Source organism: Lynx canadensis, chromosome A3 (assembly GCF_007474595.2).
Source record: "Lynx canadensis isolate LIC74 chromosome A3, mLynCan4.pri.v2, whole genome shotgun sequence".
NCBI classification, from domain to species: Eukaryota; Metazoa; Chordata; class Mammalia; order Carnivora; family Felidae; genus Lynx; species Lynx canadensis.
In genome coordinates, this window is record NC_044305.1 from 66,357,579 (window position 1) to 66,466,485 (window position 108,907).

The 108,907-nt window shown below is 40.3% G+C and overlaps 1 protein-coding gene and 1 pseudogene across 1 annotated transcript; one reads left to right on the forward strand and one right to left on the reverse strand.

Moving 5' to 3' along the window:
- Positions 1–5,080: 5,080 nt before the first annotated feature.
- On the forward strand, positions 5,081–87,776 carry MSH2 (mutS homolog 2). Its single transcript, XM_030310559.1, has 16 exons — positions 5,081–5,352; positions 16,479–16,633; positions 20,252–20,530; positions 21,507–21,653; positions 23,876–24,025; positions 25,598–25,731; positions 38,584–38,783; positions 53,502–53,611; positions 71,860–71,983; positions 73,455–73,605; positions 76,616–76,713; positions 79,379–79,624; positions 80,817–81,021; positions 82,210–82,457; positions 84,380–84,555; positions 87,329–87,776. Exons 1-16 carry the CDS (start codon positions 5,142–5,144, stop codon positions 87,497–87,499), a joined length of 2,805 nt encoding a protein of 934 aa, XP_030166419.1. The 5' UTR covers positions 5,081–5,141; the 3' UTR covers positions 87,500–87,776.
- LOC118517975 lies at positions 32,568–32,896 on the reverse strand (annotated as a pseudogene).
- Positions 87,777–108,907: the final 21,131 nt, after the last annotated feature.

A 108,907-nucleotide genomic window follows, 5' to 3' on the forward strand; every position in this document is an offset into this window, starting at 1 on the left:
ATGAAAATCTAAATCACAACCACAATAAGATACCATTTTTTTTTGAAGCAACAAAACGTTCTAAATTTAGATTGTGGTGATGGTTATACAACTCCTGATAATATAACCATATGCTTTATTATTATTTTTTAAATAGGTTCCACACACAATGTGAGGCTTGAACTCATGATCCTGATATCAAGAGTCACATGCTCCAGGGGCACCTGGGTGGCTCAGTTGGTTGAGTGGTCAACTTCGGCTCAGGTCATGATCTCCAATTCATGGGTTTGAGCCCTGCAATAGCGAATTACATGGCTATACCATATTTTATATATACATTCATCAGTTGCTCCGAAGCAGTCACTACTTTTATTACCAAATAATATCGAGTTGCATGGCTATGCCATATTTATTCATTCATCAGACTGCTCTGAAGATGTCTCCCTCTCTCTGTGTCTCCCTCTCTCTCTCAATTGTTAAATTAACAATAATAATTTACTTTTAAGGTTAAAGCACCTTAACGTACACAATACTTTTCTATACTTGGTTGTTTTAAAATAGTAATTATTATTTCTTTAATGAGCCTCTTTGTTAGTACATATGCTTTTTTACCCAACACTTATTCTGACTGTAAAAAGAAAATAGTCATTATTGTGAATTTGGAAAATATATGAGAAAATTAAAAAAACATGTTGGGGTCATCATTTTTTGCACCCTATCAGTCATGTCATGTCTTCCAGTTATATTTGTGTGAAAGTTCTCTTGCCAGTTATTTTTAGAAATGCATAGTTTCCTATGTAGGACTGGAAAACATGAAATTTCTGTAAGATGCTACTATTTGACATAACTTTAGAAATTTATCATAAATATTGTTGGGGAGAAGGAAATTACTTCCTTTATTCTCAGAAGTTCTTCTGGTCGGATTAATAATTGACACAGATTAACAGAAGAAAAAAACAAAATTACATGGGCACAGAGGTTCAATAAAAAAACTGAGACCAAAGGAAATGACAAATGTATGCAGTGTTTATACATTTTAGACAAAGAAACATAAATCTGTGAGGAATTGACAGGACAAAGAAAACATGTTTGGGAGTTTCAATTAGTAAAGGAATTCTAACCAGAATTTGGGCTGGGGTAGTAAATTAGTAAAAACGACAAGATTTGTTTATATAGGCTTCTTCAGCCCTGAATTCCCACCTCTGGTGATACGGATGCTACTCTCAGTCTCCAGGTGATGTGGGGGGCACCTTTCACATGGGAGACTTATTTCCTGCATTCAGGGAGATAAAGGGTCAAGAGGCCCTTCTTGCATTGCTGCTTTTTCAGTAACTTCAATTTAAAGCAATCAACATTCCACTGTGGCATATCTTGGGGCAGACTGCACTGAGCTCCAACAACATTGAATCCATGCACCTGACTTAAAAAAAAAAAAAGATGCTCTTGGGGCGCCTGGGTGGTTCAGTTGGTTAAGCGTCCAACTTTAACTTTGGCTCAGGTCATGATTTCAGGGTTCGTGAGTTTGAGCCCCACGTCGGGCTCCGTGCTGACAGCTCAGAGCCTGGAGCCTGCTTGAGATTCTGTGTCTCCTCTCCCTGCCCCTCCCATTTGCAGCCTCTCAAAAGTAAATAATAAACATTAAAAACAAGATTAAAAAAATAAATAAAAAGATGCTTTTAAGACAAACTCTTAGACAAATTAATTACAAGTGCATGTCAAAGTTTTATTTCAAGCTTGTGTTTAAACAGGTTAAGTTAAAGAACCCACTTCTTGGGGCACCTGGCTGGCTCAGTGGGAAGAACATGCAACTCTTGATCTCGGAGTTGTGAGTCTGAGCTCGATCCTCTTCTCAAAGACATTTTGTAGGGGAATGTCTGGGTGGCTCAGTCGGTTAAACATTTAACTTTGGCTTAGGTCATGGTCTCTCAGTCAGTGGGTTCAAGCCCCACATCTGGCTCTCTTCTGTCAGCACAGGACCTGCTTCGGATCCTCTGTCCCCCTCTATCTCTGCCCCTCCCCTGGTGTATGCTCTCTCTCTCTCTCTCAAAAATAAATAAAGTTAAAAAAAAAAAAGACATTTTGTAGGAAAAAAGCATGTTAGGATCATTGTTATTAGCCTGGATACAAAGCAAAGGATCATTAGGTATCTTCTATGTTTTGTTAAAAGTCACTGTCCTCTGCCGAGGCTGATAGTCCTCTGGAGGAATTTTCTGGACTTTATGCCCATTATAGTCTCTCAGAAATGGTTTTAATGGGTGCCTGGGTGGCTCAGTCAGTTGAATGTCCAACTTCAGCTCAGGTCATGAGTTTACAGTTCATGAGTTAAAGCCCCACATAGGACTCTGTGCTGACAGTGCAGACTCTGCTTGGGATTCTCTCTGTCTCCCTCTCTCTCTCTCTACTCTACCTGAACTTTCTTTCTCTCAAAATAAATAAATACACTTAAAAAAGAAACAAAGAAATGGTAATAATGTCTCAAAAAGAATGGCTAAAGACTTCAGACTACAAAATTCAGGTTTCAAACACATTATCTTTTTCAGAACTGCTGGTAGAACTCCCCCTGCCCAGGAGCAACCACCATGGTTATGGTGTTTAGAAGGCTCACGCTTTGGAGATCCATCTTGATTAGCATGGTGCTTCACCCCTAAACTGTACAAATATTCTGAAATGGGGCTTTAGCTCACAATCTAGAGTGGATTTTTTCCATTTTTATTTTTTTCAATTTTATTTTTTAAAATTTATATCCAAATTAGTTAGCATGTAGTGCAACAATGATTTCAGGAGTGGATTCCTTAGTGCCCCTTACCCATTTAGTCCATCCCCCCTCCCACACCCCCTTCCAGTAACCCTCTGTTCTCCATATTTATGAGTCTCTTCTGTTTTATCCCCCTCCCTGTTTTTATATTATTTTTGTTTCCCTTCCCTTATGTTCATCTGTTTTGTCTCTTAAAGTCCTCATATGAGTGAAGTCATATGACATTTGTCTTTCTCTGACTAATTTCACTTAGCATAATACCCTCCAGTTCCATCCACGTAGTTGCAAATGGCAAGATTTCATTCTTTTTGATTGCCGAGTAATACCCCTTGTATCTATATACCACATCTTCTTTATCCATTCACCCATCGATGGACATTTGGGCTCTTTCCATACTTTGGCTACTGTTGACAGTGCATACCCAATAGGTGCCAGGCCTTATGGCACACAGACGGTTAAGCATACAGAATTTGGAACAAGACAGAACTGTATTACTTACTACCAGCTCTGTAATCTTGGGCCAGATACTTCACATCTCCAAGTTTCCATTGCTTCATTGTAAAATAAGAATAACAATAGTACCTAATACCTAGCATTTCAAAGATTAAAAGAGTTAACACATATAAAAATAAGGAAAACACCTGTCAGTGAATGGTGATGAACATTAGTCATTATCATTAACTATAAAAACTCATTGGTGTCCTTTCCAGGTGTTTAGTAAAAGAAGTGAACAGGTATTATAAAACAATGCAGAAAATATTGTTATAATATGAATAAGGTGGTAGGTACTCCAGAAGATTACGCAACTGACGACACCTGCAGAAACTGGGCAGGTTGGACTGAGGAGACATTTGGAATCGAAGACAAAATGATGACTGGAAGTTTGCTACACGGACAGGAAAGGGCCATTCTGGAGCAGAGAGACAAGTTTGTGTTGAAGCCACAACCCTTGAAAGGTAAAGGACATTTAATTATTAAGTAAGCTCTGTGCCCAATGTGGGGCTTGAACTCAGGACCCTGAGGTCAAGAGTCTCGGGCTCTACGGACTGTGCCAGCCAGGCGCCCTGGAAGAGGAATTTACTGGCCCAGATAACAGACCTGGGGTGAGAGGCGAGAGCACTGCAGGCTGAGGGAGATGTTAAGTCTGTGGGAAAATTAGTCAGCAGAGGATCCAAACTTTTTGTTTTCCAAGATATTTGAATTTTAACTGTAGGCCACTGGTTTCAAAACTGATTGTCGGGAATACCCAAGGATGTTTTTAAAAGGATCCCAAAACCCCACCTTCATAAATTCCAAGCTTTTGTATGTGGGTGTGGCCCAGCTATATCTTTGAAAAGCCCCTGGAGTAATTCTGCAGTTGAATCAGGGTTGGAGCTGCTTCCTTGGGTAAAGAGTGAGCCAAACAGGAGAGCAGGATACCTACCTTTCCTAAGGCAGGTAACTGTGCAGGATGCGTTCTGACCTCCTTCAGATCTTTGCTCAACATTAAAAAAAATTTCACCCTATCTTTATTTTCCACCTATACAGTTATCTTCTAATAATTTTCTTACTATACATTTACTTAATATATCATCTGAATTCATTCATGAGAATACAAACTGAACAAAGGCAGTGGTTTTTCTCTTTCCATTTCTAGTGATCCTCAGATTCTAGAAGAGGCTGGCACATAGAAGGCCACATAAATATGTTTTTAAATGAATGAATCAGTCAAGGAGAAACGAGAAAGAATATGGCTAATATAGAACCATAAGGAGGTTGCGGAAGAAACCTGTAATCTTGATGTTGGCAGTTTGCTTGAAAAGGAAAAGGGAGACAGGGAAAGGGGGTGATTTTATTTTTTAATTTCAGTATAACTCCAGTGTTACGTTAGTTACAAGTGTACAATATAATGATTCAACGATTCTAAGCATTACTCCCTGCTCAGAGAGGGGTGCAGTTAAAAAAATATATATTAGGACGGGAAGAAAGGCTAGTTTTTCCTTGTTTTCAAGTTTCTTTCTGATCTCACTCATACTTCCGGGTTAATAATAAACTCAAGAGAGCCAAAACGTCCCACCCGGCCGCCTTCCCTAGTTATCTATCCACCTGGATTCCTTTCGGATGCAGCAGAAAAAGTCTCGAGGACCTAAAATCTTTTAACGATGGCTGTCTGCCAGGGTCGGCGCGCGACCTAGGCTCAAGCATGCGCAGTAGACAGTTACCAGCGTGCGCGGGAAGCTGGACCGCGTCCGTTTGTGATTGGCTGCCGCGGCGGACTCCCACCCACCGAAATGCAGCGCTCGGTGCTGATTGGGTGACTCCGCAGAGGCCGGACGTCGCACGGGAGGGAGGGAAGGGAGGCGGGAAACAGCTTAGCGAGTGCGGGGTCGCGCAGTTTTTTTCTGGCAGGCGGTGGAGCAGTTCTGAAATGGCGGTGCTGCCGAAGGAGACGCTGCAGCTGGAGAGCGCGGCCGAGATCGGCTTCGTGCGCTTCTTCCAGACCATGCCGGAGAAGCCGACCACCACGGTGCGCCTCTTCGACCGGGGCGACTTCTACACGGCGCACCACGAGGACGCGCTGCTGGCCGCCCGAGAAGTGTTCAAGACCCAGGGGGTGGTCAAGTACATAGGGCCGCCAGGTGAGGGCGGGGACGGCGCGGGCTTGGGGGACCCCGCGGAGGGGGCTCCTCTCAGGCAATGGGCGGCGTGCGACTCTTGGGCGAGGAGGCACGGGGGCGGAGACGTCGGTGCCTCCCCGGGATGGCGCTTTCTGCGGCCGCTGCCTGGCCAAGTGGGGCGCCACTCGCCCCTGCCCTGCCTCCGTCCTGAGTCTGTCCCTCTGCAGCGGCCCTAGACCTGAACTAACAACGGACACAGGGAGAACGGACACGGAGAGAGCGTCCCGCCTGCCAGGCGTTGGGCGAGGCGTTTTAATACATTGTTCTTTCTTGATCCCCTGCAGTCGCGTGGGTGTCTGCCCGCCGCCCCGCCTTGGCCCTGTGGATCTTCTCGCAACTCCCGACCAGGAGTGAGATTTAAAATAGAAGGTGGTCTGGGAAACCGTTTTATGTCACCAGTGTGATTTTGCCCACACGCAGTGCAGGGATCTGGAATGGGTTACTGTTGATGGGCAGTAACTGTTGCCAAGTGGTCAGAACCTCGCTTCGAGCCAGATTGCCTGGATTCAAGTCGCGATCCTCCACTTAATAGCTGTGTGACCTTGGGCTAGTTACGTAGGTCGGTGCCTCAGTTCGTCACTCCATGTCCTCTGTAATCCCAGCCCCATCTCTCCAGCATCATCTCTCCCTCTAAGGCTACATACAAACTTCTCACCCTATGTGAGCTATATGTTCTAGATGTTGTGTGTTGATCTTTGCTGCCTGGCTCCATTCTGATGATGGAAAAGAGCATTCTGGCAGGAGTGAGGAGTCGTAGCTTCTAGTGCTACTTTTGTCACATGCAGATGGGATGTTATTGACAAAAAGGATGTTTTATTCCTTAGATAAAAATTTGTTGAGTGCTGCTGTATCACGCAGGGTTATGGGCACTGGGAAAGACGGTATCCCTGCCTTCATAGAGATCTTTCTGGTGGAGAGCAAGGCAGAAATAATTCACTGAGAAAAATTGTGGAGGTGTGCTCCGTAGCAAGTTGAAGAGACAAAGAGGCAGGAATGCCAAAGATTGGAGACCTCAGAAGCACTGCATGAGAAGCTGAATTTCACTTGAGTCTTGAAGGACCGGGTGTTTGCAGCGGAGAGGATCTGAAAAGAAGCAGATTGCTGTTGCTAGAGCAGAAAACCCTGAGGAGGGTGGCTCAGGTGGATGGGATCAGATGATGAAAGGCTCTTTATGTTGTACTGAGTTGTTGGAATTTTATGCTGTAGGTCCCTGAGAAGTTGGATGACTTAAGTAAAAGGTGAAGTGATATGTTGGATCATTTGGCTGTAGGGTGGGGGTTGTTAGAAGGGGCAAGAGTAGAGGTGTTGGGATCAATGAAGACCAGCCAGAGATCATTATGGATGGCTTCATAGTTAACGATGGTCTAAGTTGCTTTCCAGTTTTAAAGTTTTTCCAGGCTAGTGCACTTAACTCTCTTATTTTTGTATTATGCAGTGTAGAATAGTTTAAGCATTTAAAATGATGTAAAAAGTTCTAAACATACTTGTATGTTTGTGTACATTGAATCACTGATTTTTCTTAAATTTTTTTTTTTCAACGTTTTTTATTTATTTTGGGACAGAGAGAGACAGAGCATGAACGGGGAGGGGCAGAGAGAAGGGGAGACACAGAATCGGAAACAGGCTCCAGGCTCCGAGCCATCAGCCCAGAGCCTGACGCGGGGCTCGAACTCACGGACCGCGAGATCGCGACCTGGCTGAAGTTGGACGCTCAACCAACTGCGCCACCCAGGCGCCCCGAATCACTGATTTTTCTATGCACCTGTTAATGATTTTAATAGTTTTTCTATTTTAGATTATGAAAGGAATAATGGATATTAAGCATTATACCCATTTATTGGGAAGGAAGTTTAGTATAAATATCCAGGAATCTTTTATACTGGAGTGTAGGCTTTTAAAAAACAAAAATTTTCCTTTTATTGCTCTTGAAGGTTGAAATGTTTTTACTGGGCACATTTCTAAGAATAGAGTAACCTAGACTGTCACCTCCTCTTAGTCATGCTGAAAATGGCATTAAGGGTGAATTTAACTTGGGGCCCCTGGGTGGCTCCGTTTGGTTAAGTGTCTGACTCTTGGTTTCTGCTCAAGTCATGATCCCATGCCATGGGTTTTTGGGATTGAGCCCCGCATCTGGTTCTGCACTGACAGCATGGAGCCTGCTTGGGATTCTCTCCCTCCTTCTCTCTGACCTCTCCTGATTGTGTGCGTGTGCATGGTCTCTCTCTAAATAAATAAACTTTAAAAACAGGTGAATTTAACTTTTCAGAGATTAGCAAGTAAATGGGTTATTCCTAAGGATCTAGTTCTTATGTTAGACATTTATGCCAAATACACATTTTAGGTAAATGATTGTCCTAATATATGTTTGTGTAGGATAATAGTTACAAAAAGATCAATCATTTGTTACTAGAAATCGGCTGAAATAACTGGAAGAGGGAGGGACTCAAAAGCAAAAATGTACTGTAGATCTTCAAAGCTGATGTCTTGCAGTTTTCACTATGCAGGATGCAGTGTAACTGAAGATCTTTTTAAATAATGTTTTATTTATTATTAAAAAATTTTTTTTGAAGTTTATTTATTTTGAGACCCAGAGAGCCAGTGGGGGAGAGGCAGAGAGAATCCCAAGCACACTCCATACTGTCAGCCCAGAGCCCAAAATGGGGCTCGGACTCATGAACTGTGAGATCATGACCTGAGCCTAAACCAAGAGTCAGATGATTAACTGACTGAGCCACCCAGATGCCCCTTGATTTTTTTTTTTTTAAGTTTATTTATTTATTTTGAGAGAGAGAGAGAGCATGCATGTAAGCAAGGGAGGGGCAGAGAGAGGAGAGAGAATACCAAGCAGGCTCTGCACTGCCAGCACAGAGCCTGATGTGGGGCTCGAACTCATGAACTGTGAGATCATGACCTGAGCCAAAATCAAGAGTCAGATGCTTAATTGACTGAGCCACGTAGGCCTCCCAATAATGTGTCATCGTTGGTGTAAGGCTGCCAATACTTGTTTCTTGGGAGGAATTTTCCTTCAGTTTAATACTATGCATAATGTTAAAGGGTTAAAAAAACCTTTTTCTTTGTTTCTCTGTTCCACCTGGAAACCTGATCAAGTTAAGGTTAGTTATGTTTCTAGGCATCATTGCTTATTGCAGAACTATAAGGCATGATGAGGACCACGTGTACTTGCACTCTACAAATCTTGGACGCTGTGACCTTTTCCCATATTATTGAGCAGTTGAACTTGTTTCTGACTAGAGAAAATAGAAATCCTTAGACGAGAAGTCCCTCAATTTCCTGCCCTTAAACCTATACTTTAGGTAAAACAGATTTGTTGAGATATTATTAATATACAATATGATTTACACACTTAAAGTAAACGGTTCAGATTGTTTTTATTTTTACAAATCCGTGGTTTTTGTAATAAACCATTACACATGGCACATTTTATTTATTTATATTTACTTTCTAGAGTAATGTATGTACCCAACATGGGACTCGAACTCAAGACCCTGAAATCAAGAGTCGTCTGCTCTACTGACTGAGCCAGCCAGGTGCTTCCATAGTAAATTTTAAAACATTTTTTGGGGGCGCCTGGGTGGCTCGGTCGGTTAAGCGTCCGATTTCGGCTAAGGTCATGATCTCACGGTCCATGAGTTCGAGCCCCGTGTCGGGCTCTGTGCTGACAGCTCAGAGCCTGGAGCCTGTTTCAGATTCTGTGTCTCCCTCTCTCTCTGCCCCTCCCCTGTTCATGCTCTGTCTCTCTCTGTCTCAAAAATAAAAACGTTAAAAAAAAATAAATAAAAATAAATTAAAAAAAAATAAAACATTTTTTGTCAGCCCCCAAAATAAACCTGTACCTATTAGCAGTCACTCCCCACCCCTTCCACCCTCTCCTGTTCTCCCAAACCTAGGCAACCACTAACCTGCATTCTCTCTAGATTCGCTTATTCTGCACATTTCATAAAAATGGAACCATAAAATATGTAGTCTTTCATGACTGGCTTCTTTCCCTTAGAAATATTTTCAAGATTCATCACTGCTATTAGTACTTCATTTCTTTTTATTGCCAAATAATAATCCATTGTATGGATATACTGTATCTTGTTTTTATCCATTTGCTAGTTCACAGACATTTGGGTTATTTCCTGAACCTATACTTTTTAAAAAATTTTATTCATTTTTGAGAGAGTGAGCACACATGAGTGGGTTAGGTGCAGAGAGAGGGAGACAGAGAATCCTACTGACAGTGCAGAGCCCAATGTCGGGCTCGGACCCACAAACCACAAGATCATGACCTGAACCTAAATCAAGAGTTGGATGCTTAAGCTACTGAGCCACCCAGGCATCCCTTGAACCTATACTTTTTAATGTCATCTGTACCTTCTTTCCTTCCCTGTTGTGTCAGTGAGGAGGTGGCCTTTTGCTATGGTCTGGATCCCATCCCCACTTCTCAGATGTGGCTTTCTGTTGATCCTTTCTTCTGTCTGGTTCATTCTATTAGCATTTAGACTTAGTTGCATCTTCTTAGCTACTTTTAATTTTCAACATCTAGTGATAACATTATTGTAATAAAGCCCTGTGAGATGGGTTAGTACCTAGCTCCCAATTTGTAGATTAGGAATCTGAATCACTGAAAAAGAAAATTACTTAGCCTTTTGCCTCTTTTGTTGTCAGATCTCAGCTTAGAAAGCGTCTCCTTTTGGAAGTCTTTTTTGATTCCCACGTTAAGATGGTCTGGTTAGCTGTGCCTCTTAGGTGTTCCCTGACCTGAGGCTTTCTTCCTACCGTAGACACGACATGTATTCTACCATATTGCCCATCTATCCCAGTAGACTGAAAGCTCCTAGAGGGCAGGAACTGTGTTTTAACCAGTGTCTTCCTCTGAACCCCAGCACCTGGCACAGTGCCCACGTGTAGCAGACACAATGGTAATTGTCAGCTGAATGAGGTTGGGGGCTCCAAATTATTCCTGAAGAGAAGAATCTTGTATGAACATGAGGCTGTTCCTTCTGTATCCCAGGTGGAGGCTGGGTAGCTTTCTGTCCCTTATTTCATGCAAGGAGGTCAGTTTTACCTCCCATCTGATTAGTTGTGTTTATTTTATTTTTTTACAATGTTTATTTGTTTATTTTGAGAGAGAGAAAGCAAAAGCGTGAGCAGGGGAGGAGCAGAGAGAGAGAGGGAGACACAGAATCCGAAGCAGGCATCAGGCTCTGAGCTGTCAGCACAGAGCCTGACGCGGGATTCAAACTCACGAACTAGGAGATCATGACCTGAGCTGAAGTCAGATGTTTAACCGAGTGAGCCACCCATGCACCCCAAGTAGCTGTATTTTAGATGCCTGTCAGTAAATAAGACTTAAAATGCACTGCCACCCAGTATGTCACAAAAACTCCTTTGAGAGAAATAGTATCTTTGTAGGATAACCTTGGCAGTTGGGCAGCCCTTCTGTACCTTAGCAATGGAGGTAGAGGAGGCCGTGGGGGGAGGGGAATTACCTCATTTGTCTCTTCACCCCACCCACTCTTAAGAAATTACCACTGTTGTGAACCTGTGTTCTGTTGAATTTGTCGGTTGAAAGACTTGACCGGATTCCTTCTACCCAGAGCCAAGTAGATAACATTGATGTGCAAAGTAGTTGAATGTAATAGGGAGTGGTGGGGCTTGTGGATCTGAGAGTGCTTGTTCATCTGGTGATAGCATTCAATTTCAGATGCTTTAAAAACCCTGTACTGGCCAGACAGTTCTGCTGACACATCGTACTGGGTTGATGATTTAAGAGCTGTTTCAGAATTTTGCCAGACTGATGATTTTTTTTCCCCTCTCTTAGAATTGTTTTTGCTGAGTTACACTTCACATTTTGCCTTCTAAAATGTAAAGGAAGATTTGAAAAGCAGTATTTTTTGAATTCATTGTATTTATTGGAAGTTGCTGATAATCTTCACAGTGGTGTTTATAAGTGTCTTTGGGAGAAATTCCTCTGTGATTTTTGTGTCAGTGCTTTCCTTGAGCAAAATTTTTTTCCTTATTTTAATGATGTTTCATCATGAATAATATTACTCATGTGGAATTCAACTGGATGGGTTGGTAGGGTGACCAATCATTCTAGTTTTCTTGGGATTGAGAGGGCTCCTGGAACATGGGACTTTTAGTATTAAAAATGAGAGGGGGGGCACCTGGGTGGCTCAGTCAGTTGAGGGTCTGGCTCTTGATTTTGGCTAGGCTCATTGTCTTCTGGTTGGTGGGATTGAGCCCCATGGTTGGGCTCTGTTGATAGCATGGAGCCTGCTTGGGATTCTCTCTCTCTCTCTCTCTCTCTCTCTCTCTCTCTCTGCCCTCCCCCCACTCATTCTCTCTCTCTCAAAATAAACAAACTTAAAAAAAAAAGAGAGGGGCGCCTGGGTGGCTCAGTCAGTTAAGTGTCCTTCAGCTTGTGTCATGATCTCACGGGTCTGTGAGTTCGAGCCCCACCTCGGGCTCTGTGCTGACAGCCTGGAGCCTGCTTCTGATTCTGTGTCTCCCTCTCTCTCTGCCCCTCCGCCACCTGCATTCTGTCTCTCTCTGTCTCTCAAAAACGAATAAATGTTAAAAAGAAAATTAAAAAAACAAAACACCAGAGAGTTTTGGGCAAAGTGGAATGAGTGCTAGGCAAAACCAGGAAATAATTTAAATGGGACCTACTATTCCACTCAGGTTCTCATCGTGAGTGAGTGTTAGTTGGGAGATGTGAGTCTGTTGCAGGCTGGAGGACTTCGTTTTGGAGGATGCCTCTGAGAAGTGTGAGTACAGGCATTGTTGAATGGGAGTATAGAGTAAACATAATTTTCATGCAACTTGCTTTCTAAATGCAAGCTAGAGAAACAGCAATCTATTCAAGTCTAAGAAAAATGTGACTGAGTTGAAGACTGGTGGCCTAAATAGTGTTTTGCTGTATGTTTGAACTGATTGCCTGTATTTTAAACATTGGGACATTTCATGAAAAAAAATCATATTTTGAGCTGCTTTTGAAAAGTCTGCCCAGTTGAAAACTCTGGGTGTGAATATCCCCGCAGCAAAGCAGTGGGTTTGGAGCTGAGTGGCTGCTCTCTGATGTGTTCCAGATTCCTCCTTTACTCTCATGTGCTTTCCTTGTTTTGTCACTGTTCCCACCACTCTATATGATCTCTTTTGAAGCCACTTGTCATGTCAGCTCTGTTGTTCTCTTCCTTTGGCTTCCTTTGCTCATTTGATACCTGGCCTGGTCCCTGTAAATACTTGTTTGTCAGTCCTGGATGAGATCACGAGGAATGTTCTAGGGAAGAACCTTAGGCAAGATTTGAGCCCTTTTTGAGGGTGGCAGACAGTGGGGATTCTTATACTAATAACTTATAACTAATACTAGTACTTACAACTAATGAAGAAATGTTGGGAATATTAGCTGTGTTTAGGTGTACAAAACAGTTGAATTATGTCATTTAATCTTCATGCTTATTTGTATTTGATATTTATACTTGACATGATCTATTATTTAAAAGAAATTTTAAAAAATGTTTATTTATTTTTGATAGAGACAGAGTGTGAGCTGGGGAGGGACAGAGAGAGAGAGAGGGAGACACAGAAACCTGAAGCAGGCTTCAGGCTCTGAGCTGTCAGCACAGAGCCCAACATGGGGCTTGAACCCAGGAACTGTGAGATCATGACCTGAGCAGAAGTCGGATGCTTAACTGACTGAGCCACCCATGCATCCCTATTATTTTTTAAAAATACTTCTTTTTAAGAGAGAGAGGGAGGGAGAGACAGCACAAGTTGGGGGGGGCAGGGGGGGGTACAGAAGATCTGAAGTGGGCTCTGCTAAGAACTGAGTGCTAGATGCAGGGGTCGAACTCATGAACCGTGAGATCATGACCTGAACCTAAATTAAGAGTTGGATGCTCAACTGACTGAGCCACCCAGGCATCCCTATTCTGAATTACTTTTTAGTTTTTATTTGAGAGAGAGAGAGAGAGAGAGAGAGAGAGCAGGGGAGGGAGCAAAGGGAGAGGGAGAGAATTTTAAGCAGGCTCCATTTTAAGCAGTGTGGAGCTTAATGCAGGGTTTGATCCCAGGCCTCTGGGATATTGACCTGAGCTGGAATCAAGAATCGGATGCTCAACTGACTAAGCCACCCAGGGGGCCCCTTAAATACTTTTAAGTGGTATTATCACTGGTATTACCTGTTATTATAAGAAAATTGAATTTTTATTCAATTTGATGGTGTGAGTGATTTTATTAATTTTGTAAGAAATTGACAATTGCAAATCAAAACTAAGGTGGGACACTTTTCTAGTAAGAGTTCTTAACCTTGGCACTATTGGTATTTTGGACTGAGTAATTATTGTTGTGAGGGGCTATCCTGTGCATGTTAAAATTTTTTAAAAAATATTTTTATTTTTGAGAGAGAGACCGAGTGTGAACAGGGGAGGGGCAGAGAGAGAGAGAGGGAGACACAGAACCCGAAGCAGGCTCCAGGCTCTTATCTGTCGGTGCAGATCATGGGAGATCATGACCTGAGCTGAGGTTGGATGCCTAACCAACTGAGCCACCCAGGTGCCCCTGTATCCTGTGCAAGTTTAACAGCACCCCTGCCTTACCCATGCGATTCCATTAGTACTCTGCTGTCCTCCCTCCCTCAGTTGACAACCCAAATGTCCCCAAGCTTTGGCAAATGTCTGCTAGAGAAGCAAGATTATTCCTAGCTCAGAACCAGTAATCTGAGCTGAAGACCAGAAAGTTTGAAAACTCTGTGTTGCTTGGATAGGGGAAATAAAGGCACTCATACTTTATGGATGATAGTGTTAATTTACACAGCCAACCAGAGGGAATAGTCTGGCAATATTTATCAAAATCACTGTATTCTTTGATAAAATCCAGTTTTGGGGCTTTACCTTACAGATGTACTCATATTGGAGAGTGAAGCATGTACAAGATTATTCATACAGCATTGTAATAGAGACTGGAAACAACCTATATGTTCATCAGTAAGAGACTAAATTATAGTACATCCTCAGAGTCAATGGAATGTTTGTAGCTATAAACAGAAAGAAGCGGATTATGTAGTGATGGAACAATCTCCAAAATATATTAGGTTAAAAAAAAAGGCCAAGATACAGAGCACTGTTTGTAGTTTGCAACCATTGATGTAAGAGAGGAACAAAGTAATGTTTGTGTGTGCATGGCCTGTGTTTGGAAATATATTAAAAAAAATTTAATGTTTATTTTTGAGAGAGACAGTGTGAACGGGGAGGCACAGAGAGAGGGAGACACAGAATCTGAAGCAGGCTCTAGGCTCTGAGCTGTCAGCACAGAGCCTGACACGGGGCTCAAACCCACAAACCATGAGATCATGACCTGAGCTGAAACTGGATTTTTTTTTTTTTTTTTTTTTAATTTTGAGACTCTCTTCATATTTTTTTTTTTTTTTACGTTTTTTTATTTTTGAGAGAGGGAGAGAGACAGAGCATGAGTGGGGGAGGGACAGAGAAAGAGGGAGACACAGAATCGGAAGCAGGCTCCAGGCTCTGAGCGCTCAGCTCAGAGCCCGACGCGGGGCTTGAACTCACAGACTGTGAGATCATGACCTGAGCCGAAGTCGGATGCTTAACCGACGGAGCCACCCAGGTGCCCCTGAAACTGGACTCTTAACCCACTGAGTCACCCAGGCACACTGGAAATATATTTTATAAACTGATGGTACTTGGCTGAACTCTATGTGTAGGGGATCAGTGTGAAAGGGAAGTCTCCTTTTTGCTGTACTTTTTTTTCCTTTTTTAAAAATTTAAACCAAGTTAGTTAAAATAGTGTAATAATGATTTCAGGAATAGAATTTAGTAATTCATCACTTAGTCTAACACTCAGTGCTCATCCCAGGTGCCCTCCTTAATGCCCATTTAGCCCATCCCCTCACCCAACACCCCTCAAGCAACCCTCAGTTCTCTGTATTTAAGAGTCTGTTATGGTTTGTCTCCCTCTCTGTTTTTTATATTATTTTTGCCTCCCTTTGCTTATGTTCATCCGTTTTGTATCTTAAATTCCACACATTAGTGAAATCATGATTTTTGTCTTTCTCTGACTGGCTTATTTCACTTAGCAAAACTCTACTTCCATCCACATTGTTGCCAATGTCAAGATTTCCTACTTTTTGATTGCCGAGTAATACTCCATTGTGTACGTATACCACGTTATCTTTGTCCATTCATCAGTTGATGGACATTTGGGCCCTTTTCCATACTTAGGCTGTTGTCGATAGTGCTGCTATAAACATTGGGGGTGTGTGTGCCCCTTTGAATTAGCATTCCTGTATCCTTTGGGTAAATACCTAGTAGTGCAGTTGTTGGGTCAAAGAGTAGTTCTATTCTTAATTTTTTGAGGAACCACCATACTGTTTTCCAGAATGACTGCACCAGTTTGCATTCCCACCTTGCTGTACTTTTTCGAACCTTTGAGTTTTGATCTGTGTTACCTAGAACATTATGCAATGAATAATGACTAATTTGTTTTTATGGACCTTTTCGGAAAAGTTTAATTTCATACAAATACGATATAGTTATAAGACTCTTTGTTTTTAATGTTTATTTATTTTGAGAGAAAGAGAGCTAGTGGGGGAGGGACACAGAAGGAGAATCCCAAGCATGCTCTGTACTATCAGCACACAGAGCACAACTCGGGGCTCAAACCCACAAACCACGAGACCACGATCTGAGCCCAAACCAAGAATTGGCTGCTCAACCAGCTGAGCCACCCAGGTGCCCCATGTAATTATAGAACTCTATTCAGACCTCTGAGAAACTAATTATAAGAAAGGATAAGTAAGTTTATCTATATATGTATTTACTTATTCTTTTATCTTTCTTAATTTTTTATTTTGATGTGTAGGTTCCATGAAAGCAGAAGAGCCATATCTGTTCATTTTGTACCCTTCAACTACCAAAGTCCTTCAGATATGTAATAAGGGCTTGATAAACAGTTTATTGAAGAAATGAATTACTGAGAGAAGAATGTGGCTTGGGGGAACCATTGTGTTACTACTTTAAATCCTTAAATCTGTAACATGTATTTTTAATATTTTTCTTTAGGAACAAAGACTCTGGAGAGTGTTGTGCTTAGTAAAATGAATTTTGAGTCTTTTGTAAAAGATCTTCTTCTAGTTCGTCAATATAGAGTTGAAGTTTATAAGAATAGAGCTGGAAATAAGGCCTCGAAAGAGAATGATTGGTATTTGGCATTTAAGGTAATTATCTTCCTTTTTAATTTGGTTATTTTTAAGAGTAGAAAAAATAAAGATGTGAGGGAATTCTGTGTGCTTTAATATTTTAACCAGGTTGTGGTAATAAAATATTTGAGAAACTAATATTCTTTAGCATATGGTTTTTAAAATCACAGTTTAATAGCAACTTTGAAATTCACTAAATCGTTATTATGAGTATGAATACTCTGAGCTTTGTCAGTATTCCTGAAACCTAAATAATAAAATAGATTTTACATAAAGTTGAGTGCCAGCATTGGACAGATTTGATTTTACTGTTTTTAAAGTAATAACGTCCAGATTTACTGTATCCCATAGATCTCCTACACATCTGTAACATGTTTGTATCTTTGTATGTGCCTTTCTCTTCCATTAAGTTTATAATTTTTGTAAGTCAGGGACTTTGTTTAATGATGATCATTTCTTGGTGTCCCTGGAAAGGCTTATTTCTTTTTTTTTTTTTTTTTCCTGGAAAGGACTATTGACATGCATGCTTCTGTGCCTTCATGGAGACAGCACTATTTTATTTTATATAATGACTGTCTTCATTGCCATTCTGTAAGGTCCTGTTTTTGGTTGTTCAACTGCAGGTTCTGTAACCTGCAGAGTAGGTTCTCAATAAATACTGCAACAAATGAATGGTTAAAATGTTGGGGAGTTACAATTTATTCTTGAAAGGGAATAAATGTGTGGTAAGGGAGACAGTGCTTTGGGCTTATAGTCAGCATATTTCATTTCTTTTCTCCTCTGCCCTTCTGGGTGTCCTTGGTGTATTTCCCAACCATCTCCTGTATCTGTTTCTCCATAAACAGTAAAATTAGAAGGTTTTTAATGATGTTTTCCAACTTGAAAGTCCTGTGAGTTTTTTCTTGTGAGGTTTAATAGAATATCTAAACATCTGATCTTGGTACTACCTCAAATATAACATTCAGTCTATGCTCCATACTGTGTCCTCCTTCCCCCATCTGCCTTTGTAAGTATGTCTGTATTTACTGAAGATTATATCTGGGAGAATTTAGCATTCTACATTATGGAGTTTTCTGGGAATTTTCATTGGTGTTTTACTGAGAAAAGTAGGGCTTTTACTAAGAGTTTTAGTCTGTGTCTTGAAAGATTTTAGTAGAAAATTGAGGTACTACAAAGTGATGTTTTTTCATTTTTCACAGAACTCAATTAGTAATAACACCAAAATGTAGAATACTAAATTTAAGAGGTTACCATGATTATCATCCCATCATACCTCACTCCTCTGTGTCCTGTCAGAATCCTTCAAGATGAATTCACTTTAACTCCTACCTTTTAAGTCGGGGAGATTTTTTCAAATATATGTCTATCAGGTTAAAAAGGTGGTATCTTAATCCTGACATTTTAAGAAGTTCAGATCTAAAGCTGCAAAAACTGATTTATCATGACATTTTTTAGCTTTAAAAAAATTTTTTTTAAATGTTTTTATTTATTTTTGAGACAGAGAGTGACAGAGCATGAGCAGGGGAGGGGCAGAGAGAGGGAGACACAGAATCTGAAGCAGGCTCCAGGCTCTGAGCTGTCAGCACAGAGCTCGACGCAGGGCTCGAACCTACGGATTGTGAGATCATGACCTGAGCTGAGGTCGGACCCCTAACCGACTGAACCACTCAGTTGCCCCAGACATTTTTTAGCTTTTTGATTCTATTGTAAATATTAGTGATATTTAAAGTAGTTGGTCTCTTATGATTGATTTCTTTCCCATGTTCTCAATGGTATGTACAGAGTGGGAAAGGATCTTGGATACAATCTAGTTCACAGATTAACAGTCTTATGTTGAAGGACCCTTAAGAACCCAATTTTATTAGCTACTATTCCCTTTTGAAAGTTTAAAGGTGTGCTTTGTAACCTGTATGTGCAAATCTGAAAAATGTATGTAAAAACATATTTTTTTTTTGCAAATGTTTTGCAAATTTTTTTTTTGCAAATGTTTACATTTGCAATTGAATCAGTGCTTTTAAAATTTGAATGCAAGATAACACTGTTTTTCCATTTCATTTTTAAAAAAATTAAACATTTTATTTTAAAGTAATCTCTACACCCAATATGGGGCTCAAACCACAACCCCAAGATCAAGAATCACATGCTCTACCCACTGAGCTAGCCAGGCACCCAGCCCTCCATTTCATTTTTTTTAATTGATTTTTTTTTATTTTAGAGAGTGAGGGAGAGAGAGTACTAGCAGGGGAGGGGGCAGAGATAGAGAGAGAAAGAATCCCAAGCAGTCTCCACACTCAGCATGGCTCCCGATATGGGGCTTGATCTTGACCTTGTGATCATGACCTAAGCCAAAATCAAGAGTCAAATGTTCAACCGACTGAGCCACCCAGGCATCCCCTTCCTTTTCATTTTTGATCCAGATTTTAATCAACAATCCATAGTTACAGGATATTTAGAGTCATTTTATGGAAAAATCAATGATTATCATGATTATGATGCTAAAGTCCTTCAAGAACTGTTGGGGAATCTGAGTGGCTCAGTTGGTTAAGTGTCCGGCTTCAGCTCAGGTCCTGATCTCATGGTTCGTGACTTTGAGCCCCACATCAGTCTCTGTGCTGACAGCTCAGAGCGTGGAGCCTGCTTCAGATCCTGTGTCTCCCTTTCTCTCTGCCCCTCTTCTGCTCGTGCTCTCTCTCAAAAATGAATAAATGTTAAAAAAAAAAAAAAAAAAAGAACTATTGAACTATTGACGGCTATTGGTTGCTTAAGTTTGGTTGTCACCGTGGTCATTGGACTCTTGGTGACTCTCCTGTTTAATACTGTGGGTGGTCAGTTGTCTCAGAAAATGCCTCATGTTAACGGCTTCCTATCAGCTTCTGATCAGGTTGAAATATGTAGTGTCACCCACTGACTTGACACAAAAGTGAAGAAACTTGACCCTTTAGTTGACTTGTGCAGTCTTACAGAGAGATTTCTAATCTTTTTGAAATATTGAAAATAGGCCAAGGATCCTTTATTTTGAAATGACTGATGTAGAACAGTCTCTACAATTTACAGATAAATATATTGATAGAGAATTAACTTTCCAAGGTCAGTATTTGTAGCTAATAATACTGCTCTCCTATGTGGTATAGCTAGTCAGAGAAAATACAATGTGCAACCAATAGGTAGGCATTTTGGCAGGATGTAGAAATTTAAGCTTACAATTGACAGGATTATCAATTTGGATATCTTAATTATTGTGTGTGTATAAATCCAGCTGCCAAATTTCAAGTAGGCTTCATACCTGGTGCAGAGCCCAATGTGGGGCTTGAACTCAAAACCCTGAGCTTAAGACCTGAGCAGAGATTAAGAGTTGGATGCCTAACTGACTGAATGACTTAGGCGTCCCTCCAGCTGTCAAATTTCAAACTGAAAATCTTTTTTGCCCAAGTGTCCTGAAAATAATTGGAAAACTAGGGAGGATACTTTATAGAAAATAAGGTAATAGTAATTGGAATATATTGTTATAAGCAATTTTTTTTCCAACAGTAATTGGAATATATTGTTAGGAACAATTTTTTTGGGTAACTCTTGTTTGCTATGAAATTTTTTAAGTGCATTCAACAATTCTTCAAATTTTTGTTTATTTTTGTTAAGGCTTCTCCAGGTAATCTTTCTCAGTTTGAAGACATTCTCTTTGGTAACAACGATATGTCAGCTTCCATTGGTGTTGTGGGTGTTAAAATATCTACAGTTGATGGCCAAAGACAGGTCGGTGTTGGGTATGTTGACTCCATACAGAGGAAGCTAGGACTTTGTGAGTTCCCTGATAACGATCAGTTCTCCAATCTGGAGGCTCTCCTAATTCAGATTGGACCAAAGGAATGTGTTTTACCAGGAGGAGAGACTGCTGGAGACATGGGAAAGCTGAGGCAGGTAAGGGAATCAAGTCTAGTGATGGAGAACCTAAGCCTAGGAAAGGTTCTAATTAACATGCTATTTTATTTAAGAAAAAAAATAATTTAAAAGTCAAATATTTTTGTATTTAATTACAGTAATGTTTTATATTGAGGATTATCTTGATGTTTATCTTTCACAGAAACTTTGTATATTTAAGAGGATTGTAGAACAAGTTGTTTCTTGTTTTACTTCAGATCCTTCCTTCCTCCCTCCCTCCCTCCCTCCCTCCCTCCCTCCCTCCCTCCCTCCCTCCTTTCCTCCCTCCCTGAAAGAGTAACAGAATGCCATCTTGAAGGGATCACAGCTGATGAAAGGAATGCTTTCACAGTTGTGAGGGGAGGTGATTGAGGTCCACTTAAAAAAAACCAATTTATTACTGTATTTAGCATGGATTTATCAAATAAATAAGATGCAGATCTTCAGTTTAAGATAGTTTAAGTGGGACCTTTAGCCTCTTATTTCATTGAGTCTTTTTAGAAAATTCTGATTATACTGTTTGATTATACTGTTTGTGTAAGTATATGATTTATTTAGGTATTTAAGGGATATTGTATCCTTGAAGGATTCTTTTCTTTTTGTGGGCTTCAGATACCATAAGAACTGCTTGGGAAATAGGAAATATATAATGGGCATTGTTAGCATGGATAGTATCTAAACAACTTTCCACAAGTATTATTCTGTTAAGAGGTTTTTACTATTGGGACTATTTTTGGGGTGGGGGTGCTATTTTTAAAAACCTTTATATGAACATACTTTTAAATTACATGACAACTTAGTTTATAGATTTTAAAAATATGTGTTAGTATGTATGTCTTCCCAGTGTCTTGCACATTGTATAGAAACTTAATGTGGGTCAATAATTTAAGTTGTTCTTACTGTACTTGTCAGTGATAGATTTTTTCTCATTTCTTTATTTTCCTCAAAGTAATTTAAATTATTTTTTGTAAAATAGGTTATTCAGAGAGGAGGAATTCTGATCACAGAAAGAAAAAGAGGTGACTTTTTTACAAAAGATATTTATCAGGACCTCAACCGGTTGTTGAAAGGCAAAAAGGGAGAGCAGATGAATAGTGCTGTCTTGCCAGAAATGGAGAATCAGGTATGTGGATTATAATGTGAATTTACTCTTAAATTGTAATCATGGCTTTTGGAAAGCTACTTCTTTCATATCTCTCCAAAGTGTAAACTGTGAATCACTGATACAAATTAAGCTTATTTTTACTGTGATTAAACTTTTGAAAAACTTGAGGAAATGACTAGAAAAACTGAAACATAACCTTAAATAGAATTGCATTATATTTACATAACATATATCCTTGGAGCAAGAAAGAGTTTTATTGATTTCACAGGAAAGAGCCTGATTAATGTCACTTAAGTGGATGAGATAGCATAGTGGTTGTAGGGGGGAAAAAGACCTTTCAGAGCTTTATAATGTACAAGTTGTAGAGTCTTTAATAAATTACTTCATCTTTCTTTTTTTTAAAATTTTTTAAATGTTTATTCATTTTTGAGAGACAGAGACAGAACATAAGCAGGAGTGGGGCAGAGAGAGAGGGAGACACAGAATCAGAAGCAGGCTCCAGGCTCTGAGCTGTCAGCACAGAGCCTGACACATGGCTCAAACCCATGAACCATGAGATCATGACCTGAGCTGAAGCCTAATCAACTGAGCCACCCAGGGTCCTCAATTACTTTATCTTTCTGAGAGGCAGTTTCGTTATTTGTTAAATACATAATAGGTCTTAAAGGATTGTTGGGGAGATCAGGAATAAGAGTGAAAGTATATATATATATAGCACATAATGCATAATAAATACTACATTTAAACAGTTTGGCTAAAAAATCGGCAGATTATGTATGTGTAGTGGTAGAAATGAATATGGAAACAATGTAACTTTTATGGGATTTTCAGTGGTTGATGTGTTTCTTTGTTCAAATTTTCGAGGTGGGTGTGGCTTGAGATGTATTTTTATGGTAAAATATTGGAAGCTCTTGACAGGATATTTGTGGGTCATTGATAAGTAACATGGAAAAATTCTGTTGTATACTTAAAAAGACAGGACAAGCTGTTAAACTTAGAATTCCCAAAGTAGATTTCAAACTAGAATGAACTGGGACTGTTATGACTGTCATGATTTTGTGGTTATTGCTTATCATGTAATAGTTTAATTCCTATAAACTCCATAATTCTTTTACTTTTTGTGTGTGTAACATAATCAAAAGCCAGTATGTATGAGCAGTAATACTGGTATTAGAAACTTGCCTCTTGAAAATGTGAAGAAGCTTTTAGGGCTACAAAAAGTTTTTATTTGTGCTTCCTGATGACACTGCAGGAAGTGCAGTGCTGGAGTTTGTCAAGGACAGGTAGATGACTGTTTTCAGTTAGGGAAAGCAGGTACATTTCACAAGTCTAGTATCAAATATATTTTAATATGTAGGATTTGTCGTTGGGCTGTTGGTTTGATGTCCTGAACTACTTATGTTACAATAATAACAGATTATTTAAATTTTTTATTATTTAAATATACATGAAGGAAAGTGCATATATCCTAAGTGTATAACTGAATTTTCATGAATTGCAGATCCCCAGATAACCAGCACCCGTGAAGCAGAATAGAGTATCAGGACCTCAGACCTTTTTTAGGCTTCCTTTCAGTCATTACCCCGAGGGTAACCATCGTTCTTACCTCTGCTAGCATAGACTAGTTTGGCCTGTTTTTGTAGTTCACATTAGTGGAATCATATGGTTTATATTCTTTTGTGCCTGGTTTCTTTTGTTCAGTATTGTTTGTAAGTTTTACCCATATTGTCATGTGTTACGGTTGATTGTGCTTGTATCTTTGGTTGTGTAGTATTCCATAGGGGTGAACATGCCAAACTTCATTCATTTTACTCTTGATAGTCATTTGAGTCATTTCTACTTTTGGCTATTATAAGTAATACGATTCTAACAGTAAATTTTCACTTTCTAAAACTAATTTTTTAACCTTAAGAGATTTATTTAAACTTTGATTTTCTTCGTTTGGATTGAGAAGGAACACAAAGGGAAATGATAGTGTTCAGAATTTATTTTCATTTTGCCATTTGTTTTTTAAATACCTCTAGGATTTGTTTATATATGTTTTTATATATACTCTAGAGAGTGAGGGAGACAGAATCCAAAGCAGGCTCCAGGCTCTAAGCTGTCAGCACAGAGCCCGGTGCAGGGCTCAAATCCACAAACTGTGGGATCATAACCTGAGCCGAAGTTGGGACACTCAACCAGCTGCACCCCTAGAATCTTTAATTAAATTTTTTTTTTTTTTTAATTCTTAATCTTAGGTTGCAGCTTCATCATTGTCTGCAGTAATCAAGTTTTTAGAACTCTTATCAGATGATTCAAACTTTGGACAGTTTGAACTGACTACTTTTGACTTCAGTCAGTACATGAGGTTGGATATTGCAGCAGTCAGAGCCCTTAACCTTTTCCAGGTAAAAAAATAACATGTCTTAAAAAACTTAATGCTTAAAAAATGTTTCCTTTATTCTATGCTGAGGAATATTATTAAGGAGCTTAAATATTTTGAAATATTATACGTAGACATGCAGCTTTAAATTACTGTATTTTTCTAGGTGCAAGCTATATAAATAGTATTTGTCCTGGCTTTATGAATAATTTTATTATATTAATAGCAGTTCTTAAAAAATTAATTTTAGGAAGTTTTATGTCTAAAACTACAGTAATTACAAAGTAATTTTGGTTTGGGGGAAAATACACAGCAGAAAATCTAGATTAATAGGTTGAAAGTTTGATTTTAGGAAGAGGAGTTTTTTTTTTTAATTAAAAAAAATTTTTTTTTATTTTTTACGTTTATTTATTTTTGAGACAGAGAGAGACAGAGCATGAACGGGGGAGGGTCAGAGAGAGAGGGAGACACGGAATCTGAAACAGGCTCCAGGCTCTGAGCTGTCAGCACAGAGCCCGACGCAGGGCTCGAACTCACGGACTGTGAGATCATGACCTGAGCTGAAGTCGGTCGCCCAACCGACTGAGCCACCCAGGCGCCCCGAGGAGCTTTTTGTTTTAAGAAAAAATTATTTTATACACATTTTACTTAAATAAATTAAAAAATATATTTTTTTAAGTTTATTTTGAAAGAGAGAGGCAAGAGAGCATGAGTTGGATAGGGGCGGGGGTTGGGGGGTGAGAATCCCAAGCAGGCTCCACACTGTGCAGAGCCTGATGTGGGGTTCTAACTGTGAGATCATGACTTGAGCCTAAACCAAGAGTTGCACGCTTAACTGACTGAGCCCCCCCAGGTGCTCCCCAGAAACCTTTTTATTAAGTTTATTTATTTTGAGAGAGAGGGAGAACGTACACAAATGGGGAGGAGGGGAGAGGGAATCCCACCATGAGCTCGTGACCTGAGCTGAAACCCAGAGTCAGATGTCCAACTGACTGAGCCACCCAGGCGCTCCTGCACATCTTACTTTAATAGCCACCAAGACAACTGTTTCATTTCCTCTAATGGACTCTGTCTACCAATTATGTTGGCCTTCAACATATGGCCATAGCAATACATATGAGTATGTATCATGCATTTATACACACATGCACACATTCTAAAGCACCATGAGACACAGGCTACACTTTCACACAACTGGGGGCCTCTCATGTGTAATTGATCAGTGGTTTGCTTTACTCAAGACTTTAATGGGCTTGGTCTGGCCGTTAGTCCCAGTTCTCCAGAGAGGAGTTAGGATGACATAATGAGTCACCACACTTTGGACATCATAAAAGAATGGAAATAGGCTAAATGTGAGATGGCATCTTGAAGCCTCCACTTTGACCATGTGGATTCAAAATACTCAGGTGCTGTAGTATAGACTGACCCGCAGCCTGACAGTAAGCCGGCTGAGGAAGAGGAACTTCTGTGCAAATTTCTCATTTAATATCTGAAGAATATAAGTGTTCTTGTTCCCAAAATTATTTAATTATTTTTCGTAGCACAGTAAAGTTTTCACTAATGAGCATGCTATTCTTTTTTGTTTTTTGTTTACTAGGGTTCTGTTGAAGATACCACTGGCTCTCAGTCTCTGGCTGCATTGCTAAATAAATGTAAAACCCCTCAAGGACAAAGACTGGTTAACCAGTGGATTAAGCAGCCTCTCATGGATAAGAACAGAATAGAAGAGAGGTATATTACTAATGTACACTTCTGTAAGCTTTGGGTAACTTCTAATTACTCCACAGGATTATGCCGTTTACTCTAATATGCAAATTTGCTCCTGTATTTTTGCATGTGACTGCACAGAGAGCTAGCTACATAGTGATAAGAGTAGTAATGATTTAGATTGATTTGATAACTTATTTTACTATTTTTTTTTCACTATAAAAAAGTAAAGTTTTATCAGAGAGATGGATGGATAGTGTTTCAGAACATAAACTTAGGAGCGTGAGTACCTTGATGCAAGTTACGTCTCTAGCGCTTATTAGCTGTGTTATCTTGGGACAGTTACTCAACCTCTGTGTTGCAGTTTCTTCCCTTTTAAAATGACAGTAATGACACACCTATTTTGTAGGGTTGTTATGAAGATTGGATAATTTAGTATATATAAAGTGCTTTGATGAGGGTGTAGCACATAGGAAGCACTTCCTCTTAATTATTTTGGAAAGGGTTTTAAGGCAACCTAAACATTTATTTCAGAAAGTCACTTTAATTGAAAAAATGAAAGGTTCTATAATTCTGCTACTTGAATATGATTAACATTTGGGTATATTTTATTTTTATCTTTTGTTTTATATATGGGTTATAAGACTTTAAAAGAAGTATACATAAGAGTATAAACGCTAAGTGTTGCAGCTTGGTGGATTTTCACAAAGTGAACACATCAGTGTAACAACAGTCAAATCAAGAAACAACATAAGTAGCATCCTAGTGACTCTCCTGGAATCTCCTGCTATTTACTACCCCTCCTCACTTCAAAGTAATCACTGTCCTTCTAACATCATAGATTAATTCGTTTTGCCTGTTTTTTGAACTTTATATAAATGGAGACATTTTAAATGACTTTTTTTTTTAAATGTTTATTTTTTGAGAGAGAGACAGAGCACAAGGGGGGTGGGGGCAGAGAGAGAGGGAAACACTGAATCTGAAGCAGGCTCCAGGCTTGGAGCTATCAGCCTAGAGTCTGACGTGAGGCTCGAACTCACAAACCGCGAGATCATGATCTGAGCTGAAGTGAAATACTTAACCAACTGAGCCACCCAGGCACCCCTAAATGGAGTCATTTTAGATGATGCACTCTTGTATTAATCTTTTTTTTTTAAACATAGTTGTAAATCTTAATATAGTTATATGCCCCAATTTTTCCCACTTATACGTCAATTTTCATAAGCATTTTTTACTGTTGCTGTTTTATCTTCTCATTCAACATTTTTTTTTTTTTAAGTTTATTTATTTACTTTGAGAAAGGAGAGAGTGTGAGCAGGGAGGGGCAGAGAGAGGAGGAGAGAGAATCCGAAGCAGGCTCATACTGTCAGTGCATAGCACAGTACTGGGCTATATCTTGTGAACTGTGAGATCAACCTGAGTCAAAACCAAGAGTCGGTTGCTTAACTGACTGAGCCACCCAGACACCCCTCATTCAATCAACATTTTTCGTTTTTACTAAGTACACAATATTTTATTGACAAGATGTACTTTATTTTACCTTTATCCATAATTAAGTTCTTTTTTTTAATGCATTTATTTTTATTTTTTTTAGAGAGAGTCAGCAGGGGAAATTGGCAGAGGGAGGGAGAGAGAGAATCTCAAGCAGGCTCCACACTCAGCACAGAGCCTGATGGCAGGGCTGATCCCATGATCCTGGGATCATGACCTGAGATGAAATCAAGAGCTGGATGCTCAACTGACTGGGCCTCTCAGATGTCCCAATAATTAGGTTATTTCTAATGGCCTTGTTTTGTACCTAATGTTTTCCATTTGGCAAATTAAGTGACACTGCCAGAATGGGTAAAAGATTCAATTTTTTTATGGCTACGATGTCAAATCATTCAAGAATTTGTTGAATACCTACTGAATGCTGATAATATACAAAAGCATAATGATCTTTTGACTATTTGGGACATTGCCAGACATACATAAAATAGTTGATCGGTATCATAAGACACCCTGTAAATAATTACCAAACTGAGTGTTAATCCTGTGGATTCAAAGAGCATTATAATAAAAATAACTTAGGAGGTTAGTGGTTTGTGGATGTGCTGGTATTTTATTGAAAATGCCAAAGTTGAGGGGTATCTGGCTGGTTCAGTTGGTAGAACATGTGACTCTTGATTTCAGGGTTGTGAGTTCAGGCCCCACACTGGGCATGGAGACTGCTTAAAAAACAGACAAACAAAAAACAAGGAAATGCAGAAGTTGAGATGCTATGCTGACTTTCTGAAGTCAGGTTTACTGGGAAGAAGAGTGGGATTTAGTAACTTAAAATAAGAAATAGGAAGGATTAGATAATTGCAAGTAATTAAAGCGGTTTACAGTTTTTAATTTTAATTATTTGTGAATAAGTAATAACATGTATACGTTTCAAGATTCGAACAGAAGGTTACACAGTGCTAATTCTTCTCCTCTTGTCCCCCAGTTCCCTGGGATCTCTTTCTCAGGGCCTCTATGTTTGACAGCTCAAGGGACACATTTCTTACTGTACTGTATGTGAGTTGCCATCGTTGCCCTGGGAGCAATCAGTCTTTTTTTTTTTTTTTTTTTTTCAACGTTTATTTTTTATTTTTGGGACAGAGAGAGACAGAGCATGAACGGGCGAGGGGCAGAGAGAGAGGGAAACACAGAATCGGAAACAGGCTCCAGGCTCTGAGCCATCAGCCCAGAGCCCGACGCGGGGCTCGAACTCACAGACCGCGAGATCGTGACCTGGCTGAAGTCGGACGCTTAACCGACTGCGCCACCCAGGCGCCCCGGGAGCAATCAGTCTTAATCAGCTTTTGAGTATCATTTAATGGAGAGTCTTTCTATAAACAAGCAAAATTTTATGCTATTGTCTCTCATCTTTTAGTGTTTTGTTTTGTTTTTTTTTAGAAAAATTAGGTAATTTAACTCTCAAGCGCTAGGTCATTGGTTATATTTTTAACCTTGGTCTCCTGTGAACAGAGCAAGTGACACTTGTCCCCTTCGGGCTTAACAACTAGAGCACGTATGTATTAAGACTCTTCTGAAACCTGAGATGTCATTTTTATATTATTTACCACAGTAACAAATTACTTTAGAAGATATGAAAATTAGATTTTTTTAGAGGATAAAGGTTTCTTCACAGCACATAGCAATAATTTCCAAAATCTGGTAGTCTATAAGGCTTATTAATTAGAAATAGGATTTGCAAGGATGCCTTTATGAGTCAGAATATGATCTATTTTTCTGCACCTGTAAGGTGAGAAGAAATATTTTCTCCTTTTCATCTTGGTGAGAAATTTTTTGTTTGCCAGAAAGTATAAAAGCCCTTGGTTTTCAAGACCAAATGCTGAAATTCACAGATTAGGAGGAGAAAGTTATACTCCTTATACAGGTTCTTATTTGGACAGTCCCCTTGTTTTATCTCCCTTTCTCAGTTCTATCTGCTGCGATACCTCTGGCTTCCTAGTTTACACCTTCAGGGTTCTCAGGGCGAATTCATTACCCCCTTCTCTGAGCATGTAGGATTGATCTCTTCAGGGTAACAGTAAAATCAAGTTTTCTGTTTCTTACTGTCAACATTGTTATGGGATGATTCACAAAAGAGTAAGTAGTGGAAGTCTGTAAGTGAAGAGTTTATTTAATTTTCTTTTTTAAATACATTTTATTTTATTTTTTAATAAACTCTACCCCCAGCATGGAGCTTGAACTCATGACCCTGAGATCAAGAGTTGCATGCTCTACTGATTGAGCCAACCAGGCGCCCCAAGAGTTCATTTTAGGGGCACCTGGGTGGCTCAGTTGGTTGAGCGTCTGACTGTGGCTCGGATTATGATCTCGGGGTTGTTGGGTTTGAGCTCTGCATTGGGCTCTGCTGATAGGTCAGAGCCTGGAGCCTGCTTTGGATTCTGTGTCTCCTTCTCTCCCTGCCCCTCCCCTGCTCATGTTCTGTCTCTCAAAAATAAATAAACGTTAAAATTTTTTTTTAATTTTGTTGCTGTTGGGTGAATTCTGTTAAGGAAGGAAAAGTTTTCATTTTTCTTTTTTCATTAGAGGAGAGGTAGGGACAGATGTGATGAGATCTGAGTTTGGTGTATACATCTTATCAAGGACAGTAGCGCAGTTGATAGGTTCAGGAATAATGATGAAAATGGGATTACTTTTAGGTTATTACCAAGCTCTTAGGAGAAGGAGGATGATAAGACTGGTATCTACTTTGTGTCTGGCACTTTGCTAAGCATCTGCTCTTCATCAGCTCTGATGTGGTGGGATTGGTTTTAAAGCCAGGCTGGCCTGACTCCAGAGCCCTTGCACTTAATTGCTATACTGTATTTATTGCTTCTATCAATGGTATTTAATTTGATCCAAATTGGATTTTAACACCAGAAAGGAAGCATATTATTTTGGTTTTTATTTAAATTAAATCCATGGAATTGCTTTATATGTTGTCATGCTCATGTTTCCATTCACTAAAACCTACTTGCACAGAGACTACAAATGCTGCTTATTTTTAGCTAATGGCTTAAATACTTTTTATCTCCAGTGACAATGATAAGTTATTACCTTTTAGGAGTATCTAGGTGTTTCTTCTTTTTTGTACTTTATCTAACAAATTAGGAATTATAATAACTGCCATCTTTTGCCTTGTTGCTTCTGAGAGAGCAAGAAGGGTCATCCTACTGGAGTCATCTAAAAAAAATTGGCCAGGGATGCCTAGCTGGCTCAGTTGGTAGAGTGTTCAACTCTTGATCTCAGAGTAGTGAGTACTAGCCCCACATTGTGGACAGAATTTACTTAAAAAAAAACATAGAAGTGTATATATAGAAAAAATTCAGCCAGGATTCTCCTTGCCACATTTGCATAAACCTGCCTGATACAGTCCAGAAATACGGCCTCAATATGTGCCAGTAGTGTTTCCATCAGTATGTAAAGGATACTGGCTTCATTAAGTTGGGTTAAGTGAACTTCCTTGAGTGCGTCATCCAAGGTACCCATCTTACTGCAGATGTTCAGGATACCTACCCTAGTGCTAGCTAGCTCTTTGTATATAAATTAAAAATACTTGAATTAAAAAAAGAACTATTCATATTACTATTTTCTCCACTTGTTTTTTTTTTTTTTTTTTTTTTAAGTTTATTTTGACAGAGAGAGGGCGTGCATGTGTACAGGGGAAAGGCAGAGAGGAGAGAGAATCCTAAGCAGGCTCTGCACTGATAGTGCAGAGCCTGACCCGTGGCTTGATCTCAAGAACTGTGAGATCATGACCTGAGCCAAGATCAAAAGTTCGGATGCTTAACTGAGCCACCCAGGTGTCCCATCACTTGTTTTCTGATATGTCCCAGAGTCCTCACGTTTGCTCATATACTAGGACTGTTGTTCTTAATCTTCTAGGTTTTTGGTTTTTGTCTTTCCATAGATTCATATGAAGTCTTGGTAGTTTTCAAGTTAGAATTCTCTAAAGAACATTGAATACATGATAGTGAGCATATGAAATAGTTCACTCCTAAGAAATTGTTGATGGGGGAACCTGGGTGGCTCAGTCCGTTAAGCGTCTGACTCTTGGTTTCGGTTCACATCATGATCTCAAGGTTGGTGAATTCCAGGCCTGCATTGGGCTCCATACTGATGGTGCAGAGCCTGCTTGGGGTTCTCTCTCTCCCCCTCTTTACTCCTCCCCTGCTTGTGCTCTCTCAAATAAACTTAAAAAAAAATTAAATTGCTGATGAAAAATTTTGTTTATATTAAATACGGTATTCTTACAGCCTTCTAATTTAAAATTGAATTACTTCTTTTTATATAAAATTTAGTATGATTAATGTAACAGTCTTATTAGAAACCTAAGTCTCGGGGCGCCTGGGTGGCGCAGTCGGTTAAGCGTCCGACTTCAGCCAGGTCACGATCTCGCGGTCCGTGAGTTCGAGCCCCGCGTCAGGCTCTGGGCTGATGGCTCAGAGCCTGGAGCCTGTTTCCGATTCTGTGTCTCCCTCTCTCTCTGCCCCTCCCCCGTTCATGCTCTGTCTCTCTCTGTCCCAAAAATAAATAAACGTTGAAAAAAAAAAAAAAAAAAAAAAGAAACCTAAGTCTCTGAATAAAAGTATTGGTCCTGTAAATTTAGATAAGCCGTGGGGATGCTTAGGTGATAGTATATCATGCTTTTTGAGGCAGTGTACTCCTAAGGTCCCTAGACTTCTTTTCAGGTTATATTTTTGTGCCAGGGCAAACTAGTTAATAGTCCATATTTTGTGGAAACAGTGGTTTGGAGGTCATACAGTGAGTGTAGTTTCGTTATAACGGTGAAGCACTGCTCTAACCTCTAAGGAAGAGCCGGAGGGCTTACATTCCATTGCTTTCCCACCATTTTCTTTGCTTCTAAATCAGGTTTAGTGGCAAGGCTTTATTCTGCTCTGAGCTGATCTGCTCAGCCCTTTGAAGTTCATTTGCCTCCAATTCAGCCTGCACCACAAAGGCACTGCCTTTCCAGTGCTTTCAAAGGCACCATAGAATTTCTTGTGCTCCATTGGCCCTTTGTCATGCTGGCCTCTCTCCTTAGCTGTCTTTCTCAATTAAGAGTTGTTGGCTTTCATTGCTACTCAATTCTTACTTTTTTTCTTCCTCTGACCAGATTTATTAAACATATCAAAATTCTGTGTACAAAGTGACTTGGACCTTCTGCTTCAAAACATGATCCTTTCTTACTAATATCTTGATAAGTCAGTCCATTGAGTGTCAAAAAGCAGCTTAAAATTCTAAAATTAATAGAAAAGTGCCTAATGCACACCAAATAAATGGTCTAACTACTGGAACTTGAATAGTTCTACAAGATCATTAACGTAGGTAGAATCGAGCCTCTATGACAGTCTGCTGGAAAACTGACGTGAGATGTCAAGAGGCCATTTTGTGACTGCCACTGTGATCCTGTCCTGTTTTTGGATCATAATGTTCCCATTATCTGATTCTAGACGCACCACAGGAGTATCAGTGGGGTCTGAGGTTAGCTCGCTACTTGTTGGGCTAAAATAGATAGCACCCCAGCATGCTCATCTGATAGGGTCCCATGGCAGCCCAGATTAAGTCCTTGTGAACCTGTGCACAGGACTCCCAACAGTGGATGGATTCTTCACTGTTTCCTTGAAGTGCTGCTCCAAGGTCACTTCTATCCCATCCATGGTCCACCTGGCCCAGGGTCCTGTAGCATTTTGCATTGTCCTCTGGCCCAGGCCTGGAGCATGTCTCCTCTTATTTTACTACATGACAAGTTACAGTGACCAACCCCCAATTTTTTACTTTCCTTGAAAGCCTTCAGCTGCCTTCTGCCTCTGAACAGATGATCTCCTCCTTAATCCTTGTAATCTCAAAATATATCTGTATTTTCAGTCTTTACTCCATGGCTCTTAAAAGAAGAGATAGTGCTTTTTCCTTTCCAAAGCCAACCTTTTCATTTTACCTCTGGACATAGTTTTTTCCTATTTCTTCTCTGCTTCAGTTTTCCAGTGCATCCTGTACTTTTCTTCCTTCAAGTCTCTGCTGTGGCCTCCCATCCCAAGTCGTCTCCCCCAAGTCTTAGCTCTGTAAATCCCAACTTTTCAAAATATAGGCAAATGAAATACCCCAAAGTGAAGTTTCCTAGCTCCCATAGGAATCCTTACTTACTTATCTGCATCACATTGCATTGCATTTTGTATCTCAGTTGTTGTTACTCAGCACTAACTGTAAGATGGAGCATGTCCTTCTCCACTAGATTGAATATTCCTTAAAAGCATTTCCTCTCTTTATATCTTGCCATACTCTTTCTTTTTTAATCTTCTCAGGCCTACCAGAATATGCATCAGATGAGTGGCTCTCGCTGCATTTAACCATACCAAATTTGTTCTCAGCCATATAAATATGCTGTCGTGAAATTCTAGTCAACTATTTTTACAACGAAAGATCAGAAATGCTAGTTTTAAAGAAAGGACAGAATGTCGATTTTAACATACGAAAACATTTCATGATTAATTTCATGATTTATTGTGTCCAAATTTTACCCTAAAAAATTGTCTTTATTCCAGTCAGTTTGCAAATTAATGTGTCAAATTATGTATAGCTGAGTAATTTTATTGAGGATTGACAGGTATACTATGTTATGCCAACAGTAACTTTGGAGCTTCTAAAATTGTGATTCTCTAAGAGTGGCATTGTCATAGAAACAGTTAGCAGAGCAGTCCTTTTTAAAAACTTTATTAGCCAGAACATAAACTGACACTGTAATTATTTCTGAAATGGTGTACTGAACAGACTTGTGAAACTAGTAATTTATTGGGCTTTTAATGATACCTGGGCCAGAAACCGAGGGGGTGGTGTATATTGCCTTGTACTATATGTTTCAGAAGTGGTTTCATTCCTGTACTGTTCAACTTCTTAATATTCTTACTGAAATTTAATGTTCTTTTTTTTTTTTTTTTTAAATTTTTTTTTTTCCCACGTTTATTTATTTTTGGGACAGAGAGAGACAGAGCATGAACGGGGGAGGGGCAGAGAGAGAGGGAGACACAGAATCTGAAACAGGCTCCAGGCTCTGAGCCATCAGCCCAGAGCCCGACGCGGGGCTCGAACTCACGGACCGCGAGATCGTGACCTGGCTGAAGTCGGACGCTTAACCGACTGCGCCACCCAGGCGCCCCTGAAATTTAATGTTCTTAAACTGTTATTTATTTTTTAAGGACACAAAGGTTGCTTTAAATATTTCTTTGGAGGAGGGGATACCACACTTATACTCAATGAAGAGAAACATTTTTACAGTCTAGAGGTTGGTCTGTCTTTCTTTCCCTTTCTTTCTTTCTTTTCTTTTTCTTTCCTTTCTTTCCTTTCTTTCCTTCTTTTTCTTTCTTTCTTTCTTTCTTTCTTTCTGTCTGTCTGTCTGTCTGTCTGTCTTTCTTTCTTCTGTCATACCATGAATTCATAGGGAATGGGTTCCAGCAGTTCAGGCTCTTTTCCATTAGTTCTTACAAACTTTTCTGTATGCAGCAGGTTGGTGCTTCATTTGGACCCATGTATCTTTCTCTTGGCTTCCTTTTTTCCTCTGATCATTTTATTTCACAGGCTTCAGGAAGCTGAATGCTTAATATGCTCAATATGTACACTAGTTGTCTTGGCAAGAATCTTGCCCCTGTTTGTTTACAACATTGTTAACAGCATGCTGGATGACACTGGAGACTCTTCCAGTTTTGCCATGGTAACATTTGTGGGGCGTTCCTTTTTGAACAGTGCCATTCCCTTGATGTCTGCAGTGTCATTATCATCTCTTGTACATGTGCATGTATGTGGCTAAAGGACCATCTCTGTTTTCTAAAAGGCCTACAGAACATAGCAGGTGCCCCTCTTGCCCTTTGTGTTGGTCATTTTGGCAGATTACTGGAAGATGGTGGTATGGGCCAAAAGGTGGTGTTGATGACGTTAAGACCCATTCCCTGGTGAGTTTGAGAGGAAACAGTGATAAAATAGTTGGAATAAGGAAGAAGCATGGGAAAACTCTTTTTTTTTTTTTTTTATGTTGATTTTTGAGAGAGAGAGTGAGCAGGAGAGGGGCAGAGAGAGAGGGGGAGACACAGAATCTGAAGCAGGCTCCAGGCTCTAAATTGCCAGCACAGAGTCCTGATGCAGGGCTCGAACTCATGAACCGTGAGATCATGACCTGAGCCGAAGTCTGTCGCTTAACCGACTGAACCACCTAGGTGCCCCAGCATGGGAAGATTCTTAATCAGAAATATCTTCTCTGTGGATTCTTAACATTTACCTGAGAGTAGCCTAAGGATACGAGAGTCTTGGGAAAACAAAAGAAAAAGAAAGATGAAGGGTGGGTCAGCCAAGCATCAGGTTTCTTTTATCCTTTCCTCACCCTCTTAACACTGCTTTCCCTGCTTTATCATGAGAACTCAGAGATTTCTTGTGATTGTTAAAACTGAGGCTTTATCAAACTGTTGGTGCATAAGAAGCTCGTAGAAATTTCACAGCTGAGTCCCACCCCCAGGAATATTGTACTATCCACCTCTAAGTAACTTCCATGCTGGTGATCTTAGACCAGCCTTGGAGATGCTCAGTTAGAGCCAGAGGCTTAGGTAGGAAGGCCCATGTTTGTTTCATTGGATTATGGGACTTGACTGTGTTCAAATTCTGGTTTGTCTTTTAAATTTAGAGTACAACCATAGAAATCTTTTCTGGAGTAGTAAGTACTTACAGCCCCAGTGACTAGTACACAGTATAATACCGGCTTGGTAGCAGATTTTTCCCCCCACTAATTTGACATTTGCCAATTTGCCATAGCACGTATATCTGCTGCCAGCTGCCTAGATATTATCTTGGCATTCTATAGAGTTTCAGTTATTTTTCTGTTAATTTTCATCTTTTAAAAAGTGAACTTTTATTCAAGTTTAAACCAGTGGTTCTCAACCTGGGGCACTTTCCCCACAAGGGAACATGTGGCAGTGCCTGGAGACATTTTGGGTTGTCACTGGAGAGTGTAGTGTGTAGAACTCAGAGATGCTGTTAAAGAGCTCAGAAGAACCCTCTCACAACAAGGAATTGTCTAGCTTAAATGTCAGTATTGTTGAGGTTCAGAAATCTTGCTTTAAATATATGTGGTCATCATGTGATTACTGTGGGGGCAGCATAATTTTCCCCTCATATAATATGCTGGATGAGCATTTTGGTGATAGAGGAATTATAAATGCTGATGGAGAGTTAAATAAATACTTAAGAAATTTAGAAAGCTAATTTGTTTCCTTTCTCTGTCCTTATGTAATTTGAGGGTTAATTTACTGCTCATATAGTTTACAAATATAAGGAAAATGGTTGCTCATTGATAGCCTTCTGCACCTAGGACCATCTGTTATGCCCATGGCTATTTTCCTTACCTTTTTTTGTAGGCTCCACATCGAATGTGGGGCTTGAATTCACCACCCTGATATCAAGAGTTGCATGTTCTACCGACTGAGCCAGGCAGGTGCCCCTTCTCTACCTTTGATTACTCAAATTTACCTTTTGGCTATACTGAAATATGTGTTGTTGCAATAACCTCTACAACATAGTTTTTCAAACTGCACGTTGTGACCCAGTGGTGGGTTATGAAATTAGTGCATTGGGTGAAAACTAGTATTTTTGACAAATTAAGTATAAGAGAAAAATGAGTCCATTACATATAGTAGGAGTAAGTATTATTTGTGAAACCTGTTTTATGTATTTATTTTTAATAGTTTATTTATTTTTGAGAGAGACAGAGACAGTGTGAGCGGGAGGGGGCAGAGAGAGAGAATCCCAATCAGGCTCCCTGCCATCAGTACAGAGCCTGATGTGGAGCTCTAACTTATGAAACTGTGAGATCATGACCTGAGCCAAGAGCCAACCAAGAGTTGGACACTTAACCAACTGAGCCACCCAGGCATGCCTGTTTATTTATTTGTTTATTTTAATGTTTATTTATTTTTGAGAAAGAGAGGGAAGAGACAGCGCACGAGCAGAGGAGCAGAGACAGGGAGACAAAGAATCTGAAGCAGGGTCCATGCTCTGAGCTGTCAGCACGGAGCCCAGTGTGGGTCTCCAACTCTCAAACCATGAGATCATGACCTAAGCCAAAGTCAGACACTTAACTGACAGCCACCCAGGCATCCCAGACCTATTTTAATTATATATTGTAGGTAAGGAAAATTTCTTTTTTCCTACTACCCTCTAGGTTCTCTGGCAGAGACCCTATAAATTAGACTGACAAAAGACAGATTAACAAGAGAAAAACACACTGAAATTTATGCTTATACGCAGGAGCACTCAGATGAGTGACTCGGGGTTGATTAGAACTTGGGCATATATAGCATCTTAGCAAAAAGGAACAATAAATTTTCAAAGAGACTAGACAGAGGAGAAGAATTTTGAGTAGTTCCTAAGGCGAAGTGATGGGAAACTAATGATAGATAAAGGCTAGTAAGTAAAATTTGGTGTGTGGATTCCTAGGTACCGTTTCCAGGCTGATAAGGATCTAAAGTTGTGGTTAACTTTTGTCCTTTCTGGTAAAGAGAGAAGAGAGGACATCTGTAAATTATGTCCTGCTTTTAGGCAAATGGGGAGAAGGCAGAGAGCTTTTCTTTCTGCTTCTTAATTGTCGTCAGCTCAAAATAGTCCTTAAGGACACTAAAGTAGCATGTTTTGAGGTGGCGTGTTATGCCTCCTACGATATCTATGCATGCATATGCTGGATCATGATGTAAAAACATTTCTTGCTGTGAGTTACAGGGAAGAAAATGGAAAGCCACGGATTACAATAAATTGCAAAAGTAATATGAGCTGCATGTTTTATAGTTCTTAGAACACACCAAGATTTTATTTATTGACTTGGGGAAGCAATAAACTTATTTGCTTTTTAATTAGAAATTTGGGGCTTTGTACTGTCAAAAGGTAATTTTAGAATGCATTCTGAAAATTTATAAGACCTTCTGATAGAATAAGTATTGGATTTGGCAACATTCTTGAATTGTAATTCTGTTTTATTGAAGATTATTGTTTACATGTTCACTGATGTGTCAGTAACAACGATATCCCAATAATGAAATTCTTCTGCTTAAAAAATGGCAATTCGATGAAAGGCAAATGAAATGGGTATGTGTTATATCTTCTGATACTACTACTTAACTAAACATTAATTTGGTTATTAACTAATCAGAAACTGCTTACATTTTCTATTATGGAGCTTTCCATCCTAGGAAGTTTACATTTCAGAATAGATTCAAGCTTCCTGTGTGGAATTTTTGAGTTAATTTAGTTGATTCTTATGTACGTAGTAGACAGATTTTAATTTTAAGCCAAAATATTTAACATTAATTCTAATGTAATTTATTTCAGACTAAATTTAGTGGAAGCTTTTGTAGAAGATGCAGAATTGAGGCAGAGTTTACAAGAGGATTTACTTCGTCGATTTCCAGATCTTAACCGACTTGCCAAGAAATTTCAAAGACAGGCAGCAAACTTACAAGATTGTTACCGACTCTATCAGGGTATAAATCAACTTCCTAATGTTATTCGGGCTCTGGAAAAATATGAAGGTAACAATGATTTTGTTATTATTTTCCTTCACTCTCAATATACTTAGCAAATGTACTGTCCTTACAAAGTTGGGTCTGGTAACTCACTTCAAGTTTTTCTAATAACAGGTTTGTATTGACCTGTAGCTATGTTGTAGAAGTCCGGAATCATGAGACAACTTATAATTTTTGCTTTTTTCAAGTGAATGTCAGAGTAAGTGGGTTTATTGGACTAGCAGGGCTCAGTTGCCATAGTAGAAGACTCAAGGGCCCAAAATGACATTGCTTTCAAATCTACAGTTTATTGAAGGAAAGGGGTGCAGTCTAGCAGCAGCACTAACGTAAGGATAATGTATTACAGCCAAAGTTTCACAGCAGGGGTCCAGGGAGGTCAGTTGTAGGCTCCTATTGTCCTTCCTTTTCAAAGGTCCTTGGTGAGGTGCACTTTTCTCTCACATTAGGAACCACCAATGTGTGCAGAACACCTTGGAGCTAGGGAGCTTAAAATGGAGTCTTGCTAGACTTTTTTTTTTTTTTTTTTCAACGTTTATTTATTTTTGGGACAGAGAGAGATAGAGCATGAACGGGGGAGGGGCAGAGAGAGGGAGACACAGAATCGGAAACAGGCTCCAGGCTCTGAGCCATCAGCCCAGAGCCTGACGCGGGGCTCGAACTCACGGACTTCGAGATCGTGACCTGGCTGAAGTCGGACGCTTAACCGACTGCGCCACCCAGGTGCCCCTAGACTTTTTTTTTTTTTTAAGTTTATTTATTCTGAGAGAGAGAGAGAGAGAGAGAGAGAGAGAGTACAAATGGGGGAGGGGCGGAGAGAGAGGGAGAATCTCAAGCAGACTCCGCACTGTCAGTGCAGAGCCATATGTGGGGCTCAAACTCATGAAACTGAGATCATGACCTGAGCTGAAACCAAGAGCCAGGTTGCCTCTTGCTGGACTTTTCATATATTTTCCTGATCTTGTGGGCATTTTCCTGTTCTATAACTAGCCTGTATAGCAGAACCTTCCAGTGCAAGGAGGCCTCATTGAGACTCTTACAAATCGTCAATCAAAAACAGTGCTGACAAGCTGAACAAACAGTCTTGAATTTCCTCAGATCTATGATTACAGAACAACAGGATATGTTTGATGCCTTGACCAGGGAACATTGCCATAAAGGAACTTTAAGAAAACCGTTCAGGCTAATTCCAGGCTTGCTGGAGTGAACCTTTCCAGCATACCTATAAAATCAAGTTAAGACAAAAAGTTTTGATGATCTCTAACAGTTGATGTCACAGTGAAGTTACCAGAATGAAGTGAGCAAAGTTTTACATACTGATATAGTATGGATAAAATCAGTTTGCTCTTACAAGTGTAGTTTTTAACTTTTAAGTGAATCCTAAATTTCTACAACAGTTCAGTGATTATGAAGTTATATGTCTCATACATAAAGCATTTTAAATTTTAGAGTTAAAAATCACCATCCCTTAGAACTGTTAAACCATTCAGTATTATGAGAAAGCTTTTTCTGCAGACAGACTTGAAAAATTCAACTCTACGATGACAAGCTATAAAATAAGCATAGATTTAATTTAAATTTCATGATGACCTTTTCCCTTAAAGTGTCGAAGATACCTAAGTGCTGCTTATTTTAAAGTACCACTGTGGAAGAAGTATTCCCACTCAAGCCAAGGCTCCTCCGCAGACTGATGAGACTTAAATGCCCTTGAATTTTGTTCCACTAACGTGGAATTAAAGGAAATGGGTCTTTATCTTTCCTGTTTCTGCATTCCTTTAGTGTGGCTTAGGCAGCCATTTACCTTCCCTGTGCTTCAGTTTCCTCGTCCATTAAAAGAATATCTTTTATAGTGCTGTGCTTTTCTGATTCCATATCCTCTGGCCCCATTCCAATAGGATCCATTGGAAGCACAAGGGGATTGACCAGTATTAGGGCTATGATAATCAGATTATCATGGGGGTAGGCTCTGTAAACAGTTAATTCACTCTTAACCACTTATAGCTATTTTGAACCTTACATCTTTTCCTTCCCATAGTAAAAAAAAAATAAAAATAAAAAAAATCCTTATTCCTGTACTCTTCTTGTACCTACACCTCTTTTTTGCTTTCCATTCCTAGTCAAGATTCTAAAAGCCTACATTTCCATCTTCCATTTGCTCAGCTGCCTTTCAGCCCTGACCACAGCACTGAAATGGCATTTGCTAAGTTACTTACTATTGCTAAATCCAGCCAGCACAGTCCAGTCCTTATCACACCAGCTTTAAATGCTGAGTTTGACAATATTTTTCCTTCTAGTTTTATTGAGGTGTAATTGACATATAACACTTTATAGGCTTAGGTGTGCAACATGATTTGATATAAGTACGTATTGGAAAGTAGTTACCACAGTAAGTTTAGTTAATATCTGTCACCTCACATAGTTACAATTCTTTTCTTGCAATGAGAACTTTTAAGATCTAATCTCTTAGCAGCTTTCAAATATACAGTACAGTATTTTTAACTGTAAGTCACCATGATGTACTTACATCTCCAGAACTTAAATCTTACAACTGGAAGTTTGTACCTTTAGACCCCCTTCCCCCTTTTCCCCACCCCAGCTGCTGGCAACCACCATTCTTTTCTTTTCTTTTCTCTTTTCTTTTCTTTTCTTTTCTTTTCTTTTCTTTTCTTTTCTTTTTTTTTTCTTTTCTCTTTTTCTTTCTTTCTTTCTTTCTTTCTTTCTTTCTTTCTTTCTTTCTTTCATTTTTATTATTTATTTATTTATTTTTGAAGGAGAGAAAGAGTGTGAACAGTGAAGGGGCAGAGAGAGAGGGAGACACAGAATCTGAAGTAGGCTCCAGGCTCTGAGCTGTCAGCACAGAGCCTGACACAGGGCTCAAACCCACGAGCTGTGAGATCATGACCTGAGCTGAAGTTGGACGCTTAACTGATTGAGACACCCAGGCACTCCTCTTTCTTTCTTTCATTTTTAAATGTTTATTTTTGAGAGAGAGCACACACGAGTGGGGGAGGGGCAGAAAGTGGGGGCGGACAGAGGATCTGTCTGATGCAGAGCTTGAACTCATGAACCGTGAGATCATAACCTGAGCTGAAGTCGGATGCTTAACTGACCAAGCCACTTAGATGCCCCTCTTTTTTTCCTTTCTAAGTTTATTTTGAGAGAGAATGGGGGGGAGGGGCAGAGAGAGAGGGAGAAAGAGAATCCCAAGCAGGTTCTGTGTTGTTAGTGCAGAGCCCAACACAGGGCTTGATCTCACAAACAAGAGATCATGACCTAAGCTGCAACCAAGAGTCAGATGCCCACTATTTTCTGTTTCTGAGTTCAGTTTTAATTAGATTCCACATATAAGTGAGATCATACAGTATTTGACTTTCTCTGTCTGACTTACTTCACTTAGCAAAGTGCCCACCATGTTATCACAAGTGGCAGGATTTCTTTTATTTTTTAAAAAAATTTAAAACATTTTAAAAGTATTTTTATTTACTTTGAGAGAGTGCAGGTGAGCAGGGTAGGGCAGAGAGAGAAGGGGAGAGAGAGAATCCCAAGCAGGCTCTGTCAGCATGGAGCCCAGTATGGGGCTCGAACTCATGAACTGTGAGATCATGACCTGAGCTGAAATCAAGAGTCGGTCGCTTAACCAACTGAGCCACCCAGGCCCCCCAGTATTTCCTTTTTTTTAATGGCTGAGTAATATTCCATTGTATATATACACCACATTTTCTTTATCCATTAAAAAAATTATTTTTGGGGCGCCTGGGTGGCGCAGTCGGTTAAGCGTCCGACTTCAGCCAGGTCACGATCTCGCGGTCCGTGAGTTCGAGCCCCGCGTCGGGCTCTGGGCTGATGGCTCAGAGCCTGGAGCCTGTTTCCGATTCTGTGTCTCCCTCTCTCTCTGCCCCTCCCCCGTTCATGCTCTGTCTCTCTCTGTCCCAAAAATAAATAAACGTTGAAAAAAAAAATAAAAAAAAAATTATTTTTAACGTTAATCCATTTTTGAGAGACAGAACTTGAGTGGGGGAGGGGCAGAGAGAGAGGGAGACACAGAATTTGAAGCAGACTCTAAGGCTCTGAGCCGTCAGCACAGAGCCTGACCCGGGGCTAGAACTCACACACGGTGAGATCATGACCTGAGCTGGTCAGATGCTTAACCGACTGAGCCACACAGGTGCCCCATTCTATATCCGTTTATCCATCAGTAGACCCTTAGATTATTTCTGTATCTTGTTAGTTGTAAGTCTACTGCAGTGAACAAGGAAGTGCAGATATCTCTTTCAGATAATGATTTTGTTACTTTTGGATATATACGCAGCAGTAGAATTGCTGGGTCCTTCTATGTTTTGCCTTTCCCTTAAGACTCCTCCCACCCCAGTTCGGTGTTTGGCACTTTTTTCGTTCAATACCAGGAACTTTAAAGCTGGGAGTTTTGAATGAATTCTTAGAAGTGTCTTGACATTTCATACAAGATTTTGTGTATGTGTCTTTTCTGGGAAAAGATCTGTAATTTTCATCAGCTATTCAAAAGCATATATAAACTACTCCTCCCCCTCCAAGAGAAAGGGTAAGAAATACTCTTGTGCCCATTCTTTGGTGAATCTTTTCCATTGCCTGGGATAAGCACAGAAGTTAGGAATTGGTCTTGAGAGTAGCTTGGCTCTCTTCCTCCTGCATATATGGGGCTTCATGTACTCAAGGAGAGTTTTGCAACAGGTCAGTAATTTCCAACTTTTTGGGGGCTACACTTAAGTTATATAGACCTTTGAGAGATCGTAACATTATCTAAATCAAATGCTTCACGTTATCCACTTTGGCAACTGATGTCTGCTTTAAAGTATTTAAGTCACCTAGCCTAGAGAATATTAGGGGAGGAAGACTGTTCCAGATATTGTGGTACCAAGGGCCACGTTCTTTTCTTTCTATAACATGGAATATTGGATACTCCAGGTGTGCCCTAGTCATTAGGAACCTAACTAATCTGAGTTTTCTCTAAAAAAACCCCCAACAGAATGGAGGTGCCTGGTTGGGTCAGTCGGTGGAGCATGCAACTATTGATCTTGGGGTTATGGTTTGAGCCCATTGTTGGATATAGAGATTGCTTAAAAATAAAATCTTACAAAACAAAATAACAGAATGACATTTTGATGAGTTGAACATAGCTCCTAGTTTACTGATTTCATGGAGAGAGCCAAAACTGAGGCCAACTTATGAGGAAAATGAACCAAATTCACTATTTTTAAAAGCAGAATCATGACTTAAAAAATTTTTTTAAGTATGTGAGTATATTGCTAGAAATTGAGTATGTTCTCCTATCACCTTGTGATGTTTTTGTTTTTGATTAAGTCTAGGTTTAAAGTTATATTGGGGCGCCTGGGTGGCGCAGTCGGTTAAGCGTCTGACTTCGGCCAGGTCACGATCTCGCGGTCCGTGAGTTCAAGCCCCGCGTCGGGCTCTGGGCTGATGGCTCAGAGCCTGGAGCCTGTTTCCGTTTCTGTGTCTCCCTCTCTCTCTGCCCCTCCCCCGTTCATGCTCTGTCTCTCTCTGTCCCAAAAATAAATAAAAAAACGTTCAAAAAAAATTTTTTTAAGTTATATTAATGTTATTCCTAAAAAAAAAAAATAAAAGTAAATTCTGAGACAGCAGAGGGCAGCAACAGTCTACAAAGCTGACTTGGGTTGAGTGATAGAAGCTCTACTCTAAATCATCTTTCTCCTGTAAGAAATAGTTATTTGAAAAATATACTTGGGGGGCGCCTGGGTGGCGCAGTTGGTTAAGCGTCCAACTTCAGCCAGGTCACGATCTCGCGGTCTGTGAGTTCGAGCCCTGCGTCGGGCTCTGGGCTGATGGCTCAGAGCCTGGAGCCTGTTTCCGATTCTGTGTCTCCCTCTCTCTCTGCCCCTCCCCCGTTCATGCTCTGTCTCTCTCTGTCCCAAAAATAAATAAAAAAAAAAACGAAAAAAAAAAAAAAGAAAAATATACTTGGCTTCCCTTCTTCCTTGTATTTTTTTTTTTTTTTTTTTTTTTTTTTTAACGTTTAAGTTTTGAGAGAAAGGGAGAGGGAGAGACAGAGCATGGTCAGGGGAGGGGCAGAGAGAGAGAGAAGAGAGGGAGACAAAGAATCTGAAACAGGCTCCAGGCTCTGAGCTGTCAGCATAGAGCCTAACATGGGGCTTGAACTCACAAACCATGAGATCATGACCTGAGCCAACGTCAGACAGTTAACCAACTGAGCCACCCATGTGCCCCCTTGTATCTTTTAAAATTAAAAAGTTGAGGCAAAATCTAAATAATATTGTGCATTTAGGGCAATTTTCTGATAGTGCTTAAAGCAGCTCCTATAAGTATCCAGATGATTTTATTGATAAATTTTATTGTAACAGCACTCTTGCTGAGGTGCATAACTTTTCCCTCTTCCTGTATCCAATTAATCATCTGTTTCTGTTTAATATACTTCTTAAAATTTTCACATTTGCTATTTTTCCTCCCCTGCTCTGTGCATCCTCCTCAATGAAACCATAGTTATCTTTTCTAGCTCATCTTATTTGATCATGTCATTTCTTCCCCTTCAGAACACGTTAATTGCTTCCTGTAACCTATAGGAAGAAGTCCTCTGGTCTGCCTTTTAACAGCAAGTAATTCTATACTGACAGATTACTTTTCCAAGAAGGTAGTACTCATTTATAGTTCCAGTCACAGGATTTAGAAGAAAACTTCTTTGCATCCTCACCAACACTGTTTGCTTTCTGTTATGGTGATTAGTTAGTGTATTTTAGTGGTTAGTATATTTTGTTGCAAATGTTTAGTGGGATCTGGGTGGAAGTAATTTGATGGAGGGACAGAAATACAAGGGTAATATGACTCTTAGCCCAAGAATAGATACCAAAAGATTAAATGAGAAAATTGCTATAATAAGTGATGGGTCAGAGAAAGGAAAAATAATCTTATGAAGTTGGGACTGTAAAGGAAAACTCAGTTTTTCTCCTGTGAGTCGTTTTCCTATATCTCTCCTTTGCTCTCATACAGAACACTGCACTTCTAGTCACCAGATGTTTGGAACTTTTCCCTCCACACCAAACAATTTTTTGTGACACCAGCTGGGTGTCCTACAGTGTAACTCAGCTCTGATATTGTCTCCCTGGAAATAACACCAGATTCCAAGGTTAAGGGTATAGTCCCACAAGACACCAGACCAACTGACTATAGATTGAAGATTCCTGTGATAACCTCCTTGGATTTTTTTTTTTTTAATGTTCATTTATTTTTGAGAGAGTGAGTACGAGAGTGCAAGGGGCAGAGAGAGGGAGACAGAGGACCCAAAGTAGGCTCCCCCTGACAGAAGGGAGCCTGGTGTAGGGCTTGAACTCATGAACTGTGAGATCATGACCTGGGCCAAAGTCAGACACTTAACCGACCGAGCCACCCAGGGGCTCCTGATTTGCTAGAGCAGCTCACAGAAATCAGGGAACCATATTTACCAGTTTCATTAGAGGATACAGATGAACATCTAGAGCTTCTAGTCATGGTTTGGTCTGTCTGGTAACCAGCCCTCATCCAGGAGCCCACCTTTATTTTTATTTATTTATTTTTAAGTAAACTTTACCCCAATGTGAGGCTCAAACTCATGACCCTGATAGGTGCCCCTAGAGTCACCCTTTTAGAACAAGAGATGCTCCTAGTGCTCTTAACACTTAGGAAATTATGGGGGCTCCTGGGTGATTCCATTGGTTAAGTGTCTGACTCTTGATTTTGCCCCATATGATGATCTCATGGTTTGTGAGTTCGAGCCCCAAATGAGATTCTCTGTCTCCCTCCTCTCTGCCCCGTGATCACCTGCTCTCCTTCTCTCTCAAAAATAAACAAATATTAAAAAAAAACACTTAGAAAAAAAAAAAAAAAAACACTTAGGAAATTACAAGGTTTATAGGAGCTCTGTGCCAGGAACTGGGGGCAGAGACCAATAGGTTTCTTTTGATCTCACAGGGACTAGCACAAGTATAAAATGATACTCATAAATAATCCATGAAATCAGAAGAAAAAGTCAATATAGAAAAGTACTATTTTGTCAAAATGACAGTAGTCATAAAGGAGAATGAGGATGGTGTCAGAGAAGGTATTACTTGCATGTGGGGGGACTGAGACAGGTGGCTGTGCTTAAACAAAAGGGATGACGTGGCTGGAGAAGCTGACAAGAGAAGATGAGTGAAGGAAGGGGGTGGGGCATGAGGAAGGATGAGAGGCCCGTACTGTAGAGTGCTGACCAGGCTGATGGCAGTGAAAGAAGAGCGGGAATGGCCATGTGCCAGAGGTCGTCATTCAGAGCTATCTGATTACTTAGACATTTTACCATGATTCACCTGCGCTTGGCTTTTTTGTTTAATTTGGTAATTTATTGGCTCCAGCCTTATATTTGTGTGAATACTTAAACTTTCATTAGCAGTATCTTACTAGTATTTATTCCACTTACCTGGACTTTTAAATCTATTTCATAAATCTATTAAAGGGATCAGATAAAGTTTAATTATGCTTAATAAAACTTCTAGTTTAGAATTGATAATACAAAGAATTTGTGTACAATTAGTCAAGGAAATGTAGGCATAGAATAAATTGTTTAAATCTTTGTTAATTAAAACTCAGGTCTTTTTATTACCATTTACCAAAATATTTAATAGAATAGGCTAACTTCATAATTAATATAGATTTTAGGTTGAGTTTCTCAGTCATGGACTATTTGAACAGTCTGATTTAGCTGACCTGTGACTAGGGCCAGGCATGGATCTGAGGATAGTGTCACAAGGGCATGTGTAAGGAGGTACCTCCTATGTGCTGTCCAGAACTGTCCTGTAGTTTGTTTTGATTTTTAGTGTTATTTGCTCATTTAACTTGAGATTAGTCTTTCTTTATTTCACTTAAAATTTTTTTGAGTACAGTTGACACAATGTTACATGAGTTTCAGGTATACAGCATAGTAATTCAACAACTCTGTATGTTATGCTATACTCAAAAGTGTAGCTGCCGCCTGTCATTGTAAATACTATTATAATACCATCGACTATATTCCGTATGCTGTACATTTCATCCCTGTGACTTATACATTCCATAACTGGAAGCCTGTATCTCCTAATCCCCTTCACCCATTTTACCCATTTCTCTACCCCTTACCCTTCTGGAAGCTATCAGTTTTCTGTATTTATGTGTCTGTTTCTCCTTTTTGCTTATTTGTTTGTTTTGTTTTTTAGATCCCAAATATAAGTGAAATCATAAAATACTTGTCTTTCTCAGTCTGACTTATTTCACTTAACATGATACCCTCTAGATCCATCCATGTTGTCACAAATGGCAAGATCTCATCCCTTTTTTTTTTTTTATGACTGATACTCCAGTGTTTGTGTGTGTGTGTGTGTGTATTTGTGTGTGTGTGTACATCATACCACATCTTCATTCATTCATCTATCAGTGGATACTTAACATTGCTTCCATATCTTGGCTATTGTAAATAATGCTGTACGGGTGCCTGGGTTGCTCAAGTCGGTTGAGTGGCCTTCAGCTCACGTCATGATCTCAGATTTGTGCGTTCAGGCCCTGCATCGGGCTCGGTGCTGACAGCTGGGAGCCAGGACCCTGCTTCAGGGTCTCCTGTATCTCCTTTTCTCTCTCTTTTTCTCTGCCCCTCCCCTGCTGTGTGCTTGCTCGCGCGCGTTCTCTCTCTCTCTCTCTCTCTCTCTCTCTCAAAAATAAATAAATAAAACTTAAAATAATGTTGCAGTAAACATAGGGATGGGTATATCTTTTCAAATTAGTGTTTTCGTTTTCTTTGGGTAAAAAATGACCAGTAGTGGAATTACTGAACCATACAATATTTGTTTTTAATTTTTTAAGGAACCTCCATACTGTTTTCCACAGTGGCTGCACCAGTTTGCATTCCCACCGATAATGCATGAAGATTCCTTTTTCTCCATATCCTTGCCAACATTTATTTTTTATCTTTTTTATTCTAGCTATTCAGCAGGTGTAAGGTGATTTCTCATTGTGGTTTTGATTTGTATTTCCCTGATGATTAATAATGTTGAGTATCATTTCATGTGTCTCTTGACCATCTGTCTCCTTTGGAAAAATGTCTATTCAGATCCTCTGACCAGTTTAATCTGATTGTTTATTTGGTCTTGAGTTGTGTAAGTTCTTTATATATTTTGGATATTATTCCCTTAACGAATATATCATTTGCAAATATTTTGTCTCATTCGGTAGGTTGCCATTTTGTTTTGTTGATGGTTTTCTTCACTGCAAAAGCTTTTTATTTTGGTGTAGTCCTAATAGTTGATTTTTGCTTTTGTTTTCCTTGTCTTAGGAGACATATCTAGGAAAAAGTTGCTACGGCCAGTGTCACAAATTACTGCCTACGTTTTCTTCTAGGAATTTTCTTATTTCATGTCTCACAGTTAGGTCTTTAATCCATTTTGAGTTTATATTTGTGTATGGTGTCAGCAACTCCAAGAAATTAAGATCTTTTGGTGGCTGGCAGCAAATCTAGTGTTCCTACAGAAATTTAATTTAATGATGTAATTTCTTAAATATTTCACATTTTGATGTACTTACGAAGCTAACAGTTATTTCTTTGTGTCATCTCTGGTATCCTTGCTAGATGAGTGTTGTGTGTATCAAAACTAATGACCAGGGGCACCTAGGTGTCTCAGTTGGTTAAGCGTCTGACTCTTGTTTTCGGCTCAGGTCGTAATCTTGTGGTTTATGAGTTTGAGCCCCTTGTGGGGTTCTGTGCTGTCAGTGCAGAGCCTGCTTGGGATTCTCTCTCTCCCTCTTTCTGCCCCTCCCTTGCTCACTCAGTCTAAATAAATAAATCAATAACCAACCAGTGATTGATTGCCTTATCAGGCCCTTGCTTCCTTCCTTCAGTAAGTCATTCAACAGATGATTAATTTGTGCCAGGCCTTATCCTAGGAGGTACAATAGTAGATATGGCAGATAAGATCCCTGTTCTTATGGAGGGTCAGTAATAGTGGAAGATTAGAGGGAGATAGACAATAAATCAATGAGCAAGAATTTAAATAGTAACAATACAATAAAGAAAGCATAATATATTGATAGGATAGAGTGACTTGGCTGGGGCCAGGGGAAACACTAGGTCTTTTGGTCAAGGATAACCTCTCGAATTGCTTCTAAGGTGGAACTTGTATGATGAGAAGTTGCCAGCTGGTAAGATATAGGGGGAGGCTAGTGGGACCAGCCAGTACAAGTGTCTAAGGCTTGAATTGTTGACGGAGTGAAGGAGGGCTAGAGTGGTCAAGCATAGAGATAGAGAATAAGGGCCATGTTAGGAGTAGATGCCAGAGAGGTAAGATCTAGCTGAGGTTTTTAATTTTTTTGTGCTGTGGACCCTAAATAAAGCCTATGAACCCTTCTTCAGAATAATGTTTTTAAATGCATTAAATGAAACACACAGTTGCAAAAGAAACCCAGTTATATTGAAATATTGTCATCCAAATATAAAACAAAAAATTTTAACTTTAATTTGAGAGCTAGAGTAAGAGAGAGAGCATGCACTAGTGAGGAGGGGGCAGAGAGGGAGGGAGAGAATCCCAAGCAGGCTGTGTGCTATCGGTGCAGAGCCAAATGCAGGGCTTAATCCATGAGATAATGACCCAAGCCAAAATCGAGAGTCAGTTGCTTAACCAGCTGAGCCACCTAGGCACCCCTAAAACAAATTCCTGACAAAGAAATAAGTCCTTTTTATTAATGCGTTAAATAACATGATTGGAGTGAAGTTCTAACATCTTTAATGGTGGTTTATTGCCTACATTAGTAATGAAAGTTAATGCCAGATACCAGTTAGAGGTTAGAGAAAATAAAGGTGGAATTTATTCTTTTCTATGTTTATGTAGTATTTTATTTCAAGGGTCTGTAGTCCTTGTGTTAAGACCCTAGAATATTGTATAGGGCTTTCTAGACTGTGGTAACTAGTGAAAAATGGAGTTTATAAAAAACCAATTGATGCCCATCACTAGATGAATGGATAAATAAAATGTGCTATTTTTATGTAATGGAATATATTTGTCAATAAAAAGGAATGAAGTACTGATGCATGGTGCAGCATGGATGAACCTTGAAAACTAACTGAAAAAAAGGCAGTCACAATATCATATCCATTTATGTGAAATAGCCAGAATAGGCAAATCTATATACCAAAAGTGGATTGCCTGGACTTGGAGGAGTGGCAGGAGGTTGGAGGGGAACTGAAAGTTACTGCTAATGGGTATGGGTTCCCAGTGTTTTGGAGGGCAGTGACAGAGTTCAAAAATCAATTGGCAGTGGTCCCACAAATCTGTGAATAAATAAAAACCATTGATTGTACCCTTTAAAATGGAGAATTGCTTGCTATGTGAATTATAGCTTAGTAAATTTAATTAATTTAATTAAAACATAACCAATGGGGGGGGAAAAAAACTCAGTTGGAAATCAGTGCCTGGGGCTTAGTACAAAATATAGGTAGGGGAAAGAATTCAAGATGTTAGTGAAAGTTTGCAGGATAGGGAGCCAGTGAGCTCAGAAGGGGCCTATTGACTCTGAGAAGAGCTGCAGTACGGTGGGCCTATATGCTTGAGGGACTAGAGGACATGTTGAGGATGACAGGTTCTGAAGTTTATACAGATATTTCTGTAATGATACCACATGTTTATTCTTGGCATATTTTATTTCAAAGTCGTATTAGAAAACATAACAGAACTTATAGAAAAAATAGAGTTAAGGTGGACCTCAAAATACATGAAAAAAATTTTAATATTACTAATTGGGCATCTGGGTGGCTCAGTTGGTTAAGCGTCCAACTCTTGAATTGGGCTCAGGTCATGACCTTGCGGTTCATGGGATCGAGCCCCGCATCAGGCTCTGCAGTGACAGCATGGAGCCTGTTTGTCATTCTCCCTCTCCCCGTCTCTGCCCCTCCCCTATTTGTGCACATGCATGCTTTCAAATAAATAAACATAAAAAAATTGTTAACAGAAGCAGTAGTAAACTTTAATAAAACAGTTGCCTACAGAAGTCTCCATTGCATTTGTACCCAGCAGCAGCATCATGTGACTCTTTGCAGCCTTAAAGTCTAGGGTTCTTGTTACCTCCTTTGAGATGCCCTGTGAGGGCATTTGCTTCTAATAAAGGTCATTTTCACAAAAGTTAAAAATCTGAACCAGGGTAAAGAATTAATAAAAATTCTAGTAAACACCAGCAGATGTTTTTGTGCTTCTCGTGTATTCTCTGCTTTTCCGTGTATCTTAGCATAATGACAAGTACACTGGCCATTAAGCCAGCTACTCTGAGGTCTTCATAGGTTGCTAAGTTTACTCTTCCATTGTGTGACGCTTGCCTTGATCACTTCAAAACATTAATGGGATGGGAAAAAGATCATTTGTGAACCAGTGCCACCTCCACACTTTGCTTCCATCATTCCCCTATTTACCAATAGCATATGAGCTAATTCAGAATAAAGAACCAGGCGTTGAAGCACAACAGACATTATGTGGGCAAAGTGTTGGTTATAGACTGTCTAAATAATGTTTCACACATAGGTACTATTTTCTAAATGTGTGTAGATGCTGTTGTGATTAATAAAACATGAATTCTTAAAACAATTTTGCTGACTTCATAGTAGCTTTTCATCATTTTCTCAATCAAGAGCTACTGATATTTCTAGAAAAGGTTGAAGCAAAATGCAGTATGCTAGAGATCACTTGCAGAATTCTTGTAAAAAAATTTATTGGAGATTAGAAAAAAAAAATCCTTGCAAGGTAACCAATTATAATACATGGTAACTATAGCTGGGCTTCTGTTAAGTGTCAAGCATTATGTTAAGTGTTGTGTAGCCTTGTATCATTTATTCCTCTTCTGGGTAGCTATTGTCATTACTCCTATCGTAATAGATAAGGGAAAGGGGCTCAGAGAACATGCTGTAGATCACAGAGCCAGGAGATAACAGAGTTGGGATTGGCACCCAGGTCTGTACTCAGGCCTTTCACACTATACACTTTGTTGCTTCACTTACTCCTTCTGTAATTCTGTAATTAAGAGCATGTGCTCTTAAATAGCATCAAGTAAAGTGCCAGTGTAAATACTTGACCTGATTTAACCTCTGTTAATTGGAACACTGTATTATTAATGGAAATTAGGGATATAAGGTAAGTTAGAGACATTTTAACGACTTTGACTTTGGGTTATTAAATCTACGAAGAAATGCAATTCATTTAGTTGTAATTAATGTCATGTTTCTGCATCTCTAGTGCTCTTGATGAAGGAGATTACAGACAGGCAGGGAAGGTAGTGTTTTATTAGTAGGAAGCTTAGAGAGCCAGATCATTTCCCTTTCTATAAAATAAATACTTAACAATTTGACTTAAATTTGACTTAAATTTACAGGAGTAAATAGTAACTTTGGAGACCCGCTGCGCTATTTGCGCTTTTTGGATCAAATGCTGTTTGTTATCTTAGACGAATTTTTAAAAATGGGACCATTTTGGGGCGCCTGGGTGGCTCATTCGGTTAGCCATCTGACTTCAGCTCGGGTCATGATTTCGTGGTTCGTGGGTTCTAGCCCTGTGTTGGGCTCTGCTGACAGCTTAGCCTAGAGCCTGCTTTGCCTTCTGTGTCTCCCTCTCTCTTTTTCTCAAAAATAAATAAACATTAAAAAAATTTTTAGATAAGAACATTTTATTATTTTTTGCTTTCTTTTAGGAAAACACCAGAGATTACTCTTGGCAGTTTTTGTGACTCCTCTTATTGATCTTCGTTCTGATTTCTCCAAGTTTCAGGAAATGATAGAAACAACATTAGATATGGATCAGGTATGTAATGTACTCTTTTTTTTTTTTTTTTTTTATGTTTGTTTCTTTTTGAAGGAGAGAGAGACAGATTGTGAGCGGGTGAGGGGCAGAGAGAGAGAGAGGGAGACACAGAATCCAAAGCAAGCTCCAGGCTCTGAGCTGTCAGCACAGAGCCTGATGCAGGGCTCGAAACTCACAAGCTGTGAGATCATGACCTGAGCCGAAGTCGGATGCGTACCGACTGAGCCACCCAGGTGCCCTTGTAAGGCACCTTTGAGACAGTGGATGTAAGATTAAGTGATGAGGAAAGTTTGTTTTTGTTTTTGTTTTTTTTAAGAATTGTTTTAGTGGACAAAGAAAGATTAACAGAGGCAATGAATATTGGGCACAACTGGCTTTGTTAAAGGAAATCTCACAAATAAAAGATTTCACATATGCAATCTAAATTTTGCTTTAATTTCAAGAGAGAAGGGAGATAGTCTTTGGAAAAGAGAAGAGGATAAATGTAGATGTGGAACATAAGAGAAGGCAACTTCTCTTTTGTTTATTTTCCATGTAGGAAAGTCTTTGGGAGAAGAGGTTAGATTATACGTGTGTCTCCTAAGTAGCTGTTGATATAACTAAAAAGTTAACTGTAGTTTAAATACTGTTTAGTTCCAAATTTCTAATTAGTTGAGGAGAGCTTTTAGATTATAAGTGACCTGTACCTCGGGTCTTTAACAATGTTAAATAGTAATTTATATATATAAATATAAAATAGGAATAATTTTTGAAGTAGTTGAAGATACCTTTTATGAAAATGAATTTGAAAGCAAAATTTATGAAATGGTAATTTTTACTGTTAAAAGTTTATTTATAGAACAAATTTATTATGGGGCCACTGAATGTAGTGTTTTCCAATTTTGTGACATTAAAAATAATATTTAAGATATTTTCTACACTAAATTTCCTGTCAAAAATGATCATGCAGGGAATAAGTGCTCTGATATTATTCATATTAAGGTAACAGTTCGGTTTGCAAATTGTTAGATTCTTTGCATTCTTAATAACTGGATTTGAGTTGTTTGTCCCATGTGATGTCGATTTATTTTGTTTTTATTGAATTGTTAACTGAGGTTTAAAGAAGTTAAACCTCATTTACTCTGTGTTCTTTGGATTTTAGAAGTACATGAATATGTATATATAGGTGTAAATGCTTCACTTTTCTGGGACTGTTTTGTCAGTGATGGGCCTAAACAGCCAAAAGACTTGCATTGTTCACCCCTCATTTGGGAAAACTTGCATTTTAGCTATTGTTACCTCTGTAATGTTGCTATGAGTGGAATGATTTAAGGTGTGCAACTTTCAGATCAATGGGAGGCAGAAATATTGCTAAGAAACATCTAATCCCGGAATACCACGGCCTCCCAAGCGGAAGATGTGGCCTTCCCGGTGATTGGGTGGGGTTGGATATTTGTAAACGATGTTTAAATGAAAGCTTGTAGAGGCATAGTTCTGGGAGGTTAACAAAAACTCTTACTAGCTTAGGGATGTGGGGAGGCAGGAATCTAGAGCCCCTCATTGTCACCACAGCTTAGTTCTGATGAAATGCTGCCGTTGATTTTGCCCTTTGTGGCCAGCTTTATTCTTCTAAAAGTTGCCATGCTTTAATATTGTGGGTCTCAAGCTTAAGCATGTATCAGAACCACTTGGTGGGTTTGTTGAAACAGGTTGCTGAGCTTCATCCCCAGAATCAGATTCTTTTGGTCCGGGGTGGGGTGAAAAGTTCACATTTCTCTTTTTTCTTTTTCTTTTTCTTTCTCTTTTTCTTTTTTCCCTTTCTTTTTCGTTTTCTTTTTAAATACAAGTTAGTTAACATAAAGTGTAGTAATGGTTTCAGGAGTAGAATTTAGTGATTTGTCACTTACATATATCACCCAGTGCTCATCCCAACAGGTGCCCTCCTTAATGCCTATCATTCATTTAGCTCATCCCCCCCCCCAACATCCCTCCAGCCACCCTCAGTTTGTTCTTTGTATTTAACAGTTCTCTTATGGTTGGCCTCCTTCTCTGCTTTTATTTTGTTTTTCTTGTTTCCTACTCTTTTTTTTTTTTTTTCATTTTTTTAACGTTTATTTATTTTTGAGACAGAGACAGAGCATGAATGGGGGAGGGTCAGAGAGACGGAGACACAGAATCTGAAACAGGCTCCAGGCTCTGAGCTGTCAGCACAGAGCCAGACGCGCGGCTCGAACTCATGGACCGTGAGATCATGACCTGAGCCAAAGTCGGCCGCTTAACCGACTGAGCCACCCAGGCACCCCATCTTGTTTCCTCCTCTTGTGTTCATCTGTTTTGTTTCTTAAATTCCACATATGAGTGAAATCCTATGATATTTGTCTTTCTCTGACTGACTTACTTTGCTTAGCATAATACACTCCAGTTCCATCCACGTTGTTGCAAATGGAAGATTTTCATTCTTTAAAAAAAATATTTTTAATGTTTATTTTTGAGAGAAAGAGAGAGTGAGAAGGGGAGGGGCAGAGAGAGAGAGGAAGACACAAAATCTGAGGTAGGCTCTAGGCTTTGAGCTGTCAGCAACAGGGCCTGATGCAGGGCTCGAACTCACAAACCGTGAGATCATGACCTGAGCTGAAGTCGGATGCTTAACCAACTGAGACACCAGGTGCCCCAAGATTTCATTTTTTTTTTTTATGGCTGAGTAATACTCTAGTGTATATACATATCACATCTTCTTTAACCATTCATCAGTCAATGGACATTTGGGCTCTTTCCATAATTTGGCTATTGTTGATAGTGCTATTATAAAATTGGGATGCATGTGCCCCTTTGAATCAGCATTTTTGTGTCCTTTGAATAAATGTCTAGTAGTGCAATTGCTGGGTCGTAGATAGGGCAGCTCTATTTTTAATTTTTTTGAGGAACCTATACAGTTCTTCAGAGTAGCTGCATCAGTTTGCATTCCTGAAAATTTGCATTTCTAACATGTACCCAAATGATGCTGCCTGTCTGGGGATCACACTTTGAGAACTACTTGCTAATAAAATAAATTACTCCTAATAAATTAGGAGTGTAATCTCATCTCAAAGTGAGATAAGTGTGCGATTTCCTTTCACCAATTTGCATCCTACTACAAAGGCTGCGCTCTTGGGCAATCACTGGGCATTATCTGGCCAAAAGTTGGTGTATATAAATTGAGAATGTTCGAGTTTCTTAAAATTTGTAGCCCCTCTGTCAAAGTACAGATCTTCTATTGAAAACCCTGTGCAGCTATCTTTTTATCTGGGTCATCACACTGACAGCCTGTCCAGTAGATGTGGAGGCCTGCCTTTTAGGACCTGTCTTCCTCTCCTGCTCTTGGACAGTTTTAAAAGCTGTCTCCGGCAATGAGCTGTTTGTTTTCCTTATACTCAAGATGTGGGCCACTACTATGATAATTACAAGAAGCAGCAGGATGATAAAATGTTGGATACTTTTGGGGCACCTGGGTGGCTCATTCAGTTGAGCATCTGACTTTAGCTCAGGTCATGATCTTGCTGTCTGTGAGTTTGAGCCCCACGTCAGGCTCTGTGCTGACAGCTCAGAGCCTGGAGCCTGCTTCGGATTCTGTCTCCCTCTCTGTCCCTCTGCTGATTGTGCTCTGTCTCTCTGTCTCTCAAAAATGAATAAATGTTATTTAAAAAATTTTTTTTCAATGTTGGATACTTTTGGTTCATATTTTGCCTTTTGATTTATTCCCTCTCTCCCTCCCTCTCCTCTTTCTTGCTCTCCTTCCCTCCCTTCATACAATATTCTGACTGCATAGGTCCAGCCCTTGAGATACATAGCTGCTTGACAGCAAATAAGCCAAAACATTCCCTCACAAATGATGATGTACCAAAATACCAAGATGTAAATTTTTAAAGTATTTTCTTTATTTGAAGCTTTTCTACTTAATAAAGATAACACATCTGTTAGACAAGTGGAATGGGGCGCCTGGGTGGCTCAGTCGGTTAAGTGTCCAAGTCTTGATTTCGGCCCAGGTCATGATCTCAGAGTTGTGAGATCAAGCCCTGATTAGGGCTCTGCACTAGGCATGAAGACTGCATAGGATTCTGTCCCATTCACTCCATCTCCCTCTCTTTCTCTCTCTCTCAAAAAAACCCCAAAAAATCAAAAGCAAGTGAAACAAAACTATACGAAGAAGTATAGAGGCGAAAGTGACCATTCTTCCCTCTTCAGATGAACAGTGTTAACAGCCTAATGTGCTTCTTCCAGCTCCATCTTCCTTATTGTGGGTTAAGATGTACTTTTATCTGAAACACTTGATACATATCTGTTAATTTAGACCTTACTGTGATTGTATAAAATAGTTTTTTAGGAGATTTTTTTTTTTTTTTTTTTTTTGAGAGAGAGGGAAAGAGAGAATCTTAAGCAGACTCCACTCCCAACGTGGAGCCTGACCTCAACTCGGGGCTCAGTCCCATGACCCTGGGATCATGGCTTAAGCCAAATTAAGAGTTGGACCCTTAACCAGTTGGGCCACCCAGGCGCCACTTTTTAGTGTCAATTTTTGAATGGTGCTATGGGATTAGAGTGTTGTAAGATTTTGTGTCTGGGAAGAGGCGATTTTAGGAAGGCAAGCAGTGTAATTATATTGATAAAGCCTGGGAAAGGAGAGGTCCTTTGTCCTAATTTTATTGCTGTCACTTAAGATTATGACAAAACTTGATTTCTTAATCTGAAAGTAGTTAACTTTATGGGGGAGAAAAAACTTTTTTTTTTCTGCTTTCTTTGGTTCATTGTTTGGAAGTCTGCTAGTTAAACTGATAAACAGATTATTAGCAAGAGAACAGATTTTTGGGTTCACAGAAAAATGTGACTCAAGGAGGCTATTAGAATTTGGGGCTTATGTATTATCTTAGTAGGGGAATGGGAGAGGGAGAAAGGGTACTTCCAGGAAAACAAATGACTTTTACAAGTGATTAATGAGCCCTTGAGAGAATAGATTGAGGATATGATAATTTTTACTTCCTTGGTTATGAAACTCCCTGGGAGGGGATTTAACAACAAATTAGTTCTTTTGGGAACCTCTGTTTTTAGGGAGATAAGAGAGTGCAGAATCAAAGTCTATTCTCAGATGCTTTCATCTTGGAATAATTTTTATGCCACTATAACATATTCTGAACCCCCCTTCACTGTTAAGTACTGTGTCAATAAGTGAGCTGTGGATTTCCTCCCTGCCCCCAGTAGATTATCTGAGGTTAAACTTAGTATTAGTTAGGACTCTTTATTTTTCACATAACCTAAAACTCACTACACCCTGGCTCATGAAATTAAAAGTCTAGAGATAGGGTAGGCTTTAATTTAGAGTTGCTTATCCACCAGCTCAATAATACCATGCAAAGGATCTAATTTCTTGATCTCGTGTATCTTTTGTGATTTTAATGCCAACCTAACGCAAGTTCCTCTTTTGGCCCTGCGTTGAGTGTCTACCAGTAGTAATTCATGTAACATTCCTAGGAAGAGTCCTGCAGTTTGTTTTGATGGGACCATTTAAGCAGTGCTTTTGGCCAGAGATCCTAAAATGTGACGATGGGCCTAAGATAGCTAGGGGTGGGTTATCCCTCTGTTACAGGTAAACAAAATGAAAGCTCTACTGGGAAGGGGAAGGAGGGAATGAATGACTGTTGTGTAGACATCCAGCCTTGTCTGCTAAGATAGGGTCCTGTAACTGAAGGCTTTCATGTTTTATGGTGTGATGCTGTCTTTTAAATAAATACAATTCCTACTTAAAACCGTCTCTGGATTCTCTAGGGAATTGACCTGATACAATATCTTCTTTATTCTCAGTTACAAACCTTTAAACTTAGCTCGGGGTTATAAAGTGAATTCACCCCTTCACTGTCATTGTAGATATTTGTAGTGAATTTAGGCATTTAAATTACGTGACTCAGAACTACTTTGAGCAAACCTCAGAGGATAGCAATCATTTCATGTATGATTCCTGAAAGCTTTCCTCATGTTTTCCAGCTGTGCACTTAGGAGCTCATGTGATGAAGGGAACAGTCATTTATTTATTTATTTTTTTAATTTTTTTTTTTTTTAACATTTATTTATTTTTGAGAAACAGAGTGAGACAAAGCGTGAACGGGGGAGGAGCAGAGAGAGTAGGAGACACAGAATCTGAAGCAGGCTCCAGGCTCTGAGCAAGCGGTCAGCACAGAGCCTGATGCGGGGCTCAAACCCACGAACTGTGAGATCATGACCTGAGCCGAAGTCGGACACTCAACCGACTGAGCCACCCAGGCGCCCCCGAAGGGAACAGTCATTTATATGAGTAGTTGCATTATTTCTTTTTTTTTTCTAGGCTTAGCTTCGTATGTAATACTTAAGGAAGGTATTTTTGTGTCTACTTTCCATATATCTTATGGAAAGATTTTCTATTTCTGAAGTACATATAAATGTATCTCTACCACCCCCAGGACAAGGTTCAAAATGGCAATGATTTTTCACAAAAAAGTAAACAATTTCAGTTAGATTGGATGATTCAATGAGATGTATTAAATTTTAAAATTCATTTTATACTATATTTGGGTATTTCATCTTTGAATATTAGTTTTCTTTTTTTTTCTTTTTTTAAAATATAATTTATTGTCAAGTTAGCTAACTTATAGAGTATACAGTGTGCTCTTGGCTTTCAGAATAGATTCCCATGATTCATCACTTATATACAACATCCAGTGCTCATCCCAACACATGCCCTCCTCAGTGCCCATCACCCATTTTCCCCTTTCCGCCACCTTCCCCCACCTCCAGTCAACCCTCAGTTTCTTCTCTGGGGAAGAAACTCTATGTAAGAGTGTCTTATGGTTTGCCTCCCTCTCTGTTTGTAACTATTGTTTTTCCTTCCCTTCCCCCATGGTCTTCTGTTAAGTTTCTCAAATTCCACATATCAATGAATGAAAACATGGTATCTGTCTTCTCTGACTGACTTATTTCACTTAGCATAATACCCTCCAGTTCCATCCATGTTGTTGCAAATGGCAAAATTTCATTCTTTTTCGTTGTTGAGTCGTATTCCATTGTTTACATATACCACATCTTCTTTATCCATCAGTTGATGGACATTTGGGCTCTTTCCATAATTGACAGCACTGCTGTCAACATTGGGGTACATGTGCCCCTGTGAATTAGCAGTCCTGTATCCTTTGGATAAATTCTTAGTACTGCTATTGCTGAGTCATAGGGTAATTCTATTTTTAATTTTTTGAGGAACCTCCACACTGTTTTCCAGAGTGGCTATACTAGTTTGCATTGCTACTGACAGTGCAAGAGGGTTCCCCTTTTTCCACATCCTTACGAACGTCTGTAGTTTCCTCAGTTGTTAATTTTAGCCACTGTGACCAGTGTGAGGTAGTATCTCATTGTGGTTTTGATTTATATTTCCCTGATGATGAGTGATATTGAGTGTCTTTTCATGTGTCTGTTGGCCATCTGGATGTCTTCTTTTGAAAAGTGTCTCTGCATGTCCTCTGCCCATTTCTTCCCTACTTTTTTTTTTTTTTTTTTTTGCATGTTGAGTTTGGTGTTCTTTCTAGATTTTAGATACTGACCCTTTATCTGATATGTCATTTGCAAATATCTTCTCCCATTCCAGTGGTTGCCTTATAATTTTGCTGATTGTTTTCCTTTGCAATGCAGAAGCTTCTTATCTTGATGAGGTCCCAATAGTTCATTTTTGCTTTTATTTTCCTTGCTTTCCGGCATTTGCTGTGGCCAAGGTCAAAGAGGCTGCTGCCTGTTTTCTCCCCTAGGATTTTACTGTTCCCTGTCTCACATTTAGGTCTGTCATCCATTTCGAGTTTATTTTTGTATATGGCGTAAGAAAGTGGTCAGTTTCATTCTTTTGCATGTTGCCGTCCAGTTCTCCCAGCACCATTTGCTAAAGAGAGTGTCTTTTTTCCACTGAATACTCTTTCCTGTTTTGTCAGAGATTAGTTGGCCATATATTTGTATGTGGGCCCAATTCTGCATTCTGTATTCTGGTCCATTGGTCTATGTGTCTTTTTTTGTGCCAGTACCACGCTGTCTTGATGATTATAGCTTTGTAGTATGGGCTAAAGCTCAGGATTGTGATGCTTCCAGCTTTGGTTTTCTTTTTCAACATTACTTTGGCTATTCGGGTCTTTTGTGGTTCCATACAAATTTAGGTTTGTTTGTTCTAGCTCTAAGAATGCTGGTACTACTTTGATTAGGATTGCATTGAATGTGTAGATTGCTTTGGGTAGTATTGACATTTTAACAATATTTGTTCTTCCAATCCATGAGCATGGAATGTTTTTCCATTTCTTTGTGTCCTTTTCAATTTCTTTCATAAGTTTTCTATAGTTTTCAGCATACAGATCTTTAACTTCCTTGGTTAGGTTTATTCCTAGGTATTTTATGGTTTTCGGTGCAATTGTAAATGGTATTGATTCCTTGATATCTTTCTTTTTTAAATGATTATTTATTTTGAGAGAGACAGAGACCCAGCATGAGTCAGGGAGGGGCAAAGAGAGGGAGACACAGAATCCCAAGCAGCCTCCAGGCTCTGAGCTGTCAGCACAGAGCCAGACGTAGGGCTTGAACTCAAAAACTGCGAGATCATGACCTGAGCAGAAGTCAAACACTTAACCGACTGAGCCACCCAGGCACCCCTCTTGATATCTTTTTATGTTGCTTCATTATTGGTGTATAGAAATGCAGCCAGTTTTTGTACATTGATTTTATATCCTGCGGCTTTGCTGAATTCATGGATCAGTTCTAGCAGTTTTTTGGTGGAGTCTTTTGGATTTTCTATGTAGAGTATCATGTCATCTGCAAAAAGTGAAAGTTTTGACTTCTTCTTTGCCACTTTGGATACCTTTTATTTCATTTTGTTTGATTGCTGAGGTTAAGACTTCCAAAACTATGTTAAACAACAGTGGTGTGAGTTGAATATTAGTTTTCACATACACTTACTATTGGTATATCTTCTATTATTGGAAAAGTAGTAATATTAAATAACTTTTTTAAAGTGTGTTTATTTATTTTAAGAGGATAGAGAGAATCCCAAGCAGGTTCTGTGCTGCCAGCACAGAGCCCGACATGTGGCTTGAACTCATGAACTGTGAGATCATGACCTGAGCTGAAATCAAGAGTCAGATGCTTAACCAACTGAGCCACCCTGGCACCCCTAGATAAATTTTTATTGACAATACTGGGACAGAAAAAATTGAAATAGTTTTTTTTTTTTTTTTTTTTTTTAATGTTTATTTATTTTTGAGACAGAGAGAGACAGAGCATGAACGGGGGAGGGTCAGAGAGAGAGGGAGACACAGAATCTGAAGCAGGCTCCAGGCTCTGAGCTGTCAGCACAGAGCCCGATGCGGGGCTCGAACTCACGGACCGCGAGATCATGACCCGAGCCGAAGTCGGACGCTTAACCGACTGAGCCACCCAGGCGCCCCTGAAATAGTTTTTAAAAAGCCACAGTTCCATGATCATACTACAACTAAATGATTATTGTATATGTAAGCTGTAAAGATACTAATAGTATATAAGTGATTCAATATTTTTGTTCTTGGAAATAAATATACATGTAATATATATATAAAGGAAGTATTCATGGGGCGCCTGGGTGGCTCAGTTGGTTGAGCATCCAACTTCGGCTCAGGTCATGATCTCACGGTCCATGAGTTTGAGCCCCACGTTGGGCTCTGTACTGGCAGCTCAGAGCCTGGAGCCTGCTTCTGATTTTCTCCCTGCACCTCCCCTGCTTGCTCTTGCTCTCTCTCAAAAATAAATAAAACAGTAAACAAAATTTTTTTAAAGGGAAGTATTCATATTCTCCTACCTAGATTTAATTCTAAATACGTGTTGACATTTTTGCTTATAGTTATCCTTGTTTTCTGTTTTCTGTTTTTATATTTTGATTAAACTATAGTTGACACACTATGTTAATATTAATTTCAAGCATACAACTCAGTGGGTAATGCTATGCTTACCATACAGTGCTATTACAATACCATTAACTGTATTTCCTAAGGTGCACTTTTTGTCATCCCTGTGAGTTATTTGTTCCATAACTGGAAGCCTGTACCTCCTACTCCCCTCTACTCATTTTGCCCATCCCAGACACCCCTCCTTTCTGGCAGTTATCAGTTCTTTGTAGTTATGGGTCTGTTTCTGCTTTTTGTTTGTTGGTGGACCTTTAAGTTGTTTTTAACTCTTGGCTATTATGATTAGGACTTTCATGAGCAGTCATGTACGAGTATTTGAGTATCTGTTTTCAGTTCTTTTAGGTATATATTTAGGAATAGAAATGCTGGGTCATATGGTAATTTTATGTTTAACTTTTTGGGAATCACTAAATTGTTTTCTAAAGTGTCTGCACCATTTAACATTCCCATCAGCAATATAGGAGGAATCCAGTTTCTTCACGTTGCTGCTAATAATTATTATTTTCTGTTTTTTGGGGTGTTGTCTTAATAGTGGGTGTGAAGTGATATTGTTTTTGTTTTTTAAGGTTTATTTATTTTTGAGAGAGAGACAGAGACAGAGTGGGAGTAGGGGAGGGGCAGAGAGAGAAGAAGACACAGAGTCCAAAGCAGGGTCTAGGCTCCGAACTGTGTCAGCATAGAGCCTGACGTGGGCCACAAACCCACCAGCCAAGAGATCGTGACCCAAGGTGAAGCCGGACACTCAACCAACTGAGCCACCCAGGTGCTGCCATTATGGTTTTGATTTTCATTTCCCTGGTGGCTAATGATGTCGGGCATCTTTTCATATGTTTGGTGCCCATTTATTTGTAATCTTTAGGAAAATGTCTGATCAGATCCTTTGCTCAATTTGAAATTGGGTTGTCTTTTTGTGTTTGAGTTGTAAGAGTTCTATATATATTCTGGACACTAGACCCTTTTTCTAGGAAATAAATACTTTTTTCTGGGTTTTCTACTTGCCACAAGTTGTTTGTAGTGATTTGCTTTTATTTTTTTTTTAATTTTTTTTTTAACGTTTATTTATTTTTGAGACAGAGAGAGACAGAGCATGAACGGGGGAGGGTCAGAGAGAGGGAGACACAGAATCCGAAACAGGCTCCAGGCTCCGAGCTGTCAGCACAGAGCCCGACGCGGGGCTCAAACTCACGGACTGCGAGATCATGACCTGAGCCGAAGACAGATGCTTAACCGACTGAGCCACCCAGGCACCCCATTCCCTGTTTATTTTTAATATAATTTGTGCCTCCCCCAACATTTCCTCCCTTCCATAGTTTGTTTTTTAAGAGAATCATCTTATGACTTTTAATTTTTATTTTGTATTAATTTTTTTAAAGTAGGCTTCACTCCCTGTGTGTAGCCCAATGACCCTAAGATCAAGACCTGCTCAGAAATAAAGAATCTGTCTCTTAACTGACTCAGCCACTCAAGCACCCAACTTGTGATTTTTTTTAAATCCTCTTTTGTGTCATTGCTTTTTTGTTTCATTAATTTCAGTTCTTATGCATTTTTTCTATCTACTTTTTTTACTTTAATTTAGTGTTCACTGTTTTTCCAGCCTTTTTCAGTAAGCATTTAAGATTACACTCTTTTTTCTATATATTTAGCTGAATGTATCCCATAAATTTTAAAGGTAAAATCTCTTACTCAGTTTTAAGAATTTTATTCCCATTATCATTTTTTAGAAATATATGTTTTTTAATTTGTAAGCTTTTAGTACATATCAGTTTCATAAAAGTTCTCAGTGTACTTGAGGATCACTTGTGCTCCGTAATTTTGGTTGCAGAGTTTTCTATATGTCTATTAGGTTAGATAGGGCTTTAGTTGTTTTGTTCACATTGTCTGTATGCTTGCTAATTTTTGATCTGCTGAGTTACTAAGAGAAGTGTGGATTTCTTATAGTTCAGTCCATTTTTGCTTCATATGTTTTTAAGACACAAAGCTATAGTTTCTTTGTGGTGAACTGAACCTTCATCATTCTTTAGAGACAGTATCCTTAGTAATGCTTTTTGCCTTAGATATAGTTTGTCTGATAGTAAAGGGCTATGCCAGAGTCCTCCTTTTTAGTTTTTTTACATGGTATATATTTTTCTGTCCTTTGTGAGTCTTTATGGTTAGAAAGCTTATAGCTGGATTTTATTTATTTTAAATTTATTTTCATCTTAAGAAAAAATTTTTTAATGTTTATTTTTGAGAGAGGGAGAGACAGAGCACAAGTGGGGGAGGGGCAGAGAGAAGGGGGGAGGCAGAATCCGAAGTGGGCTCCAGGCTCCGAGCTGTCAGCACAGAGCCTGATGTGAGGCTTGAACTCACAAACTGCAAGATCATGACCTGAGCTGAAGTCAGATACTCAACTGACTGAGCCACCCAGCCACACATTTCATGATCTTTTTTAAGTGGCAATCTGGATTTATTTCTACATTATTTTGTGATTCCTATTCTTCCTGGTTCTCCTTATTGCTCTTTCTTTCTTGTATATTTTTTTTTTAATTTTTTTTTTCAACGTTTTTATTTATTTTTGGGACAGAGAGAGACAGAGCATGAACGGGGGAGGGGCAGAGAGAGAGGGAGACACAGAATCGGAAACAGGCTCCAGGCTCTGAGCCATCAGCCCAGAGCCTGACGTGGGGCTCGAACCCACGGACCGCAAGATCGTGACCTGGCTGAAGTCGAACACTTAACCGACTGCGCCACCCAGGCGCCCCTCTTTCTTGTATATTGATTGGGCTTTTTAAATTCCATTTTGCCTTTCCTTGTAGCCCCTCCCCCATCCTATCACACATGCACTGGTTTGGAATTTATTCACAAATTTTTACAAAATGTGTATACATAACTCAAAGTCTGTCAGTATCTTCTCACTTAACCCCCCAAATACTAGGACCTTAGGATATCTGAGATCAGAATATATTTTTCTTCATTATTGGCTGGTATTTTAGTTCTGTCTTTTCCCCCCTTAAATTTCCATTCTATACAGTCAGTGTTAAATTTAGATATGCCCATATGCTTACCAGTTTCTTAGCTATTGATTCCTTCTTCCTGAATATTCTTTAGGAGTTCTTTTATTGGCAGTCTGTTAGTCAGGTTTTGTTTGTTTGAAAATGTGTATTTCACCCATGTTCTTGAAGGATATTTTTTGTGGGTATACATTCCAGGTTGAAGATTAACAGTTATTTTTCCTTAATATCTATGAGATTGTATTGTGCTGTCCTTTGGCTTGCATTATTATTGTTTAGAAGTCTTGGTTCCAGATACTGATTCCTTTAACTGCGCTGTGTCCAAAAGTGGATTTCTTTTTCTTTTTCCTGTTTGGATTTACTGTGTTTTCTTAATCAGAGAATTCATGTCTTTTATCAATTTTGGAAAATTATCAATCATTACCTCTTTGAATGTTGTGCTCCTTCATTCTCTTCTCCTAAAACTGTGTTTGGACATATGTTACACTTTCACATTTTTTTTTTCTGCCATGTGTCTGTGCTGCTCTCTTTGTGATTACTTCAGATGTTCCAATTCACTGAGTGTCTCTTCAGCTCTGATATGATGTTTAACCAGTCCATAGGGTTTTTTTTTTCAGTGATTACATTTTTTATTTATAAAAGTTATTTGGTTCATTTCTAACTCTGCCTAGACCTTTTTTTTTTTTTAAATAATATTTTGTTCTTTGCTCATGTGTTCCATTCTCTATTATATTACTTTAAACACTTTAATATACTTAAAAACATTTTTTTAATGTTTATTTTTTAGAGTGAGAGAGAGAGAGCGCACAAGTTGGGGAAGGGGAGAGAGGGAGACACAGAATCCGAAGCAAGCTCCAAGCTTTGAGCTGTTCGCACAGAGCCCGATGTGGGGCTCGAATCCATGAACCCGCGAGATCATGACCTGAGCCGAAGTCGGTCGCTTAACTGACTGAGCCACCCAAGCGCCCCAACATTTTAATATACTTAACATTCCGTGTCAAAAATTTCTTGGTTTAAATCTGCTCCTTGTTTCTGCAGAGGTTTTTTTTGTTTGTTTTGTTTTGTTTTTTGTGTTTTTACTCTCACTGTTGGTGGCTTCTTTCCTTGTCCATTGTTTATTTTAAATGTTTATTTATTTATTTAGAGAGAGTGGGGGAGGGGCAGAGAAAGAGAGGAAAGAGAAAGAATATCAAGCAGGCTCAGTGCTGTCAGCATAGAGCCCAGCGTGGGGCTCAATCCCCTGAACCTCGAGATCATGACCTGAGCTGAAATCAAGAGTCAGACTCTTATGCCCCTGTTATGTATATTTAGATTATGAATTCTCATCTATTTGGGTTCTGTTTGTGCAGATTATACACCACCCCCCATATAAAATTTGCCCTTTTGCTTTTGCCATATGTCCCACATTGTAATTAAGCCAGGAACACTTTTCTTTTTTAAGTGTATTTATTAATTTTGAGAGAGAGTGCAAGCAGGGGAGGGATGGAGAGAGAGGGAGAGAATCCCAAGCAGGCTCCATGTTGTCAGTGCAGACCCTGACACTGGGCTCAAACTTCAGAACCGTGAGATCATGACCTGAACCAAAATCAGGAGTCGGATGCTTAACAGATGCTTAACTGACTGAGCCACCCAGGTGCCCCTGGTACAGGTAATTTGATTCAAAGGTATCTCTTCTCTTCTCTGGTATATTGTTTATTCATATTTAAATGATAGTATGAGGATCTTTCTTTCTTTGTTCTTTGATCTTTTTTCTGAATTTCATCTTCCCATTTTGGAGTTCCAAGCCTGGGTTTCTTTTCCTCCATCTTTTTTGTGTAGTCTGATGTAATGAGTGTGTGGGTTTTCCTGGTGATAGGTGGGTGATGTTGTTGGAAAGACAACTAGAGACTAAAGGTCATATGTCTTGGTTCTGGGTTAGAATACTGAGTTTGGTGGTATATTTTAATATCCCAGATTGTTTGGGAGGGGTGATGTCTTGCTGAAGGGTACCCTGTTTGGAGTGTGGGCCTAGAGTGTTTTAGTGCATTAGGACCCAGTCATTCACTTTCCCTGTTTCACTCCAGTCTCCTCAGCAGTGCTTTCACAACAGTATTTCCCCTTCCCGAGGAAGGAAAATGGAAGGATACCCATTCAACTTTCTTCTCTCCAGATTTGGGATTACTAGTGATGATTCTCAGGGTTAATTTACCAATGAATGGGCTTCTGGAAGGTGGGGGTGAGGAAAGGAATATGATTTGGCTCTGCGTCACTTCTTTTTAAGTTCATTGGAAGAGGCAAATTCTTTAGCTATGTCAATCCACCCTTGTTGCATTATTTTCCTTGAAATTATCCTCTCAGTTCTTGTTTCTGCATCATCTTCACTGTCTGTTTGAATAAACTGTATAATATTACTGAGGTACCATTGTGCAAATATTGTGATGTTGTATCATTTCTGGGTTCTGCTGTAACAGATAAATCTGCAGAGATCTTATTCATCCCTGTGTGGCTTTGCATCTGTTGCATTATTCCTTAGGTTGAATTCCTGGGAGTAGAATTGCTGTGTCAAAGGGTGTAACAAATATCTCTGAATCTTGTCGAATATTGCTTTTTTTCTAAAGGTTATAACAACTTAGGTTCTCACCAGAAATGAATGAGTACACTAATTTCACTGTAGCCTCATTAGTATTTGATGGTAATATTTTTCTTAAAAAAAAAATAGCTGTAGAATAAGATCTTAAGGTTGCTTAAATATTCATATCTTTTACTGTTGAGCTTTAGCATTTTCCTGTGGTTTAGTTTACTACTTATTTTACTACTTACTTTCTCATTTGTGAGTTGTATGTTTTCATATTTGCCCATTGAATGACCTTGATATTTTTCTCATACATGCAAAACCAAGTTCCTTTATAAAAGAAAGTGTTTAACCTTTCTATTTTTACATTTTTTTACAAATATAATTAAATGTCTTATCAGTTTCAACTGAGAAATTTATGTGAATTTATGTGGTAAACTGAGAAATTAAGCTAACTTTTTTGGTTAGCTTTTTGTAATTTTAATTCCTTTTTCTTGTGTTTGCCTTTGGTATGTGAGGAAGGTGTGTTCTCATTAAATAGAAAGTAATTGGAAAGAAATTATATTAACCCCATGTACTAAGGTGTTTTGTTTTTCTAGAGAGAGAGAGAATGTGGGGAAGAGGGTCAGTGGGAGAGAGAGGGACAGAGAGAGAATCTTAAGTAGGCTCCACACTTTGTGCTGAGCCTGACAACCCACGGTTCTGATGCCAGGACCCTGGGATCATGACCTGAGTCAAAATCAAGAGTTGGATGCTCAACCAACTGACCCACCCAGGCACTCCTCCGCCAACCCCCCACCCAATTTGTTTGCTAAATTAAAATAAATCTCCTTGGGACACCTGGGTGACTCAGTTGGTTAAGCAGCCGACCCTTGATTTCGTCTCAGGTCATGATCTCATGGTTCATGAGTTCCAGCTCTGCACTCACAGCGCCTGCTTTGGATCCTCTGTCTCCCTCTCTCTGCCACTCCCCCATGTGTGTGCCTACTCTGTCTGTCAAATATAAATAAATGTTAAAAAAAAAAAAAAGAATATCTCCTTGTCTTCAAGTGGGCTCTATACCCATTGTGGGGCTTGAATAGGAGTCGCATGCTGTACTGACCAAGCCAGTCAAGCGCCCCTAATTTTTTTTTTTAAGATTTTATTTTTAAGTAATGTCTATAGCCAACGTGGGGCTTGAATTTACAACCCAGAGATCAGGAGTTGCATGCTTCCCCAACTGAGCCAGCCACACACTCCTCCCCTAATCCTTTTTAATAGTTCTTAATGGCTGTAAGAATATGCTTCATTCATTTTTAAAAATATTCTAATTGTCTCTGGTTTTTAGTCATTTTGTTTCAAAAAGGGATTCCTGTTGGACTGTCACTAGGAATGAGGAAATGCTAATGTTTGATTTAGTTTCCTCTTTTCATAGTTTACCTTTTTGCTTACCAATTGTTTTAAATATTCCAATAAGCAGTTTATATATATATAAGTCCTCTATAGTGGGGTGTGTGGGTGGCTCAGTGGGTTAAGTGTACAACTTTTGATTTCGGCTTAGGTCATGATTTTGAGGTTGGTTGGTTTGGGCCCCATGTCGGGCTTTGTGCTGATTGTGCGAGGTCTGCTTGGGATTCTCTCCCTCCCTCCCTCGCTGCCCCTCCCCGCTTGCTCTCCCTCTCTCTCAAAACTAAATAAACAAAAATAAAAAAATGAAAGTCCTATATAGGGCACCTGGGTGGCTCAGTCCATTGAATGTTGGACTCTTTATTTCGACTCAGGTCATGATCTTATGGTCGTGAGATCATAGCCCGAAGTCAGGCTCTGTGCTGGGCATGGGGCCTGCTTAAGATTCTCTCTCCCCCTGCCCTTCCCCAACTTGTGAATCTGCATGGGTGTCCTTGCTCGCTCGCTCTCTCTCTCTCTCTCTCTCTCTCCCTCCCTCCCTCCCTCAAAAATATATAAATAAGTAAATTGTGAGTTTAACATAAAAGTCTTATATAATTAAGACTTTGTTTCTAAATACCTTGTGTATACATTTGCCATTGTAAGTGAGATCTGTCTTTCATTATGATTTCTTGCTAGCTGTTATTGATAAGAATTTAGGGGAAACAAAGTACTTGAGAGATTTTGATGAACTTACCATTTTAAGAAATAAAATTCTATAGTTTTTTTTGTAAACTTTGAGATCTTAAGATGCATCCTTGGTTTGGGTAAAAACTACACATTCTGTTATAGGCTATGAACATTGAACATTGTTTAGTAATGTTTAGGAAGAATGTAGTGAACATTGTTTAGGGGGAACTATAATTAAAAATACTGAATGCTGCTAGTGAAAGAAGCACTGCATTTTTTCATCCAAGTAACTTTTGGACATCTAGAGCTCTTTAAGCTCCTTATAAACAGGATTTTACATCTCCTAATAAATAGAAACTCTTTAAAGTATTGGCTGAGTAACTTAAAACATAAGTTTAACTCAAAACACTGACATTTAAATGAAAGAAAAGAAAATACATTGGGATTCTTTACCCATCATTTATAAAATGTAGCTATTCTTGGGGCTATTCTCGGGGCGCCTAGATAGCGCCTAGATAGCTTAGTTGGTTAAGCTTCCAACTTCAGCTAAGGTCATGATCCCACATTTGGTTTGTGAGTTCCAGTCGGGCTCTGTGCTGACAGCTCAGTCTGGAGCCTGCTTCAGATTCTGTGTCTCTCTCTCTCTGCTTCTCTGTCTCAAAGAATAAACAAACATTAAAAAAAAAATGCTGCTCTTTGTTCTGTCCGTAGGTGGAAAACCATGAATTCCTTGTAAAGCCTTCATTTGATCCTAATCTGAGTGAATTAAGAGAAATAATGGATGACTTGGAAAAGAAGATGCAGTCAACATTAGTAAGTGCAGCAAGAGATCTAGGTAAGAAGGGTTCATTGGAGGTTTTTGTCTATACAGTATCCACACTGGTGCCAGAATTACTTCCCAGGAGGACACAGTGGATCTTGCCAGTTCCTTGTTTAAATTGCCAGGCCTTTCTTCTGCACAGTAAAATTACAAACACTTCAGGTTAACATACAGGAATACTTTGCATTCAGAGCCACACCCTCTTCCAGACTTCTCTCTTACTAACTCGCTAACCCAAGGATGATCCCACATTCCTTCCAGACAGTTCAACCAAGAGTCCCTTGCATCATTTCCTTTAAACAGGATCTGCATTAAACGTCACCTCCACTACAAGCCTAATTCTACTAGGAATAGTTCATTGATTTGGCTTTGAGGTTCCCTACTACTTCAGTAACTTCAGCTTTTTTTTTTTTTTAATGGCTGCCTTCCCTACCAGATTATTAATTCCCCCAATTAGTCTCAGACTATTCACACAGATTTGTTCTGAATTTGTAAACCTCTTTGCTTTGAGCATCTCTCACATGTATGTTAAATGAATAAATAAATCTTAGCATATTAGAAGACCCCTTGAGCAGTAATACTTAAACTTTTGAAGAATCTGATGAAAGTTATGAATCCTCTTTCCTGAAATATGTCCATACCTACATATACAAAAAGTTTTGCAATAGTTTCCATGGAGAATTCATGTATGGACTAGACCCTAGGTAAAGAATCTTTGCCTTACTTTACTTCTCGTTTCATAGCGCTGTCTACATTTTTTCTACAGTCTCTTTCCTTTCCAAGACAGTGATTTCCTCCCCAGTCCAATAAGGTCTGTCTTTAGTTGTTTGCTGCTACTGATATTTCATAGCCATGCTTTAGCAGTTAAATTTGTAGGTATGATCTCTCTTCTGGTTTGTACTCTAAAGATCACATTGATGTGCAAGATGATGAGGACAGACTTAGAGAAACTTAAAAATCTTAGGTGTACAAACTCTAGCTGATTGGTAATTGCTTATTTTGTGAAGTTTCCTACCCTTAACAGAAAATACATGTTATAGTTTTTCTAGAGTTTCATTGTCAAGAGTCTTAAGTTTTTGTTTGGAAAGTGTATTTGTTCACTTTAATCATCCTTTATAATAGTTACAGAGAAATGCTTTAGTGAAGTAAAGCACCCTGGTGCAGAACTCTCCAAGGGAAGGGGCCATATCTTAGCCCACTGCTGTACTCTGCACCTTCGGATGGGTATACCCAGAAAGTGCTTCGACATCAGAAGCTAATAACATTAATGCAAGAGTTTAAGGATTTTATAGACAGCCTTCACTCTTGTAGTTTTTGAATGAAGTGAAGTTTGACTCTTTCCCAGTTAATCTTAATAATTTCCGCTAGACTGTCTTGCCATAAAAGTATGTTTTTCACCATTTAGAGTTAATTATTTTAAACATTTTATTAAAAAATGGCTCTAGACATCTGTAACATACTTTTTCTTTATTTCCTTATCCTGAAGGCTTGGATCCTGGCAAACAGATTAAACTGGATTCCAGTGCACAGTTTGGTTATTACTTCCGTGTAACGTGTAAGGAAGAAAAAGTCCTTCGTAACAATAAAAACTTCAGTACAGTAGATATCCAGAAGAATGGTGTTAAATTTACCAACAGGTTTGTATTTATATTACTTTATTAAGTCTTCAGTAGTTCCATGGAACTAAATTGTTCTGTGAAACGTGAATGCTGTATGATAAGGAAGTTTTACCTTATTAATTGATACAAGGCATAAGGTAAGAGTGAAACATTATTTTCTTATAAGTGCCTAGTCAGGTGTTCCAACACCCCCGTGTTAAATAACTCTTCTCTTCCTCATTGACTGAAGTGACACTTTGGATCTGTTTTTAAGATTCTTTCACATGTCTGTCCCATAATTCTTTTGTCAATATGAAATAGATTAATTATATTACAGTTATTTATACTATACTTCCATATCTGTTAGAGTTAGTTCCCCATCATATCTCTGCTTTATAGTTATTTTCATGTTTGATTTTTCTAAGAAAACTTTGCTATAATTTACCAATTAAAAAAATTCTATATCAATTGGATCTATAAATTAGTTTAGGGAGATGCCTACCAGCCTTAGCAAGGTCACTCATTAGATTATTGCTTTTTAAAAAATTTCTCTTTCTGGGGACGCCTGGGTGGCTCAGGCAGTTAAGCGTTTGACTTAGGCTCAGGTCATGATCTTGTGGTTCGTGGCTTCGGGCCCCACGTCAGGTTCTGTGCTAATAGCTCAGATCTTGGAGCCTGCTTCAGATTCTGTGTCTCCCTCTCTCTCTGCTCCTCCCCCTGCTCGTTCTCTCTGTCTCTCTGTCTCTCTCTCTCTCAAAAATAAACATGGACAAAAGATTTTGGGGAGTTTTTCTTTTCCTTCACTGATGTTAAGTTTCTGAGGCAAATTATGTATGGGTGAAAAAGGAATTATTTTAAAATAAATCTTCTGTGGAGCTCCTGGATAGATCAGTCGGTTAAGTGTCCAACTCTTGGTTTCAGCTCAGGTCATGATCTCACGGTTTGTGAGTCTGAGCCCCGTGTTGGGCTCTGTGCTAACAGGGCATAGCCTGCTCTGGATTCTTTCTCTCTCTGTCTCTCTCTGCCCCTCCCCCACGCTTGCTCTCTGTGTCTCTCTCTCTCAAAAATAAACTTAAAAAAATTTGTTTTCATAAAGAAAATAAATCTTCCATTACTTGGGTGGGGGCATTTATCTTTTTCCTTCTGTACTATATTAGAATTTATGGCAGCCTAACACCCACCCCTCTTCAATAGTCCCTGTACTTTATTCATTTTTGAGAGAAAGAATGTGAGCGAGGCAGAGAGAGAGGGAGGCACAGAATCCGAAGCAGGCTCCAGGCTCCGAGCTGTCAGCCCAGAGCCCGATGCGGGGCTCAAACCCACGAACCGTGAGATCGTGACCTGGGCTGAAGTCAGATGCTCAGCCGACTGAGCTACCCGGGCGCCCCTATACTTTACAAGTAGTTTTTGTATATGTGATCCCCTTTTATCCATTTATTTAGCAAGTCTTTGAGTGCCTCTTATGTGCAGACATTATTCTAGGTGTTCAGGCACTGCAGGAATGAAAACAATCCATCTGTTAGATTTCTCATTACAATTCTGAAATAAATAGGTTTATTTCTCTCATTTTTTACATGAAGCTGAAACTCCCAGTTTCCCAGGGTTAGACAGCTAGCAACATTAGATACTCACTCCTAGATCTCCTGTAGCTAAATTTAGTAGTAGTTGTTTTTCCAGTAAACTATCCCTGACTCAAGAAATATATATGTATATTTTGGCTTAGATAAGGCAGAACTTGTGGGATGTTATAACCGTCTTTGAAGCACACCATTGATTAATTTATAATATATGTAGAAGAGATAGAACTGATTGCATTTATTCCAAAAGTTGTGGAAAATTTATTAATTCATTTTGGTCAACAAATGACACGTTTGCTGTGTATCTGAGTCTTTGATCATATAATTTTCCTTCTTCCTTTTTTTTGTAATGTTTATTTATTTTTGAGAGAGAGAGAGTGAATGTGGGGGAGGTACAGAGAGAGAGGGAGACTGAGGATCTGAAGCCAGCTCTGCGCTGACAACTCACAAACCACAAGATCATGACCTGAGCTGAAGTCCAACTGAGCCACCCAGGCGCCTCTATGATTTTCCTTCTTAAAAACTTCCAGTGTCTGTCTGCCATCCAGAAAAATCTGGAACTTGTATTGTAACCTGCACAGTCTTGTCCCTGGCCCCCTCCACTTTCCTCTCTTGCTACTCTTCCTTCACATAGTGGTCTCACTTTTATAATATCTTTCCCTCTTGTTTTTCTTCCTTTAATTCTTTCTCTTTGCCTGTTTCATGGTCTGCTGCTGCTCCTTGCCTGTGCACTGTTCTTGAGCTGTGTATGTGTATTATGCCATTGGCTAATCCATCAACTTCACGATTATTGCCTTGGTTGATGCCCTCCTTCATCTAGTGAATGCTTCCCCCTTTTTGTCTTCTCTGTGCCCCCCATCTTGTTTTTTTGTTTTTAAGTTTATTTATTTGTTTTGAGAGAGAGGCAGCATGAGTAGGGATGGGGGGCAGAGAGAGAGAGAGAGAGAGAGAGAGAGAGAGGATCTCAAACAGGCTCTGTGCTTTCAGCGCAGAGGCCAATGTGGGGCTTGAACTCACGAAACCGTGAGATCATGACCTGAACCGAAACTGAGAGTCGGATGCTTAACCGACTGAGCCCCTCAGGCACCTCATTGTCTTTGTTTTCAATGTCCTTCCCTTCCTTTGATATTAGTGAATGTTTTTCCTTCACTTTATTATCTTTCTTTACTTTTTATTTCAACCTATAGTTTCATTTTTTCTTAACTCAATGAGATTTGGTTTTCAAAACATTTTCCTTACTTTGACAGCCTTCAGTATCAAAAGAAGGGCTCTTCTAAACAGCGTAAATGTTAACATAGTGAATTCCAGCCACATCTTCTCCTAATGAGTTGCCCATTTTCTACTCACATTTTCATTTTAATTATTGTTTTGGTTCTTTAGAGGATAGATACTCTGTATATATTTTATGTAGTACGTATTACCTCCAGTAGATGTTTTGATATTTTTAATAATATCATTATCTTGATTTGCAGTAAACTGACTTCTCTCAATGAAGAGTATACCAAAAATAAAACTGAGTATGAGGAAGCCCAGGATGCAATTGTTAAAGAAATTGTCAATATTTCTTCAGGTAAATTGAATAGACCAGTACATTAACTGTTCTGAATATAATCTGGTTTTTAGTAATAGAAACATCAGGATGTTTGAAAAGTGGTTTTTTTAACAGCTGTTAAATGTTGTGACTGTTTATTATATTAGACTGCGTATAAGTATTTTATAGGTATTGTGGTGGGACAAGTAGCTGGAAGTTACTCTTGTAAGTAGAAAGATAAGTTAGTGCAGGCTAAGGAATGCAATGGGAACAGCCTGAAAAACAGATATACATAAAAGTGCAATTTATTGTTTTGTTTGTTTTTTTGTTTTTAAAGCACAAATTTATTGTAACAAGGAAAAGAAACACCAAGGGCTACAAGGCACTAATAATGTTAGATTATCTATGGGTTCATGCTCTAAGTTTTGGAAATAAGTACCACTGAAAAACAAATAGAAATTACACATGAGGCAAGAAGCCTTCTTTTGGGTTTTGTGTGCCGTTTTGCAGATTTCCAGAGTTTATTCTAGAGGGCACTGTTGAGCAGACTGCATGACGTGACACTGGTATTGCCTGTAGTACGGAATGAATGTGTGGTTAGCACAGGGTAGGGCTGATATGTTAAACTGGAAGGCTTTGCCTGTCATCACAGACACCTTTATTGTGCCTTTCAAAAAGATAACCAAAGAACTGCTTCAAACAAGTGATCAAAGTTGGCATCATCAATAATGGGACAAATGACATCATAAATAATGCTTCCTGATGTGATGTAGAGGGAAGAGCACGGTACTGCCCATGAGGTATTCTTGACAAAAATGTTTAACGTGATAATGAATGAGAAGGGAAAAACTTAGATAAATTTAGATTTGTGAGACACTACTTTTAAGGCCTGTACTCTTTAAAGATGTGTGTGTCGTGGAAGCAAAAAAGGAATGGGCAGGATCTGTTCTATCTAGATTAAAGAGACACGGCAAGCAAATGCAGTAGACAGTCCTTGATTGGACCCAGGACTAGGAGTTGGAGGTAGGGAATAGCTATCAAGAACCTTGAGACAAATTGGCGAAGTTTAAAAGGAAGTAATACGATATTGGTGTCCTATTTCTTGGGTGTGTATTGTGAGTAAGTAGGAGGATGTCCTTGTTTTCATGCTGAATTATTTAGGAGTAAACAGTCATTTGAAAACTGTGTGTTTATATAATTCTATAAATTATTTTACTATTAGCAATTTTCATAGTAAATCAGAAATATAAAACTTAAAGGGTTCTAATACACTTTATATATTGGTGTTGAGGTGAGTGAGATTTGTAAAGATTACATTTTTGCTTGGCAGTATCAGATAATCGTGGCATGACAGTCTCAGTTGAATTACATTCCTGAGTCTAGATTGCGTTTTTAAGGATGCTGTAAATACTATATATTCACACTTCCTTAAAAAAAAAAAAAAAATTACTAGCTCCTATTCATCAAGCACCTACTAGGTTAAAGCTGCTAGCTTTAAACATTTAAATGGAAGGTTTTTTTTATTTAGAGTTACCTTGAATTTAAATGAAGCCTTTTCTTGTCTAATATATGCATTATTTTTATTTTAAAATGTAATGGATCATTTTTGTAGTTTTCTATCTTGGCTATTACACCAGAAAAGGTAATGCTGTTAAGAGCCAGATGACATAAGATACCAAGTATAGACTTAAATAAGAGGCTTCGGTTTTCCTTTTTTAAAGTAATTACAGTAAGTACTCCATTAATATTTAAGTAATTTCACAGGTTCTTGTTCCTACATTATAGAGTAGTGTGAGCTGTTTCTTTTTTTAAAAGAAGTACATGTTAGGTAAAACGGAATAAATTTGAAAATGGTGAAACAGTAAGAGAGTTATTTGTATTCAACCATTCATAAGTTAATTTTTATTTTCAAAACATTTTATCACTTTTATGGGAAACAAGGGAATCAAAGATGAATTATATATCCTGCCATTTGATTAAACTCATAAATGTTTTTCTAAAACACTATTCTCTTGAATGTCCTTTGAAGCTTTTGACACACTGATGCCCGTGTGATAGTTCTACATAATGTGTGTGTGTTATGTTACACCAACTCCTCCAAGCTATTAAAATTTAGAACCTATTCTATAAGTTTTGACCATTTTTATTGCTTAAACATGCATTGCCTGGCATGTGTCAGGGACTTTTTAGTGTACATAATAACTTTTAGTATTAATGTTCTTGGAGAGGAGAATCTCATTGAAAGTGTTTTAAGTGACAATTAGGGATCTAAATTATGCTAAATTTCAACTGCATGTGGTACTGGTGGGAAGAAAAAACTCAAGTAACAGTTATATGGTCAAGTTTATACATGCACAGGCCTTGATGGTCACATTATTATATTTTAAACCTAGTATTTGTATGTTTCCTAAGATAAGCAGCTGTGTGCTTTTTAATTTTAATGGATTTCGGTAAGGGAAGGCATCACACTCTATTTTTGAAATCCGTTCATACTAGGGGAAGATGTAGTAATACATTTTAAACTCGTGAGGTTTTAGGTATTCCTTTCAAATTTACCTTGGCAAACTTCTGTTAATATTTTAAGTATATAAATTAGAAAATGGATTTTAAATTCCCAAATAGGGAAGTTAAACATATTTCTGTGGCTGTTTATATGTTGTTTTTTTTTTCAGTATTCCTATGCATATTTTCTGTTTTTATACAGGTTATGTAGAACCAATGCAGACACTCAATGATGTATTAGCTCAGCTAGATGCTGTTGTCAGCTTTGCACATGTGTCAAATGGAGCACCTGTTCCATATGTACGACCGGTCATTCTGGAGAAAGGACAAGGAAGAATTACGTTGAAAGCATCCAGACATGCTTGTGTTGAAGTTCAAGATGAAGTTGCATTTATTCCTAATGATGTTCACTTTGAAAAAGATAAACAGATGTTCCACATCATTACTGGTAAAACAAAAAAAACCCCAGAAAACATCTAATTTATGGGCTTTTTGGGGGTGGGGTGGGTAATGTTTCCTTTTTTTTATTTTGGAGTGGAAATATTTAAGACTGATGAAGCAAATTCTAATCCTTGATGTTAGAAAAACAACATTAATCATACTGGTTAGTAATATATTCACATTTGGGTTACAGGGAAGATTTGGAAGGAGGGGGAGGCCTGTATGAGAGAATGTCATCTTTATATAAAACTTTTGTTCCAAGGGGTTTATTAGTGTATGTAAAAATGAATTTTCCGGAGTGCCTAGGTGTCTCAGTCAGTTAAGCATCTGACTCTTGATCTCAGCTCAGGTCTTGATCTCACAGTTATGCCTTCAAGCCCCACGTTAGACTCCACTCTGGGCGTGAAGCCTACTTAAAAAAAAAGAACATCCCTTCAACCTAAAGATTACCGTTAGCCAGAGGTCATTGAAGGTCAAGTAGAATGGACTGCTTGAATGACCTCAGCTTAAGGTAGCAGTTCTTTTAAAGACATGGGACTATATTCATGTGAAATTTGAGAAAAGTTTGCTTATAGACTAATGTAGCATGTTTCAAACTAAAGTGTTTTTACATCTTAACCAGACTCTAGAAAACAGAAGTGGAGGATGGGTGGGAGTCTTTGGACAAATATATTGGGGGAATAGTCAGTGATAATATTCTAGTTCCCCAAACGGATTTTCAAGTTGTTAATATAATCTAACCCAAACAAAGAAATTGTACTTTTGCAGAAAATGGGGTTGTTTCTTAGGGCTTTAGTGTGGAGTTTAAGTAATTTGAAAGATTTGACCATACTAATCCATTCACTAATAGCCTTGTTTATTAATGAGTTATAGTGTTTAGTTAATCATTTAGGTGTGTACTACTTTTCTGGATGACATCAAATTATCACGTAGGCGGTTCTGTGAGCTGTGAGAAAATCTATGGTTTTTCTAGGCAAATTACAGGTAAGGTATATTTTTCATGGGTCCTCTTGATGAAGGGTGCAGTGTAGGTTTGACTGAAGAGAAAATACCATTACTTAGGTAGTTGGTGGTTCTGCTGCTTATATGCCATGTCATATGACCTAGGTGATTAGTCATAAATGTGCAGTTGAAGACTAAAAATTTATTCGCAGAAATAAATTTAATGATCTTGCTTTTCGATGTAATTTATTTTATAGGCCCTAATATGGGAGGTAAATCAACATATATTCGCCAAACTGGGGTGATAGTTCTCATGGCCCAGATTGGGTGTTTTGTGCCATGTGAGTCAGCAGAAGTGTCCATTGTGGACTGCATCTTAGCCCGGGTAGGGGCTGGCGACAGTCAGTTGAAAGGAGTCTCCACATTCATGGCTGAAATGCTAGAAACTGCTTCTATTCTCAGGTGAGTGAATTTCCCAGTCCCCTCAAAATGAAAATGAATGTCCCTGTCCTGTGAGAAGTGCATCTGCAGATTCACCTATAAAACATCTGAGAACCTTCATCTAGTTTAATAGTTTTCTTATGAACTTTTGTCTTAAAGGGTGATTGGTAATAGTTGGGGAAAGCTTCTTTGATTTTTAAATTTGTCTTCTTAAGATTTCTGGCAGTTGTTCACCTTATAACCTCCGCCACTACTATGCTTTTGCTTGTGCTGTTCACAATTATGTGGAGTGTTTACCCATGTCCTTTCCAATCTTTAAAGGCCTTAGTGACAGACATTCTACTTCTCCGATGTCTTTCCTTGTCACATAAGCCTCAGGTCATGGATATTTCTTCTGTGAACTCTTCAACATGCCTTTAACTTTATTAGATTTTTTATTTTAGAGGTTACTAAAATCTCTTTGTTTCACTTTTAGGTGCTTCTTTAAAGGTAGGGAAGCTGTGCCTTCTGTTTCTTAGTATCTTCTAAAGTACATCACATATAGTAGATCCCTAGTAAATTACTATTGATGATTAGAGAGGTGGTACAAATATTTGGTATAGTAATTAGTCAATAAGCTAATATTTGTAATTTAAAAATTAAAGAAATAAGCAAAAGATGCCAGTGGCAATTCACAGAAAAATAAATGACCAGTAAGCACATGAAGAACTGTTACATTCTCTGATTGAGGGAAAAAAATTCCCCTCCTTACATTTAGTTAAAAATGAGAGAAGAAAGAATGCTAATGTCTGATTGGTAGGGCTGCAGCAGGCACAGGAATTTACATGACCACCAGCTGTGCGTACATGCAGGTGTCCATATGCTGACAGCCTTTTCCCATCCTCTTGTGGTATTAATCTCTAAAATCTTGGTTGATTTGATTGGCAAGAAATGAATGATAGCTGATTTATTTGGAAATTGATTACTGCTAGTGAGATTGGTAATTTAAAAAATATTCACTGTTTCCTTTTCCATAGTTGTTTATTTATGGCCATGCCCATTTTTTTAAGTTTCAGTGCTTTTTATTCACTGTTAAATTTTTTATATATTAAGATAATCTGTTATGTGTGTGGCGCATCTTTCCTATTACATTGCCTTAATTTTTTTTTTTTTTTTTTTGCATTACCACATATTATATAACGGGGAGTTTTCATTAATTATGTGTTTCAGGTCTGCAACCAAAGATTCTTTAATAATCATAGATGAACTGGGAAGAGGAACCTCTACTTACGATGGATTTGGATTAGCCTGGGCTATATCAGAGTACATTGCAACAAAGATTGGTGCTTTTTGCATGTTTGCAACACATTTTCATGAACTTACTGCCTTGGCCAATCAGATACCAACTGTTAATAACCTACATGTCACAGCACTAACTACCGAAGAGACCTTAACTATGCTGTATCAGGTGAAGAAAGGTGAGTGTGTACTGCTAGTGTACCGTAGATTCAGGTGTGACAGTGAGAAACTTACTACCCTTGACATCATCAGTGATTGCCTTATTCTAAGTATGAATTGTTGATATTTGTACAGAACACATTTACCTTTGAATTCATAATCTGGGTACAAGGATGTGGTACATTATTTATATTTCTGTGTCTCATAGTAGACATTCATCATAACACAGTTGCAGAAAGAATAACTCTTCAACATTATCACAGAGGGTTTTGTACTATCTCTACCATGGCAGCATGATTTCTTATCAGATTACCTACGGCTAATGACAATAATAAGCTTTGAAGTTCCAAGGCTTTTTAACAAACTATTTATTATATTATAATTATCTAATTGTATTTTTTTTTTTTTTTAAGTTTATTTCTTCACTTTGAGAGATGGCGGCGGGAGCGGGGGGAGAGGAACAGAGAGGTAGAGAGAATCCCAAGCAGGCTCTGTGCTGTCAGCACAGAACCCTACTCGGGGCTTAATCTCACCAGCTGTGAGATCATGACCTGAACCAAGATCAAGCATTAGACGCTCAACCAACTGAGCCACCCAGGTGCCCCTAAAGAGTGTGTTACATGAACAGGTTCATTTAAAGGTAGGGTTTCCACAAATCCTGAAATTGTTGGTAGTTCTCACATACAAAATGACTTATTTGTTAGCATTTCATCCTTTCAGAAGAGTTTGTCATTTGTGGGTCTGGCAGCTAATGAGCTTACAGGGTTGATGAGATTAACATGCTGCCTCAACATTTCACCAATCATTGGAATAGTTTTTTCAGATGACTTTCTGATTTTCCAGGAACACATTTTCCTGCATTAGTGCGTTGCACATAAGTGAGATATATTTTTGTTTTTTTTATTCTTTGTTGCTTATGCTTCATTGGGAATCCTTTTGAGTTATTATTGATAAAAAATAAAGATACTTTTAGTTGGACCTGGAATTTAGCATGAAATTGAGGTTTCGTTTTGTGTTTTGTGTGATAAAGAAATGGGTTCAGAATTTTAAAAGACCAGATGATGTGAGGAGATGATAGGAATAAACCCATCCAATCCATCTCCAGCCCCAGAACGTCAGAGATAATGTAACTAGGCAAAAAAATTTTATAGTTGATACATAGTTGAGGCAAAAATGGAATCTCCATCTTAACTGTCTGCGAGCATCACTTGTATTAAACGTCTAGAAGGAATGTCTTAAGTCAGTTTATTTTCTGCAAATGGGGATGAAGATAAGCTACCTAATCAATAAGTTTACTAGTGACTTGGGTCAAAAATTCCGTTTTTTGGAATTTTTGCAGTAGTTTAGAATCAGTAGTCATGTGTTTGCAGTAGTTTAGAATCAGAATAAGACTATGTAAGAATGGTAAGTAACTTTTCTAAGACCAGTATTGTAAATATTTATATTTAGCCAATTTTCTGAAGTCATTATCTCTAGAAAATAATGTAGGCAGATCTAGAGGATAGACCATTGAGTAATAAGTCTGTATATTTTGAATTAAATGCTCTTAATTAGTGACGCACATTTATCTTTTTTTTTCTTAATACTTTATTTAGTTCCTCACTTATGAAATGAGAAGACCTCAGGAAGATTGAATTGATTAATTTTTTTTCAGAATCTGATATTTGTGTAGACCTTTGAGGGTTCTTATCAACCTTTTTTTCCCTGAAATTTTTCCTACTACATTTGTTAAGGATAGAATATAACATTTTGTGCCAAGTCCTAGTTACTTTCCATTAAGGCCTAATTAAAATTCCTTCATCTAAGTTACTCTGAAACATTTGGCTAATGTATTTGAAATACAAAATTAAGCTTCCTAATTACAGGGTGAGACGGATAAGTTCTCTTTACATTAATTGCTGTCTTTTTCTACCCTGTTCCTCACGATCCCCAAATTTCATAGGTGTCTGTGACCAAAGTTTCGGGATTCATGTTGCAGAGCTTGCAAATTTCCCTAGGCATGTAATAGAGTGTGCTAAACAAAAAGCCCTGGAACTAGAGGAGTTTCAGAATATTGGAAAATCACAAGACTATGGTGAAATGGAACCAGCAGCAAAGAGGTGCTATCTGGAAAGAGAGGTTTGTCAGATTGTTTTTGTAATTATTTAATCCTGTATTATATCTGTCAGGTCACCAAGATGAGTTATTTCTTCCCTATGTGATTCTAATATTTATTTGTTGATCATTCATTGTTGGCTTTCACTTAGATTTCTTTGCATGGCAAAGACTTCATTCATCTCTTTTTCTTTCTACACTATGTGCATGACCAAAGGAGAGCATTTCAAAGTACCAGATTTAAAACCTATGATGACAGGAATATTAGTCTAGGTGTGTGTTTGTTTAGAGAGAGAGAGTGCACATGCATGCACAAGCTGGGGAGGGGCAGAGGGAGAGGGAGAGAGAATCTCAAGCAGGCTCCAGCCCAGTGCGGAGCCCAACACAGGCTCCATCTCAGGACCCTGAGATCATAACCTGAGCTGAAATCAAGAGTTGGATGCTTAACAAGACTCAGCCACCCAGGCGCCCCCTTTAAAAGTTTGTTGTGTGTGTGTGTGTGTGTGTGTGTGTGTTTTGGCTTGCTTGAACTTATGATCCTGACTGAGATCAAGAGTTGGAGGCTTAACTGACTGAGCCACCCGTAGTCTAGGTTTGAAGTAAGTAATTCAAAGGAGTAAAAGATGTCTGAGCACTTTTTTGATTACTTCATAAACAAATAGATCAAATCCAGTTATTTGCATATTTACTCAGTGCTTAGTTAAGATGATAACAAAGAAAGAAACATAGTTCCTGCCTTCCAATTGTTTAGAATCTGGCTGGGGAGATAAGAATAATGAATATGTCATAGGGTTCCTGGCTGGCTCAGTTGGTAGAGAATGTGAGTCTTGATCTCAGGTTTGTAAGTTCAGGCCCTATGCTGGGTGTAGAGATTATTTAAAAATAAAATCTTAGGGGTGCCCAGGTGGCTCAGTCAGTTGAGCATCCGACTTTGGTTCAGATCATGATCTCGCGGTTTGCAAGTTTGAGCCCTGTGTCCAGCTCTGTGCTGACAGCTCAGAGTCTGGAGCCTGCTTCAGGTTCTGTCTTCCTCTCTCTCTGCCTCTCCCCCACTCATGCTTGTGTTCTCTCTCTCTCTCTCTCTCTCTCTCTCTCTCTCTCTCTCTTATAAACATGAAAAAAAATTTTTTTAATCTTAAAAAGAAAAATATGTCATAGAGATTAATTAAGTGGTATATGACAGATGTTTATTCTGGAAAGCTCTTTGTGGGCAGAATGTTTCAGTTCTCATGGGAGAAGTTCATCTTAAGTTAGGCCTTGTCTCTAAGTGATGGGTGAAATTTAGATACTAGCACAGGAAGGTACAAGCATGTGCCCAGTGTATTTTTTAGAAGTTAAAGGATTCTCTGCAGTAATGAAAATAAAAGAATCTTAATTCACTGCTAGGTCCTGGCAGCATTTACTGTAGTTATACATTGTGAACTTCTTGTCATGTCTTTAGGTTTAACCAGTGAGTTTTTGGTGGTGTTCTTTGTTGAAGGATAGATAATTGTTACAGTAGATTATTGTGTATGACTTTTAAGCTTTGAAAAGGCCTAGTTTCATCTGTTGTACCTATACTGGCAAGAGAAACGTATTCTATCTCGTTGCCAGTTTTAAGTTTGGAAGGTTGCTGTGAAATGGTCTTGGTGTCACCAGCACACCTAGTGGTGATCTGGGGTTACATAGGTTCCTTCATGTAATTCCTGGTTTCCAATTAGAACAGAAACCATGTACTTTTGATAATATTAATTACACTTTTTTTAAAAAATTTTAAGCTAAAGAAGATGCTCAGTCTAGATTTTATCTTTACTTGAAAAAGTGCACTTGTTATTTAATAGAGAAATATTTCTTCATTTCTTACCATTTGAATATCTACCTTTCAACCCTTAAGGTACTTATCACCAACTAGCTCCCTGTATGAAAACCAGGCTTTTTAGTTCTGCTTCATATGTGATGATAAACATTTACATAGTACTTACCTTTGCCAGGCATTGTTCTAGGCACTTCTAAGCACGCATATTCACTCTCCATTTCTCCTAACAGCCCTGTGGAGGTTGGTAATATTATCATCCCATTTTATGGATGAGGAATGTGGGTTAAGGGATTTGCCCACAAATGACATGGCAAGTAACAGCCATGTTTTTTAGAATGGCAATAAATGGCCAGTAAAATAATACTGATTTTAAAATTCTGTATGTGTATGAGTACTGAATTTTCAGTGACTATGCCTTACAGTATTTATAAACCTTGAGTTCTTTTTCTCCCAGAAGACTGTTTATGCATCGATTATAAAAGGTGAGGGATTTGGAAACTATTAAAATATTCAGCCCCTTTCATTAGCAGCTGAAAAGATATTTATAAATGTCTTTTAATAACTTGCTATTAAGAAATATGGTCAACTAAGGCCTTTGTGTATATTCTAGATAGTGCACACTTGTAGTTTAAAGAATATTCTTTGGGGCGCCTGGGTGGCGCAGTCGGTTAAGCGTCCGACTTCAGCCAGGTCACGATCTCGCGGTCTGTGAGTTCGAGCCCCGCATCAGGCTCTGGGCTGATGGCTCAGAGCCTGGAGCCTGTTTCCGATTCTGTGTCTCCCTCTCTCTCTGCCCCTCCCCTGTTCATGCTCTGTCTCTCTCTGTCCCAAAAATAAATAAACGTTGAAAAAAAAAAATTAAAAAAAAAAAAAAAAAAGAATATTCTTTGAATATCAGGTGGTGTGTTTAGATTGAAATTTAAAGAAACAATTCATTACAGTTCAATGTGACTTTTTAAAAAGACATTTTAAAGACTAATGGATCATTCATATGTCTTTCAGCAAGGTGAAAAAATTATTCAAGAATTTTTATCCAAGGTGAAGCAAGTGCCTTTTACTGAAATGTCAGAAGAAAACATCACAAAAAAGTTAAAACAGCTGAAAGCTGAGGTAATAGCAAAGAATAATAGTTTTGTAAATGAAATCATTTCACGAATCAAAGTTACTACATGAGGAAATCCCATCAAAGGAACGAAGATAATATTGATAAGCTATGGTCTGTAATACTTTTGTATTGTTTTTATACTAACCCTTTTTTTCATAGTGTTGGCAATTTGATGCCCATGGGATATCACCTTAATAAAATATTTAGTAATACTTTGAGTACAATTTCAAAGATCTTTATTTTGAAGAATGAGAGCTGTAACTGAGGAATACATAAATGGACATGGGCAATAGTAGTCAGTGTGTGGAGTTTTATAAATAAAATCATGTAGTTTGTGAAATTTGATATGTGTTATATTTCTTTGTAATAAGACTTTCTATTTAAACATTTATTTATGTTTTTGAGAGAAAGAGTGAGAGTGTGGGGGGGTCAGAGAGAGAGAGACCCAAGTAGGCTCCACACTGTCAGCGCAGAGCCCCACACAGGGCTTGAACTCACAAACTGTGAGATCATGACCTGAGCCAAGATCAAGAGTCTGATGTTTAACCAACTGAGTCACACAGGCGCCCCTGTAATAGGACTTCTATATGTGTTTATTCCCAAATGGTATGGAAGAAACAAGTAGCACCCAAAGACTTTGTAAAAGTAAAGGATCTTCAAATTAGAAGGAACCATGGAAATTATTTCCATTGATTCCCCAGAGTGTCTGTTTGTTGGCAGGAGCTAGGGTAGCTGGATACACATTAGCCAAGGAATTTGTTACAAATTCCTTATTTCCTTATTTTACAGGAAAGAGATGGAGTGGTTAAGAGTTAGTGGCTAGCTTGCTGAATATGGGTGGGGGGATGGGAGGACCATCTTTTCAATAAATAGTGATTGGATGATGGGGTATCCATATAAAGAACAAAGTGAAACTGGATCCCTGCTCCATATATGAAAATAAACTCCAGTGAATTTTTTTATTTAAATGTACAAGCAAAACTGCAAAGCTTTTAGTGTTTAGTTTTGTAGTTCTACAGAAAATAATACAGGGAAGTATATTTTCATGATCTTGGCTTTGGGAAAGATTTCTTAAGTTACAACACCACCCACTCAGCTGTATTGAAACTAAGCACTTTTTTTCATTAAAAGTCATCACAAAGTGAAAAGACTTAGATCCATGATGGGAGAATATGTTGGTACTACATAAGATATCAAAAGATTTATTACCAGAATATATAAAGCACTACTATACGGTTACTAAGAACATGAGCACTTAAGAGTCTTATTACAGAGTCGGTCGTGCAGGAGCCATCGCTCAGGGGCAGGTCCGGCCTTGGGGCTGGCAGGCTGAGTGGAAGAAAGATGGCAGCAGCAGTGGTGGCTGGTGGGGCCCCTGGGCTGCCGGGTCCAGTGGCACATGGATTGAAGGAGGCATTGGTGGCTACGCTCACCTGGATCCTATCCCCAGTGCAGGAGGTGCAGTTTAAGTTGCTCGAGATGACAGGGATAGCATAAGCATGGTCACCTGCAAAGGTTGCTCCTCAAGGATTCAGACACATCATGTGTCAGGCACTGAGCTGAGTGGAAGGCGGCCACACTTGGAAAAAAGCCGGTGGTGGAGTTTTCTTTTTTTCCTTTTAGCTGTGGTTTTTGTGGTTCTTACCAACCCCCTGAGGTAAGGGGGGCTTCTTCAGAGCTCTACTCAGAACTACCTCCTTTCCCAACCAAATTCTATTCGCAGTTCTCCCTAGTAGTGGTTTCCATGACTATCAAAGCACTGCCAAGTCTCCTGTCTCTCTAGTAGACACTTAAGATGGTAGTGTATGTTTCTTAACTTATCCTTTGTCCTCCGTGCTCTCCTGTGGATCTTTCCTGCTAAGCCAGGTTTTAGATGGATAATGTTTTTGCACAGTGGGATGAAAGAGAAAGGGGAACAAGGATAATGAGAGAGAGGAGCAAAAGACTAAAACACCAGAGAATGAGTTAGGGAAGGAGGGCAAAAGCTTTCTTAGAAAGAAGTCCGAGGATACCATTTTGGACTGGATAAAGGTATACTCAAGAACCTACAGTCAGGGTGAAAACCCAGATTGACAGAATGGGTCTGTCTTACTTCACCTAAAAATGTCTTAATACATCTCAATAACAAAAAGATAATCCAGTTAAAAGCCAAAGGATCTGAAGAGATATTTTTTCCAACTAAGTTACGCACATGGCCAATAAGCACATGAAAAGATGCAGGGTATCATCAGAAAAATGCAAATCAAAGCCACAGTGAGCTACCACTTCCCACCCATTAGGATAGCTAAATCAAAAGTCATATAGCACACTTTGATGAGGGAGTGGAATTCTCACACACTGAGAAAGTGTAAATGGTGCGGTCCCTTTGGAAAACAGTCTGGCATTTTCTCAGAGTTACCGTATGACTCAGCATTTTAACATCCCTAGGTATATATACAATAGAAATAAACATGTCCACACAAAAACTTGTACACAGAGTTTATTAGCAGGGATTGTTCATAATAGCCAAAAAGTAGAAGCACCCCAATTAGCCAGGGCCAATGGATGAATTAATAAACATAAAAAATGTGGGATATCTATACAGTGGAATATTATTTGGCCATAAAAGGAATGAAAGTGATACATGTTACAACTTGGATGAGCCTTGGATGGATATGAGTTGATGAAGCCAGGCACAAGAGTTTATGTATTACATCATTCCATTCATATGAATGTAGAATACCACGGAAAGAGGGGTTTAAGTTACACAGGGCTGGTGCGCAGAAAATGGGTAGCTAGGGAGGTAATACGATAGCTAAAGGGTATAGTTTCCTTTTGAAGTGAAAATGTTCTACAATTGGTGGTGGTTGCACATATCTGACTATACCAAAAGCCATTGAATCATATACTTCAAATGGGTGCATTGTATGCTTTGTGAATTTTACCTCCATAAAACTTGGTTTAAAGAAAATCCAGACACTTCACCCAAGAGAAATATAAATGGTCCATACATGAAAGGTTCTTCATTCACCATGTAGAAAAATGAAAACTGTATTCCCCCTTCCTCTCTACCAGATTGACAGTCATTCAAAGTGTGACAGTGCCAACTGTTGGTGAGGATGTGGGACAACGCTGCTGGTGGGAATAATTCTCTAGTACAGCTGAAAATATGCATGTGACCCAGCAGTTCTCCTCCTAGGTGAATACTCTAGAAATGCTTGTGCGTGTACTACGATGAGTATACAAGAATGTTTGTGATGGACCCTAAATGGAAACAACCCAGCTATGGAAATGAGCTCTACAGCTATACAAAATAACATGGACGGAATCTTAACAGTAAGCAAAATAATGAGAGATAAGGAATAATAGTTTTTCCCCATTCATATGAAGGTGAAAAATAGGTAAAATACTGTCTATTCATAGAGGCTGAGAACATTGAATATGTAAGTCGGGAGAGTAGTTGTCTCTGGAGACCCAGGTGCCGATGGGAAGACAGCTCCTATAGGGCTTCCAGAGTGCTGTGCCGTTCTATCACCTGGGTGGTGGTTATACAGGTGCTTGCTTTAGAATTCTTGTTAAACTGCCATTATGTTTGGTGTGAGAACAAATGAAAATTTAAGGCCAGTGGGCCCTTTAAAATGCTCATTTTAATTTACCATGCTCTTTTTCATCATCGATAGTTTAGAATGAGTTCTATCAGTTTTCTTTTTTTTTTTTTTTTTCTGGATCCCAGAAGCTTAGAAAGAAGGTGAACTTAGAGGAAAAATTTAAACGTGGAAATTTTTATTGGTGACAAAAGCATTTAGTCATTTCCAAGTGGAAGACTTTTATATAATTCAAAAGCAATTTTAAAATTCTAGTGAAATATTTCACCCCCTAGTTAGCCCTGAAAGTGTTTTTAGGTTGCTACACAGAAACATGCATAAAATGGAAATCAGCCCATGGTTTTGGTTGTTAGCCCTACAAGAAATGGAGGGAGGGGGGGTGTTGATGCTACGAAAACGGAGTCTATTGAACTCTGATAAATCAGGCTGCTTTCATTTCTCTAAAAGAGATTTAGTGTTTAGTTGTAAGATGTTTTTGAAAATGAAAAACACATAATAGAGCCCTTTAAGATATTTCAGACTTAAGCTGAGCTTATTACATGAATATGCTAATGAAGCAACCAGGCCTTCAATTAGAGTCCCCTTCCTTTTGGAATGGTGGATGTAAAGCAAAAGAGAGTTGCACTTAAAATTTTTAATTGTAATGTGGTTTGGTTTTTCCTCCCTCAGACATGAACTTGGATAATACCAGAGTAAAGCCGAATATATATTTTCCAAGATTTAGAACTCAGCCATACTGTTACCAAATGAAATCTGTTGGCCACATAACCACGTTTCTGAGAAAATCCATGATTTTTGCATTTTTTAAAAGTTAGCACTAAGAATCCATCCAAGATGCAATTGTTTTTGTAATTAATTTGATTTCTTTCCCTAAAATACTGTTTTGAGGATAAAAATTGTAACAGAACAGAAGAAAGATGTTTTAGGATAGATATATTTAAAGAATAACTTTTTCCCCTTAAAATCTCAATGTTCCACATACTAAGCACATCCTGTTAGACTCCTTAAGTATTAAATGCATCTTCTATCCTTGGTCTTTCTGCATTTAGCTTTTTTGGGAAGTATGTTTTTACCCACAGCATATGGTATGAGCTGCTGATTCAGTATTGAGTAGCTCTTTTAAGCTCGTTAGCTACATTCTGTTGATCAAAATGGTGCGCCGAACAGTCAGAAGAAAAACCAGTTCCTGATCTGAAATAAATTAAACTCCGCTAATCAGCTTATGAAGAAGAAGAAATGAGTAAAGAAGATTTTGTAAGGAAATGTATCATTGCCTTCCTAGGCGGGTGTGTTTGGGTTAAGGGGGTAGGGTGTGGCTGGGGACGGGGATGAAAATGCCCAGAATGGTACGTATAGTTTTGGGCTAAAACTGGAAGTGGAGCCCAAATTAAAATAATAGTTTTCTGCCTGATGTTCTCCCCACTCCACTTTTCCTTGATAGATAGAGCTGCTGCTTTCTCTTAATTCTGCTTCAGAATTTACCCATTTTGCCTTCAGATTTCTGTGATAATTCTCTTGCTTGGGTGTCACGGAGAAAGTAGTCCCTTGTAGAAAACGTCACATTGCTGGTAGCGATGCCTCCCTTTCTCTGAAGAGGGAAATGGGGAGCCCTCGCCTTGCCTTTGACACAACAGCTTCCCCGCGTCCCTGGAAGCAGTGTTTCATGGTGTCAGACAACATTCAGAACATGGTCCAAATTCAATGTATGTTAGCATATTTTTGCTTTGGCTTGTGGTTTGTCCAACAGAAGTGCCCACACACATCTTTCATCCAGCTATGTGGGAAATTCAGCAGTGGCATGAACAGTATGAGATGTTGGACAGCCTTCACTGGACCATCGTGATCTTATTTCTAGACTTGGTGAATAGAAGACCTGCTGTTTCCTTTGGTTCACCTCAAAGAGGTAAAGAGAAACTATAAACTCCTTTAAATGGTTAAATTTAGAAGGAAGGAATATTCTGTCAGTGGACACTTAATTAGTTCTAAAGAAAGAACAATGGCAGTGAATTCCTTGGTGTTCAGAACCAACCAGTAAATGTAACTATAGCAATTAACCTGTATTATCATACTATTACTAGTGTGTTTATTTCCTAGAATTTTGGTGACACGTAACTAGCAGTTAGTTTGATTTTACAAATAGTCTTGAATGGAAGTAGTTTAAGACCAAATTAAGCATAGTTAAATCTAAGACAGTGCAACTATTTTCAGTTCAGCCGCTGATCTGAAAACTTAATATGCACTGTCCAACCAGTGAGATGTATTTTATCCATCCTCTCTTCACATAATGATCAGGACTTCCTATTTAGTATCAATTTTCATGGGATATTTTATTGTTAAACATTGTGTGGCTCAGCCAAATCAATCATGAAAGTGACCTTACACATTGAATCCTTAGTATTACAACATGGATGAACAATTTGGCCACATTGAATACTTGGTGAGTATCTGAAAAGGACAAGGTACTGTGCTGGGTTCCTCTCAAAGCTCTTAAAGGTCAACACTTCAGTCTGCGCTCCACAGAGGATGCCTAGGCTCGGAGGTATGGTGACTTGTCTCGGTCACACAGCCAGTAAGTGGCAGAGCCGGGATTTGCACCCCAGGAGTACACGTGTCTCCAAAATCTGTATTTTCCCCCTTTCCATTTAGAGCCTTAAAATATAGTTAGGAATCTGAAAGGCACACATGTGATAAATTTAATCTTTCTAAATATTATTTAGTGTCAAAATGAGTGGTGTAGGCAATGGAACAGGAGTTAAGGAAAATAGAGGGAGGTGTGGTGCAGATGTTAGGTATTTCTAATTCTGTTGTGGAAGCTGACATTCCTGTGGAAGGCTTCTCTCTGGGCTGCTGCAGACACAGCAAGAGGTGTCCAAGCACCGAGGCCCTGCTGCCCACCTGGTTTCTGGCTACTACAAGGTGACTCTCAGGGGCTTATTAACCCAAAGGATGCCGAGAAGCTAAGAAGCTACATTCTTTCAGAAGTTTACCGGTCACCAAATACTGACATCTAATCAAGTGATTGCATTGTACTCTGGACAAAAGATTGTTTAAATGAAAAGAGATGATCAGCCAGAAGCTTGCAAAATGGGAGGATGAAATGAAAAGTCAGCAGTGTTTATAGCAGGACACTGAAGCTGGTGCCCTCAAATGTTCTGATCACTTGACTTGGAGGTTATGTATGTTCCTTCTTGAGCCAGGAATGTTTTATCCCGCCTATGGGGAATAACCCTGGAGGTTCTCTCAATCACTGTGCTCTAAATATGTTCCTAGTGAGTAAACTGATGACTAAGCCTGCACAGGCCAGGACATGTGGCTGAGTTACAGTGAGCGGCAGTATGGTATATCAGGAAGGCTGTTTGGGTTGCTTAGTCCCTGCTTCACCACTTAGCTGCGTGACTTGAAACTGCCCCACCTTGGATTCCCACCCACCCCCCCCCCTTCTGTGTTTTAAGGGGTTGCATTGTTAGAGTCAAATGGCCACACCAGGGCCAGGCAGGTGCAGGGTATGGAGGGTAGCCCGGTGACGGTGAACGTCCAGTGTGAAAGCATTCAAAACTTTAGAAACACTGCTGGCCAAGAGAATATGTGTGTAGGTCTGACTTTGTCCAAGGGTCACCAGTTTGTGTCCTCTAGGGCGGTCTAGTATTTCCTGATGATATGAAATTATTTTTGCATACCTGCTAAAAAAGGACTCAAGCCTCTGTTGCAGCTTGTCTATGCTGGCATCCAAATAGCTACCCTGAGGTGGTCCTTGTCCTCGTCCTTCTCTCTCTAAGCACCACGCTTCTAATCTAGCTGGCCATTCTCTCATCAGCAATGGCACACGTGGCTGCTTTATTTTCTATGACTAGCTGTGATCTTAACATCCAAGTATGTCGAGTAGAAATATTCATTGATGATGTTTTTCCCTGAAACTCTTCTGGAGGTCCCTTCACTAGAATCAGACACAAAGAAAAAAGACCCAGTGAATTCTAAGCAGGTAGAATGAGGGAGGATGTCTGGTTACCTGTGAAAGGAAAGGCGAGGTGTCTGGATCAAAACAGCACCTCCAAGTCTCCATGAGCTTAAGTCCAGGCTTTGGGGAGAGTGGGGGGTGAGGAGATAAAGCAGGCTGTAACCTTTGGAATTGGCTCTGACTTAAGTAACCTTCATGATTGAAAAATAGTAGTTTGAGGGGTGTGTGGTCGCTCAGTTGGTTAAGCGTCTGACTTCCCCTCAGGTCATGATCTGACAGTTCATGTGTTTGAGCCCCACGTCGGGCTCTGCTGACAGCAAGACGCCTGCTTTGGATTCTATGTCTGCCTCTCTCTCTTTCTCCCACTTTTTCTCAAAAATAAATTTAAAAAAACATTAAAAAAAATAAGGAAAAATAGTAGCTTGAAGCAAATCCAGACACCAATCAGCTGGGCGACAGGAATCCCTGGAAGGGTGGACCTGCTGAGTCTGAGTATAGTGGAGGAGTATGGGTTTCAATTAATAATAGCAACAAAGAAAAAGAAGCAAGGCGGCTTGGATTATCAACTCTGGAGACATCAAGACTCAATTTTAAAAAAGTAAATATGATAGAATACTGCCCACTTCAACTATGAATTTTGCTCAGTTATAATAAGCAATTTAAGAAAAATAGTAAAAAAAAAAAAAAAACATATATTTTAAGAGCATAAATCCGCCACGCTTTCTGTAAGATAATGTCTAAAGTTGCAAAATAAAGAAGTAGCAGTGTAAGCATGTTATTATAAAATGTGGAGACAAATGCCACCAGATTCCAGGAGCTGAGAGTGGCTACCTCTGGACAATGAACAGGGCAGTACTGAGAAAGGGACTGCAGTTTTCTATTATAAACCTTATGATAATACAATTTCTTTTTTAAAAACTATGTAGTTTTTAAAACTTTTAAAACTATAAAGTTTAAAAACTTTCTTTCATGTAAAAGAAATTCAGAGGTAGGAAGTCTAGGTAAATGTAGGTGGCTCTGCGGACATCAGGGACCCTGGATCCCTTGAGCTTGTTTCTCCGCCGTGTGCAGCTTCTCTTCTCAAGGTCCCCTCATGGCCCAAGATACGACCAGGGCTCCAGCCATTGCACCCACATTTCAAGCAGCAGGAAGGAAGAGCTTGTAAGGATGTTCTTCCTAGCTTTAAGGAAACATGGAATTTGTACGCATTGCTTTCACTAGCATCTTCTCGGCTGGAACTGAGTCGCATGCCCATGCTGAGGGAGCTGGGAAATGCCGTCTTTTAGCTGTTCGCCCCCCCCAAAGGGCAATTGAGCAAAATTCATTCTGTAAAGTGCATTTTGGGCATGGCAAGGGATTTTTAATTTGGTGTTTATGTTTCTGCTTCTGCCCACCATCTTCGTAGCCCCACCTTTAATATTTATTTCCTCTCAAAGCATCATTTGGCTTCAGTTCTTTCCTTCTCTTTCCCATGTAATAACTTCTTTGGACTCCACTCTGTTCCGTAATCCTGTTTCCACTGAATCCAACTAACCTACAAACTCAGGACTTTGTCTGTCTTGACCCCAGTTCTGAACACAGTAGGCATAGAGTACGTTTTTAGGAAACACCTATGCACGGAGTATGAACTCTGGGGGGACCTGGATTATTATTGACACCTTTGAGCCTGGACTCTGGCGTGCCCCAGTGTATATACCTCACCCTCTGGGCTGTCATGAAGGGTTGTGGAGGACTTGGACATCGGCTTGGCTGGAACAAAATGACCCTGCACAGAACAGACTGGTAGAGTGTTGAAGCCAGCATGCAGAGTTGGGGTGATGGGCCCTGGGTCTCATGGCAGGTTGGTGGCAGAGCTTCCTGGATGGTGGGCCTCCTGACCCTTAGGCGGCGCCTCCCACCACAGAACTCCATCAAACACTGAATTCAAGGCAAAGCCTCATCCCACGGGGTCACTAAGAAGACAGAAATGGATAATACATTTTTACGTATTCAGAAATTGTTTCTCTCCTCCCCTCATCTTGGGATTGATTAAGTTAGCTGGAAATAATGCACCTGGACTGATTTTTGAGCACCAGGTTTAAGTGGTAATTACTGTTCTTATACCTTGTTTATAGACTTTTGGAAGACGATAATACTTATTAAGATGATCCTTTTCTCTCCCACACACCCCCACCAGTTTTTCGCTTGGTGTAGAGAACTGAGGAGCCAGAACATAAATGAGCTGGAAGAAAGAACAGTTTCTTTTTTCTAGGAGTTGTGTCATATTTCTAAAGGGCAGTGCTGTAAATACCGTCCTCCCCTTGGGGAAGAAATCGTGCTTCAAGGACACCTAACCGGAGAGCAAATTCCAGGGGAAGAATGGCTGGTTTGGGATTTACACAGTCATTGGCCAAATTCCTGCCTTCCCAGAATCTTGCTGACAGAAGCCCAGAAGCCCAGCCCAGGGTCACCTCATAGGTTTGGTTTTGTTTTTTGTTTTTTGTTTTTTGTTTTTTTTTTGAGGCCATTTCTTTTTTCTTCTGACTTTTCTCAGTAGATATTTGTGGCTTTCTTGAGGACACTGTCTTTTAGACTGCTTGAAATCAATCCGTGCCTGTCTCTTGGTTCCTTCTTACATGAAGTAGACTCCTATTTGTCCTCAGCTGGCCTCATGGTTTCCCAGGCAGCCCTCCCTCCAAGTCTCTCAGGGATTAGAGGGCAATTCCATCTACATGGGTGGGAACATTTGGTGAGCTTATAGGGGCATCACAGCGCCCCCCGGAGCTAGTCCCATGATGACTCCTGACCAGGTTCTGTAGTCACACTTGGTGAGGTCCCAGGTGACAGCTCAGAGAGGGAACCACCTCCTGGGAGCCCTGGGGACTCAGCTTCTTATTAGCTTTAAGATGTCCTCTTGTATATCCCACCTGGGCCCTGGCAGCCCAATGGCCAAGTAAGAAAAGTCCCAGCCTCCTTGGCCTGAAGCTGAGTTGCTTCCACTCCACATGTAGCTTTTACCCTCTCTGGTTCCTCTTGTGGAGCTTCCATATCTCTGCTGTTCTGGCCCCAAATGCTCCCTACTCATCCAGGCAGCCGAAGGACCGAGTTCCTGGAGCACTTTCACCACTTTGAATGTCTCAGGCCAGTTCTCCTTACCACACACAATTCAGTTTTCCCTTTGTGCCCAGCCTAGCTGCTTCCTGCTCTCAGCTTTGCCTGGGCTGGCTCCTGCTGTCTAGCTTCACCCCTTTCCCTGCCTTGGGGAGGACATGTTCCCTAGAGGAAATGGGGAGCATGTTGACCCAAAGGAGTGAAGAAGGGGTGCTGGGCTGAGAACAGCATGTCCATACACTTCCTTACAGGAGGCAAGGATTTGAAGAGATATGGCAGGAGAAAAACTGAGCAGTGTCTGCTGGTCTCAAGCCCTCAGTAACAATCAGCTGCTGCTGACTGGTGGTGGTGGCGGTGGTGGCAGTGACAGGGAAGAGGAGGAGCAGGAGGAGAAGGAGGAAATGGAAGGAACAGGAGCAGGGCTCTGCTGTGCTCTGTGCCTTGCTTCAGGGTGGCCAGCTGGTGGCTGAGTGGGATGTATGCCAGCCTTGGCTGCACTGTGCCCTGGCCCAGGCTTTGTCTGCTCGGAGGGCCGCCTCCTTCTCATTCCCACAAAGGACCTGTATGAGCAATGATGGCCTCTAATGGGGGGAAAAAAAAAGTGTCTTTGTGTCGAGACACAAAGAGCTAAAATCCCTGAACTCACAAAGGCCAGAGCTGGAAAAATGATTCTGAAATCTTGTAAAGGAATGCTGAATGGGAGTGTGAATTTCTGGCTGGTGGTGTAGTGAAATGAGGAAGGGTTTGGGAAAATCACTTTCTAGAAGCCAAAAGCTACTGAGCCTGTGTTGGTTTCCAAGTGGAAATCAGCCTAAGGCATCAGAGGTGTTACTCAAGGCCTTAGCTGGGGGACCCAGGGAGACCCTGACCTAGGCTGAGGGGAACTGAGCGTGGACAACAAAGGTCTAGAGGAAAGGAACTAAAGCCAATGAGCACCCAGTCTGTGCCATGCACTCTGCACACAAGCCTATAATTGATGCGGATGCAGAAATGGAGGCTCTGAAAAGGGAAGTTACTTGCTAGAGGTCACTGAGCTGAGTGATGGAAGGATGGCTTCCCCCCATACCTCCTGCCCCCGAGTGCTCACCGAAGAGCACTGTCAGAATGAAACCAGCTGCTGCACTCCCCCTGCACCAAGCAGGACACAGAGATTTGAGAGCTGGGGGACTTTGCCCAAACGTGCTTGGCTGGCAGGGTTGGCGGCCATGTTGGCTCCTCAGTGTCTTTGTAGAGATCTTGCACTCAGATTCCACCTGCAGGGTGAGTAGTGGTCTGCTGAGATTTCTGAGTGTTTGATTTATCATGCTGATGGGTCCTTCTTTCTCACTGTGGCAACAAAATTTGTCACATTTTCCTCTTTCATGTCTGAGAAATGCATCTCCAGGCTGTTTATTGGGCACTTGTATAGCAAGATACTTTCTCTCTAATTCTTCCTGGGGTTGAGGACTTAGGTATGGGCCAGACTCCCTTTGTGGGGAGAGGTGTCTAAGGGGGTGGAGGTTGGCTGCTGATGCTGAGCCACCCTTCACCCACCCACTCACTTGCGCCCTGCTGTGGAGGGACCATCAGGCCTGAGGCAGCTGTCTTTAACATATCGATCACCTTCTCATTTAGCTCATTTTGCTGGTTTCAGAATCCCTCATGGAGGGTTCAATTAAGATCTTGGAAGGAATCTGGGCTGTGTACATTGTCCTCAGTGGAGCAACTAAGAGATGAAAAGAGTAAAATGAAAAGCAAGACAAAGCCATTGCTTAGGTTAGGATAATTAGAATTCGAGGCTTCTTCCTTGGGAAGGGAAAAAAAGGGGGAAAAAAACCTATGCTGGTGGTCTCCATTAGAGAAAGAAGTGTTTTATTAAACAGTATGTAATCCTGCCAATTGCTTTCTATTGGAGCTTGAAGAGAGGCCTGGGAATGTTTCATCTCCCAGCACTTTTTCTGTACCTCCCTCATGACACTCTTCCCTTTCTGCCAAGTTATTTACGTCTGGCCTTAATGTTTAATTTTTGCCTTTAGATGGTACATCCCTATATTTACTTCTGTGGCAACTTGCAGTGGTTTGTATGTGGAAGGTGCTCAATACATGATGTAATATAAATACATGGTGGGTGGATGGATGGAAGGATGGGTGGCTCCTTTCCTATAGGGAAAGTAGAACTTGTGGATTGAGGAGGGGATGGAGAAGGGGAACTGATATCCATTGTATGTCTCTGTCCTTGCTAGATACTGCATTTGGCACTTTATAACCATTCCAATTCCTTCCATCAATGCAGTTAGATGGGTTTGTTTTCTCGTTTCAAGGTGTTTGATGTTCAGAGGGTTCCAGAATTTGCTTAATGGGACCCTCATCTAGACCAGTCTGAATGGAAAACCCACCACACTGTAAAACTCTATCCAGCACCAAGCAGGCACCAAAAGTTGACTTTTACGGTGTTGTTTAGTCAGTACGCTGACCCTGAAATTATGTGAATGCAGATTAATGTGGAGTGGATTTGGGCCTGGCTGAGGGTCTGCTGTGGGGGCTGAGGGAGCAGCTGGCCTCCCCAGGGCCTGGGTGACTCAAGTGTCAGCCCCAGAAGACTGCTCCCCTCTTTGGTTTCAGAGGAGTCAGGACAGGTGTGGCCATGTCTTCAGCATACCTGTCCTACAATGCTGTATGCTGGGACAGATGGCCTTCTCCCCTTCTGTGTCCCCCAGCCCTGCCTTCCCCGCTAGGCAGCAGACTGTACCCTTCTCAGTGCCTACTGCGGAGTGTAAAAGCTAAGAGCAAATGTCACCTGAATGGCAGCCTCAGAGGAGGAGAGAGAGGAGGCCTCATTCCAGGAGCTGGGGGCTGCCCCGGAACAGTGTTGGCCAGCCCTGGCTCTGCTGATGTTATTATCAAAGAAGACAGGGCTGGGAGCCAACAGGCAGCAGGGTTTGGGAGCCTACACTGTGGGTTTTGTTCTGGAGATTGAATCCTCTGTGTAACTTCCCTGCCTGATGGTGGTCTGCCCTGAGGAAGCATCCTGGTTCCAAAACCTATCCCCACCAAACTGAGTGGGCCTGTCCCTCACAGATGCCCTGTCTTGTGTGGTGAGGGGCAGGACTTCCCTCAGCAGGCCCACCCCTTGTTCAGTTGCCCTCATTGCTCTGTCCTCTTTGAGGTGGGGCTTCTGAGCTTCTGACAAACCATGAAGCTACTCAGCTTTTGTGAACTCCCCATAAGCCCCTCTTCCCACCCCCTCCCTTGAGGTACCAGGGAGGCCTACTATTTCTTCCTTAAGCTTTGCCATAAACCACCCTCTGCAAGGCTTCTGTTATCAGTCATTTACTGGCAAGCGAGTCTAAGTGGAAACCACAGTATCTCCTTTCTCCCTGGTTATTTACACTTCAAGATCATATTGTGGAGGAAAAAGTTTGTCAGTCAAAGAAGACTAATCATTTTTATTCATAAGGCCTTTAATAGTACACATTATTTTTTCATGTATGTCGTCTTTTGGGGTTGTTATAATGCCGCTTTATTGCATCCCTGGGGGGACTCGTTTGCTTACCTGACAGCTCTGGTAGGCCCAGGCTGTATTGGCGCATATTGTACAGGGTGGCCTTGTGGCCTTTGGAGTGGGTGATTGGCTCCTAGAGCACATCCCCCAGGTGGATGAAGAGATCGCCCCCTCCCCTCCATCAGGGAGTTGATGAGGTAGAGAAGAAAGTCCCCATGAGGTTGAAAAGACTGGAGGCCCTTGTTCTGGACCTTGTGATGCTAGGGGGAGAGGCGCTTTTGGTTAGGGTTCTAGGTAAGGCCCTATGGGTGCCCTTTGACCCTGCTTGTCCCTGGCCTTCTTGAGCAACAGGGCTATAGGAAAAAGAGTCAGCCAGGCCCCTTTTGAAAATAGTCTTAGGAACTATAACATTGTTTGGGAGAGAACCCCCAACCCCCAAAAGAGTAGAAAATGAGATGTGTGTGAAAGTGATACAGTAGAGGGGTGTCAACAGTAGCCATGGGTGAGACATGTGTTGGCCCCCCACTCACTGCAGGGCATCAGCAGGTAGAAGGGACAAGACATAGGCTTCCACAGGGTAGCGAAGGTCACCACTGACGGACACAGGGGGACAACTGAATGGCCACCAAGGAGAACGCATCAGCCCCTGAGGTCCCTGTTCAGGAGAAAGAGTCTTTGGGGCTGGGGTCTGGGCTGATTCTGCTGGGGAGGCAAGGAGCCAAGGGCAGCTATGTTCCACTGTTCTCCTTGCCCACTTTGGCCACTGGCCTCTGCTGGCATGACCCAGAGAGGCAGAGGCTGCCTATCAGTGAAGAACTGGGCCTGAGCACAGGCATGTGCAGGAGAGGGTCAACCAGCAGGCCTGGGGTGCTTGCACCACACACATACCGAAGAACTGGCCCTTGACCTGCTCCTGGGAAATAACGTCTGAGCCCCTGGAAGATCTTGCCTTATAGAAGTGTCCTTGTACACCTGAGCCCTTGTGTTATGACAGATAGTATACGCTTGCAACATGATTCATGGTCAACACCTGTCTGTTCACCTGGGGCCCTGGCCAATGCCGTATCAGTTTGATCTCTGGAGGGGCTGAATTGTGAGTAGCTACGGTCAGTTATGCGGGTGCTCCATGGCTGTGGGGCTGACCCCCCACCCCCAATAAAAACCCTAGACATTAAAGCTCAGGGGAGCTTCCCTTGCTGGCAAGACTTTACATGTCTCACATCATTACTGGGAGAATACATGCCCTCCATGTAATCCCGCTGGGGAGGACCACTGGGTGCTTGCAGTTGGTTTCTCCAGGATTCTGCTCTCTCTTTTTTCCTTTGCTGACTTGAATCTATACCCTTTCTCTGTAATAAGCCACAACTGTGAACCCTTCATTGAACCTGAGGGTGGTCTCAAGGACCCCCAACGAAAGGGGACCTGAGCCCCATGTTTCTTTCAAAGGCCCTAGAGCATGTGGTCTTACTGATGCTCAGCTCTAAGAAGCTGGTGGGCAGTGTTATTTTTCTTTAAGTGGTGAATGAGGGAGAGATGTCCTGAAATCTCATCTCAGAGGCAGCTCTGCTTCTATTCTAGGCTGAGAAGCCTAGAATACAACCAGGAGGCCTGGGAAGTCACTTCCCTTCTCCAGCCAGCCTCCTGATCTGCAACACAGGAGGGCAAGCCAAACCGTGGCTAAGGGTGGCCAGTGCAGCCTCTGCAGTTCGGGCGCGGTTCTTGTGGCTCCCCCTTCCTTGTGTCACTGGCTTCCCGGGTGTGCAGTGGGTGAGCTGGAGTGGGGAATGAGATGCCAGTGATGCTCTGCTTGCTCCTTCTGTGACCAGGTGGCTTATGTCACCACTGCCTTTTAAGGGGGCACTGGGATCTGGTTTGCACAGCAGGAGTGAAGCTCTTGTATCACTGACAGTGGAACAGCCTGATGTGAGCCCAGCCTGGAGCCCGCACACAGGCCCTGCAGGTGTGGTGCAGAGAGGATGGGGTGCTCACTGCGCTGAGGCTGTGGGAGCAGTGGGGCTTTGATGCCGTCAGGGGCAGGGGTTGCAGGGCTGTGACACGCAGGAAAAAGCTGCTCCCTAAGATGTCTCCGGGCCAGAATGATTGATTCCGCCTCCAGTGCTTTTGCATTATTCCTGTTAGCTTGTTTAGGATGAATAAAATTGCCATAATAATAAAATCCTCCCCGTTTTATTATTTTGACTTTTAACCAATGGCAAGAGAAATCTCTTACTGGGGAGGGTGAGATGAGGTGAGAAGTGGGCTGTGGAGGGGCAAATGTTCCCAATTTCTGGAACAGAGATGCTCTCTAGCCAGTAGAAATCTCCCTACAGCCCTCTTGTCCCAGGCTCTGGAGGCTCTGGAGAGAATCTAGAGAAGGTGGAACATGGAAGAGGGAGACTGACTGAGAGACTCTTGCACTTGGAGCATTTGGTTAATAGTATTAGAAGCTCGGCTGGCAGAGACCCTGTCACAGAAACATTAAGTCAACACTGGAGATAGCATTGTTAGAAATGTAACGAGGAATGGCTGGAAATTTGCCTCTCTCTCTCTCTCTCTCTCTCTCTCTCTCTCGACAGAGCATGCAGAGGAGGGGCAGAAGGAGAAGAAGAGAGAGAAACCCAGGCAGGCTTCGTGCTATCAGCACAACAATGCGGAGCTCAAACTCACAACCATAAGATCATGACCTGAGCCAAAATCAAGAGTCGGATGCTCGGGGACACCTGGGTGGCTCAGTCGGTTAAGCATCCGACATTGGCTCAGGTCATGATCTCACCACGGTTTGTGAGTTTGAGTCTTGCGTCAGGCTCTGAGCTATCAGCCTGCCCTAGATTCTGTGTCTCCCTCTCTCTCTGCCCGCCCCCCCCACGCTCACACTCTGTCTCTCTCTCAAAAATAAATAAACATTAAAAAAAAAGAGAGATGCTTAACCGACTTAGCCACCCAGGTACTTCCAGAACTTTGTTTTCTAAGGGAAGGAGTGTCAGTTGGGGTATACATTCAGCTTCAGTCCTCTGAAGCCCAAAGTCAGCAAGGTGGCTCCATGATGTTCTCAAATGGCCTTTACTGTGGCCTTTATCTGATTTGTAGGATTCCCTTCTCCATCTGCCAGGAGCCAAGGCTTTCCTCTCCTGCTCCATCAGAACCTGGTCTTGGAAGAGGCTCTGCTACTGGTCATTTACACTTTAGTGTGAATATGTCATTGTACTCCCTGTCCCGGAGATGTCTGCATTCCAAGACTGAACTTTCCCATGAAAGTTGCTATTGCTACAAATGGCATTCCAGTTGTCCAAGAGCAAGGAAGGAGTTAGCTTAGGTGTAGGGACAATGTTAGCTCACATTTTTTCAGTTGCAGGATAACCTAATTCAGCCCGTAGACGAAGGGGAAAATTATTGGCTCACCCTCATGGGAAGAAAGCTGAGAAGGCTCCCAGATTTGGAGGAAGAACTGTAGGCACCAGCGTTGGGGAGCGCAGCTGGGTTGCCTCTTCTTCCCTTTGCATAGTGATTTTCCGCTCTCTTCCTGCAGAGAGGGAAGACAATTACCTCCTGACCGCCCCTGCAGGCAGGATGCAGTAGACTGGCACTCAGCACCTATCCCACCCTCCTTCTAGGGGGCTGTCCTATACTGTAGAGCCTAGAAAGCTGAAAGCTATATTCCCCAGACTCTCTTGCAGCTACCAATCGGATGAGATGTGGATTCTGCATGTTAGATGCATTTGGACAAGATTTGAAAGGCAGATTGGAAGTAGAGCCTGGGCCTCTGCTGTTTGCTGCTGGCAAGGGGGTCTGTCTGATTTTTCTGGAGTGGCTTCTTCATCATGGTGGCCTTTATGAAAACAGCTGCTTCCCCGATCATAGGAGAGGTAGCAACCCCCTTAGTGCCCTGGCTCTCTGGGTGTGTCTGTCTTGAGAGCCTTTTTGGCTTTCCCAGTGATGTACAGGCTGTTTGCCAGCCCAGGGTAAATACAAAGTAAAGCCCATCGGAGACTAAAAATAGAATGAATAAGTTTTACAGCCAAGCAGAAAACCTGATCGAGGAAAGGGTCTGGGAGGGCTGTTCAGATGAAGTTTGGGGAGGGGCAATGGAGTAGGTCTTTTTTTAAAAGATTGCAAATTCTGTGTCCCACAGCAGGAAAGCAAAGTCTCCTAGTGATGCTGACTGGGTCTGTCAGTTGTGTAAGCACGGAGGGTTGGACGGGGCTTCCTGGCTGCTTGTGGTGCCCGTCTTAGGATTATGGTGCCCAAGTGTCTCTCCCAAGCACATATGACCCTGCCTGGGGGCTATGGCAGCAGTGCCCTGCAGCATCACTGAGTCAGTGTCAGTGACCTAGGTGGCCAGGTCAGAGTTTACCACCTATAATAAATGTGTTATGCTTAAACCAGGTGGACTGCATTCTACTGCATTAACTTTGCCTTGACTGGTGCACCAGGCCTAGCTTGTAATTTAAAAGAAGAAAGGGCCACTCCATCACACCCGATCCTTGTAAAGCCAATGGGGTGCTCCCCTGGCCTGCGGCGTGTGCCCTCCCTTATACCAGTGAGGATGTGGAACCATGGGTGATCCAGCCTAGAGGGAGGATGCCAGGTCCAGTATGTAGGTGGTCTCACTCCTTACCATCCAAAGGCTCTCACCCTTGCCATGCTCCTATAAAGAGGATTGTTCTGGCTCCTGGCCTCCCTTGTAGGTGATGGTGAACATGTGACACTCTTCTGGTCAATGAGATGCCAGCAGAAACTCCCCAGGAAGGCCTGGGCAAGCCACTTACCAGGAAGTCGCCCTTCCTACTGCCTGCTGGTGGTAACATAGACATGAAACTTGGAGGTGTGGCACCTGAGGTGATCAGCATGAGGACTAAAGCCAACATGCTGAAGATGGTGAGCGGGAGAGAAGGCGAGCTGGCCTTACTGCCTTACTATGGCACCTGCTCCCAGACCTCTGGCAAACATCAAATAAAACCCTATTTCTGTCTCTTTGTTCCTCTCTGTTGGATTTTCTGTTAATTGCAGCCAAACACATTCCTAATTAACACAGGAGGCACCCTATGATTGACAAGTCCGCTAGACCACAGGGAGGTGGGGCAGGTTTTTCAAAAGGAAGGACAGGGATATCGGTCCCAGAAGAAAGGGACAGGAGAGCATCCTGGGCAGACAAAAGGAAAGGCTCCAAAATCTACTTTGATGGGCCTTCTCAACACCCCTAAACCCTCACCTTCAGGCAGCACTCAAACTGTGGGTATGTGCTTACTGAGTGAAACTCAGCAGGATTGTGACCTGATTATGAGCAGAAGGACTTTAAGAACATTCTGGATCTGGAGAAACAGAGACAGACGATGGAGTATAGGTAGAAAAGGTCTATAAACTTGGGTGTTAATTGGCCGCCGAGATTAAAAAAAATTTTTTTTTAATGTTTATTCATTTTTGAGACAATGCGAGAGACCAAGTGCAAGCACTGGAGGGGCAGACAGAGGGAGACACAGAATCTGAAGCGGGCTCCAGGCTCTGAGCTGTCAGCCCAGAGCCTGGCGCGGGGCTCGAACTCATGAACCATGAGATCATGACCTGAGCCAAAGTCAGACGCTCAACCTACTGAGCTACTCAGGTGCTCCTAATTGACCACTGAGATTTTGATAAATACCAGCCCCCATCCCAGGGTGGCCCTGGAGTTCAAGCTCTCTGACCCAGAGCTACCTAGAGCCATCCTTTGTAATAGCCCTTGCTGCAGTGACAGAAATAGTTTTTAGCTGTGCCGTCCAATGTGGTAGCTGTTAGCCACATGTGAGTATTGAACACTTGAAATGTGGCTCCTGCAACTGAAGAGCTGAATTTGTAATTTAATTAAAATTTAATTTTAAATTCATTTAAATTTAAATAGCTGTGTGTGGCTAGTGGGCACTGCCTTGAACAGCAAAACTCTAGAGAATGGTCCTATATTTGTCCTGGAGGAAGCAGAGACACATGGAAACGGTGACCTGAAGCTCACAGAGGTTCTCACAGGGTTGGGAATATGTGTGGAAGCTGCAGCTTCCGGCAGGAAGCTGGCCAGCCTTCAGTGGGCACATTTCCTTCCATCCTGCATCCAGATGGCCAGTCCTGCTTAGCACAGCCCATGGAGAAAGAGCTGGCATAAATTGTCCATGTTGGGTTAGCCACTTGGCAGATGTTTGCTAAGTATGGTTCTTAAAGGAATCCTCATGGACACTTGCATTTCTCCCCCCTCCCCTCCTCTCCTGAGCTGCAGTGACAGAGCCCAAGGGCCAGCCCTCACTTTGCTGATGTGGAAGAGGAGCCTCAGTGAGAGCAAGAGGTCTGCTGGCAGGCAGCCAGAGAGGCAGCAACAGGGCAGAAGGGAGCGCTCATCGCCTCTGGTTAAGTGATTCCACTGACCGTTTCCTTGAAAATGGAGTAGGAAGGGGCCAGGGAGTAATTTGCTTTGCCCACGCTCCAGTTCTTCCAGCCAAGAGATCACTTCCCCTCCCTGGTCCCTCACTTGCCACTCCCCCTGCCTGGCTCACTTCTGTCCCTCATCAGCATGCTCACCTTGGACACCCTGCCTCTGAGGGCCTTCTCCACCTGGATGAAGAGCTGGCTGCTTCCCCCTGGGCACTCCCACAGCCCGGACTGCCCCGTGGATGTGTGGCTCCCATCCTGCCATACTGCGGGGCCTGGTCTCCCGGATGGTGAGGGCTGTGCTATCCTTTTCAACCTTGTCTCTCCAGCCCCTAATATGACGAGGTGGGGGGCTGGCCCTAAACTAGACAAGTTACTTAACTCTCTGACCCAGGACAAAATGGGGGAAAATACCAAATTCCTAGGGGAGGTAGGGGATAGTGAGATAAATATGCAAGGGCCTGGCTTGATAAATGTAAGCTCCTTTTCTTCTTAGGCGAACTGAAGGGTAACCTACCACAGAAGGGAGAGGGTTGGCAGTCCATTGGGCATGGCTGCCTGGGGGTCTAAAACGTCAGAGGAATCATAGGCCTCCAACTTGGAAGGAAGGCAAGGACTCCTTTGTGCAGCTAAATCACCTGCCTGAGCAGATTATGCAGCTGGGGCATGGGGTCCAGAGAGAAAGGAGGCTTGCTGGGCTCCTCCACTACCACAGTTAGCTAATGGGTCTTAGCTGGAAGCAGGGTGATAGGAAGCTTTCATTCCAGAAACACTGTAGGCCAGTGTTTTTTCAAACTGCTGAGTGTGATTCATCAGGAAATCAATGTAATAGCTTTGACCAGCATTAAAACAAAACAGAATAGAAAATAGTACACTGTGTCACACTACAGTCTGTGAAACTTTTGGGGTAGGGGGAGAGAGTGATTTTGTAGATTGAGGGGGATGGGACCCATCCTTGAGGGACCTGTCAACTACTTCT

What these genes read in the sequence shown, in the direction of transcription:
- MSH2 (XM_030310559.1), top strand. Translation starts at nt 5,142, where the DNA reads ATGGCGGTGCTGCCGAAGGAGACGCTGCAGCTGGAGAGCGCGGCCGAG. An exon ending in ATTGGTATTTGGCATTTAAG is followed by an intron (nt 16,634 to 20,251) that starts GTAATTATCTTC and finishes ATTTTTGTTAAG; the next exon opens with GCTTCTCCAGGTAATCTTTC. An exon ending in ACATGGGAAAGCTGAGGCAG is followed by an intron (nt 20,531 to 21,506) that starts GTAAGGGAATCA and finishes TTTGTAAAATAG; the next exon opens with GTTATTCAGAGAGGAGGAAT.